Source organism: Ovis aries, chromosome 13, assembly GCF_016772045.2.
Source record: "Ovis aries strain OAR_USU_Benz2616 breed Rambouillet chromosome 13, ARS-UI_Ramb_v3.0, whole genome shotgun sequence".
NCBI lineage: Eukaryota > Metazoa > Chordata > Mammalia > Artiodactyla > Bovidae > Ovis > Ovis aries.
The window spans coordinates 40,136,625-40,280,803 of NC_056066.1; the positions used below are offsets into that span (position 1 = coordinate 40,136,625).

General features: G+C 41.0%; 2 protein-coding genes and 2 pseudogenes across 19 annotated transcripts; 2 read left to right on the forward strand and 2 right to left on the reverse strand.

The window, feature by feature from the left end:
• Positions 1–18,280: 18,280 nt before the first annotated feature.
• On the reverse strand, positions 18,281–19,886 carry LOC101102256 (S-phase kinase-associated protein 2-like; annotated as a pseudogene).
• Positions 19,887–38,526: 18,640 nt separating this feature from the next.
• Positions 38,527–104,210, forward strand: XRN2 (5'-3' exoribonuclease 2). Of its 18 annotated transcripts, XM_060397517.1 has the most exons (31): positions 38,527–38,657; positions 52,247–52,374; positions 52,457–52,568; positions 53,985–54,096; positions 55,736–55,794; positions 55,871–55,960; positions 56,738–56,810; positions 56,952–57,002; positions 57,458–57,615; positions 58,811–58,885; positions 58,977–59,110; positions 59,211–59,268; positions 59,352–59,459; positions 63,580–63,624; positions 65,577–65,708; positions 68,259–68,377; positions 71,034–71,169; positions 72,302–72,409; positions 72,510–72,599; positions 73,561–73,633; positions 77,202–77,450; positions 78,624–78,707; positions 79,773–79,870; positions 80,475–80,554; positions 81,115–81,171; positions 87,786–87,854; positions 87,954–88,085; positions 89,895–90,025; positions 96,291–96,354; positions 101,138–101,276; positions 103,668–104,210. In XM_060397517.1, the coding sequence occupies exons 1-31, from the start codon at positions 38,583–38,585 to the stop codon at positions 103,731–103,733; spliced, it is 3,105 nt and encodes a 1,034-aa protein (XP_060253500.1). In that variant the 5' UTR covers positions 38,527–38,582; the 3' UTR covers positions 103,734–104,210. The 18 variants fall into 18 exon arrangements, 17 of the variants coding, with proteins under 17 accessions (XP_060253500.1, XP_060253499.1, XP_014955156.2 ...); XM_060397516.1 differs by having other exon boundaries at positions 101,138–104,210; XM_015099670.3 differs by lacking the exon at positions 77,202–77,450.
• LOC105609017 (dual specificity protein phosphatase 12-like) lies at positions 85,624–87,779 on the forward strand (annotated as a pseudogene).
• Positions 104,211–110,348: 6,138 nt separating the features above from the next.
• Positions 110,349–111,793, reverse strand: NKX2-4 (NK2 homeobox 4). The gene is made up of 2 exons (XM_015099453.2): positions 111,340–111,793; positions 110,349–110,950 (listed from the first exon to the last, which is right to left on the reverse strand). The coding sequence occupies exons 1-2, from the start codon at positions 111,779–111,781 to the stop codon at positions 110,349–110,351; spliced, it is 1,044 nt and encodes a 347-aa protein (XP_014954939.2). The 5' UTR covers positions 111,782–111,793.
• Between the last annotated feature and the right edge of the window lie 32,386 nt (positions 111,794–144,179).

Here is a 144,179-nt window from a genome sequence, read left to right on the forward strand (position 1 = left end):
AAAGCCTGAAGCTCAGCCTAAAGCTCAGCACATTGTGTACAGCCCCTTCAGTAGATGCCTTTGTCCCTGAAGCTCTGAGGAGCGAAAACGCTATTCCTCCTGCGGCTGACTTGGGGAACTTTCACGTGGGAGGTGACATTAGCACAGGACAGGGGGCCTGAAGGAACAAGAACACTCCAGGCACAGAAATGACACTAGCAAGGCCCAGAGGCATAAGAGAACTGGTGCAAATGAAACAGTCCGCACGTGAGACCAGTGCAGGACATGCACGGCAAGGATGAGGGCTGGAGGGGCGCCCGAGAGGAAGAGGGGCTACAGACTGGGAGCAAAGGGGGAGGCTACAAAGTGTGGGTGATTGATGCCAAGTTTGTCTCCAAAGAAGATCCAGATGCTGGAGAAGAGCATTAGAACCAGTGAGAGTTTTGATAGAAAAGCAATTTCAACAATCAACAGTATAGGGACTTTCCTGGTGGTCCACTGGTAAAGAATCTGCCTTGTAATACAAGGGACATGGGTTCGATTACTGGTCAGGGAACTACGACCCCACATGCTGCGGAACAACTGAACCCATGTGCCACAATGAAAGATCCTGCATGACTCAACGAAAATGCTGTTTAGCGACTGAGACTCAACACAGCCGAATAAATAATAAATATTTTTTAAAGGTTAAAAAAAATAAGTGTAGTGATACACCCAGAAAGCCAGTTTGAAAATACTTTTTAAAGATGCCATTTACAGTAATCAAAAATTGCATGTGAAAAATCTTAAAGTTTTTAAGCCATCAGTGAAAGACAAAATTTTAAACATCTATTGACAGTAGAGAACTACACATTTATGGATGAGAAGATTCTATTTTCAAAAGCACAAGTTCTGTCCAGATTAATCCCAGAAGTCAATGCCATTTCAATCAAAATCCCAACAGGTCATTTCCAAGAAGTTGACAAGCTGGTCATTAAGCTCGGAAGGAATTTAAAGGTTCAAAATGGCCAAACAGTTCTGCATAATAAAGAGAAGATCTTACCAGAGCAAACATCAAGATTTATTATCAAGATCATCATTAGGTCTGTGTTCCAGGCTCAGGGCTGGAAACTTAGAGCAGAAGAGTGCTCAGTCACTCAGCTGTGGCCACGCTTTTTGCGACCCCATGGACTGTAGCCCCCCAGGCTCCTCTGTCCGAAGAATTTCTCCAGGTAGGAGTACTGGAGTGGGTTGCCATAGAGGCCCCAGAAAAAAACCCAGGCATGAGATCTGGGTACAGACAGATGTTTGAGAAATCAATGAGGTGGTAACAGGCTTTTCAGTGAATGATGCTGGACCAGTTGATAATCCACATGGCAAAACACAAAATTAACTGTGTTATGTGGCAGTCATAAAGTATGTATTTTGCTTCAATTATCTCTCAGCAGATAGCAGCATCTGTAGTGACCCTTTGTTAGTTTCTGAAGGGAGCAGCCGCACACCCTCTCCTCGAGCCTCAACCTCCCCCAGCTCAGGATGTGGCCTTGCCCCTGTTCAGCAAAGACTGAGGTCAAAGCGTCTGGCTGTCCTTCCACTGCCATCTCTTAATACCTGGCATCTTCTCTCCTTCCCTCACTGCCTTATTTCTCCCCTACCATTCATTCTCTCACTCACTCATTTACGCATTCAGGGTACATTTGACACCATTTTCCTTAGTACATTTTTTCTATTTTTTTAGATTCCTAAATGTACATAAGATTTGCCGTCTTAACCATGTTTTAAATGTACAGTTCATTAGTATCACATACATTCATAATGATGTGCAATTGTCTTTAATTTATTTAAAGATAAATAAAAATATTTTTCATTTTTAAATAAACTATTTCCACAACTCATATCATCATGTAAAACTGAAATTTTGTTCCCATCACACAATAACTCTCTGCCCTGCACTCCCCTCAGCCCTGACACCCATCCTCCTACTTTCTGTCTCTATGATTTTGACCAGTCTAAGAACCTCATAAGGGGATCATAAGGGGGTCCTCATAAGGGGATCATACAGTATGCCTTCTTGTGACTGGTTTATTTCACTCAATATAATGTCCTTAAGGTTCCTTCATATTGTAGCACACATCAGAATTTCCCTTTTTAAGACTGAATAATATTCCATCATACAGTTTCCCAGGTGGCACAGTGGGAAAGGATCTGCCTGCCGATGAAGGCAACATGGGTTGGATCCCTGGGTCAGGAAGACCTTCTGGAGAAGGAAGTAGCAACCCACTCCAGTATTCTGGCCTGGGAAATCTCATGGACAGAGAAGCCTGTCAGGCTATGATCTGTGGAGTCCCAAAAGGGCTGGACATGACTGAGCAACTAAACAACAGTATTCCATTGTAGGTATGGGCCATATTTTGTTTCTCCATTCATCCATCAGTGGGCACCTGGGTTGCATCCATGTTTTGGTTATTGTGAATAAGGTTTCTTATTCACTTATTTTTATGAACATAAAAATCACCTCTTGGAGACCTTGCTTTCCATTCTTTTAGGTATGTCCCCTGAAGCAGAATTGCTAGATCATGTGGTATTCTGTTTTTAATTTCTTGAGGATCTGCCATCCTATTTTCCACAGTGGCTGCACCATTTTAAATACATTCCCATCAACTGTGCATAAGGGTTTGAATTTCACCAACACCTTTTATTTTCTGGTTTATTTTGATAGCAGCCATCCTAATGGGCATAAGGGGGTAAAATTTATACATCACGCTTCACACAGGAAATTCCAACTAGAATAAAGAACTAAAGTGAAAGCGAAGACTTTATAACTCTTAAAGAAAACAATAATAGGCAAGTGTCTTTATGAGTTCCAAGCAAGGAAGAATTTCTTAACACACATAGAAAATGCACAAACTCATAAAGAAAAATATTAATAAATATTACATTGAAACTAGAATGTTCTGTATGAGAATGACACTGACAAGATGAAAAGACAAACCATGGACTAGAAAGTGGCATTTGCAGGATGCGAGTCCATCAGAGCTCTACAGCTAAAATGCATAAAGAACCGCACATCAACAAGAAAGATATGACACAGAAAGATGAACAAAGGATTAGAATGAGCGATTCATAGAAAGAGTAACCTACATGGGCAATAAAGATGAAAAGGTACTCAAACTTACCAGAAAAGCAAACAGCAAAAGAAGAGTACAACAAGGCGGCTTTCTATACCCAGAGGACAAAGCGAGGATGGCAGGCAGATCCCTCTGAGCGTCAGGAAGGGACCAGGAAAGAACTTGCACATGCTTTGAGGAGCACATTTATATCAAGCACCATTGCAGATGGTATCATAACCTGTGATGCTGTGGTTCTGTAACCCGATTTCAGGTCTGGCTGCTCACCGCTTAAAAAGCAATGAAAAAGGCAAGGTTGGTGGAAAGGAAAGTTTGCTTTATTTCAGATGTTCAGATGCTGGCCACTTGCAGGGAGGGCAGACATCAGTCCAAAGGCTGACTCTCTCCACTGACAATCAGTGTACAAGAGCTTTTATAGATGGACGGAGGGGCTGCATGTAGAAAGAGCACAGTCTGCTCTTAAAATTGGTCGTTGGTGGTCTGACCAGCATCATCGTGATTATTTCAAGTACAATTAATCTTCAGTTCCAGGATCGGTGTGTTTCCATTTCTTGAGGCCAATTCTTGGAATTGTGGCAGCTCATGTCATGGCTGGGGCTTCCCAGGTGGCTCAGTGGTAAAGAATGGAGACCTGGGTTCATTCCTTGGTCTGGAAAGATCCCCTGGAGAAGGAAATGGCAACCCACTCCAGTTTCCTTGCCTGAAAAATCCGATGGACAGAGGATTCTGGTGGGCTACAGTCCATGGAGTCACAAAGAGCTGGACACAATTTATCAACTGAATGATAACAACAAATGTCATGGTGATAGTCTGCTCATCGTGTAGCGAACTCCATCTGGTGGGGGTTTCAGTATCTACCAGGCAGCTCACAGAATACGGCCCAGAATATTACCTATAGCCCTTGAGAAGGAACTAAAGGTCCTTGTTTATGCTTAATGACTAAACTAATATTATCTTTCCTTTGTTTCTGCATGTTCTCACTTCTCTGATGAAACTTATTCTTTGGCTAAATATTTCCATAGACAAAAAGCAGCAGAGGGCATGGGAGTGGGGCGGGTAGAGAACCATGGGGTCCTACTCCATTTCAGTTCCATCTCTAAATATATACTTGACAGTCACATTGTCCGTACACTCATCACCATCTTCTCGTGACCCCTGAGAGCTTGAAATGTGGCTCATCTAAACCAAGAAATTCATATCGGATTTGAAGACTTTGTATGAAAGAAATACTATAGGGTGTTTCACTAACATATTGGTTATATGTTGAAATGGTATATTAAACAAAAATACGTTAGTAAGATCAATGTTATCAATTTGTTTGTATATATTTTTTAATGTGGCTACTAGAACATTTTCAGTTACATACATCGCTCTCATCTGTGGCTTAATTATATTTCTAGTAACAAAGTCTCTGTGGAGAAACTGTTGTAAACACAAAGAGACATGATCAAAATGTTAATTGTTCTATTGTTTGAAATGGCAAAAATTGGGGCACATTAGTGCCCACTGCCAGGAAAACAATGAGAAGCACATGTTGCTGGAAGATTTAAACTGTGAGTAAAACCCACGTTAAAGTGAAAGCCACAGAACAATTCAGTGTATCGTTTACAGGGAAGGAGAGGGGCGTTCAGATGAAGTGAAAAGGTAAAATGTGGGCAGAAGAGACGTAACCAGATCCTGCAGAGTGACCGGCCCTGGAAAGAGGACAGGAGGGCGAGCCGTACATACAGAGACGATGCACCCAGAACAGCTTCTTTTAGTTTAAAAACCAAGTGTGCTAGGCAAATGTGGCTAAGTGCCAACTTTTGTCAAATATTCATCCAATCTGAGTGGTGGCCCTTCGACCTCTATGCTATGCTATTCTCTACAGGTCTGCGTGCTAAAAATAATTCATCATTTTTAAAAGACATGGTCGTGAAGAGATTTGTATCTCATGCAGAGGGGTTTGGACTTTATTCTTTCAGTCTATGTTCAGAAGCCATAGAAGGGTTTTAAACAGGGTACAAGATTTCCTTTTGGAGGAAGCATTTTGGCAGCCTCATTTTAGGCTCACCCAGTCTAGCTAATAAAAGTCAAGAAAAAGATTTCATTGCTTCTGACACATACTTTTCAACTTGTTTAAACGGCTGTCTGGGGAGGCCTTACAAATAGCTGTGAAGAGAAGAGAGGCGAAAAGCAAAGGAGAAAAGGAAAGATACAAGCATCTGAATGCAGAGTTCCAAAGAATAGCAAGAAGAGATGTAGGGAACAAGGTATAAGGAAGGTTGAGAAGTGCTTGCAAATGAGACTCTCAACCAGGGCTGAACATTCTTGCAAACGAGATGTTCAGCTAAGAATCCTTTGTTTGTTCCCGTGGGAAAAGAACATTTCTTGCACATAAGGATGTTTCTCTGATTCCTCAAAAGGAACAGACCCAGGGACAAAACGGATTCTAAGTTGATAAGGAAGTTCCCCAAAACAAAGTCTTAGCTGCAGTAAATAAGTTAAGGTAAAGGTTATCTTGCCCCGCGCCTGCGCACTGTATAGTCGCTGAATTATGGTGTTTGGCAACTTGCCCTGTAGATTGTCGTGCAAGGGGTATAAAATAAAGCAGCTGTAAGAAGCAAGGAGTTAAAGTAAAAAGATTCAAACCACTCTGCAGTGTTGGTGTTTCATTCTGTCGCCAGCAAGAGATCAATACAAAGAAATAGAGGAAAACAACAGATTGGGAAAGACTAGAGATCTCTTCAAGAAAATTAGAGATACCAAGGGAACATTTCATGCAAAGATGGGCTCAATAAGGGACAGAAATGGTATGGACCTAACAGAAGCAGAAGATACTAAGAAGAGGTGACAAGAATACACAAAAGAACTGTACAAAAAAGATCTTCACAACCCCGATAGTCATGATGATGTGATCACTAATCTAGAGCCAGACATCTTGGAATGTGAAGTAAAGTGGGCCTTAGAAAGCATCACTACGAACAAAGCTAGTGGAGGTGATGGAATTCCAATTGAGCTGTTTCAAATCCTGAAAGATGATGCTGTGAAAGTGCTGCACTCAATATGCCAGCAAATTTGGAAAACTCAGCAGTGGCCACAGGACTGGAAAAGGTCAGTTTTCATTCCAATCCCAAAGAAAGGCAATGCCAAAGAATGCTCAAACTACCACACAATTGCACTCATCTCACACACTAGTAAAGTAATACTCAAAATTCTCCAAGCCAGGCTTCAGCAATACGTGAACCGTGAACTCCCTGATGTTCAAGCTGGTTTTAGAAAAGGCAGAGGAACCAGAGATCAAATTGCCAACATCCGCTGGATCATGGAAAAAGCTAGAGAGTTCCAGAAAAACATCTATTTCTGCTCTATTGACTATGCCAAAGCCTTTGACTGTGTGGATCACAATAAACTGTGGAAAATTCTGAGAGAGATGGGAATATCAGACCACCTGACCTGCCTCTTGAGAAATCTGTATGCAGGTCAGGAAGCAACAGTTAGAACTGGACATGGAACAACAGACTGGTTCCAAATAGGAAAAGGAGTACGTCAAGACTGTATATTGTCACCCTGCTTATTTAACTTCTATGCAGAGTACATCATGAGAAATGCTGGGCTGGAAGAGGCACAAGCTGGAATCAAGATTGCCGGGAGAAATATCAATAACCTCAGATATGCAGATGACAACAGCCTTATGGCAGGAAGTGAAGAGGAGCTAAAAAGCCTCTTGATGAAAGTGAAAGAGGAGAGTGAAAAAGTTGGCCTAAAGCTCAACATTCAGAAAACGAAGATCATGGCATCCGGTCCCATCACTTCATGGGAAATAGATGGGAAACAGTGCAAACAGTGTCAGACTTTATTTTTTTGGGCTCCAAAATCACTGCAGATGGTGACTGCAGCCATGAAATTAAAAGACGCTTACTCCTTGGAAGAAAAGTTATGACCAACCTAGATAGCATATTCAAAAGCAGAGACATTACTTTGCCAACAAAGGTCTGTCTAGTCAAGGCTATGGTTTTTCCTGTGGTCATGTATGGATGTGAGAGTTGGACTGTGAAGAAAGCTGAATGCTGAAGAATTGATGCTTTTGAACTGTGGTATTGGAGAAGACTCTTGAGAGTCCCTTGGACTGCAAGGAGATCCAACCAGTCCATTCTGAAGGAGATCAGCCCTGGGATTTCTTTGGAAGGAATGATGCTAAAGCTGAAACTCCAATACTTTGGCCACCTCATGCGAAGAGTTGACTCATTGGAAAAAACTCTGGTGCTGGGAGGGATTGGGGGTAGGAGGAGAAGGGGACGACAGAGGATGAGATGGCTGGATGGCACCACTGACTTGATGGACGTGAGTCTGAGTGAACTCTGGGAGATGGTGATGGACAGGGAGGCCTGGCGTGCTGCGATTCATGGGGTCGCAAAGAGTCGGACACGACTGAGTGCCTGAACTGAACTGAAACATTTCTGAGACCAGGCTGTGCCGAGTTGGCCAGTCAGGAGTCAGGGCGCGGGTGTTGCTGATGTCGACACTTGCGGGATGGGCGGAAGGCCCCTGCATGAATGTCCTGGGGACGATCAAGCGGCCTTAAATGCTGCCCAGCCTTGCTCCTCAGGGTGCAGAGAGCGGCGATGCTGACAAACGTCAGTATCAGCGACTCTGAATCAGAGTGTGATCTATGTGATTTACAAGGATGGGTTCTATATGGGTAAGACTTTTAAAACAGTGTTAACTTTCTGAATTAGCTCATAGTTTCCTTTTTATGTGTGCATAAGAATGGAATTTTTTAAAACTTTTTATTTTGCATTGGGATAGAACTGATTAACAATTTGTGATACTTTCAGGTGAACAGCAAAGGGACTCAGTACATATATATGTATCCATTCCCCCTGAAACTCCTCTCCCATGGTGGATTTTTTTTTAATTAAAAAAACTTTAAAAAATGTTCCCTAGTGGTCCCTGGAGTGATTGGGACTCCAAGTTTTCACCGCCAGGGTCCCAGATTCTATCCATGGTCAGGGAACTAAGATCCCACAAGCTGCAAGGTCAAAAATAAAAATGAAAATTTTAAAATCATGGTAAAATTCACATAATGTGAAATTTCCTACCTTACCCATTTTCAAGTATATGGCTCAGTGGCTTTAAGCACATTCACCTTGTGCAACCATCACCACCATCTGTCTCCAGAACTCTTTTTATCATGTACAGCTGGGATTCTGGCCCCTTTATGCAATAACTGAGAAGGCTGAGCTCCAAAAAACTGATGCTTTTGCATTGTAGTGTTGCAGAAGACTCTTGAAAGTCCCTTGGACTGCAAGGAGATCCAACCAGTCAATCCTAAAAGAAATCAATCCTGAATATTCGTTGGAGGGACTGATGCTGAGAGTGAAGCTCCAATACTTTGGCCACCTGATGCAAAGAGCCAACTCATTGGAAAAGATCCTGATGCTGGGAAAGATTGAGGGCAGGAGGAGAAGGGGATGACAGAGGATGAGATGGTTGGATGGCAGCACCGACTCGAAGGACATGAGTTTGAGCAAGCTCTGGGAGATAGGGAAGGACAGGGAAGCCTGGTATGCTACAGTTCATGGGGTCCCAAAGAGTCAGACACAACTGAGCAACTGAACAACAAATGCCATAACTCCCATTCCTGCCACCAGAACAAACCAGTCTCCAAGTCTCACACAGGTCCATCTGATCAGTAGGGGCTCCCAAAATCACAGCAGAACTCCAGTCCAAGGAGTCTGGAGGTAGTCATTTAGCGAGGTGCCCTCAGGGCCTGGATGGAGGTGGGGACCACTCTGCCATCTGTGCTGTCAATGCCCACCAGCCCTGGTCCAGGAAGACTGGGAAGGGATTGTTCGAAACAGAGAAACCTGAGCAGAGGCTAATTTTGTGACCTGGAACCACCAAAGCTGACCTTGCTTGAACTCTGTCCCAAGGGACCCATGCCTGTAACTCCCAGTGGAGGCCTCTGCAAGGTTCCGATGGCAATGGGACATCACACATCCTCCAGGATGAGACCCTATCAGGGCCAGTCCTGGCTGAAGACCTTATGAAGACCTTCTGAAAGGCCCATGAAATCTGTTTTTGCAACTGCTGGGACTTGGCTGTCCTGGAACTTCTCATCTCAGTGAATTGCTCCTCTAATGCGTTTCCTTTCCCAACCACCCAAGTGCCTCTTGGGCCCCCCTACCCCAGGCTTTCCCAGTTGCCACGTGGTCCGAGGGTTGTGCTGTTGACAGGTGGGGTTGTTTGTGCCCAGTTCTCTGTCGGGTCAGCTTGTGAGTTCCCTCCTTCCTTTTCTCAACAAAAAAAAAAAAAAGAGGAAAGCAAATAACTACAAATCCTAACAGCTTTTATCCAGTTCTCAAGCTTTCATCCACTTTCAGTGCTCCTGTCACCAGCGGTTGTGTCATCAGCAGAGTGCTTTGGGGACAATCAGATTTTGATGCATCAAACTGGCAAAAACACATTAAAGGAGATCTCAGTAATTCCAGCCCCAAATCCAAGCAGATAAGGATTAGATTACTCAAGAACAGATGCCGAGTGACAGAAACTGAACTCATCCAACGAGAAAGCTCATTAGTATTCAGTACCCAAGACCCCAAGTCTAACCGCTTTGGGTAGTGGGTTTTATATATTTATTTCAAAATCATCTGGAAATCTCTGGCTCCTGGAGGTAGCTTCCTTTAAATCTTTTTTGACAGACACAGTGTCGCCATTTGCCTGCCTCCAGTGATGTTTTCCATTTCCTCAGGCTGGTCCAACCTTTGACACCAAGACTAATATTTGGTGACAGATGGCTCTGTGAGCTTCTGGTAAGGCCATATCTCACTTTTGGAATTCAAGCGATAACCGGGTGCCTCTAGAGATTTATTTATTATACTATTATTACGCGCAAATTCATTCGATGTAAAACATTCTGCCAGTCAACTTGAACCCTCTCTTCCCCAGCTGTCACACTGGCAGCTCAAAGGACGGCGACAGCTGATGCTGATGGGCAGGACGTCTGCCATCTCCTGTCTTCCCAAATTTAAAGCCGGATTCTTCCCTATCGAGGCAATGTGCTAGAGGACAAGAGCTAGGAAGGCACTCTGCAGCATCCTGCTGGTTAATAACCATGGCAGTTTGCTGAGAGTCCCTTGGACTGCAAGGAGATCAAACCAGTCAATTCCAAAGGAAATCAACCCTGAATATTCATCGGAAAGACTGATGCTAAAAGCTGATGCTCACATACTTCAGCCACCTGATGCAAAGAGTTGACTCACTGGAAAAGACTCTGATGCTGGGGAAGATTGAGGGCAAAAGGAGAAGTGGGCAGCAGAATACGAGATGGTTAGATAGCATCACCAACTCAACGGACAAGAATTTGAGCAAACTCCAAGAGATAGTGCAGGACAGAGAAGCCTGGCGTGCTGCAGTCCATGCAGTCACAAAGAACTGGACACAACTTAATGACTGAACAACAACGACAAAGTTTCCCAAGCGGTGTTTGCAGGGTCCTGCTGCCAGGCTTCCTAGCACTTGTGAGCATACTTATGGCAATGATATGAAATCAGCTGAAAGTGGACCACCTCGCTCTCTCCAGAGTCACAGGATGCTGTCAGTCTTCCATCCTGGTCCCAATTCTTGCCAAGCACCAGTTCTTTCCCCTTTTCAGAGATGCCAGCATCCAATCTCCAAGCTCAAACATTTCTCATAGATACCTTGGCAATAATATAAGAGGTAACGATTTATTCAGTCACTCACTTAATAAAGGCATGCAATAAATACTAGCTAATGGTGTTATTGGGCTTTCCATGTGGCACTAGTGGTAAAGAACCCACCTGCCAATGCAGGAAGCATAAGAGACACGGGTTTGATCCCTGGGTCAAGAAAATCCCCCGGAGGAAGGCATGGCAACCCACTCCAGTATTCTTGCCTGAAGAATCCCATGGACAGAGGGGCCTGGAAGGCTACAGTCCACAGGGTTGCAAAGAGTAAGACATGACTGAAGCAACTGAACACGCATGCATGCACCAGTGTTATCACTTGCTGTTTCCTGGTGGCGTAGCTGGTAAAGAATCAGCCTGCAATGTGGGAGATCTGGGTTCGATCCCTGGGTTGGGAAGATCCCCTGGAGAAGAGAACAGCTACCCACTTCAGTATTTTGACCGGAAGAATTCCTTGGATTGTATAGTCCATGGAGTTGAAAAGAGTCGGACATGACTGAGCAACTTTCACTTTCACTTTTCTGTGGAAACACATGTGAAGGACAGCTCTGTGCATGGATTCAATCAGGAGGTTACCTTTGGAGTGAGTCTCAGAGGACTAATAGGAGTTAGACAAGTGGACTACTGGGGACTTAGTAGTTCTGGGCATGAGTGTGCCAGGGGAGGTGTTACATGAATAGGTAACCATTTTTTCCTGTGAGCAGTTAGAATTTTCTTATGTGAAGAGAGCTCATGTTAGGCTCCTGAGTCTCCCATTTTAACCCCATGGTGACCTTAAACCTCAGCAAGTCCTCTTGGGAGAATGTGGGAGAGGAACGATTATTAATATATTGGATTGGCCCAAAAGATCATTCAGGTGTTTCGTTTTTTCTTCCCCATAAGAACTTACAGGAAAACCCATATGAACATTTTGGCATTAAACAAAAGTTTTTACATGAAGAAACAGGTATATGCACAGTAATAATTCTTAGTTTGCACATTATCTTGCCCAAAGTTGAATAACTTCACAAGTTTCTTCTTCCCTTTTTTTTTTTTTTTAACTTTTATTTATTTATTTATCTGGCTGCATCGGGTCTTAGTTTTGTCATGTGGGATCTTTGGTTGCTGCTCATAGACCCTCTGTTTATGGCTCACGAGCTTCAGAACTCGAAAGCTCAGCAGTTGTGGCTCCCAGACTTAGCTGCGGCATGTGGAGTCTTAGTTTCCCCACCAAGGATTGAACCCATGTCCCCTGCATCACAAGGCAGATTCTTAACCACTGGCCCATCTGGGAGGTCCCACACAAATTTCTTGGTATTGTGTGGAAGGATTCTGAAGGTTCCTGGGGCACTTATTATCATAGCCCATTTGCAGGTTGGAGAAGAATTTCCAGACATGAGGCAAAATAAGAGAAGAATAAAGTTTATTAGAGTGGGAGACACTATTAGAACAGCAGACTGGTTCAAGAGAGAGCTGACCTCTTATGCGGGCTAGTGGCCGATTTTTATAGCCTCAAGACAGAGAAAATTCCTACTGGAATGGTTGCATTAGTGATTGGTTAGAATGCTATAGAGGGGTAGCCGGGTGGGTATTTTACCTAACATGGGATCAGGCAGCTGGCAGGTTTAGATTCAGAGGCTCATAGCAACAGTTGCCATGGGGCTTGGTCAGTTCCAGAGATTTTTTTCCTGTGACCTTGATACAGGGCTCCACACATAATGTTGCCCTCATGTCACATGGGAGAGTCTGAATTTTATTCTAATAAATGAACATTTAACAAATGTTTACAAGGACTTTCAAAGGTTTATTTGTGACCTGAATCCTTTAAGGTGTGGTGCCTTTCCAAGAGTCTTCTGCCTAGAGGGAAAGGACCAGGACCCTGGTTTAGCCAGCTCCCACCTCCAACCCTCTACCCCAGGAAATCTCCAGAAACAGAATATTGCAGGGACCCCATGGGCAATACAATGACCTGGGAAATCAAATATCTTCCCTGTTTCTTCCTACAGAAGAAGCTCTGTGAGAACTGGGTAGGGACAGATTGCATCCCATCTTCTCTGTGGCCTCAGGGGAAAAACTGCTGATTAAAAACGGAAGGTTGATATCATCCCCGCTGAGCAAACTTGAGATCCTTGAAGAGCCTCTCAACCCAGTAGGACTCTCAAGCCCTGCTCGGAGTGATCAAAAGAAGACTCTAAGCTTTCCCCTTGGAGGCCCATCTTGGCCTGAGCTCATCATCAAGTGAGGAGCATCTGGATGTTTATGTGGCCAGTCCTGCCCGGGTCAGAAAAGCAGTCATCACAGCACCTCACTTTATCACTTCCTGCAGAATCTAGATTCCAAGTCACGCCAAGCCTCTCTTGTCAGAACAGGGGGGATGACATTGGCCCACGTGAGTCTAGAGTAGCACGCCGGCTCTCAGTTGCAAAACTGGTCCGTGGCCTTACTTGACCCCTTCAGCCTAATGCTGCATCCATTTGCCAAACCCAACCAGCTCCTTCATCAGGGCAGCAGAAAGCTGCTTAGATTTTAAATAGATGTCAGATATTATGATAGCTGCCATTTGGGGTCATGGCCTTCTCCATCCTGGTGGTTACAGGCAGGGACTCTGACCTAGCTATATTCTCATGGAGGGGGAGAGGCAGGGTAAGGGATGCTCCCTGGCCCATTAGAGGCAGACCACAGGCTGGGGAGAAGCCCCTTGCCTTTTCATCCCTACCTGCCAGCACTCTGACCTGGCCTCTGATGCTTTCCCCATGAGGCTGTCTCTGCCTGGGCTTCCCTAAGTCCTGCTTGGATTCCCCACCTCTTCCCCTGGCACATGCAACTTGACAAGGAGAAAACCAACATCCCCAGGCTAGGACCTCAGCGGGAGCTGTTGGCCAGAATGGCAACACTTGGCCTCGCCACGCGGTTTCTTGGCATCCTCATAACCAAGATGAATGGAGAGAGAGCAAGAGACACTCTCCCTTCAAGGTGGAAGCTGTATTGCCTTGTCTAACCTGGTGCTGCACTCAATATGCCAGCAAATTTGGAAAACTCAGCAGTGGCCACAGGACTGGAAAAGGTCAGTTTTCATTCCAATTCCAAAGAAAGGCAATGCCAAAGAATGCTCAAACTACCACACAACTTCACTCATCTCACATGCTAGTAAAGTAATACTCAAAATTCTCTAAGCCAGGCTTCAGCAATACGTGAACTGTGAACTTCCAGATGTTCAAGCTGGTTTTAGAAAAGGCAGAGGAACCAGAGATCAAATTGCCAACATCTGCTAGATCATCAAAAAAGCAAGAGAGTTCCAGAAAAGCATCTATTTCTGCTTTCTTGACTATGCCACAGCCTTTGACTGTGTGGATCACAATAAACTGTGGACAATTCTGAAAGAGATGGGAATACCAGACCACCTGACCTGCCTCTTGAGAAACCTATATACAGGTCAGGAAGCAACAGTTAGAACTGGACATGGAACAACAGACTGGTTCCAAATAGGAAAAGGAGTACGTCAAGGCTGTATATTGTCACCCCGCTTATTTAACTTCTATGAAGAGTACATCATGAGAAACGCTGGGCTGGAAGAGGCACAAGCTGGAATCAAGATTGCAGGGAGAAACATCAATAACCTCAGATATGCAGATGACACCACCCTTATGGCAGAAAGTGAGGAGGAATTAAAAAGGCTCTTGATGAAAGTGAAAGAGGAGAGTGAAAAAGTTGGCTTAAAGCTCAACATTCAGAAAACGAAGATCATGGCATCTGGTCCCATCACTTCATGGCAAATAGATGGGGAAACAGTGGAAACAGTGTCAGACTTTATTTTGGGGGGCTCCCAAATCACTGCGGATGGTGATTGCAGCCATGAAATTAAAAGATGCTGACTCCTTAGAAGGAAAATTATGATCAACCTAGATAGCATATTCAAAAGCAGAGACATTAATTTGCCAACAGAGGTCCGTCTAGTCAAGGCTATGGTTTTTCCAGTGGTCATGTATGGATGTGAGAGTTGGACTGTGAAGAAAGCTGAACGCCAAAGAATTGATGCTTTTGAACTGTGGTGTTGGAGAAGACTCTTGAGAGTCCCTTGGACTGCAAGGAGATCCAACCAGTCCATTCTAAAGGAGATCAGTCCTGGGATTTCTTTGGAAGGAATGATGCTAAAGCTGAAACTGCAGTACTTTGGCCACCTCATGCGAAGAGTTGACTCATTGGAAAAAACTCTGATGCTGGGAGGGATTGGGGGCAGGAGGAAAAGGGGCCGACCAAGGATAAGATGGCTGGATGGCATCACCGATTCGATGGATGTGGGTTTGGGTGAAATCCGGGAGTTGGTGATGGACAGGGAGGCCTGGTGTACTGCAATTCATGGAGTCGCAAAGAGTCGGACATGACTGAGCGACTGAACTGAACTGAACTGAACTGAACCTGGCTTCAGAGAAGGCAATGGCACCCCACTCCAGTACTCTTCCCTGGAAAATCCCATAAATGGAGGAGCTTGGTAGGCTGCAGTCCATGGGGTCACTAAGAGTCGGTCATCACTGAGCGACTTCATTTTCACTTTTCACTTTTCACTTTCATGCATTGGAGAAGGAAATGGCTACCCACTCCACTGTTCTTGCCTGGAGAATCCCAGGGACGGGGGAGCCTGGTGGGTTGCTGTCTATGGGGGTCACAGAGTCAGACACAACTGAAGCGACTTAGCAGCAGCAGCAACCTGGCTTCAGGAGTCACATACTATCCCTTCTGCTACATCTGCGTTGGGATCAAGTCAATTAGGCCAGTCAAATTCAAAGGAGGGAAATGACGAGAACAGTGCTACAGCAGGTTCAGACCTGTTTTAACTTTACCATGCATCTGCACAACTGTCAAAGTTCACTGACCATTTAAGAACTGTTCACCATATGGTTGGTTGTGATATTATGACTTATCATAAAATATATATATATATATACATATATTTGGTCTTGGTCTCCCAGTTCCTGGCACAGAGCTCCTGAAATCCAGGGAATTTTCCAAGTTCTGAGAGCTAGTAGAGATTTCTTTTGTGAGGTTAATGAGGCTGGAGAACCAGCCTTGATTGGATGGTTGGGAATTTCAGTTCCACCTTCTGGTTTCAGGGGAGGAGAGAGGGCCTGGAAAAGGACCCAGTGATCCACCATGCCCACCAGATGAAGCCTGCAGAAAAGCCAAAAGTATAAGTTTGGAGAGGGTCTGAGTTGATGAACATATTGAATTGGAGGAAATGGTGGACCCTGGAACAGGAAAGCTCCATGCCCCTCCCCACCCCCTAGCCCCATGCATCTCTTCCATCTGCCTGTTCACGGGTGAGGTCCTTTTATAACAAACTGATAAGATAGTAAAGAAAGCTGAGCACTGAAGAATTGATGCTTTTGAACTGTAGTGTTGGAGAAGACTCTTGAGAGTCCCTTGGACTGCAAGGAGATCCAACCAGTCCATTCTAAAGGAGATCAGCCCTGAATATTCATTGGAAGGACTGATGCTGAAATTGAAACTCCAATACTTTGGCGACCTGATGCGAAGAACTGACTCCTTGGAAAAGACTCTGATGCTGGGAAAGATTGAAGGCAGGAGGAGAAGGGGATGAGAGAGGATGAGATGGCTGGATGGCATCACTGACTCAGTGGACATGAGTTTGAATAAACTCTGGGAGTTGGTGATGGACAGGGAGGCCTGGCATGCTGCAGTCCTTAGGGTTGCAAAGAGTCAGACACAACTGAGCAACTGAACTGAACTGATAAGCTAGTAAGTAAAATGCTTCTCTGAGTTCTGTGAGCCCCCCTAGCAAATTAATGACCTCCTGAGGAGGAGGTCACAGGCACTTCTGATCTACAGCCCCTGGGTCAGAAGCACACATGGTGGCCAGGCCTTCAGGTGGTCTCTGAAGTCTCAGAGGAGGACAGTCTTGGGGGACAGAGCCCTCAACCTGTGGGACTGTATGCCAACAGGGATGGTACCTCCAAAGAGACCCTTTGTTCCTTTTCTTGTTCAAAACTTGCTCTTCTCAAGACTGAGGAGTGTCAATTTTTAAAAAATTCACAAGGACTTCCCTGATGGTCCAGTGGCTAAAACCCCGCACTCTCACTGCAGGGGGCCCAGGTTTGATCACTAATCAGGGAATGGGATCCCACATACTGCAACCAAGAGTTTGCATGCTGGAACTAAAGATCTTGGTGCAAGCAAATAAATAAATCAATATCTAATTTTTTAAAAAAAGGCTGTTAAAAAGTGCACGATGTGAGAGTTACAAGCTAAGTTTTACCTGAGGCAAAATGTGCTGAGAAACTGCTCTCAAGAGGTTGGGGGGAAGGTCAGTATAGACGTGACTTCTGGTGAAGGGGGAAGTACATACCATCAAGCATATATTTTTCAAGAAGATTTCTACTGGTTTCATGAAGCCTTTGCTAGTCACAGGGAACCATCTTCACCATGGACAATTTCAGTGCTTTTTCTAGATATGGGGAGATACAAGAATTGGGCTCCTAAAATAAGCTCCTGGAAATATCTGCCTGAAAATGTGTCCTGCCAGTTCCCACCCGCCTCCAGGACTGAGGGCCTCATTTCTGTTCTCCACCCTGAACTCCTTTCATGGGGTGTTGAAGGTCAGCAGCTGCAGCAGGACATGATTTAATCTTTCTAGAGGTAAATAAGTAGATAAGTATTAGTCCCTCAGTCATGTCTGACTCTTTGCAGGCAAGAGGCAAAACCCTATTGCATTCTCTAGGCAAAAATATTGGAGTGGGTTGCCATTTCCTCCTCCAGGGAACCTTCCCAACTGTACATAAAGGGGACTTCATTAATGGGCATTAGAGGATACCCCAGGTTAGCTTGTCATAGAAATCTGTCTCTTGAGCCTTTAAATTCTATACCAGTTATAAAGCTCTGGTTGGCTTATCATTTCTTCCTTTACTTAGGTTTTAAGGTGAATACATTGGGGCTATTTGTTCCCATCAACCTGATTGCAAATCTAAAGGCACAGTTGAGATGTCTATTTTTCTTGCTATCCTCAGAAGATATTGCTGCAAATCTACCCTGATTCTTATTCTGTTCAGCTTACAATACAAATAGCTTATTATTTTTTGCAACCTATGTCTTACAATAAAGCAGTGCTGAAAAATTAAATAGAAGAAAGTCCAGTTGCCATATAGGCTATGAAAAAGATTTGCTGGTGGTGATTTTTAAGCCTGATTCTAAATAGATTTTCTAAGAAGGGCACTTGGAAAATGTGGTTCAAATTTTGCTATTTAAGCTATCTTGAAATTAAAGGTTCACTCTCCCTAAAATTTCAAAAAGCATAGAACTTAGGCTTTTAAGGGTATAGCAGTGATAAAAGCTTTCAAAATCATTTCTATAAAGCAACACTTCACAGTTTTTTCTCTTCAATGGTTCTCTAATATAATTCTAGAAGGAAGGCAACAGAAAATTAAGAATAAAAATGGCTGAGCTCTCCACAGTTGGGCTTCCTGCCTACTTTTCCTGTTCAAAGAAAAGAGGAGACACCATCTTGCAACAGATGCATTATAGACAACTGGGCTTCTCCAGTGATAGTCAGCATTTGATGCCCCATATCCCTTGGTTCTTTTTGCCAATGGTCAGCCTGGTGATGGTGGTGAAATGGGGGCAATTAATCTGTAGATCAGGGAGGGCTTCCTTTAACAGTTGAGGGTTACCATCCAGCATGATTCCAAAGACCTGTAGTGTTTTTAGTGTGGGAATTTCTCCAAATTCAAGTAAAGTTTCAGGTATTATGTCATAGCACCGACTGAGTGCTATGTTGGAGGTAGCTCAGTTGGTAAATATCTAGAAAGCAGTCATATTTCAGCATAACACTATCACTTAAGTCTAGGTGGACAAGATTGGGACATCTTCCCAACTGAGGTAGAGACATCTGATCTCTGCAGATTCTTTCGGTACCTGCTGAGATTCAGCTGAATGATGGTCTCTGACACGTATGCTGCTGCTGCTGCTGCTGCTAAGCCACTTCAGTCGTGTCTGACTCTGTGCCACTCCTTAGACGGCAGCCCACCAGGCTCCCCCATCCCTGGGATTCTCCAGGCAAGAACACTGGAGTGAGTTGCCATTTCCTTCTCCAATGCATGAAAGTGAAAAGTGAAAGTGAAAAGTGAAAGTGAAGTCGCTCAGTTGTGACTAACTCTTAGCGACCCCGTGGACTGCAGCTTACCAGGCTCCTCCATCCGTGGGATTTTCCAGGCAAGAGTACTGGAGTGGGGTGCCATTGCCTTCTCCCGACACATATGCAATAGCCACGTATACGTGCTTTTCAGCAAAGTCAAAGTACCAAGAGAGTTTTAGCTCATCCAGTCTGGAACAGCTGCTCAGCAAAATCTTCACGGCAGATTCAGAGAATCCAGAACACCCAGAAAGGTTGAGTTTCAGTAAATTTGTATTCTTAGCAAGATTATCAACAATGGGACCAGAAAACTGGAGGCCTTCCAGGCTGAGATTCCCCAACTTGGAGCAGTGACAGAAGGCCGTGGAGGGTAGACACATCGATCACTGAGTTCGACATGTCCAGGTGCTGTAGACAAAAAGGGCTGAAATATTCAACAAACAATTGGTCCATAAATGATCATGGGCAGCAGAAGGCAACCACCTGTCAGGACAGAAGCCGACCAACCACATCTGGGTAAGGGTTTCTGCCTGTGAGGTCTGCAGTCTGCCAGAGAGACTCATCAAACTCTAGACAATGCTGTCTCTTAACAAACACTGGAGACTTTCAGGAGTTCAGGGAGGCACAGACAGGAAAAGGTTCCTAAGAGTAGCTCGTCTGGAAGGGAGTCCCAAGATATAGCTGGAAAGTTCTCTTGGTTTAGCTTAGGTCTGCAGATAATCGTAAAGTCCTTGTCATTCCCTTTGCTTTTCAGCTGTTTTCATGGGGGACTCTGTGGGTGGCCTAGGTTTGAAAGCAGTTCCTGGCAGATGTTCTCACTGTCCATCTCCCTCCTTCTCTAGGGTGGAGACCCCCATGCCTGAAAGCAGTCAGAAGTCTAGAACCCCATCACCACCTGAAACTGGTGGTAGCGTTGGTACTCTGGTTGGGAGTCTCCTGGAAGTGTTTTCTGTGTGTGGCGTCTGCAGGTTGGGGAGTTTTAAATGTGCTCATTATTGCAGAGGTGCCTGCCTCCCGGATTCCCACTTTGGTCTGTAGAGGCATACCAAATAGATAGGTAGATAGCAAGTGCCAATTTGTAGTTGACAGGAATACCAAAGAAAGGTGGAGGGGCAGATATTGTAACCAAGAAGTACCCCTTGGGGCCTTCCTGGGTTGCCTCCCCCGCTACCCACATCGTCTGCTTTAGCTCCTCTCATAGCTCAAATGGTAAAGAATCCGCCTGCAGTACAGGAGACCCGGGTTTGATCCTTGGGTCAGGAAGATCCCCTGAAATGGCAACCCACTCCAGTGTCCTTGCCTGGAAAATCCCATGGACAGAGGAGCCTGGTGGGCTGCAGCCCGTGGGGTCTCAAAGAGTGGGACACGACTGAGTGACTAACACACACACAAAGTATCTAGATAACAATATTGGATGCAAATTTTCTGAGTGGTTTTAAAGATGTAAAAGCCTCCCAGTCTCCAACAAATGGAAGATGTTGACTACTTGAAGACCGAGAGCACAGAGCCGCAAGCCTCCTGGAGCCTGAGGACTGATACTCTGAATCCCTGTGATACCATCCTTCTGCCTCACCATCAGCCAGTCAGATGATTGCACAAGCTGACCTCAGATCTGTGACACCACTCCCTTCTCTGGCCCTAAAAATGCTTTCCTGAAACTCTTTTGGAAACTAGAGGTTTCTCAGGGCAAGAACTACCTTGTCTCCTTACATGGCCCAGCAGTAAAACTTTCTGTGCTCCAAACTCTGACGTTTCAGTTTGTTTGGCCTCACTGTGCATCGAACGCACCAACTTGCAGGAACGAGGTCTGATGCTGTCTCGGGGTAGACAGTGTCAGAACCTAGTTGAATTGTAGGACACTCAGCTGGTGTCAGAGAATTGCTTGATGGAGAATTGCAATTACACACTGAAACTGGTGTCAGAAGCTATATGTTAATTATAACCCAATGTTAGGGCTTCCCAGGTGACGCTAGTGGTAAACAACCCCCCTGCCAATGCAGGAGACGTTAAAAATCACAGGCTCGATCCCTGGGTTGGGAAGATCCCTTGGAGGAGAGCATGGCAACCCACTCCAGTATTCTTGCCTGGAGAATCCCATGGACAGAGGAGCCTGGCAGTCTACCATCCACAGGGTTGCACAAAGTCAGAACGACTGAAGCAACTTAGCACACATGTACACACTCCAATTTTAAAGAATGGAAAATGGCTCTTCTTGACACTAAAATACAGCCCACACCCCACTCTCACGCTCTATCCCTAGGCCCTGTTTTATTTTACTCCAGAGCAGTTATCACAACCCAATTACATGTTGTTTCTTCACTTAGTTGCTCCCTACCCCAAGCAAGACTGTAGAATCTAGGAGAACCGGCCATTTTTTATAAACACCCAGCACCTGTAAAAGAGGCTGACACAAAGCTGTGCAGTCAAGATCTATCAAACGTCACCAAAAGCACTGAATGACTGCAGGGAGGGAAGCCCCATTCAGCTGAAAACAAGCGGCAACAAGTTGTGTATGTTGGCGTATTCAGTGAAAATCACAAATGCCACAGGCATTTGGACAAGGAAGGGGTGTCTATACTGGATGGTTAGAGCCAGAAGAATCCTCAGAGGTGACTGGGTTTAGCAAGTGGCTTTACAGGTGAGGACGGTGAGGTCCCAAGGAGGTGAGAGGCTTGTTCAAGGCCACACAGCAGTAGGTCTAGAGTCAGGCCAGTGACTTGGGTCACTATGTAAACTTAAAGCTCCACATGTCTTATTCCTCTCTCCAATGAAGCATCTTTTAGGGCCGTAGCATCCATAGCCTGACAGTGGTGGTTGGCTGGGCAACAATGAATGAGATTTCAGGAGGAGACTATGGACTGGGCAGTAAAAGTCAGGCTCACATGCTGTGGGATCTCTGGGTACTAGACAGAGGGAAACATATTCTTTGGAGCTTTACTTGATTCACCTTGGGTCATGGGATCAGCTGCATGAAAAATAGTTCCAGTCTTTTGTATAAAATCCTGTTTTTCCCAGACATCAGCTACAGGGCTCACTGTAAAAGATGGAGGTTTCTAAGCCAGTTGTCCTTAAGTAAGTGATCCCATGATAGAAAGATAGAAACACGTGACTGCCGTTCACACACAGAAAAGCTTGCGGGTTCTTACTTTGTTAACTTTCTGAGAGCACTAATTAATTTGAGGCACTCTCCCATGGTGCTGGACTAGCTCCCACATTGTGCAGCTAGAAGCTGAATCATGACTCATTTCTGCATCACACAAGTGTCCAATTCTGTCTTAGTTCTTATTCAAGTTTCTTGAGTGATTCCATTTGAGTAACATGTTCTAAGACAAAGACGTGCACTAGTCCAGGTAGAAGATTCATTTCAGAAAAGAACACGAAGATTTGCAGAACAGTGGGAATCAGTTTAAAAAAAAAATACAAGAAACGAGACATGGTGCTTGCATGCTTTCTACACCAATGCACTTTCTCCTTCAAACTGGTATGGTTTTAGCAAATTTAGCCAAGCGAGCCACTGGTAATTTTTTAAAATGCACAGTTCTTCTCTCAGCCATCCTTGTTTTCATCTTCATAATTAGCTTTACCTTGAAGAGTGAAAGTGAAAGTCACTGAGTCGTGTCCGACTCTTTGTGACCCCATGGACTATACAGTCCATGGAATTCTCCAGGCCAGAATACTGGAGTGGGTAGTCATTCCTTCTCCAGGGCATCTTCCCAACCCAGGGATCGAACCCAGGTCTCTCACATTGCAGGCAGATTCTTTACCAGTTGAGCCACCAGGTAAGCCCACCTTGAAGGGTGTTAACTACAAATTGGCAAGAGTGTCAACTACGAATTGGCACTTGCCATCTACCTCTACAGGATTAAAGCATGTGCTGCTTGTCTTCGACACCACCTGAAAGGAATTCAGGGTGGAAAGCAGTAATGAGATCCTCTGTGCTGGGGGTTGGGGGTGGAGGGGAACTGATAGGACACATCTCCAGGTAGTTAGATATTTTCAGGGGCCAATTTTATGAGCCCAATTCTTATATCTTCTTTATCTAGAAAAGCATGAAATCCTTCACGGTGACAGCTGCTCCTCATGACCAGCAGAAACCTTCTCCAAAAAATAACGTGCTTAATTGCATGTACTCCACCTTCGCCAAAACCACATATATACTGACCTTCTGCCTTGCCCCTTTGAGCAGTTTCTCAGAGCTATCTGAAACTCTGTCTCCCAGGCTACAGTCCTCATTTTGCCTCAAACAAAACTTAACTTGCAACTCTCGCACTGTGTATTTTTTAAGTTGACAAGAGAAAACAGCTGAGTGAGACAGGGTGAAATAAACCCTTTGTTTTCTTCCTCTTTGTAATCATCATGAACTGTACATTCCAGTTTTCCTGTTTGTGCTTCAGATAAAATTGTATCAGCCCATGTGGTCACTTCATGCTCGCTTAGAGCTGTCTGCTACTTGCCCTTTTTGACTGCTGCAGTGACCCACACCCATCCTACAGAGACTCTACAAATGTATCTACTACTATGCCTTGCTCACAGTAGATACTCAGTAAATGCCTGAAGACTGAATCTGTGAAGAGAATGCCCTCTATACTCCCCTCCCTTCAAAAAGAGGATTTCTGAAATCTTACAAACATGCTTGAAATGTTTAGAGACAAACAAAATTTCAAGATTCATGGTATCTGGGAAATTTGTCTTAAGAATGTGCATAAGTCACACATCTGAGTTAGGACTTAAAACTGATCATTTGGCCGGTGGGTATGTGGTCACAGACAATGAGGCAGAAAGAGGAGGAAATCCATGTGCAGTCCTGGAAGCACTGCCACTTATGTTTGGCTCAGTTGTGGACAAGCAAGTAGTTCAATTGTGTGTGAGTGAGTGAAGTATAAGTATACTAGCGAGGTAGAAAAGCAAAATAATGAAAAGCAGATGGCAGAGAGCCAAAGATGCTAGTCTAAGGAGTATGAATTCCACTCATAGAAATCAGAGAGCCTCCTAAGGTTTTAGACAATGACAAGAATGCTCATAGAGGCCATGCCTATAATCATCAAACATATATAACATAAATGTTGCTTGGTCATATCCGGCTCTTTGTGACCCCGTGGACTGTAGCCCATCAGGCTCCTCTGTCCATGGGGATTCTGTAAGCAAGAATACTTGAGTGGGTTGCCACGCCCTCCTCCAGGGAATCTTCCCAATCCAGGGATCAAGTCCAGGTCTATATGGCAGGTGGATTCTCTACCGTCTGAGCCAACAGGGAAGCGATATATGTTACCAGCAATTCTTATTCCTAGTATTTTCTCTAAAGAAATGAAAAGTGTATTTGCAAACACACAAAAAAATTGTACAAGGGTGTCCACAGAAACTTTATTCCAAAAAACTGGAAACAACTCAAATATTCACAATAGGTAAATGGTCCAAGAAATTGTGGTACGTTGACATAGCAATTAACAAAGGATTGATTCACAGAATGAGGATGTTTCAAAACCATTACGCTGAGGAAAAGACGTCAGACACAAGACTGCAAATGGCAGGTTTCACTTATAGGAAAACCTAGAAAACAAAAAACAAAAAACTTGCCAGGTGGCGCTAGTGGTAAAGAACCTGCCTGCCAATGCAGAAGATGCAGGTTTGATCCCTGGGTCAAAAGGATCCCCTGGAAATGGCAACTCACTCCAGTATTTTTGCCTGGAGAATTCCATGGACAGAGGAGACTGGCAGGTTACAATCCATGGGGCCGCAAAGAGTCAGACATGAATGAGCACACAAGCATGCACTAGAAAAACTATTCTAATCTATTGGAACAAAATGCAGATTAATTGTGCCTGAGGCCAGGGGTGAGGGGAGGAGTCGCCACCCCATGCACAAGAGCACAGGGAACTTTGTGTGTGTGTGGGGGGCAATGAAATTGTTCTATATCCCTGTTGTAGTGCTGATTTCACAAGTACATACATTGGTCAAAATTCATTGAAATGTACACTTGAAACGGATGCACTTCAATGTATGTAAATTAAAGCGAAATGAAGTTGGTTTTAAAAAAGAAAACAGAACTATATTTGGACACAGCACTACCTACGGCAAAGAGGAAACAGGACAGACTTTCCTAAGGTGCTTGTCCTTTAGCCTGAAAGTAAGGTGTAGCCTGTGACATAGAGGCTCTGCTCTGTAGCACCATGGACAGCACCATAAGGGTGTCCATGGCCAAGGAACCACGTGGAAAGAAACGAGCCAAGAATGCCTCTGTGTGTGTGTGTGTGTGTGTGTGTGTGTGTGTGTGTGTGTGTGTGTGTGTGTAGGGGATGGGATCCCTGGAGTTAATTAATGCATGTCGTTCTAGTGAAGATCTTACCTACTGGCTTGTCCTTCAAGATTCTTTCCAGTCCTACTTCCCATGAAGTCTTACTTGAGTTCCTGCCCACACCAGCCTTTTCCTCTTTCTCTCTTCTGAACTTTTACAGTAAGTCCTGTTTGTTTAATTTTGGGGGGGTAACTATGGCCTTTTTTTTTTTTTCCTTCTTGTGCTGCTCTTTCAGTTGCTTATCACTACTTAATTTGAAATGTGGTTACACTTTACATCATCTGCTACTTACTGCCAGGCCCTGAAGAGGGAACCACTGTCTGGATCCCCCTCAGTGCCTCCAGAGAAGTCAGGCAGTATTTGTGTATGTTCTTGATTCATGTTGGTTTTCACTTCCTGAAAGTGGACTCTGTTAATAATTTGGCATAAGGAAGAGACATAACAATTTTCTTATGATTGAATTTAAGGGCTAAGTAGGGAGATACTGGGTCTTCCCAGGTGACTCAGTGGTAAAGAACCTGCCTGCCAATGTAAGAGACATGGGTTTGATCCCTGGGTCGGGAAGATCCCGTGGAGAAGGAAATGGCAACTTACTCCAGTATTCTTGCCTGGAAAATCCCATAGACAGAGAAGCCTGGCGGGCTACAATCCGTGGGGTGGCAAAAGAGTTGGACACGACTCAGCGACTAAACAACAACAAGAGATACTGAGGTTTGTAAACCCTTTGGTAATTTATCTCTGTTTCTACTTTGATTGACTGACCATAATTTCTACCACAAAGCCAATACCCTATTCAGGTGATGTAGTCTCTGCAGCAAACTGAAATCGAGTTGCTGTATTTCCCTGATGATTTCATATCTCCACGATTTTTTTTTTCAATCCTGAATTTCAGCCAGGGCAGTCACATTTGTATTTGAAGCCTGCCAACTCTGGCCAGAAATCGGGTGTCCGCTTAAGACACACCTTGACAAGTGGATTAGATGTTCCAGTAAAACGCAGATAAATGTCACTCATGTCACTATAAATAAAAGTCTAGGCCTGCTTATCAGCTTGTAGGGTTGAGGTTGTACCTTCAACACTTCTGAGTGCTTCACACTTTGTTATCCTTGAAACGAGTCCTTTTCCTTCCAGTCTCTCTACTTACGCACCCAGAGGGAATTATTACCATTTGACTCCTTGAAACATGTGCCTTCTGTCAGTGTCCTGTCTTTTGCTTTAGGAGACAATATAACCTGTGGCCTTAAACAGAAATCTGCCAGGATCTTCTCAGATGTCATATTATGGAATGAAATGTAGCAGGAGGCTTTCACGGTGCTGATCCAGAATGTCTTGTACCTGCTTTATAAGCAAATCACATTCTAGCGGACTTTGACTGTTTGGGGTTATGTTTTAGAGCATGGGATTTGTCACTGAAATCCATGTAATAATAAGTATGATTTATATTTGTGGTTTTGGTCAAATCCTGTTCTTTGAAACCAAATTATGTACAGCCAGCCAAACTTTGCGAAAATGTCAGTCACAACGTGTCACACTTACAAACATACAGCATCAATTCTAAAAGTATCTGAGGGATACAAGGCCTTGAAAAAAAAAGAAAGATTTTTGTGGTTGGAGAAATTGAGAGATGGAGCATGCAAAAAGGCTCTAAAATGGCCACAGAAATGTAGGCCACTTAATGCAATTTAACCCTAAAGTCATTTCATTACAGTTTCCCTTTCTCAACACTTCGGGGTATGATGCTCATTGTTTAATGTCTTTGGTTAACTTAAGGTGTGAGCACAGATGGAGAAAGTTGAGAGGGAAATAATCTTTCTGAATACATTCATCAATGTGTACAGATGGAGGCCTTACAAATGCATCTTTCAGTTATCTACATTTCTGAGCTGCATTCTGAAGTTCAGCCAGGACAGGACTGCATAGGAACAAACATGCTTTCACCAACTTCATGTTCATTTGTACCTGTGAATTACACTTGGTGATAATGATTGCCTATTGTGTTGCAAGGAGCATTTGAGACAAGATCTCAATATATCAAAATCTTAGAAATCTGAAAAAGTAGCTTTGGATTGGGTTCTAAGAGCAGAAATTTGTTGATTCTATTTCCATTTCTTATGTCTTAAGATAGAGGTTCTCAAAGTGTTTGGCCTTGGGGCTCCTTTATACTCTTAAAAATTATCCAGAAGACGGTGGAAGAATAGGACAGGGAGACCACTTTCTCCCACACAAATTCATCAAAAGAACATTTAAACGCTGAGTAAATTCCACAAAACAACTTCTGAATGCTGGCAGAGAATATCAGGCACCCAGAAAAGCAGCCCATTGTCTTAGAAAGGAGTTAGGAAAAAATATAAAAGACAAAAAAAGAGACAAAAGAGGTAGGGACAGAGCTCCATCCTGGGAAAGGAGTCTTAAAAAGAGAGAAGTTTCCAAACACCAGGAAACACTCTCACTGCCAAGTCTGTGGTGAGCCTTGGAACCTCAGCAGGCAACATAACTGGGAAGAAAAATAAATAAATAATTTAAACCCACAGATTACCTGTCCAACGGTAACTCCCCCATGGAGAAGGAGCGCAGATGCTTGCACCCGCCACTAGCAAGCCAGGGCTGGGCAGGGAGGCGTGGGCTGCATTGCCTAGAGTAAGGACGGAGCCTGAATGCCCCGAGGGCAGTCTGAATGAACTAACTTGGGCTCTCAAACCAGACTGTGGGACAGCTACCACGCAAAAAGCCCTAACCTAAGACACCGTCAGGTCCACTCACAGAACAAAAGACTGAACAGAGATAGCTGGCTGCAGACCATCCCCCTCTGGTGACAGGCAGCCAGAGCTGGAAGGGGGCAATCGCAGCCCCAGAGAGGCATTATCTGCCAAACTGCAAACAGGCTTCTTTACTAACTAAGACTTCTTGGGGTTCTGGATGGTCAACATCCGCCTGAGAAGGTGCACCGGTTGTACACCCAGACAACCCAGCGGCAGGGATGAGCGAGGCGATAAGTCACATCGACCGCACTCGCCAAACACCTCATCACCTGAGCTGCTTGCACCTGGGAAAGGCACAAACGCAGGCCCAACTGAGTCTGCTCCTCTGAGGACTACCTGAGTGCCTGAACCTGAGCGGCTTAGACCTGGGAGGTGCATGCAGCCCAGGGCCGGCCTAGGACGGTTCCTGGCAGAGCAACCTAGAGCCTGAGCGGTGTGGGCAGGGAAAGTACATGCGCCCTGAGCAGGGGCAGGTCCAGTGTGGCTGAGACACTGCGAGCACACGCCAGTGTTATTTGTTTGCAGCATTCCTCCCTCCCCACAGCACGACTGAACAAGTGAGCCTAAAAAAGTGTCCACCACTCCCCCCCTTGTGTCAGGGCGGAAATCAGATACTGAAGAGACCAGCAAACAGAAGAAGCTAAAACAGAGGGAACCGCCTTGGAAGTGACAGGTGCAATAGATTAAAACCCTGTAGTTAGTACCGACTATATAGGAAGGGGCCTATGCTGCTGCTGCTGCTAAGTCGCTTCAGTTGTGTCTGACTCTGTGTGACCCCATAGAAGGCAGCCCACTAGGCTCCTCTGTCCATAGGATTCTCCAGGCAAGAATACTGGAGTGGGTTTCCATTTCAGGAAGGGGCCTATAGATCTTGAGAAAGATAAGCCAGACCAAGGAACTATCCAAAAATGAACTGACCCCACACTGCCTACCACAACACCAGAGAAAGTCCTAGATATATTTTCACTATTTTTACGATCATTCTTCTTTTAAAAAAATTTTTTAAAAAGTTTAAATCCTCTATTACTCCTTCAATTTTCATTTTTATAACCTACTATTACTTTGCAAAAAAAGACCCTATTTTTTTAAAGCAAACTTCATGTGTATATATATATGTATATATATATTATATTTTTGTGACTTTGTCTTGTGCTTTTTTTTTCTTCTTTTCTTTAATATTGTATTTTTGAAAATCCAACCTCTACTCTAGGTTTTTAATCTTTGCTTTTTGGTATTTGTTATCAATTTTATACCTTTAAGAACTCAATCTTCGGTACCCATTTTTACGTGGGAGTGAGATTACTGGCTTGACTGCTCTCTCCCTCTTTGGACTCTCCTTTTTCTCCACCAGATCGCCTCTGTCTCCTCCCTCCCTTTCTCTTCTCTACCCAACTCTGTGAATCACCAGTGTGTTCTGGACGGTGGAGAACACTTAGGGAACTGATTACTGGCTGGATCTGTCTCGCTCCTTTTGATTCCCCCCTTTTTATCCTCCTGGCCACCTCTGTCTCCTTCCTCCCTCTTCTCTTCTCTGTATAACTCCATGAACATCTCTGAATAGTCCAGACTGTGGAGCACACATAAGGAAGTGATTACTGACTAGCTTGCTCTCTCCTCTTCTGATTCCACCTCATCTCATTCGGGGCAACTCTAATTCCCTCCTCCCTCTTTTCTTCTCCATGTAACTCTGTGAACCTCTCTGGGTGTCCCTCACCATGGAAAAACTTTTCATCTTTAACCAAGATATTTTATCAATGGTGCTGTATAGAAGGAAAAGTCTTGAGGCTACTGTAAAAATAAGACTGAAAACCAGAAGCAGGAGGCTTAAGTCCAAATCCTGAGAACACCAGAGAACTCCTGACTCCAGGGAACATTAATTGACAGGAGCTCATCAAATGCCTCCAGACTGAAACCAAGCACCACCCAAAGGCCAACAAGTTCCAGAGCAAGACATACTACACAAATTCTCCAGCAACACAGTAACACAGCCCTGGGCTTCAATATACAGGCTGCCCAAAGTTACTCCAAAATCACTGACATCTCATAACTCATTACTGGACACTTCATTGCACTCCAGAGAGAAGAAATCCAGCTCCACCCACCAGAAAATCGACACAAGCTTCCCTAACCAAGAAACTTTGAGAAGCCACCCATACAACCCCACCCAAAGCGAGGAAACTGTACAATAAACAGAACTCTACAAACGGCCAGAATACAGAAAGGCCACCCCAAACTCAGCAATATAAGCAAGATGAAGAGACAGAGGAATAACCAGCAGGTAAAGGAACAGGATAAATGCCCACCAAACCAAACAAAAGAGGAAGAGATAGGGAATCTACCTGATAAAGAATTCCAAATAATGATAGTGAAAATGACCCAAAATCTTAAAATCAAAATGGAATCACAGATAAATAGCCTGGAGGCAAAGATTGAGAAGATGCAAGAAAGGTTTAACAAGGACCTAGAAGAAATAAAAAAGTCATTATATAATGAATATTGCAATAAATGAGATCAAAAACACTCTGGTGGAAACAAATAGTAGAATAACGGAGGCAGAAGATAGGATTAGTGAAGTAGAAGGTAGAATGGTAGAGATAATAAATAAATCAGAGAGGAAAAAAGAAAAACGAATTAAAAGAAATGAGGACAATCTCAGAGACCTCCAGAACAATATTAAACACTCCAACATTGGATTCATAGGAGTCCCAGAAGAAGAAGACAAAAAGAAAGACCATGAGAAAATACTTGAGGAGATAATAGTTGAAAACTTCCTTAAAATGGGGAAGGAAATAATTACCCAAGTCCAAGAAACCCAGAGAGTCCCAAACAGGATAAACCCGAGGCGAAACACCCCAAGACACATATTAATCAAATTAACAAAGCTCAAACACAAAGAACAAATATTAAAAGCAGCAAGGGAAAACAACAAATAACACACAAGGGCATTCCCATAAGGATAACAGCTGATCTTTCAATAGAAACTCTTCAGGCCAGGAGGGAATGGCAAGACATACTTGAAGTGATGAAAGAAAATAACCTGCAGCCCAGATTACTGTACCCAGCAAGGATCTCATTCAAATACGAAGGAGAAATAAAAAGCTTTACAGACAAGCAACAGCTGAGAGAATTCAGCACCACCAAACCAGCTCTCCAACAAATGTTAAAGGATATTCTCTAGACAGGAATCACAAAAAGGGTGTATAAACTCAAACCCAAAACAATAAAGTAAATGGCAACGGGATCATACTTATCAATAATTACCTTAAACGTAAATGGGTTGAATGCCCCAACCAAAAGACAAAGACTGGCTGAGTGGATACAAAAACAAGATCCCTATATATGTTGTCTACAAGAGACCCACCTCAAAACAGGGGACACATACAGACTGAAAGTGAAGAGCTGGAAAAAGATATTCCATGCAAATAGAGACCAAAAGAAAGCAGGAGTAGCAATACTCATATCAGATAAAATAGACTTTAAAACAAAGGCTGTGAAAACAGACAAAGAAGGACACTGTATAATGATCAAAGGATCAATCCAAGAAGAAGATATAACAATTATAAATATATATGCACCCAACATAGGAGCACCACAATATGTAAGAAAAATGCTAACAAGTATGAAAGGGGAAATTAACAATAACACAATAATAGTGGGAGACTTTAATACCCAACTCACACCTATGGATAGATCAACTAAACAGAAAATTAACAAGGAAACACAAACTTTAAATGATACAATAGACCAGTTAGACCTAATTGATATCTATAGGACATTTCACCCCAAAACAATGAATTTCACCTTTTTCTCAAGCTCACACTGAACCTTCTCCAGGACAGATCACATCCAGGGCCATAAATCTAGCCTTGGTAAATTCAAAAAAATTGAAATCATTCCAAGCATCTTTTCTGACCACACTGCAGTAAGATTAGATCTCAATTACAGGAGAAAAACTATTAAAAATTCCAACATTTGGAGGCTGAAAAACAAGCTGCTGAATAACCAACAAATCACAGAAGAAATCAAAAAAGAAATCAAAATATGCATAGAAATGAATGAAAATGAAAACACAACAACCCAAAACTTGTGGGACACTGTAAAAGCAATGCTAAGGGGAAAGTTCATAGCAATACAAGCATACCTCAAGAAACAAGAAAAAAGTCAAATAAATAACCTAACTTTAGACCTAAAGCAACTAGAAAAGGAAGAAATGAAGAACCCCAGGGTTAGTAAAAGGAAAGAAATCTTAAAAATTAGGGCAGAAATAAATGCAAAAGAAACAAGAGACCATAGCAAAAATCAACAAAGCCAAAAGCTGGTTCTTTGAAAGGATAAATAAAATTGACAAACCATTAGCCAGACTCATCAAGAAACAAAGGGAGAAAAATCAAATCAATAAAATTAGAAATGAAAATGGAGAGATCACAACAGACAACACAGAAAGACAAAGGATCATAAGAGACTACTATCAGCAAGTATATGCCAATAAAATGGACAACTTGGAAGAAATGGACAAATTCTTAGACAAGTACAACTTTCCAAAACTGAACCAGGAAGAAATAGAAAATCTTAACAGACCCATCACAAGCACAGAAATTGAAACCGTAATCAGAAATCTTCCAGCAAACAATTGCCCAGGTCCAGATGGCTTCACAGCTGAATTCTACCAAAAATTTAGAGAAGAGCTAACACCTATCCTCCTCAAACTCTTCCAGAAAATTGCAGAGGAAGGTAAACATCCAAACTCATTCTATGAGGTCACCATCACCCTAATACCAAAACCTGACAAAGATGCTACAAAAAAGGAAAACTACAGGCCAATATCACTGATGAACATAGATGCAAAAATCCTTAACAAAATTCTAGCAATCAGAATCCAATAACACATTAAAAAGATCATACACCATGACCAAAGTAGGCTTTATCCCAGGGATGCAAGGATTCTTCAATATCTGCAAATCAATCAATGTAATACACCACATTAACAAATTGAAAAATAAAAGCCATATGATTATCTCAATAGATGCAGAGAAAGCCTTTGACAAAATTAAACATCCATTTATGATAAAAACTCTCCAGAAAGCAGGAATAGAAGGAACATACCTCAACATAATAAAAGCTATATATGACAAACCCACAGCAAACATTATCCTCAATGGTGAAAAATTGAAAGCATTTCCCCTAAAGTCAGGAACAACACAAGGGTGCCCACTTTCACCACTACTATTCAACATAGTTTTGGAGTTTTGGCCACAGCAATTGGAGCAGAAAAAGAAATAAAAGGAATCCAAATTGGGAAAGAAGAAGTAAAACTCTCACTGTTTGCAGATGACATGATCCTCTACATAGAAAACCCTAAAGATTCCACCAGAAAATTACTAGAGCTAATCAATTAATATAGTAAAGTTGCAGGATATAAAATTAACACACAGAAATCCCTTGCATTCTTATACACTAATAATGAGAAAATAGAGAATTTAAGGAAACAATTCCATTCACCATTGCAATGAAAAGAATAAAATACTTAGGAATATATCTACCTAAAGAAACTAAAGACCTATATATAGAGAACTATAAAACACTGGTGATAGAAATCAAACAGGACACTAATAGATGGAGAAATATACCATGTTCATGGATCAGAAGAATCAATATAGTGAAAATGAGTATACTACTCAAAGTAATCTATAGATTCAATGCAATCCCTATCAAGCTACCAGCAGTATTTTTCACAGAACTAGAACAAATAATTTCACAATTTGTATGGAAATACAAAAGACCTCGAATAGCTAAAGCAATCTTGAGGAAGAAGAATGGAACTGGAGGAATCAACCTGCCTGACTTCAGGCTGTACTACAAAGCCACAGTAATCAAGAGAGTATGGTATTGGCACAAAGACAGAAATATAGATCAATGGAACAAAATAGAAAGCCCAGAGATAAATCCACGCACCTATGGACACCTTATCTTCGACAAAGGAAGCAAGAATATACAATGGAGGAAAGACAATCTCTTTAACAAGTGGTGCTGGGAAAACTTGTCAACCACTTGTAAAAGAATGAAACTAGAACACTTTCTAACACCATACACACACAAAAAACCTCAAAATGGATTAAAGATCTAAATGTAAGACCAGAAGTTATAAAACTCCTAGAGGAAAACATAGGCAAAACACTCTCCGACATAAATCACAGCAGGATCCTCTATGACCCACCTCCCAGAATATTGGAAATAAAATAAAAAATAAACAAATGGGACCTAATTAAAATTAAAAGCTTCTGCACAACAAAGGAAACTATAAGCAAGGTGAAAAAGACAGCCTTCAGAATGGAAGAAAATAACAGCAAATGAAGGAACTAACAAACAACTAATCTCAAAAATATACAAGCAACTCCTGCAGCTCAATTCCAGAAAAATAAACGACCCAATCAAAAAATGGGCCAAAGAACTAAATAGACATTTCTCCAAAGAAGACATACAGATGGCTAACAAACACGTGAAAAGATGCTCAACATCACTCATTATCAGAGAAATGCAAGTCAAAACCACAATGAGGTACCATTTCACGCCAGTCAGAATGGCTGTGATCAAAAGTCTACAAGCAATAAATGCTGAAGAGGGTGCAGAGAAGGAGAAAAGGGAATCCTCTTACACTGTTGGTGGGAATGCAAACTGGTACAGCCACTATGGAGAACAGTGTGGAGATTCCTTAAAAAACTGGATATAGAACTGTCTTATGACCCAGCAATCCCACTGCTGGGCATGTACATGGAGGAAACCAGAACTGAAAGAGACACATGTACCCCAATGTTCATTGCAGCACTGTTTATAATAGCCAGGACATGGAAGCAACCTAGATGCCAGTAGCAGACGAATTGATAAGAAAGCTGTGGTACATATACACAATGGAGTATTACTCAGCCATTAAAAAGAATCAGTTCTAATGAGGTGGATGAAACTGGAGCCGATTATACAGAGTGAAGTAAGCCAGAAAGAAAAACACCAATATAGTATACTAATGCATATATATGGAATTTAGAAAGATGGTAACAATAACCTTGTATGCAAGACAGCAAAAGAGACACAGATGTATAGAAGAGTCTTTTGGACTCTGTGGGAGAGGGAGATGGTGGGATGATTTGGGAGAATGGCATTGAAACATGTATAATATCATGTAAGAAACTAATCGCCAGTCCAGGTTCGATGCAGGATACAAGATGCTTGGGGCTGGTGCACTGGGATGACCCAGAGGGATGGTATGGGGAGGGAGGTGGGAGGGGGGTTCAGGATGGGGAACACATGTACACCCGTGGCAGATTCATGTTGATGTATGGCAAAACCAATACAATATTGTAATTAGCTTCCAATTAAAATAAATCAATTTAAATAAAAAAAATTATCCAGCACCCCAAAGGGGTTTTGTTCAGGTGATTATACCTGTCAATATTTACCATGTTTGAAATCAAACCTGAGAAAATTTTAGAATATTTAAAATGCTAAAATAAATAATTATTAATTCATTTAAAAGTAACATGAAGCCCTTAACATGCTAACAGAAGACACATGCTTATGAAAACAACTATTTCTCCCAAACCCAGATTAGTGAGGAGATTGGCACTGTTTCATATTTTTTGAAATTCTTCAGTGTCTGACTTAATAGAAGACAACTGGGTTGCCACAGCTGTTCTTATCAGCAATTCGTTGAGAGATCCCATCACATAGCCTCTAGAAATTTCCACTATATACTTTATACACTTGGAGGATTAAAGTGAAGACAGAAAATCACACATTTTTTTGGCTGTGCAGCATGTGGGATCTTAGTTCCTCAGCCAGGTATTGAACCCATGTCCTCTGCACTGGAAGCTTGGAGTTCTACCCACTCGACCACCAGGGAACTCCCCCAAATCACATGTTAATATTATTATAAAAAGTTTTAACATTATGGACGCACTGAATGAATCTCTGGGATCTTAGGGATCCCTGGACCACATTTTGAGAACTGCCGCTCTCAAAATTCAATTCCATGAAAATATTGACAATCTACTGGATGCTCATCACAAGATCAATAAAGACACATCCCTGCCTCCAGGGAACTTACAGTGTCTCCTTCCACACACACCTCATTTCCAACCCAATCTCACTGAGATTTCAAGACTCCTTGTCAATCTATTTCCTCCCTATCATCTCTGACTACCCCTTTAGATGACTAGATCTGTATCTTTTTAAAATGTCTGTAGCAACTGTCTGTGCAGTTCACTTGGGATATTTAATAAGACTTGTGGTATGAGTTTATTATTGGTCAAAATGTGACTTAATTACTTATTTCATATGCTGTGGCTATATCTTGTCCTTGCTAGTGATGGATAAAACAAGTGAGGGTAGCAAGACAATGATTTATTTTGCTAATGGTGCCCACATAGGCAGCAAAGGCTGTGGACCTTAAATGGATATTTAATAATTTGATTTGCAGCTTAACTAAGGAGTGTGGCAGAGACAATGCTGTGTTCCCCAATCCTGTCTCATTTTCCTATTATTGAGTACTCCAAAAGATGAGATTGGGTAACTTTTCTGCACAATATTTCCCAATCTTGTCTTCAGCTGGGAGCCAAGTGATTGGAATTTGGTCAAATGAATGTAAGTAGAAATTATGTAAAGCCACCATCAAGCCTAGCCCTTCAGAACATCCAGGGCAGCCCTCCTGCCCTGCCTTCCTTTGGTAGTGGCTGTGGTGGTCACATGTTGAGCTAACAGAACCGCAGGATGAAAACAGCTGGATCCCTGAGTCACCACGTGGAGGACAAACAGCCCTGGAGGGAGCTCAACCACACTTTTGGTCAGCTGATGAGATTTCAGCCATTATTTATTATCCCAGCAAAGTGTAGCTTGTCCTGATATATTAGAAGAAAGAGAATATTTACAGATGAGATAAGAAAAATATAAGATGCAATACCACATGTTAGAAGTCAAGGAGAGCTATGGAAGATGAGAACTGGCAGGAGCCTTGGGCTCTGTGCTGGAAAAATTTATGGAGAAGAGGGGAAGTGGAAACACGTAGCATTTGAGCTGGCACAAAGACTTTTTCCTATGCAAAGGAGAGGAGCTTAGCTCCAAACAGCTTAGGGCAAAAGAATCATTTATTGGCACATGGAAATAAAGGACAGGTTTACCAACCAAACTGCAGGAAGAGGGATTTAGCTGTACTCGAAACTCACTGAAACCAGGGACTAAATCTGCTTCTTTCATTGCAGACTGGCAGTAAACCCCATTCTTATCTTTCAGCCTCAACCATCTGGGAGGTGCTGCCTCACCTTCCTTATGGCTTGAAGTTAAAAAACGCTGGGCAAGGACTCTCAATGACTCAGCTTTCCCAGCTAACCATCCCCTTACCAAATGCCTACTGTACGTGTGTGCCTATGAGAACATAGCATTGTCCAGGGAAGTCAAATACTTGAGGAAGGGCTCTTTCTAGGAGAAACGAGGGACTTCACCACAGACATAATTCCAGGTAATAGTTTTGACTGTTCTTAGGTAAAATATGGGCTAACCATTTCTCTAATTTCCACACCAGTGGTTTAAACACAGTGGCATCAGACCACAGAGAAGGGGGCAATGAATACTGCCAGGTGGCAGGGAGAAACGCTTCCCTAGAGACCTCTTGAGGTGAGCCTTTAGGATTGAGTATGATTTGTCAAGGCAAGAGGGGATTCCAGGGAGACAGACTTCCAGATTTGAGCAAATGGACATAAATACCTCCTCTTCCACGCCTCCCTTCTTATATGCTGGAAAAAAAAAAATGTATTTGAAGCCATCAGAAAACAAAGGATATAAGTATCCTGTCAGTGCAAGGACAGAGTATTAAATGATCTTTACTTGGACTGAAACAAAAGCGGTGTGAATAAGCAAGACTTAAGCCCCCTCTATCCCGGCCTCTCATCTGTTACAGGAAGATGATTAAAGCACCCTCAGAAGGCCCAAGTGACGATCAAATTTGATAATGCCTTAGCCAATGCTTTAGCACAGTGTAAACTTGCAAATAAGTGCTGGAGAGTGACACGAGCAATTATTTTACTCTCATAAACGTAGCTGGAAGGTTGAATTACATGCTACACTGCATTTTATAACCAGTGATAAGTGAGTTGTTTACGCAAACCAGCCGTCATCGGTGCAAAATACTTAAAAAAAAAAATACGGTTGCTAACCCAGATTCATACTGTGGCATAAAATCGGGAGAAAGCAGGAAGCAGAAGTAACAAGTGCGTGTGGATGATTAGATTATACATGAATCGAGGTGGGTGAGAAGAAGGAAACCAGTCCGCCAAGGTTCCCCTGGAGCAGCCTGGAACGCAGGGTTCCCGCCCGAGGGTCGCGGGTTGCTGGGGAAGCTCCGAGTCCCGTGCGGCCGAGGACGACGAGCCACGCGGGCCACTGCTCCGGGCCACCCGCTCACTAGCCACGCCCCTTTCCGGCCCCGCCCCACCGGGCCGGCACCTCCTTCCTTGTCTCCTCGGCGGCGGCGCCGTGACCTAAGTTCCGGTCGCCGGGCGCACGTGGGCGGAAGAGCCGGTGCCCGCCGCGGCTCGTCTCTCTGGTTACCGCGCGTTCGCTGGCCGGGCCGCCGCCCGCAGCTGCGCCGCCGCCATGGGAGTCCCGGCTTTCTTCCGCTGGCTCAGCCGCAAGTACCCGTCCATCATTGTCAACTGCGTGGAAGAGAAGGTGAGGGGGCGCCAGGCGGCCGCCACGCCGACGCCTAGAGCACCCCTCTGCCCCGGCGCGCGTGCAGGCCGCGGTCCTCCGGGGGCCCGCGGGGCCCGCGCCCACTGCCTCCCCGGTCGCCGCGGGCCGACGCCCGCCGGGGGCGCGGGCGCTCGCACTCCCGGCCCGGGAGCGGCTCGGGCGGTGCGAGGGCCGCCCCTGCGCTGCCCGCGGGTTCCTGGGCGGCAGACCCCGCCCACGGCTTTGTCTCCTCCCGGGGCGGCCGGCCTGAGAGGCTTTCGGCTCGGGGAGAGGCAGTCTATCGCTGTCGTGTCAGGGGTCTCGAGGGGAGAGCAGCGCCTCGGGAAGATCTCGGACAGCACTCAAGTCCGCGAAGGGCCCCTCCCTCGTTGCCTGATTGCTGGGCCAAGCCCGCCTTTGACATTTTCAGGGTTCCTGGGCGCGCTCGATCGGTGCTACGCCTCTTTGCTGTTGGTTTCTTGACGTTTCGTATTGGTCGTTTCCAGGTTTCTCCGTCCGGTTTCGATTTGGTACCCGTGCTTTCAGTTTCCAGATCGGGGAGGTTCAGGGACACACGATGCCCTGTTTTAGAACGAAGTGCCCAGTCGACACTGGGAACTTTCTGCTTAGGCTAGTGAGGGTTTTTGTGGGGGAAGGGGGAAAGGTTGTTTGTTTAGTTTTTGTTTGTTTTGGACAGGTAGATGGGTCTCCAGGCTTCATTCAGTGTGAGATCTTGACCTTGCTTAGTTCCTGTCCGAGGAGAAACCGAAACTGATGGTTCTGATGAAATTTCCAGTACCGCCTGTTTTTCTCAAAGAGAAACTGGAAACAATGCTCATGTCCTTTGCGTTTAAAACTTTTATTAACTGTATATCTTACCTCCTTTCTGCTCTGTAGGGATAACTGCTTTAAACTTATTTTTGGTTCTATCTCTGAGTGTCATGGTTGTGTTTGATGTATTACTTTTGGATGTATCTGTTGAGTTGTAGCTGTGTTACGAGTGGTCACTTGTACAGGCCCCCGCCCCCCACGCCACCCCCTAATCAGTGCTTTTATTCTTCTACTGATAAACTGTAGCGTTAAGTAATTTTGTTTTTGTTTCCTTTTTCGTCTCCTATACAGAGTACCGCTTGACCCTTCACATGTTGAGGTTAGGTATTAACTTTTCTACCCCTGCTGTCCTTACTCCTCATGCCAAGCTTGTCGGCTGTGTTCTTTTCCTTGTTGGCATCCAGGATTAAATTGTCAGGGCTTTGGCTATACAAGTTTGTTTTAAAAGCTGAATAATCAAGTAGTATTGGTGACTATTGTCACTGTGTAGATCTAGGTTGTGTACTAGGATTCTGTTTCTTTTCTGCTACTTTTGTCTTTTTGTCTGTTGTCTGTTTTCCACTGTACATGGTTCCCCATCCAGTTCTTATATCAGATATTCTATCAAGTCCTCTTTCTAATCGGAGACTGCTTGAAGTCTGTATTTCTGCTGCTGTGGCACCTGGTTATGTAGCCTTGCTGGAAAGCTGCTTCTTGATATTATTTAAAATTTCTGCAGTTGGAGGTACTGTTTTTAATCATCTTTCTTGGTTTTTGTTCTTACTTGAGTTCTTAAGAAGTGCTGTTGTAGTATGTGAGTTTTCTAAGTCCATTCTTCCCTCGTAATCATGAGTAATCATTAGCTAGGCAGAGGTTGAGTTTGAAAATTGCTTTCCCTCAAAACTTGGAAAGCATTGTTCTTTTGATTTTTGTCATCCAAAATTGTTGATGAAAAGTTGAATGTTAATGCAGTTTATTTATTTGGCTAACACTTAAATGCAGTATTTAGTAGGTACTAGGCATTTCACCTGAGAAGGCAATGGCAACACACTCCAGTACTCTTGCCGGGAGAATCCCATGGATGGAGGAGCCTGGTAGGCTACAGTCCATGGGTCGCTAAGAGTTGGACATGACTGAGTGACTTCACTTTTACTTTTCACTTTCATGCACTGGAGAAGGAAATGGCAACCCACTCCAGTATTCTTGCCTGGAGAATCCCAGGGACCAAGGAGCCGGTTGGGCTGCCGTCTGTGGGGTTGCACAGAGTCAGACACGACTTAGCAGCAGCAGGCATTTCACAGATGAATTTATTAAATCCCCATAACAACCATGTAACTATTTCTTCTCCTCCTCCCCTGCTTCTTATTACAGATGAGAAAACTGAAGCACAGGGGCCTTACATAATGTACTCATGGTCATGTGGTTAATGCATGTCAGAGCCTGTGTCAAAACCAGGAAGCCCATGCTCTTAATTTCTATGTTCTTTTGCTTTCACTCTTTTGTAGTTGATGTTTTTCTTTCTGAATTTTAAAAAGAGCTTTATCCTTGATAATACAAGCTTGTGTGACTGTGTACTTAGTTACAGATTTTTTTTTTTTTTTAAATTTTAATTCCTTTTCATCAGTGCTTGGCTGACTGTGAGTCTGGAGGCTTGTGTTCTGTGTTATGGGGAATGCTTTTTTATTTTTTTCCCGTTTTCCTTTTACTTCGTCCTCTGAACTCTGAATTCTGGTCCTCCTAGTTGAGTTATTTTTCTTTTCTCTCTCCTCCCCCGAGGTATAATTGACCTAGAACAAACTGCACTTTTTAAAAGTGTACAATTTAATACATTTTGACATGTGTCTATCCATGGACTCATCACCACAATCAAGGTAATGAACATCACCTCTGAGACATTCCTTCTGCTCCTTTTTTGTTCCCCCAGCTCCTTCCTCCTGTCCATCTTTGGGCAACCACTGATTTATTTCTATTGATGTTTTCATTTTCTAAAATTTTATATAAATGGAATTATACAATCGGTACTTTTTTTAAAAACCTGACTCAGTTAACTTGGTTACGTTCATTCAGAATAGTTATTTTGAAAGTCTTCCATGTTGCTACTTGTGTCAATAGTTTCTTATTTTGGAATTGTATTCTGTGTTGTGCATATATTACATTTTGATTTCCGTTCATCGGATTGGTTTTCATTCACCCAATTGGTGAACATTTGGATTATTTCCAGTTTGTGGCTATTAAGAAAAACTGTGAACACTGGTATACAGATCTTTGTGTGGACATGCTTTCATTTCTTTAGAGAAGTGGTTGCATTGTATATTGGTGTTTGATTATTTAAAAAGAAAAAACTAGCCAGACTGTTTTCTAAGAGGCTGTACTGTTTTAATGGCAACAGCAGTGTATGAGAGGTCTGGTTGTTGCACTTCCTTGTCAGCACTGAGTGTGGTTAGTCTTTCTGTTTCTAGCCATTCTAGTGCAGTGTTATTGCAGTGAGAATTCAATTTGCATTTCCCTGATGACAAATGATGCTGAGCATCTCTTTAGGTGCTTATTTGCCTTCCATAAATCTTCTTGAGTTGGGTGTATGTTCACATCTCCCCTCCTCCCCCCTTTTGAAGAACAAGGACTTTTTTTTTTTTTTTTTTTGGTCCTTTTATGAGACTTGAGGAATCTTAGTTCCCCAACCAGGTATTGAACCCAGACACACAGCAGTGAAAGCAGAGAGTCCTACCAGCGACGTCCCTTTTGCCCATTATTAAGTTGGATGGATTGTCTTACTGAATTAGAGACTTTTTTTACATATTGAATTTTTTGGTAAACGTTTTCTTTTAATCTGTGATTTCCTTTTTCATGCAAAAAAGAGCAAAAGTTTTTAGTTTTAATAAAGCCTGCTTTCTTTTTTCTCTGTTACTGCTTTTTGTGTTATGTTTAAGAAATCTTTGTCAAAGTCAAGGTCACAGATTTTTCTTGTTTTCTTAGAGTTTTTAAAACTATACTGTTATAAAATTATACTTCATGCTGTGCTTTTTTAGTTTTTTTTTTTTTTTAATGGTGAATCGCACTGATTTTTAAATGTTAACATGAGTCTGGTATTTCAGGTAAATAAACCCCACCTGGTCATGGTGTACTATTTTTTTTATATACATGGGAGTCAATTTGCCAAATTATTGCTATTCATATCTAGAAATTTTTCATCATTCCAGATGGAAACTCTGTACTCACCTAAATAACAATTCTCTGCCTCCCCTGCCACCTACTTTCTGTCTTGTGAATTTGCCTATTCTAAGAACTAATGTAAGTGGAATCATATATTTGTTATTTTGTGTCTGGTGCATTTCACTTTTTCATTTCGCATAATGTTTTTAGGATTCATCCTTGTTCAGCATGTATCAATTTCTTTTTTTTTTTTTTCAGGATTTTGGAAACCTTTAGATGCCATATTTATAAGCAAACTGAGTTTCTTGTATTTTACAGCTTCATTCCTACAGTCTATGCTCTGGTCATTTTTATATGAGAGCTGACATAGGACAGAGTGCTGCCTTGTTTAACATAAGTTGGGAGTGTGTGTGTCGGTGGACTCAAATTTTTCCATTCTGCTTGTGTTTGTGAATGACCTTGAGATTGCAACAATATTAATTTGGGGTATAACAAAATTTTAGTGAGCAGATGAGTTCGCAAATTTGGAATTCGTGAATAAAGACGACCAGTTGTATGTGTGCCACATAAGGTGGTTGTGTGGATTGAGTCAGTAAATCCAAGTTAACAGCTTCAAATAGGGCCTTGCACTGATTGATAAGTTAATTTTTGTAGTTTATATATCCAAGTAAAAGTGGAGATATTTTTGTGTCTGGTTCTTAGTAGCATTGCATCGTATAGAATTGTGCTGTTTGCCTGCAGTGAAATCTAGGTTTCCCACCTTGCTTTTTCTTTCTTGGTCAGACTTGTCAATTTCGTTGATCTTGTAAAACAACTGACTTTTGATGTCATAGATTATTTGCTTGTGGCTGCACTGGGTCTTGATGCTGCGTGAGGGCTTTGTCGAGCTGTGGTGTGTGGGCTTCTCGTTGTAGTGGCTTCTGCTGTTGCAGAGCTTGGGCTTTTGGCACATGGGCTTCAGTAGTTGCAGCACAAGGGCCCAGACTTGCAGCTCACAGGTTCTAGAGCAGAGGCTCAGTAGTTGTGGCGCACAGGCTTAGTTGCTCTGTGGCACGTGGGATCTTCCGGGATAAGGGCTCGAAGGTCCCCTGCATTGGCAGGTGGGTTATCCACTGTGCCACCAGGGAAGTCTAGTTTCATAGATTTTTTAAATAAAATTGTCCTTTTTATTCTGTGTCATTTTCTCTCATATTTATTTTCTTCCTTCTGCTTGCTTTATTTTGCTCTTCCAGTGTCAAGTTGGAAGGTTAGGTAATTGACTTGAGAGCTTTCTTAATACAGACATTTACAGCTATAAGTTTTCCTCTGAACACTGCTTTTGGGCTTTACAATATTAGTTTTCATGTCGTATCTTGTTTTTCATTCATCTTAAATCACTTTCTGAGTTCCCTTCTGATTTCTTCTTCATTGATTATTTGTGAGTGTGTTGTTAAATTTCCCATGTTTACAAATTTGCCAACTTTTCTCCACTTATTGAGCTTGAATTTTATTTATTTTGTTGTGGTTGAAAAACATGCTTTGTATTACTTTCTTGCTTGTAAATTCATTGAGGCTTGTTTCATGGCCCAGCGATTGGTCTATCCCAGAGAATGTTGCACATGCAGTCGAGAATGTGTACAGTCTGTTGAGTGTTCCACAGAAGTGTTACAGACTAATGCAGTGACACCTGCAAGGCTTAGCCTCTGAGATTAATGCCTGGTATCTGTTCTAACCCCAGCTGGAGGGCGGCTCCTCCCAGCTTTCTTAAACCCCACTTCTCTCCCACAGACTAGCCAGTCTGTGGTCTAAGCTTCATTAGGTCCCTGATTCTTTTCTCGGTTCCTTTTCGCCACAACTTACACAGTTCTTGAGAATGCCCTTGAGTGTGAATTTCTCCATGTTCTGTCACAAATGAAGTGAGTTCTGAATTTTCAAAGGTTTTCTTAACTAGGTTGCTCTTTGCCTCCAGACTGTTTCCAAAGGCTTTAAATTTAAATGCTTCTGTCTCTTTCAAAAGATTCTCACTAGTTCAGCTGGGGAGCAGGTGAGCAGAAGTCCTCATGCCATCATGCTGGCAGCCCAACTCACCAGTATGCTCTCTGGGCAAGTGAAGATCAGGTTTACACATCAGCATACTATGTGTCCCCTATAGTTCTGGCTGTGGTCCTTGACGCACATTACAGGTGTTCATTAAGTTCATGATGAATCTAGTGAACTTGGAATTAATCAGGCTGACATATGAATTCAGATGACTGAGTTCAATCCTGGTCTCTGAACTTGACAGAAGTATGGCATTGGAAAGCCACTTAACCCCTCTGAGCATTTGTGTTCTCATTAGTAAGTGAGATGCTCTGTACCTCACAGGGTTGTTGTGAGGAGAGAGGAAAATAATCCGCGAGTAAAAGCCCTGAGAACAATGCCTGTCCCATTTTAAGTATTCTGTAAACGTTAGTGGTAATGAGTAGTCCTTGTTGACTGACATCTTATAAAAATGGAGCTGACATGCAACTTGAAAAAATACTCAGTTCAGTTCAGTTTAGTCGCCAAGTCGTGTCCGACTCTTTGTGACCCCATGAATCGCAGCACGCCAGGCCTCCGTGTCCATCACCAACTCCCAGAGTTCACCCAAACCCACGTCCATCGAATCAGTGATGCCATCCAGCCATCTCATCTTCTGTCGTCCCCTTTTCCTCCTGCCCCCAATCCCTCCCAGCATCAGAGTCTTTTCCAGTGAGTCAACTCTTTGCATAAGGTGGCTAAAGTACTGGAGTTTCAGCTTTAGCATCATTCCTTCCAAAAGAAATCCCAGGGTTGATCTCCTTCAGAATGGACTGCTTGGAGCTCCTTGCAGTCCAAGGGACTCTCAAGAGTCTTCTCCAACACCACAGTTCAAAAGCATCAATTCTTCAGCACTCAGCTTTCTTCAGAGTCCAACTCTCACATCCATACATGACCAGTGGAAAAACCATAGCCTTGACTAGATGGACCTTTGTTGGCAAAGTAATGTCTCTGCTTTTGAATATGCTATCTAGGTTGGTCATAACTTTTCTTCCAAGGAGTAAGCGTCTTTTAATTTCATGGCTGCAGTCACCATCTGCAGTGATTTTGGAGTCCAAAAAAATAAAGTCTGACACTGTTTCCCCATCTATTCGCCATGAAGTGATGGGACCAGATGCCATGATCTTCGTTTTCTGAATGTTGAGCTTTAGGCCAACTTTTTCACTCTCCTCTTTCACTTTCATCAAGAGGGTTTTTAGTTCCTCTTCATTTTCTGCCATAAGGGTGGTGTCATCTGCATATCTGAGGTTATTGATATTTCTCCTGGTAATCTTGATTCCAGCTTGTGCCTCTTCCAGCCCAGCATTTCTCATGATGTACTCTGCATATAAGTTAAATAAGCAGGGTGACAATATACAGCCTTGACGTACTCCTTTTCCTATTGGGAAACAGCCTGTTGTTCCATGTCCAGTTCTAACTGTTGCTTCCTGACCTGCATATAGATTTCTCAAGAGGCAGGTCAGGTGGTCTGGTATTCCATCTCTCTCAGAATTTTCCACAGTTTATTGTGATCCACACAGTCAAAGGCTTTGGCATAGTCAATAGAGCAGAAATAGATGTTTTTCTGGAACTCTCTAGCTTTTTCCATGATCCAGCGGATGTTGGCATTTGATTTCTGGTTCCTGTGCCTTTTCTAAATCAGCTTAAACATCTGGAAGTTCGCGGTTCATGTATTGCTGAAGCCTGGCTTGGAGAATTTTGAGTGTTACTTTACTAGTGTGTGAGATGAGTGCAATTGTGTGGTAGTTTGAGCATTCTTTAGCATTGCCTTTCTTTGGGATTGGAATGAAAACTGACCTTTTCCAGTCCTGTGGCCACTGCTGAGTTTTCCAAATTTGCTGGCATATTGAGTGCAGCACTTTCACAGCATCATCTTTTAGGATTTGAAACAGCTCAATTGGAATTCCATCACCTCCACTAGCTTTGTTCGTAGTGATGCTTTCTAAGGCCCACTTGACTTCACATTCCAAGATGTCTGGCTCTAGATTAGTGATCACACCATCGTGATTATCTTGGTCTTGAAGATCTTTTTGTACAGTTCTTCTGTGTATTCTTGCCACCTCTTCTTAATATCTTCTGCTTCTGTTAGGTCCATACCATTTCTGTCCTTTATTGAGCCCATCTTTGCATGAAATGTTCCCTTGGTATCTCTAATTTTCTTGAAGAGATCTCTAGTCTTTCCCATTCTGTTGTTTTCCTCTATTTCTTTGCATTGATCACTGAAGAAGGCTTTCTTATCTCTTCTTGCTATTCTTTGGAACGCTGCATTTAGATGCTTGTATCTTTCCTTTTCTCCTTTGCTTTTTGCTTCTCTTCTTTTCACAGCTCTTTGTAAGGCCTCCCCAGACAGCCATTTTGCTTTTTTGCATTTCTTTTCCATGGGGATGGTCTTCATCCCTGTCTCCTATACAGTGTCACAAACCTCTGTCCATAGTTCATCAGGCACTCTATCAGATCTAGGCCCTTAAATCTATTTCTCACTTCCACTGTATAATCATAAGGGATTTGATTTAGGTCATACCTGAATGGTCTAGTGGTTTTCCCTACTTCCTTCAATTTAAGTCTGAATTTGGTAATAAGGAGTTCATGATCTGAGCCACAGTCAGCTCCTGGTCTTGTTTTTGTTGACTGTATAGAGCTTCTCCATCTTTGGCTGCAAAGAATATAATCAGTCTGATTTCAGTGTTGACCCTCTGGTGATGTCCATGTGTAGAGTCTTCTCTTGTGATGTTGGAAGAGGGTGTTGGCTATGACCAGTGCATTTTCTTGGCAAATCGCTATTCTTTGCCCTGCTTCATTCCGCATTTCAAGGCCAAATTTGCCTGTTACTCCAGGTGTTTCTTGACTTCCTACTTTTGCATTCTAGTCCCCTCTAATGAAAAGGACATCTTTTTTGGGTGTTAGTTCTAAAAGGTCTTGTAGGTCTTCATAGAACCGTTCACCTTCAGCTTTTTCAGCGTTACTGGTTGAGGTATAGACTTGGATTACTGTGATATTGAATGGTTTGCCTTGGAGACGAACAGAGATCATTCTGTCGTTTTTGAGATTGCATCCAAGTACTGCATTTCAGACTCTCTTGTTGACCATGATGGCTACTCCATTTCTTCTGAGGGATTCCTGCCCGCAGTAGTAGATATAATGGTTATCTGAGTTAAATTCACCCATTCCAGTCGATTTTAATTCACTGATTCCTAGAATGTTGACGTTCACCCGTGCCATCTCTTGTTTGACCACTTCCAATTTGCCTTGATTCATGGACCTGACATTCCAGGTTCCTATGCAATATTGCTCTTTACAGCATCGGACCTTGCTTCTATCACCAGTCACATCCACAGCTGGGTATTGTTTTTGCTTTGGCTCCATCCGTTCATTTTATTTGGCAACTACATCAAAATTTATGGCCTGAATTTTTAACAAGAATACTGTAATTTAAAATTTTCAGTAGCCTTGTGACCCTTTCTCCCCAAAATATCACCTGTGTTTTGTCTTTTCTGAAGTTCTGAGCTGCTTTAATGGAAATCTAAAACCAAGTTCTACAGTAGGTTATCTGTCAAGAATCCACCTGCAATGCAGGAGACCCCAGTTCGATTCCTGTTTTGGGAAGATCTGCTGAAGATGGTATAGGCTACCCACTCCAGTATTCTTGGACTTCCCCTGGGGCTCAGCTGGTAAAGAATCTGCCTGTAATGCAGGAGACCTGGGTTGGATCCCTGGGTTGGGATGATCCCCTGGAGAAGTGATAGGCTACCCACTTCAGTATTCTTGGGCTTCTCTTGTGGCTCAGCTGGTAAAGAATCTTCCTGCCATGTGGGAGACCTGGGTTCTATCCCTGGTTTGGGAAGATCTCCTGGAGAAGGGAACAGCTACTCACTCCAGTTTTCTGACCTGGAGAATTCCATGGACTGTATAGTCCATGGGGTTGCAAAGAGTCAGACACGACTGAGCCACTTTGATTTCACTTCAGTTTCATTAAATGGAGGGAGCTCTTATTGCAGCAGAACCTCAGGCATGAGTCCGATTTTTCTGTGTCTGCATGTGTTGCACGCTTAGTTACCCAGTCGTGTCCAACTGTTCGTGATGCTTTGGACTGTAGCCCACTAGTCTCCTTGGTACATGAGATTCTCCAGACCATAAACTGAGGTGGGTTGCCATGCCCTCCTCCAGGGCATCTTCCCGACCCGGGGATCAAACCTCCGTCTCCTGTGTCTCCTGGGTTGCAGGGGGGTTCTTTTTGCTGTTGTGAAATATGTGCAGGGTTACACAAAAAATGCATCTACTTAACTATTACTGATAGTGGGGGTTTCTAACTAACATGTGAAGTGCCAGAAAGTTGTATATCGTTGACTAGAATAGCAGGTTGGTGTGGAGTTTATTTTAGGGGTTTTGCATTAAAACCTGTGGAGTGTATTTTTATATAGTCACTATTTTTGTGTGGACCATCTTTACTTTTTCACATAGCTTCTTTATCATCCTGTGCAGAAACAGGCTGATCTCTTAGCTCCTTGTCTGGGATGCAGATAGCTCTTCCTCTCCTCGTGCCATGGGCCGTGGAGAAGTGGGCTTCCTGCGGGGTAGGACTGGCCTGACAGCCAGCCTTCCATCAGCCAGGGTGCTGACTGCCCTTCCTCCGCAAGCACCCTTGTCTTTTGGGAATAATGGTCTCAAGGTGCCTGGTCCTCATGGGGCCTGAGACGGTGAGTGGAGGGGAGAGTGCTAGGTTTGACCAGCTGGACTGTTCCTGCTGCTGCTGCTTCTGGATCCTCCAGAGGCTCTTACGTGAGCCCCTTGTGGGCCCGGTGCCCTCAGATTCTCCCACATCTGCATATTTGAGGCATGCCCTGTGATCAGTTTTCCACATTCGGGCATCCCCTGTGATTTACCAGTCACCGACGGTTCTTCTCTTCGTTTTCCAGCACAGCTCTGTAGTGGTGGTAGGATGTTTTTAGTCTTTTACGTGGCCCGGGGATGGAAAGGGAAGGCTGCGATGTGTACTCAGTTTATTACTGGAAACCCCCAAAGATAATGAAAAGCCATTTGAGATGAATTGGTTTTCGTGTTCAGAGTAGCTCTCCTTGTAGCTACTCTCTGATTAAGAATCTCTCGAATCCAGCAGCAGATACACTCACATTGTATTTAATGGCCAGGCTCTTGAAGAGTGAGTTCCTTTGTTGAGAATCTTCTCCTGAAGAAAGAAACTCTAGGATTATGTAATTAACGTGTTGAAGATATCCTTAGAACTCCCAAGAGGAAATTGTGTGTCTTTCTTGTTGGGAATGCCTGGCGCTCTTTTCTCAAAATCAGGACCTGCCTACACCTTCTTCCCTAGGCTCTGCTTTCTAGGCAGGGGAAGTGGAAACTCATCAGCTACCCTCAGCATTTGTTGAAAAGCTGCAATATAGCAAGCCAGCAGTCTACTGTTTTTATAAATAAACCTTTATTGGAATACACTTATACTCATTCATGTCCATATTGTTTAGGGGTGCTTTAATTTTATAAAGGTAGAAATGAGTCGTTGCAACTGAGGTCATAGGTCAACAAGTCAAAAATACTTAACTGTCTGACTTCTTGGGAATCATAAAGAAAGTGGGTCTGGATTCTCCTGAGTGTGGTGTCTGCTTGGTTCAGGAGGTAGGGAGGTGTGGACCTTGAGTGTAGAGCAAGTGGAGCGGCACAGCCTCCTGCCTTTATAGAGCTTGTTTTTGTTTGGGAGTCATCAAACGATCTTCCCTGATAGACCTCTAAAATTGACTCGCTTTCCTTCCGGTTCACTGCTTTTGATCAAGCCCCTCTTTCCTGATTCACAGGGTGTCTGCACAGAACTCTGATAGCCTCTTTCTTTGACACCCACTTCTCCCGATTAGAAATGCAAATTGAAGCCCAATCTGATTCCTTCCCTCTCTTGAGGATCACCACTGTCCTGAGATTGGTGTTCATCCTCCATCTGCTCTTCTCTGTGGTTTCTGTTCATCCCTGAACAATGCCTAGCACTGTTTCGTTCGTTTATAATTTTCTGGAAGTGGTGTACAGTATGTGTTTTTCTTTACTTCCCTTTTTTGGCTTAAGATACTGGTGACCATCCAGCTGGATGTTACTTTTGTAACATTTGTACTTATTGTTACTTTTGTACATTTGGAATGTACTTTTGTCAGACATTCCACTCTATGGTTGTGCCACGGTTTCATCAATCCTTTCTGTGGGCCCTGTTTTTTTTTCTCATTGACTTTTTGTCTTTATATCTTTTAAAAAATAGCTTTATTGAGATATGTATCATATAATTCACACATTAAAATGATAACGGTTCAGTGCGTTTTAGTATGAATGCAGTGGTACAACCAGCACCATTACCTAATTTTAGAACAGTTTCCTCATTTCCAAAAGAAATGTTGTAACTATTTTCAGTCACTTCCTATCTCCTCCCCTCCTGTCAGCCCCCACTGCGGATTGAAGCTAACCTGTTTCTTTCTAAAGATTTGTCTGTTCTGAATCTTGTAAATAGGATCTTTTGTGGTCTTTTGTGACTGGCTTTTATTTAGCAGAATGTTTTTGAGGTTCATCCATGAGGTAGCATGTATAGGATGGGTTTTTAAGTTCACAATTTTTTTTTAATGATACTTTGCATGTATTATTTTTAAAGTGCCTTCACTATTATAAGAATAAAAGCCTAGCTCTTATCATTTGCTAAAGCTGTGGCAGAAAGAAAGATAATGCTTTACCACAAAAATACAGTTGAGAGCCTCCAGGAGTGAGTATAGCACAGTCCTTACCTTTTGAAGAACTTGCAGTGTAATTGGGGGTTAGAATGACAAACCAAGTAGAAAAACACAGAATAAGAAAAATTGTGAGGACATGGAAGAGGAACAGTTAATTTGTTGGGGGGATGTGTTCAGCTGTGATAACACGGTGGCATTCGGTCTGAGTCTAGACTTTGGAAAATGAATAAGATGTCAGGAAGGAGTGTTGGTCAGGAGGGAGGAGGAGGAACAGAGGTGCTGAGAGATGGAAGGGCATCTTCTGGGAGCAGGGGAGGTGGGGTGGCCTGAGCAGCGTTGAGGCAGGACCGAGGGCTGGTAAGGGCCAGGCTTGTGGATCTGCACGTGCTGTGGTGGCACTGGAAGACGCAGGCAAGAGAAGACACAGCCTCGTTTGTACTTAAAGAAAACTGAGAGCATAGAGGGTGGGCTGGAGAAAAGAGAGCCCGGAAGTGGGGCAGTCCATCCAAAGGCCAGTCTTTTGGGTGAGAAGTGATGCCTGATGCTGGTAGCAGGAGTGAGAACATGTGGCATGGAGAAGCATCTTTCAGGTTAAGTTGAAATGGGCGGTAAGGAAGAGAATTCTGGGAAGGCTGCCTGGTCTCTCTCTTACACAGCTGAATGACTTGGGAATTTGGTTACTATCCCCCACATAGTCAAGAGTAACTTGTCGTGCTGGAAGCTTTAAGGAGTAAAAATAGCCTATCTTGTAACTTAAAGATGACTAAAAGTATTTTATTTCCAATTCAGAAATGAAGCACAGGTTCATACTGAGCCTAGGATATGTCAATTTCAGACTTGAACAGTCAAACCAAACTACTATTAATTATCACTTCCTCATAGCCAAAAGAATGCAATGGTGTAAAGATTCCTGTCGATGCCAGTAAGCCTAACCCCAATGATGTGGAGTTTGATAATCTGTATTTGGATATGAATGGAATCATCCACCCCTGTACGCATCCTGAAGACAAGTACGTAACCCATTTTTGTTGCTGATAGCACAAGTCACAGAGGAGTGCTATATGATATTACACTATTTGCTTGTCATTGTAGACCAGCACCAAAAAACGAGGATGAAATGATGGTTGCGATCTTTGAGTACATTGACAGACTCTTCAGTATTGTCAGACCAAGACGGCTTCTCTACATGGCAATAGATGGAGTGGTAAGTGCTCAATCAGTTAAAATCAGTTCCCCTGTGTTTGTTTTTGCTGTGTTCCCAGTGTCTAGAATGAAAGTCAGCTAAGTGAAGAATGATTGACGATAATGAGTTTGAGAAAGAAAGCCTCATCTTTCAGCCTCTCATTCAGCTGTGTTTTGTGAGTGTGCCTGTTTTGTGCCAGAGCCCGTGAGGTCCTGGGGGTGTTGGTGGCTGCCCTGGCTTTAAAGGGCTCACCACTGCAGGGGCAGAGGCAGGGGTAGACGGGTAAGGTGAGCTACCCAGGGCCTTCCCGAGCATCAGCAGCTCATGCAGGGCATTGGGGCATGGAGTGGGCAGTGCTACATGGCAGTGAGGCAATAGAGAGGAGCGTGCCTTTGTCCCATTTATTTATTTATTTTTGAGAAGTTAAAGAGTATTGAATGAAATAATTTTGAAAATCCAGAAAGCTTTGGGTCCGAGAAGATTAACTTTTCTATTTACTCAAGGAAAGAATCTTAGCTGCCTGAAAACTTAAGCTACAAGTAAAGTATAGTAAAAAAAAGTAAAGGGAGCAGGAGTATGTCTTTCTTAGAGCAGATTACAGTTCACGTTAGCTAAGTTTCTTGCAGAAGCCCTTTCACTGTACTCCATTGTGTTTTTCTGCTGGGTCAAGGATAAGTTATGTGCACATTTGAATGTTTATAGATATGTACCCATTCTTGTCTGTACCCCTTTTTTTTGTTGTTAAAAATAATAAATGTAGATTGTAGTGCTTGAAAGAGTTAGATTAGGTGGTCTCATTTTACAGGAAAGGGAACTGTTTAAATAGCTTAGAATATGAAATAAGCTTATGCAGACAGGAGGCTTGAGAGTCCCTTCCAAACCCAGTGCAGTGCGATTGAAGTTACATTTGGTTAGAGTGATATAAGATAAAGTGTTCTCTTTCTACCCGCTGTGCTTTATTATAGAGACAGGGTGATAATTATGGTCTTGTGAATCCCATCTGGAGCCCTTTCTTCCTTTTAGGTGTGGGCTCAGAGAAGGTATTCCTGATCCTGGCTCTGTGGCAACTACTCCCTCTTTGTGCTGAGTCTCTGAGTATAGCGAGCTTTCCATCTGGGGTGCCTGAAAGTATTACAGCCCAGTGGAACTGTCCTGGGCCCGCCCTTGAGCTGTGCGGCCTTCAGTGCTGTGGCCTCATAGGGGGTTTGTCTTTTATTGACACGTTGCTCGTTCACCTGACTGCACTGCGTTTAAGGGTTTTGGTCCAAATTTAAGCTCTCAGGTTCTACTGTATGTGGTGAAAGGATTGTTTGGACGTATTACTTAGCTTTTCCATTTGAATGTGCTATTTTTATAAGAGTAGCTGTTTCAAAATAATGTACAAATATAGTTGTAAATGTTTGAAATAGTATGTGAATATGAAATACCCATTTTCAGGCACCGCGCGCTAAAATGAACCAGCAGCGTTCAAGGAGGTTCCGAGCATCCAAAGAAGGCATGGAAGCAGCGATAGAGAAGCAGCGAGTCAGGGAAGAGATACTGGCAAAAGGTAAAGAGCATGCACCTTGGGCTTAGATGTGTTACACAAACTGTGTGGAGGGGGCAGGGCTGGTGCCTTCTTCTTACAAGTAGGTAGGGTTTTAATTAGGATCCCAGGATATCCCGGAGAAGTCTATGTTCACTGTTAAGGAAAAGTAGGTAATAGAATCGTTTATTCCTTTAATAAGCTTGTTCGTTTCTGAACTCTGTAGTAAAAGGGAAGTGAAAGTCTCTCAGTTGTGTCCAGCTCTTGTGAACCCATGGGACTATATAGTCCCTGGAATTCTCCAGGCCAGAATACTGGAGAGAGTAGCCTTTCCCTTCTCCAGGGAATCTTCCCAACCCAGGGATTGAACCCAGGTCTCCCACATTGCAGGCAGATTCTTTACCAGCTGAGCCACCAGGGAAACTTGTGGACAAAAGGAAGGAATTATGTAAGGAGAGCAAATTGTCAGCTTCTGTCAGGGCGAGTGCAGCCCTTCGCTTCAGTTTCATCTGTCTATAAACTAGAAATACATCAAGTGCTTCTTATTGCCTTTTGCTGTGGGGGCTGTTAGGAAGCTGCAGTACCGTAAGCGTTTTCCTCCCATCAGTCTTGGTGGCTTGCTTGCTGCTTCTCCGTAGCACTCAAATCTGTATGCAGAGGCCTGGGATGATGGCACCATGTTTCTAGGCTGTCCTGGGATCGTGCACACTCACTGTGCCCAGAGCTCCCTCAGTTCAAGAAGGACCCCATTGTGGGGTCGAATGGGGTCATCTTTGCAGTCCGTCTAAGGCCTGATGGGTCCAGAGGCAGGAGTTGGCTGTGACTCAGAGAGGAGGGAGACCAGGGTGCTAATCCCCTGGGACCGCTTCTCCCAAGACCCCTGTGGGTGAGGTGAGGTGAAGCTCAGTGCCTGCAGGGTGTCTCATTCTCTGTTGTGTTACCTGAGGCAAAGTGATAGACTAGGAGAGCCACCATTATTGGTTCAGGATGTTGTGTCTGGCAGGTGGAAAAAGAGGCGTAGTGTAGTCGTCTGAGGCTTGTAGTTACAGTGCATTTAATGTGTTTTAATTTGCTGGAAGTGTGCAAGTACATACATATTTTAACAGCTTGTAATTAATATTCTGATTACTGTTTGTATTTATAACAGGTTGTCTTGCTTCTAAAGATGTCTTTTTTTCTTGAAGATGTTAGAAGAAGTTTAAGAAAAGGCTTTTCAGTGATACAGAGGAAAAAATAGAATTTCTAAATCGTTCTAATGATATAAAGCTGTGATAAACTTGGCTTTTTAGTTTTCTCTTGGGCCCCTTCTTCTTAAGAACTGTTACTGGGATTAGATCCTCTACCCCGTGTGTGTGTGTGTGTGTGTGTGTGTGTGTGCGCGCGCGCGCGCGTGCTAGGTCATTAGGAAGAATGTCATTGTTTTTATATAACAATAGAGTATATTCTGTGTACCATGTGTTGTTTGACAGTCATGTTAAAGCAGCTTCATGTAATTCGAGGGGAGGAATCTTATTTTCTTCGAAAAGGGGGAACATTGTTCCTCAGGTGACAACACTTCTCTTTCTTTATATTTCAACTTTCTGTTTTTGTTGTTCTGGTCTAATATTGAGTAACTTACCTCACTGTTTATGGGGAGAACAAAGCATTGCCCCTTCTTCTCTAGGTGGCTATCTTCCTCCAGAAGAAATAAAAGAAAGATTTGACAGCAACTGTATTACACCAGTAAGTAGTCTCATACTTTGCTAGCTATTGCTAACTCTTAAATGATAGGTTAATTTATTTTTTTCTATCATTTTAGGGAACTGAGTTCATGGACAATCTTGCTAAATGCCTTCGCTATTACATAGCTGATCGTTTAAATAATGACCCTGGGTGGAAAAATTTGACAGTAAGTTTCACATTTTGGTACTTCAAAAAGATGAGGGTGACAATTTGAGTCATGTCAAAGTCATGTCCTTTGATAGGACTGATATTATTTGTCTTTTTCTCCCCCCATGAAATGCTGGTTGACTGTTAGAGGAATGAGAGGCTTCTAGGGTTATTAGAGATGGGGTGCCTTGCATGGTCCAGTGACCGGCAGCCGAATTTTCTCTCAGTGCCAATTTTGTCCTCTTACCGTCGCTGTGAAGCCATAAGATGGGACTCATGATTTAAAATACATATATATGAAAGTAATTTCTGTTGTTAGAAATCAAAATACAGCAGGATAAAAGTGATGGGGCTGCCTTTAAAGAATGGCTGTGTGCTCCTGAGTATTTAAGTAAAATTTAAGCAAAATGTTTATATAACCTTGGGTTCATAAGCCTGTTTCCCTGTTAATTAGATGTGGTACTCTGTATTTAATGGGTATCTCTTACCAATTACTCTCAGGGCTTGTGTGGCTCAGTGCTGTATACTTGAGTAGCAGCGAAGAGTAGAAACTTGTGAACTGATCTGTTTTTCTAATGGCTAAGTTTGACCCCAAAATTTCATTTTTTCTGTTTCAAGTAGTCAGTTAACTGGTGAAATAATTTTGGTGTCTAACACACACCTTATTAAGAAAAATTTCCAATTAGTAACACTATTTTAATAGAATTATCCCAGTTTATTTAAAATGTTCAGTTCTGTTGATTTTTGAACTTGAAAACTGGGAATGAACTAAAAATGTTTAAACTGTTTTTTATAGGTTATTTTATCTGATGCTAGTGCTCCTGGTGAAGGGGAACATAAAATCATGGATTATATTAGAAGACAAAGAGGTAAAATTCATATATAAATAGTTGATTATATGTTATATTAAAAAAAAAAGACAAGCCATTGTGTAGAAAATGTTTGGTAAAATGTGATATTCCTGTAGTATGAAATCTGTTTACATAAATATATATTTCCCTTTTCTCTAGCCCAGCCTAACCATGACCCAAACACTCATCACTGCTTATGTGGAGCAGATGGTAAGTTTCTTCTCCGGGATCTGAATCTCTTGGGTTAAACAGTAGCGAGTCCATGGATTGGTGTGTAGTAATGAATTATTCATGGCTGCCTGGAAATTCTAAAATGCCATGCTTATTTTATGTTTGAGAGAGAACTAGTATGGAGTTATTTAATCTGTGGTTAATATTCACCTATCTTGATTTTTTATTTTTTTTTCAACTTTTTAATATGGTCGTATATCTTTAAAATGGAAAGTTTCCAGGTGTTGACTTCTGAGTGGTAGTTACACTCTAGGCCCATGTTTCTGGAGGTCCTGTTCTTGGCCAAGTTTTAGGCTTTTCAGCTTTGCTCTCTGTGTGATCCTTTGGGCTTTTCTTTGCCTTACTATCTTGTGTTATGATATCTTGCCTTTGGTTACAGTAAGGGTCTTCTGGAAATGCTCACTGTTTGGTATTTTGTTGTTGTTGATTGATAGCTGATCTCATTATGCTTGGCCTTGCTACACATGAGCCCAACTTTACCATTATCAGAGAAGAATTCAAACCAAACAAACCCAAACCCTGTGGTCTTTGTAATCAATTTGGACATGATGTCAAGGACTGTGAAGGTTTGCCAAGAGAAAAGAAGGGAAAGGTAAGAATTTCAGGATGGTAGTAGCCTCATTTAATATTTTTCAGTTTTATTTTTGTGATCAAACATACATAACAAACTACCACTTTTTAGCCATGTTTAAATGTGCAGTTCAATGGCATTAAGTATATAAATGCCTCATTTTAAAAATAGATAAAAAGAAGACTGGTTGGTTTGATTTTTTTAAATCTACTTGCTCTGTTACCCTTCATAGAGATGTATCTTTCCAAACTCCATAAACACACATTCACAACCTTGCATGCAGTCAGATTCTTTCTCCTCCCTGCTTTCCTAGCACAGCTTATATCTACACGAGGCTGAGGTCTCATAGGTAATAATGCCCATTGTATGTGATTTGTTTGGTTATTCTTCTTAAAAGGAACTGTAAATCAAGTACATTAAACTTCTTGATACCTTTGAGTAACTCCTAGTTTCTCCCTATTATGAGTTCCCTTGGTTATATCCATTTAAACCATTTATATCCATTTTAAAGGATGTCTGTTTTAAGAAGATGGTACCTCTTTAAAAGATGTGCTGAGTGAAAACTGGTAAAAAGTATACATATTTACAGAGAAGGGTGAGGCATGTACATTAAAATGTTAATGTTGGTTGGGTGTAGGTCAGGGTTTGGCACAGTACACCTCTCCAGGTCCGACCTATGAGTTAAGAGGGTCTTTTGTTTTTAAAGGGTTGTAAAAATAAAACAAACCATGAAAGAATATGCAACAGAAACCATACATGTCTCCCTCCACAGGCTAAAATATTTAGTGTCTCGCCCTCTTAAAAACGAGTGTGTGCTCAGTCAGTGTCTCAATGTTAAAGAATCTGCCTGCCAGTGTAGACCCGCAGGAGACATGGGTTCAATCCCTGGGTCGGGAGGGTCACCTAGAGGAGGAAATGGCAATCCACTTCAGTGTTCTTGCCTGGGAAATCCCATGGACAAAGGAGCTAGTAAGCCCCATGGGGTCACAAAAGACTCAGACACGACTGTACATCTGAACACTCAGCCCCTGGTCTAGGTGTGATTGAGATTGTGGGTAATTTTTATTTTTAAAATGGTTTGGTAAATTCTGCTCTTATTTAATACTTGTAATGTTAAAATGGGTCTTCCTTTAGAAAAAGCTGTGCTATTTGTTTGAATGAAGAAAGTTCCAAGATTCAGAGTAGATATGTTGAGTCTTCACCCCCTTTCTTACAGCACGATGAACTGGCAGACAGCCTTCCTTGTGCAGAAGGAGAGTTTATCTTCCTTCGTCTCAGCATCCTCCGTGAGGTATGTGGCAGTGACCGTTGGCATCGGTGCGCTAATAATAAGCCAACTGCTATTTGATGGCTTTAATAACAGCATTCCTTTTTGGTCACAGTATTTGGAAAGAGAGCTCACCATGGCCAGCCTGCCGTTCACGTTTGACGTCGAGAGGAGCATCGATGACTGGGTCTTCATGTGCTTCTTTGTGGGAAACGACTTCCTTCCTCACCTGCCATCCTTAGAGATTAGGTGTGTGCGTGTGAGCTTGTTTCTTCAAGCTCCTGTTTTAGCCCTCTGGCCTCTCCATGCAGTCTGGTCCTAATGCTTGATGTTTGTTTCCTGGTGGCAGGGAAGGTGCCATTGACCGCTTGGTTAACATATACAAAAATGTGGTACACAAAACCGGGGTAAGTTCACTCTTGAATAATTTCAAAACAAAAGTGTTTGCTTTTGTAAGAAGGTCATTTTACATGTATTTTATCACTTACAGGGTTACCTTACAGAAAGTGGTTATGTCAATCTGCAGAGAGTACAGATGATCATGTTAGCAGTTGGTGAAGTTGAGGATAGCATTTTTAAAAAAAGAAAGGATGATGAGGTAAAGTGTTTCTCTTGCAGTAGCTCAATTGCTCCTGTCTCTCATAGGCTGTGATGATCCTGTGATTGTCCTCTTAACCTCTCTGAGTGCGCTGTTAAATCAATGTAGTGTATCAAATACCAGTGTGATCACCAGTGGTCAGTGCTCTGACGATTTTATAAAGGCTGTGATGCTTGCTGTGTGGAATTATGTATTGCGCCCTGTGTGAGTTGCTTTGTACCTTCTCTCTTTTTAATCTCAAGTAAGATATAAATCCAAATACCTGCCTAATCAATGGGCCATGAAATGAGGGTTCCAAAGCTAGAAGAATGCTGGAATTGAGCTGCTGGCTGCCGTGTTTTATAGGCACTGTGTATGCTCTGGACTTTGCAACTCTCTACTCTGGTGGCAGAATATAGGGGATCTGGGATGGATTGACTGCATTGGCTGAGGTAGAGGGTTGCAGCTGGTGTAAGAAATGTGGGCGTAAAAGAAGGAAATAAAGTCGCAGAGCATTTTGGAATTAGTTACGTGTGATAGGGTGAGTCTTAGCATGGGCAGTGGGGAGTTTGCTGGAGCCATTCACCCAGGTAGTGAGCCCTCTGGGGGTGGAGATAAGGTCGAAATGCGTTTCGTTTTGGAGGTGCTGCGATTGAGGGGTCACAGGACACCTGAGAGGAGAAGTCTGTGAAACCAGTCAGATGGATCCATGTGGAGCTCAGGTCAGAAGTCCTTCAGAAGGAGATTTGAGAACCATGAGCAGATGGGAGATCGTTCCTGTCTTGAGCAGAAACTTGACATCCCTGGGAGCTTATAAAGTGGGAAAGTGCCTCCATCAGGGGTCTCTGGGAGTGTGAAGGTTTCAGGAGAAGGTAAGGCTGGAGGAGGAAGCTCCTGGAGAGAGGCAAAGCTGTTGGTGCTGCCTGAGGTTGTCAGAGTGGGATGGATGGGCCCCTGGTCCTTAGGCTGGAGGGAGGGGCCACAGCCTGGAGGCAGAGTGGGCTGAAGGGAGGCCACCAATGGGTGAGAGGAGCAGAAAGGAAGCGGAGGAGACCCTTCAGCTTCTTAGTGCTACAGATCTTTATGAGCAGATTGCAACATAATATCGATTCATAACTTTCTGATCTCCTTAAAGATTAAGACATGTTATTGTATCTGACAAGATTTTGTGTTTTCCTCAGCTTTGCGTTACTGTAGCTAATGGCCTCTTCTTTAGAAGCATGGGTACCATTTTGTATAACAGTAGGTGGACTGTAGGCATTTTTTCAAAGCCTTTGGTACTTGGTAATCTTCACATGTAAAATTCAGACAGCAGAACTCACTCACTGTGAGGTATGACACACCCACCAGAACAGCCACTTGTAACGAGTCTTAACCGTCACGGCGGCTCCGCTTGCACTGCTGCTGTTCATGCCGAAGAAATAAACGACACACATTGTGTGTTACTGTATAAAATCGCAGGTTAGAAAGGTCTTCTCCTGTGACTTTAGCAGACTCTGCAGTGGTAAATATTGGTGGTATTTGGCATTAGACTGGGGTGTGTAGGATTTGATAGAAACCGAAGTGCTTCAGACTTGAGTAAGTCATATAGTTTCCGGCTGGCCTGGCAGAGAGGGCGTTTGACAGCTCTGGGTCTTTGTTGGTATCCGTGACTTGTTATGTTTTTTGGCATGGTTGGGCATTGTATTGGACAAATTTATGAACCCTCAGAAATTCAACATAAAAGTATCTGGGTGTATATATTTTCCAGGAACGTGTGTCCGTGGCTTTTGACAGATTTCCAAAGGAATTCATAACACAGAAAAAGATGAAATATCAGTAAGGTCCTGTCCAGGTAGATTTGATCTGCTTATGTAGCTGCCTCCCTTAACAAAGAGCAAAATAGTAGAATGGGAGTCTATCGATATTTGTTGTTAAAATTGAACAGTTAGGTCAGAAATGTCTTTTTTATTAGCTTTGATTTTTGCCTTTTATATTGCAAATGTTCATTTATTCAGCACACATTTCCTGTTTACAATGTGCCAGATAGTATTCGTATTCTGAGGGTTAGTGATACAACAAAAAAATAAAATAAAAAATAGATGGAACTTCTGAGCTCGTGGAGCTGACATTCTTCTGGGGGAGATGGATAATTAAGACAAAGCTGAAGTGTAGTATGCAGGGTGTGAGAGAGTGACACGTGCCGTGAAGGAAGTTAAAGCAGGGGACGGTGTCTGAGGAGGTCGCAGCCCAAGGAAAGGTGGCTGGAGAAGGCCTTGCTGATGTCAGGGAGTGGACCATGCAGATATTTTCAGGAAGAGCACTGCAGACGCAGGGAATCACCCACCAAAAGGCTCTGGTCTGGAACACTTATGGGATGTTGAGAAGGAGCTTGTGTGGGAGCAGAGGATGCAAAGGGAAGGGAATAAAAGAGGTCAGAAAGGTGGTGGATGTGGTAGAACCCTTTCGATCATGAGCAGGACTTCAGCTCTCAGTCTGCATCACTGAAGCATAGAAGTGACAAAGTCTGACACGAACTAGGAAACATTAGCTCGAGCTGCTGTGTGGAGGCAGAGACAGAAGCATGAAGCCCATTTAAGAGGCTCCTCTGCAGTATGCTAAGGGAGCCAGCATGGTGGCAGTGAAGGTGGTAATAGATGGTTGGATTTGGGATAGGCTTTGAAGCTAGAACCAGTGGGATCAGCTAAGGGATTAAATCCTAGGTGTGAGAGAAGGAAAGGTATCAAGCATGACTCCAAGGCACTTTTTTCTGAACAACCGAAAAATGGTCTGGTCTGAGTAGCTGTGAAGAGAAGACTGGGAGATGCAGAGATGGGGGTGGCGATTCTGTTTTGGACCTGTCAAGGTTGAGACACATCGGTGGGGGTGTTGAGTTGGGAGAGGCTCTGGTTGGAGACTCATGAGACTAGGTGATTATTGTTATGAGAGCAGAGAAGTGGGGAGGTCCAGGTGTTGGGCCCAGGGGAGCAGCAGCTTTCAGAGGGTGGAAGGAGGGCTGAGTGAAGGCAGCAGTAGGAGTGAAAGAACAGGTGAGTGTGGTGTCCTGGCAGCGAGGTGAAGAGCGTGGTTTCAGAGGGAGGAGTCATGGCCAGAAAAGAGACGGCTCGTTAACTCTGCAAGCAGAGCGTCGTTAGGGAAATTGGTGGTGTTCGGATCTTAGGAGGTTTTAAGTGGTCAGTCAGCATGTATCTGGCATTCAGCCCCTCCTGGCAGAAAGTGCTAACCTCCCATCTTGTTAAGTGTTCTCTTGGGGTGGCAGTACTGCCTTGGAGGGTGGAAGTGCCAAGAGGAGGGTGATGGTCATTATAATACCTGCTGTGGGCACTTTGCTGTTGTTTCAATGCCTGGGCACTCAGGCATGGGCATGGGAGGGATGCTTTCTGGGGAAGGACGCCTTTGAATGACTCGGTTAGTGGGAAGCAAGGTCAGCTCTAAATCCTGTCTAGTTGAAACCATGGCTAGATTTCAAAAATGAGAGAAGAATCAAGGCAGATTGGACCCTTTCCTGTGAGTTAAACTGACCCAGAATAAGCAGTGCAGACATTTGACTTTTCTTCCTTCTCTCATTGGGTCTATTTGGTGGTGGTCATTGGGGGGAGCATCTGAGTGGTAGTGTTTGCCCGGAGCCCCACTGTTCTCTTTATCACATGCCACACATGTGATAGGGTAGGGACTGTCCAGCCCTTCTTAGGTAATAGAGGCTCATTATTAAATTGTCCTCTTGAATTTTTAAAATTTTCATCTTGATTATGAACTATATTCAGCTACAACTTAAAGAATTGTTTTCTTGCTTACGTGTATCTTCTTTATACTGCCAGCCTATTCACTCCAGGGTAAAACCAAGGGTCTTTGTCATGACTCTTACATTCTTCCCTGAAATGATATTAAAAACTATCTGAAAAAAAATTAAGAGGAACCATTTAAATTGTATATAAACCCATTTTAGAATGCCCTCTAGCCATGTACAGTTCTGATAAGCAGCACTTTGAACATGCAGTCTATTGCCTAGTTTCATCATGTACCTAGGTTTCTGGGGTCTTCCTTTACAACTTTAATTGTCTCTCAAATCATTCCTGGTAATGTTTAACTCTTACATTTTTGTGTAATTATTTGACAGAATATGTGGATTTTATACTTTTAGGACAGTTTTAGAAGACGACAGAAAGAAAAAAGAAAGAGAATGAAGGTGAGTTTTAACTCATAAGACTGGCAGTGCTATAAGTTTACAATTTGGGAGGAAGGTGTTCATTACAGTAGCTTTTAATTTTTTACCCAGTAGGATCTGGTTAGAGACATGGTACCCACCCAACTGCCTTCCTGCCTGGTATTGATTTTAAAGGAGTCCTATCTAAGCTCTGTCTCGAGTCTGAAGGGAATACTTGATGGGCAGGAGGGGTAGGTGGTACTTAGTTATTTGAGTTTTTTACAATAATCAGTTATTATTATTCTTTTTTTTAAATAAAAGCAGTCAACCTTTGGTACCCCTTGAAGTCACTATGCACTGTCTTTTAACTTCGTCAGGTTAATCTTCCTGGAATAGGATGCATGCATGCTCAGTTGCATCCGATTTTTTTGCAGCTCTGTGGATTGTAACCACCAGGCTCCTCTTTCCATGGGATTTTCCAGGCAAGAGTGCTGGACTGGGTCGCCATTCCTTTCTCCAGGGGATCTTCTTGACCCAGGGATCGAACTCACATCTCTTGCTTGGCGAGTGGATTCTTTACCGCTGTGCCATCTGGGAAGCCCGCAGAATAGGATAGCTACCTGCAGTTTTGTTGTTTCTCTGCTCAGAAATCAGCAGTGACTCTTTAGTCCCCCTCAGAGTCCATTCTCAGTCTGGCTTGCAGAGTGCACTGGCGTCTGGTCGAGTTCCTGCTGCCAGCTCCTCCCTTCCTGTCGTCTCAACATCCTCTAAACAAGCCAGGCTGCCCCTGCCCCAAGCCTGGCCCCTGTTGGCTCGTCCAAAGGTTCCTCCTCCCATCTGTGCACACTTCACCTTCTCCATGGCTTCCCTTGCTGCCTGGCTGGTGCCTGGGTTGAGCAGGCCTTTCCTTTACCTCTTGTGATTCTTGTCATCCTTCCTAGATTCTAAACTCAATAGAGTTGAGGGACTGCCTTTTATTTTCAGATTTTATTGGGTTTGATCAATTTCAGGAACCTAGAAAGGAGAAGAGTAATTTATTGCTGAATTAGTTCCAAACAACTTAGATCTGGGGAGAAGCCTGTTTAGTTACTGCTTTCTATTTTCTTAATTTTTTAAATTGAGGTATAGTTGATAACTGAAGAAGGGAAAGGCTTACCCACTCTAATTTTCTGGCCTGGAGAATTCCATAGACTGTATAGTCCATGGGGTCACAAAGAGTTGGACACGACTAGGTGACTTTCACTCACTCATTCATAGTTGATATACAATATTATGTAAGTTTCAGGTGTACAGCATAATGATTCACAGTATTTAAAGGCTATAATCTATTTATAGTTGTTATAAAATGTTGGCTGTGTTCCCTGTGGTGTACAGTATATCCTTGCAGCTTATTTATTCTATCCATAATAGTCCATACTCTGTATGATTATTTTCTTTCAGTCAGTATTTGTTTTTAAAACATCTGTCAGTCATAGCTGTCATCTATTATAGCTGTTGTCATAGCTCTGATTGGCAATAAAGAGTTAAATTCTAGCAAGATGAAGAGTGAATAAAAGCTGTATTTCCTAAGTACAAATCAAACTCTTGACTTTTTTTTTAACCATTAAGGTAAAATGTTAATGTTATTTGTTATTTTTATTTGACTAGAATTATGTCTTGAACATGTAGAGAAATTGTAAGTAAATGTAGTAGAACAGCCTGAGACTTGAATAGTTCCATAGAGTGGAACTGAATGTGATGATGGCTATTCTCAAACGTCACATGTATGTACCAGAACAATGAATTATATGTACTTTTAGAGCAGAGTTGCTATCAGACTGTTTACAGGGTGAGTTACCATCATATCAAAGTGTAAACAACCCTGAATGTTAACATTTCATCTTTTACATGCTTATAGTGGGGTCTCTTTCCATTGCCCTCTTTTTTTTCCTGTCATCCAGTTGTGTTGTGGTTTCATTTTAATTTCTACATTCGTTTGTCTTCATTTATTTTAGAGAGATCAACCATCTTTCTCTCCTGGTGGAATATTAACCCCTCATGCCCTTGGTTCAAGAAGCTCACCAGGATCTCAAGTGGCCAGTAATCCAAGACAAGCAGCTTATGAAATGAGGATGCAGAATAATTTGGTAAGGGACTCACTTTTCATGTAGCGTGAAAGGGTGGTGGCTTACCAGGTGCCCCTTGTAGTTGTGTGTGAATTTGATTATATAGCCTGGAGGTGTTTTTTGTTTTACAGCTTTTCTCAATGTCTTTTGCCTTGGGATATTTTTATTTCTGTTAAATCTGCCTTTATCAGTATGAAATGATCTAAATGTGAATATGAAATATGAAAATACCTAAATGATGTGAAAGGAATGAAAATGCATGTAAATAAGATGGCTTAGTGGCTGCAGTGTTTCTGTAATGAACATGGGCCTCAGTGCTTCCAGCTCCTCCCCAAGGCATGGTGGTGATGGTGGTGGAAGCATGACGGGACATCCACATGTCTCATAGCTGGGGCAAGAGAGGAGGGAGGGTTTTGCTACCTAATTTCCCCTTTCTTCCAGTTCCAGCAGTTGTGGGCATTTTGCAGAATGGTATTCCTCAGTCTGTTAAGTACAGGTGCTCATTACTGCCTAAACTCTCGCTCTCTGATTCAGTCATGGAATAGATCCAAGTATCTATTTTAAGGTAGCTCTCACTACCGAAATTCTAGTTGGTCCCTGTTTGTAAACTCAGGAACTAAATTGATTTGCCTTGTGATATCCCTCCATGTTTGAACTTTGTAATCCAGACTGCAGGAGCAGATCATCTCAGCTGGCAAGGCTGTACTCTGCCCATTAGCTTTCTGTTGTATTGACAAAAGACCCAAGAGCCCAGGGCACATGGCAAGATAGCAAGCAGGGATGAGGGACTGGACCATGAGCTAACACAGACAAACAGCAGATGATCGAAGCTATTGCTTATTTCAGTCTAGCAGGCCTGAGAGAAAGAGAACTCTGTACAGGAAAAAAAAGATACATAACTTGTTACTATGATGAATTGAAGGAAATTGTGTAACTTTGGATATTTAAGTTTTATTATTCCTATTAGTTATCCTGTTGATGTTCAAGTTCTTTATTGTAGGGCAATCCTACATGTGGAAATTTTGCCATGTCAAGAGACTGAATTTATGTCCCTATTAATTCACAATGAGAAGTTTTAGGGACCTTAGATTTGAAATTGAAGAAACAAGGTTTTGCATCTTCCCAGGGAAGAAGCTTGCCTTACTGTTGTGGGTTTGTTTTTTTAAAATTTTTATTTATTTATTTTTTAGTATTATTTTTATTTTATGTTGGAGTATAGTTGGTTAACAGTGTGTTGGTTTCTGGTTAAATTCAGCTGTACACACATATACATGTATCTGTTCTTTTTGCTCTTTGTTTTCTTGTCTTATTACTTGCACCATTAACAGTGAGCTGCAGAGGGTCAGTGAAAGGGATTGCAGTGAGACTCTTGAGTAGGACAGAAGAAACTGATGTTTGTCATTGAAGAGCACAGTGGCTACGGTCCCCACAGAGTGGACCTGAACGTGACTGGCAGCACCGTGTTGATGATGGAGTGCTGTTTCTTAACATCAGGGAGGCGTTAGGTCTAAACTCTGTCACCTGTGACACCTGGCCATACAGTATCATGAGTAAAGTTGATATTCTACATTTTAAAACAAAGGGTTATGGTATTCTACATTTTAAAACAAACTCCATGTGAAATGTAATTTTGCTTTGTTGTAACAGACTTTCTTAGCCTATGGTTTGAACTGCCTTTATGCTCAGATTTTAGGTTCATCAAAATAGCCTCCTGAACTTCTCAATTTAAAAAGTTCAATTTACTCAAAATATCTAATAGATTTTCACTAACAAAACCTTTATTGTGAAAACCTTTTCTGCTGCATATGTTTTTGTTCACTTAAAACTAAAGTTGCAGAAGATTTTAATTTTTAGTTAAATATTAAAGTACTGTAGGGTATGCCTATCATTGAGTTAGGTACGTAGAGAACAGAACACTGAATTTAAACTGGTATCCAAGTCTTTGAAATACTAATGTATATTCTTCTGAGATGACCAGTAGATTTTTATTTGTACATTGAATTTTAAAGCATGTATATAAAATATTTAATAATTTAATAGTTACCTGGCTGAGTCTTATTACTAAACTGTTGCTTTCCAGAGTGGTTATACTGTGCTAGGTTGAACACATAACATTTAACTTCATTTTCACCTGCTTGGCTATTTTATATGTTGTTAATTTATATATTTATCTTTTCACCCCTTTACAGTTTTGCCGTTTGATTAGTAGAAAGTGACTGTGAATTTGTAAGATCAGGGAATTACCAAAGAAAGAAATATTTAAGTAATAATTTTAAAAATCTATAAAATTCAATTTTTCTTTTGAAGCAGTTTTTGTCCTAAGAACGTTCAAATTCATTTAAGCATAGGAAGCTTGGTACCATATTACTCTTTTTGGGGAGAAGTACAATAGGCCAGAATCAGTCTTTATGCTTTCTAAATATATTCACCATATCTATTTAACAGGTTTAAAAAATAACAGCTTTAAATAAGGTATTACCATGAAGCATGGTGGTAGAAGCAGTGGGATGTAGCTTCTTTTGTGAAAGGAATAATCAAATCCTTCCTCTGTAATGTCATAATTGTCTGCAGAGTCCTTCAGTCTCTCCTAATACGAGTTTCACTTCTGACGGCTCCCCATCTCCGAGAGGAGGAATTAAACGAAAAGTGGAGGACAGTGACAGTGAACCTGAGCCAGAGGATAACGTCAGGTGAGGCCATTTTTGGGTAGCACTTTGTTAGCAAATTGCTGAAATAGAGGTGGTCTAATTAATGCTATTTAGCTCAAAGAAGCAGTGCCTTCAGTTGCTTGCCTGTGATCTTTTTATCCACCAGTAATTAATGTGGAGGGTTAGGATAGTCAGTAAATTCCAGTGAGATATGTAAGCTATAGCTGTTAAACCTAAGTATCTAGATTAGTATGCGTGCAGGTTCTCATCCTCCAAGCCACTTTTCCTCTGAGACCAGGCGCTAGATAGGCTAGGCATGAGGTGCTTAGCTCTGACTATGTGTTCTGAATGTTACTGTATGGGGATTAAATTTTCAGGCTGCTTAACCCAGAAAGTTCAGTAACACTTGGATACTTGATATAGTTTGCTTTAATTTTCTCAGTTGAAAAGTTTCTTCCTCAGGATGAAATATGCAGAAATCATTTTGTTAAGAAATAGGTATATTTTTAAAAACCACAGATTTGTATATGCACAGTTCTATTTCATGACAGAGGAGTTTCCCTTTAACTGTATACTTAATATTTATGATGGGAAACTTTGATTCTTTCATTTGTCCAGATCAGAGATTAAATAACCTCTTTTATAATTAAATCTAAGCTTGAATCCTAGACTCCCAAGTGTAAAAGGCCAACAGTCTCAATAAATGTAACTCATTAATAATTTAGCAAAATAATATAGTCCAAAGTTAAGTGAACAATAATGGTCCAAAAGAATGCACAAAAGAAGCTCATGCTTCTTATGTAGATTATGGATGGTGTGTTTGTGTTTATGATTAGAAACCTCACAAATGTCATGTGTGGTTCTGCATTTTCCAAACAACCTTTGATGTCAGACACTGCAGTCTGTGATGATGTGTCATCGTACTTCTACCTTACTGAGTTTTTGTCCTCTGCTTCTGTAACAATGGATTTTCCTCTTTGAGTGTTTTTTGTCTTACTATGAAGTCATCATGATCTGGCTAGCTTAATAGTAAACTAATTAATGCTAGCTTAATAGTAAACTTGATTTATTTAGTATTTTATTGTTTAATTTTGGTGCTGGGAATAATCATGATGGAAATGCTGCTATGACGAAATGCTTGGGATTCTTAGCATTTATTTTCTTACTGTCTTTTGTATAATAGTGATAGTCTACATCATGAATAGAGATATTTCTCCAGATTGATGTTCTGTGAATCCTTTGTGTAGCTATGAAACCTTTCATAGCTAGAATGGCATATAGTGAAGAACCAGTTACCCCAGGTCGCATTTTGCTGCACAAAATAAATGGAGATCAGGCCCAGCTGCTTACAGACACAGCTCACAGCTCTGACGACTGATGCTCAGACGCTGAGTATGGCTCCTGAGGAAGGAGCTGGCAGGGCTGCTCCCACTCCCAGGGTGCACCCTGAAAACAAACAGGCTAAATGAGATTCCTACTTTCTGCCTTTTTTAAAAAAAACAAAATCGTCTCTGCACTTCTTTCACTTAGGGAAAACAGGCATTGATGGAGGTCTTCTGCACAAGCCAAGTAGTGTAAAGTGAACTTTGGAAAGGGCTTACCTGTATTCTGAAACATGACTGCAGTTAATTTGTAAGGTCTGGCACATGGTAGAAAGTGGCCTTACTGTAGAAGCATTTTGAGATCTGTCCTGATGAAAAGAAAAATTATTTTGGCTTCTTTGTGTTCTTTCAAGAAAATGTTTTAATCTCTCAGAATGAGAAATCAGTACTTTGTGGCTCTTCTCATTGTATGTTTAGTAATTAATAGTGAATTGATTGGCCTGCTTCTATGTTTTACCAGAACATGCATATATACGTATGTACATGTGCATGCATGTCCTTCCCTTTAACTCTTAGCTTTAAGATGCCCAAGCATGAAGAGTATAGATTAGCTATACCAAGTTTCTGCCTGGTTTCTAGATTATTCTTTTATAAATTGTGTTTTACCTTTAAAAGAATTACCCATAGCAAATCTTTTTTTTCAAAGTAGTTTAATTGACTTTCTTTATGCAGTTTAAATATATCCTAATAAACTGAGGAACTTGAACTATATAAAAATATATTCAGTATTTGAATCTTAAAATGTAGTTTTAGAATTATTCCACTGTCCAAAAGCATGTAAAACAGTATAAAAATTCAGGCAAACAAGTGTTATGTATCTGCACTTAGTCACTCAGTCATGCCCAATTCTTTGTGACTGCATGGACTATAGCCCACCAGCTCCTCTGTCCACAGGGATTCTCCGGGCAGGAACGCTGGAGTGGGTAGCCTATCTCTTCTCCAGGGGAACTTCCTGATCCAGGAATCAAACCAGGGTCTCCTGCATTGCAGGCGGATTCTTTACCAGTTGAGCTACCTAGGAAACCCTGTTACATATCTACTTTAGCATAAGTGATGATCCTTTTTTAAAATGTAGTTTTAGAATGATCTTACTGGAATCAGTGTTTTGAAATTTTGATGTTTAACTTCTTTAAGTTGGTAATAAATCCTGTGAAAGTGGAGTTTTTAGAAGATAGTTAAATGAACTGTGTTTGCTAGCGTTACTGTTGAACTCATTTACATTTCACCTGGACATTAGATATAAGTTGATCGGGGTGATAAATAGGTGTACAGTTACCATATTGAATCAGGATAAACTGATCTTGCCTGGTTTGTAGGTTATGGGAAGCTGGTTGGAAACAGCGATACTACAAGAACAAATTTGATGTTGATGCAGCAGATGAAAAATTCCGACGTAAAGTTGTTCAGTCTTACGTTGAAGGACTCTGCTGGGTTCTACGATATTATTACCAGGTACAAAGGATATTTTCCTCTAAATTTCTAGCTGATCATTTTAGAAAGATAATTTTTGTAATAATGTGTGTTATTGAGCCTAGTATTTGTTTCCAAAGCTCATTAATGTGTATTCAGAACTAATTTTTGTTGTTAAAGAATTTCAACATAAAGGAGTGTTGTTGAGTATGCTTTGTCTTGCAAATGACTACAGTTTAGCGTTTTTTTAAATTGGAATAAAAAAACAACTGAATAACTAATAGGTAGTCACTAAATGAATTGGAAGAAAAAAAAATAACCGAGCAACTATTAGATGGTCACTAAATTACAGAACAAAAGAGAAAGCCTGGAAAGTACTAGTAAGAATTGGAAAGGAATTTGAATGATACCATTTCCTCCATGTAAAGTAATGATGTTACTTGAAGTCTGACTTAAAGCCTTTGGTAATTGGGATGTCAGATTGGTGAGAAGTTAGGTAGACATGGGGGTTGTAACTCATAGTTAGTATCTGGTTTTGTGTTTGTAGAATGAAGCAAGTTCAGTTTGTTGTGATCTGTAATTAGTAGAAAGTAATTTAATGTGTTAAGTATCAACTATAGAATATTTTAATAAAGTGTTTTACTCCTACAAAGATTAATTCACCAGGCACAGAGTCAAATACATATCATTGAATATTTTTATAAGAAAAAGAAAGTTCTCACTGAAAATCTAGGGAATTCTCAAATGAAGCTTTTGCTGGTTTTGTTGTCAATCATGGTGATGTCCCTTGTCCATCTGTAGGCTCAGTGTCAGCTACACTTTTGTTCTTCATTTTAACTGGAAGCTCTAGAGTTGTAAAGAAATACCACCAAACACATTTGAAGGACAAAAATTTCACCAAATTGTGTTTGTGAATATAAAATTTGGTATTAACTACTGATTTTAAAGGTGTTTTGCAGTATTTTTTAAAATAAAGGGGCCATTGATATGAAGTGAAAGGTTCAAATTGAATCAAAATAACTTAAAACTCATGGAAAAATTAATACATGGACTGTCTACTAGAAATCATATGTTTTGTAAATAGAATATTATAGATTAATAGCCTAATATTTTTTGGTTTTCTGTGTATATCATTAACATAGATTTGTGGCTTTGCTGTTTTGAATGATTCCAGGGCTGTGCATCCTGGAAGTGGTATTACCCATTCCATTATGCACCATTTGCTTCAGACTTCGAAGGGATTGCAGACATGCCTTCTGATTTTGAGAAGGGTACCAAACCGGTAAGCTGAGCTATTTAGAGCCATAAAATTTGTAGAATTTTGGCTTAGATCAAAATTGTGTGTCATATGTTAAACTTTTTGTTTGTTTTGTTTTTAATAGTTTAAACCACTGGAACAACTTATGGGGGTTTTTCCAGCTGCTAGTGGTAACTTTCTACCTCCATCATGGCGGAAGCTCATGAGTGATCCAGTGAGTCTCTCCCTACCACCCCCCCGCAAATCTTAGACACGTTCATTATTTTGCAAAATAACAAGTGCATTCTATTTCTTCAACCTGCTAAATAAGTAAACTTCTTAATATCTAAATAGTAAACGTAAGAATTGTTCTTGATTCGTGTTAGTGATGGTTTTTTTTTTTCTTATGATACAGAAACTTTGCTGTCTGGCTTGAGAGAGTAAATGTTTGGAGTTGTTCACAAGATTAGCCAAATTTAAATTATTCTATATTATCAACATGTTACTGTATTAATGTTAAATTCAAAATGATGTACCCGATATATTCTGAGATGTATTTGCCATGAGTCTTGGTGTTTTGAGTGTGTAGCTGGGTTTTTGTCATACACTTTACTAACATGAGTCACAGTTGCATTTCATAGTTAAAAGAGTGAAGTACGGAAACAGTGCAAGTATTTGAGTTCTTCTGTACATTTTTCACTACTTTATTATTTTTTTCTGCTTTTCTTGGCTGTCAGTACCCTACTTAGTAAATAAAATGCATTTGTATTTTGAAGAAATTCTTAAAACAGTTATTCTGTTCTCCGCCTACCTGTAAGCCATTATTTTTGTTTGTTCCGGCCTTTGTGGTGGCTGCCAGACCTAAGACTGGCACACCTGGAATCCCCTCCTAGCTAATCTTGTGTGTGTGGAGGAGTGAGGCACAGCTGGGAAACAGGGTTCTCTATAAATTCTTCACTCTACACTGGATCCACAGATATCTACTCTAAAATTCTTCTGTGTTAATATCTTTATTTTTATCTTTTAAAATTGTTGATTTTTTCCCCTTGGACCTGCTGTTTAAAGAATACTACTTTAAAAGGAAAGCTTGTTTTCTTATCAGGCATGATAGCATGATCAAAAGTTTTATATCAAATTTTTCATAACAGAAATGTGTAACTTCACTTTTTGAATCTGTATTTGTCTCCCTGCTATAGGATTCTAGTATAATTGACTTCTACCCTGAAGATTTTGCTATTGATTTGAATGGGAAGAAGTATGCATGGCAAGGTAAAATTTAGACAGTATTCCTTTTTATTAATTTTCTCTTTCTGATAAAACTGTATACTAACATGACTTATTCCAGAAAAACATCTGCTGCTTCTTCATTGACTATGCCAAAAGCCTTTGACTGTGTGGATCGCAACAAACTGGAAAATTTTTCAAGAGATGGGAGTACCAGACCACCTTACCTGCCTCTTGAGAAATCTGTATGCAGGTCAGGAAGCGACAGTTACAGCCAGATGGAACAACAGTTAGTTCGAAACTGAGAAAGGAGTACATCAAGTCTTTATATTGTCACCTTGCTTATTAAACTTACATGTAGAGTACGTCATGCAAAATCCTGGGCTGGATGAAGTACAAGCTGGAATCAAGATTGCTGGGAGAAATATCAATAACCTCAGATACGCAGATGACACCACCCTTATGGCAGAAAATGAAGAGGAACTAAAGAGCCTCTTGATGAAAGTGAAAGAGGAGAGTGAGAAAGTTGGCTTAAAGCTCAACATTCAGAAAACGAAGATCATGGCATCTGGCCCCATCACTTCATGGCAAATAGATGGGGAAACAATGGAAACAGTGAGAGACTTTATTTTCTTGTGCTCCAGTGCTGGGCTACAACCATCACTGTAGATGGTGACTACATGAAATTAAAAGACAATTGCTCCTTGGAAGAAAAGCTATGACAAACCTAGACAGCATATTAAAAAGCAGAGACATTACTTTGCCAACAAAGGTCTTTGCCAACAAAAGTCAAAGCTGTGGTTTTTCCACTAGTCACGAATGGATGTGAGAGTTGGACCATAAAGAAAGCTGAGCACTGAAGAATTGTTGCTTTTGAACTGTGGTGTTGGAAAATACTCTTGAGAATCCCTTGGACTGCATGAAGATCAAATCAGTCAATCCTAAAGGAAATCAGTCCTGAATATTCATTGGAAGGACTGATGCTGAAGGCCACCTGATGCGAAGAACTGACTCATTTGAAAAGACCCTGATGCTGGGAAAAATTGAAAGTGGGAGGAGAAGGGGACGACAAAGGATGAGATGGTGGAATGGCATCACAAACTCAATGGACATGAGTTTGAGCAAGCTTGGGAGTTGGTGATGAACCGGGAAGCCTGGTGTGCTACAGTCCATGGGGTCACAAAGAGTCGGACATGACTGAGTGACTGAACTGAACTGAATGACTTACGGGATGAAAGAATTTTCTCTATTTTGCCATCCAAACTGGGATTAGCCATGATTAATGTAATTCTAATAGTCACATTATGATAAATAGTAAATCAGGTTGAGACAAATTAATCATTTTATCTTTTATCTTCTTTGAATTAATTAATGGAGCCTGGTACTTGGCTCCTGTTAGTCACTGATGCCTGATGAAGTTGCTTGGTGATGTATTAATAGAAACACGCAAGAGTATCCATGTAGAGATTTACTTACACTCTTTTGAAAAATATATTAAACATTTAGTTTAAATGTTTAACATTGATCATCACTTAAAGTTTATTTGTCTGTATATTATTTTTTCATTCCTTCTGTTCACAGACTTTGTAGAAATAAGGGCAGTAAAAATTAGTATTAAATATAAGGTGATAATTTAGTATTCAAAAAATGTGTAATAACAGTAGAACACAAGAAGGTCTCAAGCACACTAAGCCAGCTGTTGTTTCCCATCAAAGTCCCTTTCAACAAGTCATTTTAACCTGTTCTTCCACCATTATTTTTCTGAAATGATAAGTGTGTTTAGTACTACCATTTTTCACACCTTTTCCCTTGATTATTCTTTGTGGTGCAGAAGATCAATAAAATAACTCAAAGAGAATTGTGGAACAAAGGGGAATAAGTAATAATTTACCAATTGAAATAATTATTTTATGAGATTTTAGAGTTGACTTGCACAGTAACTGGAATTTCTAATTAACTTGAACAGAATGGTACTGGGAAATGCAGCCCATTGCTTGGGGCTATGCAGGTGTAGTGCTGTGTGGGCATATTGTGTTACACATATGGATTGAGATTTAGGTTGCTTTTGAAGATGCTTTGTGGAGGAGTAACAGGGAGAGGAGACATAGGAGAATAGGAAATAGTAAATAAAAATATAAGTGTATTTATGTGAGTGTGTGTTAAACGAGTGAGTAAATACATAGACATGCAGACAACCTGCTATTACTATAGTATAAATTACCCAGAGGAAAGGTCAGGCAGTGTGCATCAGTTACAGCTTCTCCACATCCTTACTGATAGTAGCTTTCTGTTTCCTTTGATAGTAGCCATCTGGATGGGTATGAAACAGTGTCTTATTGTGGTTTTTATTTTCATTTTCCTAGTGATTAGTGATATTGATCATTGTTTTCATTTGCTTATTAGCTATTCCTGTATCTTTTTTGGAAAATTGTCTGTTCAAGTCCTTGGCCCATTTTTGACTTGGGTTTTTGGTACTGTATGGTGGATGTCTTTTGTATGTTCCAGACTTTGATCTTTTATCAAATACATGATTTGCATATATTTTCTCCCATTCTGTGTGTTTTCTTTTTCCTTCTGTTGATAGTGTCCTCTGATGCACAGACATTCTTAATTTTGGTGACATCCAGTTTTAGTTGGAGTGTTTTGTTGTTCCTGCCTTTACTTTTGGTGTCTTAAGAAATCACTGCCTGGCCCTGTGTCATTGAAGCTTCCTCTGTATGTTTTCTTCTAAAAGCTTGATAGTTCTGGCTGTTTACATTTAGGACATTTGAGCCATTTTGAGTTTATTTTTGTATATAGTGTAACGTAAGAGTCCAGCTTCTTTCTTCTGTGTGTGGATATCCGTTTTCCCAGTGCTGGTTGCTGACAAGACTGCTTTTTCCCCACTCAGTGGTCTTGTGGGGGAGTTGTTCCTGGGCTGTCTGTTCCATTGGTCATTGTCTGTCTGATGCCAGTACCGTATACTGTTTTAATTACTGTACCTTTGCAGTAAGTTTTGAAATCAGAAGATTGGAGTCCTCTAACTTATTTTTCTTTGTCAAGATTGTTTTGAGTCCCTTGAGATTCCAAATGAATTTTAGGGTGGGTTTGCATGCGTGCATGCTCATTCGTGTCCAACTCTTTGGGACCCCCCACTGGACTGTAGCCCACCAGGCTCCTCTATCCATGGGATTCTCCTGGCAGGAACACTGGAGTGGGTTGCCTTCCTTCTCCAGGAGATCTTCCCGACCCAGGGATTGAACCCATTTCTGCATCAGCAGGCAGATTCTTTACCACTGCACCACCCGGGCAGTCCCAGCATGGGTTTAACTCAGACCTTTAATATTTTTTTATCTTATATAAATATTTTCACTTAGTAGACTCTGTACCAAGAATATACCTTTCTTGAGGTAAAACTTACTACTATTAGGAGGTATAGTTTTTTTCTCCATACATGTGTTTAAAACTTATGGAAGGTAACGATAATACTTAGTTAAGTTCTTGCCTAAATTGAGTACATCTAAAATGATAGAGGATAAAACTTATCTGGGTATATTTCCAACATTTGTTGACCATACAAATACTATATGTAATAATATAACAGGTATTTCAAATGTGTTTTTTATATGAACAGAATATAAGTTATTTGATCAGAGTCACACAGTGTCAGAAGTAAGATCAGAACCTGGAAAGTGTGACCACTGTTTTTGCCTAAATACTACCACCATTTGGACTGCTTCTGGGCTGTTGAGACGATTAAATGAGCCATTGGATATAAGTGCTCAGGAAAAAGTCACCACTGCTGTCGTTTTTACTATCATTTCATTCTCGAGCACCACCATCTTCATACCTGGGTGCAAAGTATTCTTTCTTCCACTGGCCAGTAGGTCTTGTTTGTTACTTATTAACCATATTGCTGTCATTAGCACTGCAAATTACTTACTGTTTGCTTCTGGAGTTGATATCGTAGGAAAATCTCTCATAATTTGTTTAGATCCTGAATCTAGTAGGTAGAAAATGAAAGCTAGGTAGTGTTTTAGCTTTTCATGATAACTTATGTGTGTGACTACCTAAACTCAAATAACTCTTGGAAGTTTTTTTCCATCTAAGTGTTTATCAGCTTTTTGACCCTATGAAATTCACACTAGAACTTAGTTTCTTTTTAACTTAAAAAAATATATATGTATTCTCCTTAGTAGGTGGTACAATTGAACACATTTCTTAACTTTGAAAATGTGGCAGCTAAATCATTAATGACAACTTTGGAAACTTTCCACTTCTAATCATTTTAAAGGGAATAATCATAAATGCAGCAGTTTTGAATGGCAGTAGTTTCAAAACTGTTTAGCTTCATTTAGCATTTCTCTTTGCTATTTAAGTTTTTTATTTGTCAAAGATACTATTTATACTATAGACAGCATAACTTACTAAGCTTCAAAAGCTTCATATGTTTTTCTAGTAATGGATCCTGCATTTACTGGTGTGCTTCTTTGAAGATGATGCACATGGTCTAGCTAAAACAATGACCTTAATTCTATCACACTCCAGAGGACAATTTTTAGCCTGAAAATTAACATCTCTTCTACCATCCCCAAGTTATTTAAGCAAACAAATCTCTAAAATTTTTGTGTAAGTTAATTATTAGGTTTTAAAGTGTGATAGAACTTCTGTATACTTTTGTTGAATGATCTTGTTTTATGAAAGAATCCAAGGTTCTAGAATGATGAAAGGATAAGCCCAAGCCCTTGGGGAATTGACTAACTTGCCCAAGGCCATCTTATAAGGAAGATGAGAACAAGCTGCTATCTTAAGTATTCTTTTAACGTAAAATTTTTATTATCACAGAGTTAAGATCAAAGATGGTTTTCCATATGAGCCATTTTAAGAATGGAAAATTGAAGGTGTTTTTCTTCTACATTTGAATTTTGACTAAATAGTTCAATTCCAAGATGTTTTTATATTTGTGGGAATATTCTACTAGAGATGTCCATTTGGACCAGTTGACATTGAGGTGACTCTAATACTGGGGGCGGTTGGTGTGCTTTTGTGTCCCCAGGTGTGGCTCTGTTGCCGTTTGTGGACGAGCGGAGATTGCGTGCTGCCCTGGAAGAGGTGTACCCGGACCTCACCCCTGAAGAGAGTAAGGCCGCGCCCACCGGGTGGCACAGTCTGTGTGACACAGGCTTCATGTTTGCTTATAAATTAGACCTTTTTATTTCATTTGTCAACTTTTTCATAAAGGAGGCATAAATCATTGATTTTACTTCTTTGTAACAAAAATTAGTTTCTTAAAATTAATACTACCTGTACATTGAGTAGTAATTAAATAGTAAATTAAATTGAAAGTTTTTAAGTTATAAGTGTTTGATTTCCTCCATCTCCCTTCTTCCCTTCATCTTCCCCCACCTCCCAGATTATAATAATTTTGCTTGAAGGTTAAGATGAATTGCAGGCATTTACTCTCAGATTGTTAACTTGAAATGTTATTTTTCGCAACAAGTGGGATTTTGTCATTATATTGATAGTTAAAATATTAGGAAATTGCAAGGTTGGGTTCAACTGGAAAATTTAATACCAGTGTAATAAACCAATATAAATTATTTTATCAGCCATCCTTAGGATAATTTTTGTTCTCAGATGATACAATTTGTATTTCCTTGGGGAATGTTTATATCTTATAAGAAATTGAGTCCTACATAAATAAAATCTTGCAATTCTATGTGCAGATATCTTTTAGTGACTTTTTTTCCTAATAGTCATTGATTTTTAAAGTTTTTTTTGAGATTAAAATTTTTTTGATAATCATTGATATTTGAAACCGTATTTATTGTCAAAGTGTTTTTTCTTCTGCAGAGGCACATCACCTAAATTTAGGCCGCCTCTTGTTATTTTCTCACAAACTCTATAATTAAGTTTTTTAAAAAGCATTCATTTATTTATTTGGCTGCATAGGGTCTTGGTTGCATTATGCAGGATCTTTTGCTCTAGTGCTTGGGCCCTCTAGTTGTAGTGCTCAGGCTTAGTTCCCCGACCAGGGATCGAACCCGCACCCTGCACTGGCAGTTAGATTCTTAACCACTGGTCCACCAGGAAAGTCCCTATAATAAAGCTTTAAAAATTTAGATGCATCTCCTAATTTTGGTCTCATAATAAAAATTGCTCTTGTGGATATAAGTTTGATCTTGTCCTGCGTTCCCCCCCCCAGCCAGAAGAAACAGTCTTGGAGGTGACGTCTTATTTGTTGGGAAACATCACCCACTGCACGACTTCATTTTAGAGCTGTACAAGACAGGTTCCACAGAGGTATGGTTTCTTTTCCATCATGATGTGTTTCTTGACAGTGTATTCATTTGATTATTTAATCAGGAATACATTTTTACAATGTTGGCCAAATATAAACCTAATTTACCATTCAGAGCATTTTTAAGTGTGTAATTTTGTGGCATTAAGACCATTTACAAAGTTGTGCATCTTCTTGATCAGAAACTCTGTACCCGCCAGACAGCATTAAACACTCCTCTGGACATCCTTCCCTGCCCCCAGCCTCTCAGAACCTCTCTGCTACTTCCTGATTTTATGGAGTCGCCTAATTTTGACATCTCCCCTAGGTCACATCATATAGTATTTGTCCTCCCATGTCTGGCTCACTTCATTTAGCAGAATTTTCAAGGTTTAGCCATCTTATGTCAGTGTTTCTTTTTTTTTTTAGGGCTGAATAATACTTCATTTGTGTATACACTACATTTCATTAGTCCACTCATCTCTTGATGGGAACTTGTGTGGTTTCTACCTTTGGGGTGTTAAGAATGGTAGTCCTGTGACCACTGGTGAACAAACATGTTTGAGTTCCTGCTTTCCATTCTTTCACCTGTATAATAAGACTGGGTTGTTTTTTTTTCCCCCCCAGTCAGTGGATGTACCACCTGAGCTATGTCATGGGATCCAAGGGAAGTTTTCTTTGGATGAGGAAGCTGTTCTTCCAGATCAGTAAGCATCATTGTATATAATTGAGGGGGTGGGAGGATGTTTAGTTAGCATTTCTACTTTGTTTCCTAAATGTTTCATTTTCTAGAAATAATAAGAAAGTAGTGAGAAAACAAAACAACATAAAACCCCTGGACTTGGGGTCAGAGCCCAGCTCTTGAGGCAATCCACAAGGTCAAAATTACTTTCATAATCTTATTAAAGTGTCAGGATGTCGTGTACCTTGTTGTGTACGTGTCTCTCAACTGTTTGGTGTTCCTTATTTATGAAATACCTGTTCTGTTTTTCTATCCAATTATCTGTTCCCCCACTGCCCCCTTTTTGGTTTATAGAATATAAAGAATTCTTATACCAGAATTCTTTACAAATTCTGATATAAACCCCTTGTTCATAATTGTTTTCTATTAGTGAAATTACAAACAGGGCCCTTTTTAAAAGTTACCTATGATTATATTGTTTTTTATTGGTTTAGTGATTTCTCTCTCTCAAAGCCCAAGAAACATAGCAGCACGTTGTTTCCACTTTTCCCAAAGGTTACAACTTATTCTTTTGTTTCTTTTTAGAGTAGTATGTTCTCCTATTCCAGTATTAAAGGATCTGACACACAACGCTGTGATCAGGTAAGTTTCCCCAAATTCCTGACATTTGCCCAGAGTACAGCTCTGAACTTGCAAATAAGTTTAAGAATAGACCTGTGATTCACAGGGAAATGGTAACTGTTACTCCAGCAAGTCTTTGATATTTGGAGAGTCCCTGTGTTGCAGACCTCCCAGTAGAGCCTCTTGACTTTAAATTATGTATATTGTTAAGGTTACTGACTTAACAGGCTTACTTTTCTGCTTTCTGGTTTCCCCTAACAACCTCTAATTCTTCCTGGATTAGAGAGGTGGGAGGTAGAAAGTAGGAGTTTCCAGGAGTTGTGTGCTGTGTAGGTTCAAATAGACCTCTGCACCCTGGAGGCCCACATGGCTTCAGGGTATTGTAACATAATATAAATTGCATTTATATTTGTGGCCCTGTAGAGTTAAAAAACAGAGCTCTTAATATACTTTATTTTGGTTAAGATGAGATAGAATGAATTTGTGGAATATTTTTTTAAATCAACAATTATAAACTTTTAAAGGGCTTATTTCTGCTACGTGGAAAACTCATACTTCATTTTCTCAATGGTGACAGCATTTTCTGCCAAGTATGTAAAACATAATATGGCTCTTTAGAATAAAAATCAGCAGATTTACTCTGCATCTGTGTAACTGCTGTATGAATCCCTAATCTTGGCGGCAAGGTTTATGTTGTTGTTTCCCTCCCTCTTTAGATGAGAATAGGGCAAATGTTCAAGTAACTCAAGGATTTTGTAAAAAGCTATTCCTGAATACTATTTTCCCATGTTATTATTTCTCTCACTCTTGGGGACTATTTTGGATTTTACTTAGATTTCTCATTGTGAAGTATAAGCATGTTTATTTTCCCATCTTTAATGGATTTAGATAGCAGCTGCCATTCCAGGAAGGCTTTCACTTATAGAAATCCTTTGTGAATTTGAAAAATCTTGCTAGATTAATTGCCTTCATCTCTCACCACCCCCATTCTTAAATTTCCGGTGAATCATTTTTTAACTTAATTTGTACTGACATATAGTTGCTTTACCCTTTATCTTTACCCACAGTTTTTGTTTATCTTGGTGTATAATCTGTTCTGGCTCTTTGTCTTTTGGCTCTTTTGTTAAAGGTGGGATTCAGAATCATAAGCTAGGTTCCTGTGTCCGCCACAAACAGTCTGATTCTGGCAGAGCCAGCGTGGACTCTGTGTTTAACCCCTGGGTCCCTGTTGCAGCAGACCTTCAGGCCGGTTACTGTCACCAGTCCTCTTCAGATTGGCACATGTTTGCTGTGCTCCTTAGTTTCTCAGTGTGTTTCCAAGGGTCTTCCTTCGCAGCCCCCTAGAAATAGTAAGTTCTACTTAACTTTCTAATTAGGACAGAGACTTGCCCAAGGAAGAGTTCCAAAGTTGGCAAATCCTGGTTATGATGGTGATGGTGATTTCTGAGCCTGAATTTCCTTTGGTGTTATTTGGTATCCATTGTTTTCACAAGATTATTAAATTTATAAAAGAAATCTCAAATCCAGCTGTATATTCAGGTATATGTTGAATATAACTTCATAATAAAATTGAGTTGATTTCCTGGAGATGCCTGAAAGACCAAAAGTAACTCTTTTCTTACGAGGTCATTTTCAGTCTTTTCTCTGAGGGGTCATGCTGAGACTGATGCAGTTTACTTTAGCTTTTTGGATGTTTGTTTCAGGGCTTCTTCTGTATCCCAGTGTTGTTCTTGCTTTATAAACAAAACATCTGAACATGCAACCTCCAGTCCCCCCTGCCAGTTACTCCTGTCTATGTTGACTCCTGGCATTCCCCCGCTTCTCTGTTTGCATGCATCTGGTGTTGGAGTCCGTATTTGAGAAACTGTCTCCTTGAGTCCACTTTGGTGGACTTTCCCTCACCTCCTGTCCCCATCACATTAGTTGTTACCTGTGTTGTTGAGGAAATATATTATAGAAGTTATTGAAGTGTCTTAAACTCATGGAAGGACTCTTAGAGAATACAGTCAACTGTGACCTAGGAATTTTTTTTCAATTATGATTCCATAAATCTTCCCACATAGTAGTAGTTTAACTGTGAGTAGAGCTGAGCCATCTCCCTGAATTTCTCTCGTCCTTCTCTTCTTCTACCATTGTAGCTTGCTCAGGTCTGCTATTTTTACAGTAGCTCTTTGGTAACTGTAAATATATAACACCTCTGTTTGATTCTCAGTTTTCTTCCCATCTGGAGGAGCAAGTGCCACCCTCCGTGTCACCTGGGCTCTCTGCCTACACTGGCTGCTGTGTCCTGTACCCACGCACACCTCCTTGACCATCCCTCCATCTTTCCCTCACCTCTTGTTCCCCCGTTGCCCAGACTTAGGAACTTCAACTTCTCATGGTACATGACTCTGTGTATTGATACCACTGCTCTGGAACCGTCTTTCTTTCCAATTATTTCTCATATCTGGCTTTTCCCAGTGAGCCTGTTTGTATTCTCTTCTCCTGGATTACTGTAGTGCTCTCCCAGCTGATTTTTTTTTTCCCCCAAATCCCACCTAGCTTCCCACTGAATCTTCTCTCATCTTTCTTAACCACTGCCCCCCTTGGAGACCTTTGGTTCCTGCCATAGTTTGATGGAGCTGTGCTGTGTATCTGGGTCCCCACAGCTCTGCAGGGACACCTCCTCCTTGCTCTCCAGGTTGGTCCCTCCATGAAGACCCCCTGCCACACATATGCGTGCATTTAGCCCACACTCACAAGGTCCTATGTGGAAGGCAAGTGACAGGCTTTGATCAACATCTTTCTTGTGCCTGTTGTGGCCTTTTCCACTTTCTTCCTTACTAAACTGTTAAACTTTTCCAGTCTGTCTCCCCTATTAGAAGAGGAGGCAGGCCCCATGGTTGGGCACTGTTTGTGCCTCTGTGCCCACCATGAGACCATGTATACAGTAGGCATGCTGAAAATTTTGTTTGGTAAACTGCTGAAAAGGCCTGTGGACACTAAGAGAACTGTTCTGAGATACTTTAGTTGCAGGCCTTGCTTTATTACCAGTTTTCCCTGTTTACTTTGTGTCTAGAAAGCCCCAACAAATCCATATACCTACCTACCACCTTGTCTCTCACCCTCTTAAACCTTTCACATTGCCTATTGTGCCTGGCCCTGCCCTAAGCCACCTGGAGTAGAGAACATCTGAGATAAAAACAGTCATGGTGAAGAGTGAGTTTATAAGGGGAACAGATTGAGTCAATGAAGTGCTGTTCAGCTGGTCTTGAGCTTATAGCATCTTTATTATAAATGGGACCATTTTTATGTACTTAAAATATACACTTAACAAAAATTTCTCTGTAACAGATGGGCCCTAATTATTTTAAGTGGCATTATTTGAAGAGAAAAAAAGTTAGCTATCTAAAACATCAACCAGTTCAATAAAACCCTTTTTCACTGATTACAACTGTAATCTGTAATCTTCAGAGGATCTTTGGAGAATATAAAAAAGCACAGAAAAGGAAAGGAAATGGTTGGAAATGGTTGCGTGTACAAATAACCTTCTGGTGAACGTGTGTCATAACCTTCTGGTGAACTTGTGTCTAGTCTGTTGCCTGTATTTCCCCTTGTCATTAAGTATTTTGTTACTACATTTTAAGAAATGCCAATTGAGGATATAATTTCTATTTATTTATTATTTTAAAAAAATGTGAAAATTTATTTTTGGCTGCGCTGGGTCTTCCTTGCTGCACGTGGGCTTTCTCTAGTTGTGCTGAGCAGTGACTGCTCTCTGGTTTCGCTGCACAGGTATCTCATTGAGGTGGCTTCTCTTGCTGCAGATCACAGGCTTTAGGGCGTGTGGGCTCAGCAGTTGTGGAGCACAGGCTTGGTTGCCTCCGGCATGTGGGGTCTTCCTGGACCAGAGATGGAACCCACGTCCCCAGCATTGGCAGACAGATTCTTAACCACTGGACCTCCAGGGAAGTCTCTGAGGATACCATTTTTAGAAAGAACCATAGTTTCTTTAACCAGTCCACTATCCGCCCATACACTTAGGTTTTACAGTTTTTCAGCATTATGAATCCTGATGTTATGAGCATCCTTAGATGTAAACTAGGTGCATATCCAGAGTCCTAGAAGAGACATTGCTTTGTCAGAAGGAAGACTTGTGTGCTTTGGATGAGACACATACACACAGACACACCCACCCACACCCACACACCCACCCACACCCACACACCCACCCCCACACACTCAAAAAGGCGGTTTGGCCCAACTTATTAAAAGTCTGAGTCTGAATATACAGCCATCACATTGTTTCAAGTTGTGACTCTTTACATTCTCACAGAAACACATTAGTCGAGCAGGATATGGGGCTTCCAACAGGGAGGGTTTGTGTTTTTTCCCCTGTGGATTATCTGTTCATTATTTTTGATTTTGCAAATGTTTCTACTGTTTCTTGCAACAAGCGCTGATCTTGAAGATGTTCGAGGGAGGGTCTTCGCCATGGCCCGAACAAAAGGAAAGGTGGTTTTTACTTTTGTTGTTGCAAACCTCTTGTACCAGTGTTTGGTATCATACTGGAGTTTCTCAAGAGTTGGGCTGTGTCTGTTGTTCTTTCTCTGTGATCACCTACAATTAGGTGGAACATGACTTTGCACATAAAATTACACGAGGGCCACCCTGGGGATTAGTGGCAGTTTGGTGAGAAAGATGTACAGCCATTTGGCAGTTTGGCAGAATCTGCTGACTCAGATAATTTTGGGAGAAGACTTCTGAATTGTAGTCATTCTGTTTAAAGAGCCACAGTATCTAGTTCCCTGGTGGTGTAGTGGTTAGGATTCCAGGCTTTCACTGCTATGGCTTGGGTTCAGCCCCTCGCTGGGGAACGGAGATCTGCAAGCCACGCAGAACAGCCAAAAAAAGAAAAATAAAAAAACCTTAAAAATAAAACAAAGGTCACAAGTATCTAAATTTGGGGAGCCATGGCTGCGAGCTCCAGATCAGCAGCCAGAGCCGGGCCTCTCTGCCACGTATATGCTGGAGGTGTGTCTGGGGCTGTTCTTGGGTGGAACTGCGGCCGTCGCGGAGCCAGACCACCTGAGGGAGGTGGGCGTCACGGCAGTGCTGACAGTGGACTCAGAGGAGCCTAACTTCAAAACAGGGGGCTGGGGTCGAGGGTCTACGGAGTCTCTTCGTGCCAGCACTGGACAAACCCGAGACCGACCTGTTCAGTCACCTGGACCACTGTGTGGCCTTCATTGTCCAGGCTCGCACCGAGGGCCACGCGGTGCTGGCGCACTGCCATGCAGGGGCCAGTCGAAGTGTGACTGTAATAGCTGCTTTTAGGATGAAGACTGACCAGCTTACCTTTGAAAAAGCCTATGAAAACCTTAAGACTGTCAAGCCAGAGGCCAAGATGAATGAGGGGTTTGAGTGGCAACTGAAATTATACCAGGCAATGGGCTGTGAAGTAGATACCTCCAGTGCAGTTTATAAACAATATCATTTACAAAAGGTTACAGAGAAGTATCCAGAATTGCAGAACTTACCTCTAGAACTCTTTACTGTGGACCCATCTGCCATTTCACAAGGATTGAAAGATGGGGGTCTCTACAAATGTAGAAAGTGCAGGCGATCTTTATTTAGACAGTCTAGCATTTTGGATCATAATGAATGAAGTGGTCCTATAGCTTTTGCCCACAAGAGGATGATGCCGTCCCCCTTGCTTTCCACAGGGAGTCAGGCTCAGTGTACATCTTACTTCATTGAACCTGTACAGTGGATGGAATCCACTTTGTTGGGAGTGATGGATGGGCAGCTTTTACTGCTCCAAATGCAATGCCAAGTTGGGCTCTTTCAGCTGGTGTGGTGAACAGTGCTCATGTGGTGGATGGATAACACCTGCTTTCCAAATACATAAGAACAGAGCAGATGAGATGAAAATGCTGCTGGTTTGGGGATCACAAACAAGGAAAATATGAACTTGTTACATTTGATAACTTGCTGATATGTGCTACTCTTCCTTATTGTCATCTGTGGCAGATTGTGTAGTTTTTAGGCCATTAACATTTCATTTGCAGTGTGAGAAGATAAAATCACTTGATGTTACTTAGAAATTATACATTGTCAGCTTCTTATACTGTCTAAGTAGATTACTTTGTATAGAAATCAGAACTTTTTAATCATGTAAATTATACTTTGATATTAAAATCTTCTATAACCTAAATACTTTATTTCATATATATTAAAAGTTGTGATTTTTTCCTATCTTTTTAAAAAATTTATTCTTTAACTGGAGGAAAATTGCTCTACAGTCTTGTGCTGGTATCTGCTGTAGAAAAATGCAAATCAGCCATAATTACACATACGTCACCTCCTTAAAGTTGTGATTTTGGGAATGTTAGGTATGAATTCTCCAGGTCTAGATGGGCAGAATAATGTCCAAAAATTTAAAACTGTCATATTTAAGCGACATCCTTTTATTTCTAGAAAAAGGGACATTAGTAAAGCTACATAAGTCTGGCTTTTTCTTGGAAATGTAGAAGGAAAGGACATCAGTAAAATGCTGACTAAAATGTCAAAAAAAAAAGTACCTGAATTTACATGGTAGTAGTGAAGCAGGTTAATCTAGTGAAATCATTAAATTGTTTCTTGTTCTCTTCTAGTATCAATTTTAAAGACCCACAGTTTGCTGAAGATTACATTTTTAAAGCTGTCATGCTTCCGGGAGCAAGGTAACAACTGTACAAGTTAGAAAATATAAGCTCTTCAAGTTTATTTTGTGTAAGTGAAATCCATCCCTGTAACTAAATATTGTATTTTCAAATGGTTAGAAAACCCGCACCGGTCCTGAAACCTAGCGACTGGGAGAAATCCAGCAACGGACGGCAGTGGAAGCCCCAGCTCGGCTTTAACCGGGACCGGCGGCCTGTCCACCTGGATCCCGCAGCCTTCAGGGCTTTGGGGTGAGTGGTAGGTTTTTCTGTCTGTGTATTTTGATTGTTCAGAATCTTCCATGGAGCATTGTCAGAACTTATACCACAGATATTCGAGATCATTAAAAACAACTGTTCTGCAGCTATTTTAATGACTTTGATGCTTTTCTTCATTTTTTAAATTCAATTCTGTGCCTTTGGTTTATCTGTTGCTTTGTGTTGCCTGAGAATTCCATTATTTTCTCTCAAGAGATTTTGCTGTCTCTGACCATTATTTCAAAAGCATGAAACATGCTCTTTACCCTCAAGAGAGTTGTGACTGGGTTAACCTCTGGGTGTTACAGTCCCTCTGTGAGGAGCCGCCAGCTCCTGGGCTCGTGCCCATGTGTTGAGACCTCCGTGATGCCTGAGTGTATCTCCTGCCGTGTTAGTGAGGTCAAGCCTCTCAAAGTGTCTGCTGGCCTTTTGTATCTCTTCTGCTGTGAATTTCTGTTTTTTATTCTTTGCTTTCATTAGCTTCAAATTTTCTTTTTTCTTGGCTATAAAAGAGGGAGCTTTGAAGCAGAAACACATAAAGCTGAGATAAAAAGAGCAAAGTGCTAGGGCGTGTATTAATGAGTTATCATCTGTGAATTGATGTTGGTAACTCATAAATAGATATTTCCAATTCATAGGAAAGCTTTAAGATTCAAAGTGGGCTTTAGGCAGTAGGTTACCATCAGTAGCATGTACTTTATGCAGTGACTAGTAAGGGACAGTGGCGTCATGGGCTTTGAGTCCTGAGTGTCTGGATCAAACACTTTGTCTACCACTGGATATTCTTATTAAAATTATAGAACCTCTCTCTGCCTCCGTTTTCTGTGTGTGAAATGGAGGTTGTAATCACATCAGCCTCGTGAAGTTGTGGGGATTAACTGCTTGGGATAGTTTCTAAACTGATATGTAAATGTGAGGTATTCAGCAGGTTGCTTGAAAGTCTTTAATAGTTAAAAAAAAAATTGAAGTCTAAAATACTCTCTACATTTCTTTTTTGCATTATTTCAGCCACTTTGGAAAGCAATGAAGAAATATCTCTAAGTAGAGTGTTAAGTTCTGAAGATCCTCTGAACTTTTGATCCAGATTCCTACTTCTTAGAATTTATCCTGAGAAAATATTTTAGAGGAGCCTAGTTATACACCCATGTCTCTAGGCATTGCTGGCTATACTACTAGTACTAACTAGTACTAAATGAGTGGACAGGTTTAGTAATGTATGAGACACTAACATGTAAGTATTCTGTAATACTTAATACACATTACACTTAGGAAGACTGTGAAAGGTATAGAGAAATGTTTGATGCAATAAACTGAAAATAGTAAAATATAGAGCAGTAGTATATACAGGTGAACCCTGAACACCTGTGGGATTAGGGACACTCACCCACTGAAAATCTGCAGCTGTGGATTGTGCAGGACTCCGGTATTTACTGTTGAAAATACTCCACGTGTAAGTGGACCTGTGTTGTTCAAGGGTCAACTGTATAGTGATAGCAACAGCATAGGTCTTCAAGGGAAAAACTAAGTATAATGCAAAAAAAGAGAAATAGACTGAAATGATTTTTTTTGCATAAAGTATTAAATATTTACATGATTATCAGGAGGCTTTGGTGTAACAAATGAACATTTGCTGTCTCCATTATCACGTAATGTTTTGAACTTTGTTCATCATAAATCTTTCAACCTCTCGTTGTCTTGGTCAGATCTAGTAGTGACAAGATGACTGCTGGCATTTGTTTATTATAATAGTGATGGGTATGTCTGTATCTAACTTGTGTTTCGGCTGTGGGGGTCCTTTCACAGCCATGTTATGCCGAGAGGCTCCTCCGGAACTGGCGTCTACAGCAATGCTGCACCACCACCCCCAACTTTCCAGGGGAACATGTACCGGCCACTTCTGCGAGGACAAGCCCAGATTCCAAAGCTCATGTCAAGTACGTTTTCAATAATGGGTTCTATCTCCTAGCTTAAGTACTGCTTCAAAGGGTGGTTTCTGATCCACATTGCTAAAAGGGTGGACCTAACAGCGTAATTGCATTCATTTTAATTCATATCCCCAGGTAATGTTAACGTTTGTGCTCCATGGCTGTGCTCATTTTCTAGAAAATACAGGGCATGTACCAAGTTCTCAAAGCCTCTTTTCTTCATGAAGCCTTTGCATCTCCATTCCTGGTTGTCTGATTGCTTCCCAACCAGTCAGCCCCCGGGTGGCAGGGGAAGAGACAGTATGGCAAGATGCTGACATTTGTTAAGTCTGAGTGTCGTATCATTTAAGTTTTCTTCTGAATGTTTCAAAGAAACATTAAATTTAGAAAAAGCAGGAGGGGTTACTCTATTGCAGAGAGCTCTTAGAACTCTTTTAAAATCAAAGTTACACCTGTCAAAGAACCAGATTAAAGTGATGATTGTTGGGAAATATTTATGCCCTATATTTAGTAGTATTTCATGCTAATTTACTTACAAAAGCATTTTTAACCTGAAGCCCTGTAAGAAAGGAGTTCTGACAGTCTCTGGTTCTCAGGGTTCTGTTTTCACTGTGTTCTGTCTGTCTGTCTGTGTTTCTCTGTGTGTCCTGATGATAGTGAATGGAGCGTTGTTGCCTCCATCATAAAGTCTGTGAACTTGAGCTGTTCAGTGAAGGAAGCACAGAGGGCATGGAGTTTAATAGGCTGTGGAGAGCTGCTTGGTACGATAGTTTCTTTAGCTACTTTTCCCCCAAAATTGAGCAAATAGTGTTTCTTAGCATTTCCATTTATATCTGTGTGTATGTATCAGGATGTACCCCCTAGAACTGAAGCATCTAATCGGTTTGACAGAGCTGTCTGTGCCCCAAGAGCTCACCAGTAGGTGAGGACACCTCCGGCGGATAGTTAAAGCCTCCTCTTCACTCACACGCTCCTCGTCATTGCCTTTCTTCTGTGGCTCTTGGCCATTTACTTCTATCTGCTGTTACCACGGCTTCCCAAGAGGAGAACAAAATAAGATGCAAATACTAGACCCAGGTGTAATCCATCTATGTCTGTGTCTTGGTTTAGTCAGTCATTCTCAAGACTATGGTTGTGGGGAATTTCGCAGGTTACTGTGTCGAGTAGAGTTTCTGAGGTTTGAGAAGCACAGGTGAAAGAAAGCACAGGCTCCATGTTAAGCAGCTTCCTTCCATCATCAATCAGTGCATTCCGGGTTTGATGTCCTTTTTTCAAATATACATCAAAGTGAATACAGCCACGACGATAACAAGCTTTTTCATGGACCTCTAATAAACCATCTTTTATATCACCTGTGATATGCAACACACTTGGGAAGTATTACCCAGGTCAGTAGTTCTAATCAGGGCATCACAGACCCAAATGAGAATCTGTATAGGTGGGCCTAGTTCGATTCCTGGTCAGGGAACTAGATCTCACATGTTGCAACTAAACATCCCACATGCTGCAGCTAAGACCTGGTGCAGGCAAAATAAGATAAATAAAATTTTTAAAATAAAAATTAAAAATAGGAAATAGGCTTTGTAGAGTAGGGATTCACTTTGAGCAAGAAACAGGTGGCCCTCCCTGCCTGGTGACTTGTAAACATCATTTTCCTGTTGCTTGCTTGTATATATATAAAGAGTTGATTTTTGAATATTGACTGACAGTGTCACTAAAATTCATTTACTCTGAAGTCTTGTCTGTATGTTCTTTTGGATTTTGCCCTTTTCATTCATGTCATCTGTGAGTAGTGACAGTTTTATGTATTCATTTTCTGATCTTAATGCCTTTGGTCTTTTTTACTTTATTGCACTACCCAGGACCTCTAGTGTGATTCAACATAAGTGGTGATGCTGGGCATCCTTGTTTCATTCCCAGTCTTCAGGGGAAGACTTGTAACATTTCACCATTAAATATGATATTGGCTATAGTTTAATTTTTAGGTAAAATTTTAATTTATATTTTAAGAATTAAAAAATTTTAATGTATAGATAACCTTTGTTAGGTTGGAGGAGTTTCCTTCTATTCCTTGTTTCTAGTGGGTATTGGATTTTATCAACTGCTTTTCCTCCATTTCTTGAGATGGTAATGTTTGTTTCTTTGTTTTATATTTTTTCTCCTTCTGTTACATGGTGAATGACACAGACTGATTTTTTACTGTTAGACTAACCTGGCATTACTGGAATGAGCCTAATGTTGATTTATCCGTGTGTATGTGTGTGTGTGTGTGTGTGTGTGTGTGTGTGTTAGCATTTTGTGGGATATTGATTCATGTCTATGATTTGAGAGATAAGTTTACAGCTTCACACATTCTGGGCTCATAAAACAAGTTAAAAAGTGTTCCCTACATTTTTATTTCTCTAGTAAGGGTTACTGTGAGATTGTTGTCATGTCTTAATCCTTCCAAGAATTCAGTGGTTTGTGTGAGTCTCTTTTTTTGCAAGAGCTTTTTAAAGCTTCTCAAAGGAGAAAAGTGCACAGTTACATCTCATTTCTAGAAGTACAACTCGGTTGTGGAAAGGCTTGGTGGTGGTTCTGGTTAGGGAGAGAGGCGAAAGTCTGCACTCATCTGTGGTCACACTTGTACAGTAAGCACAGACAAATGCTGTAGCTGTCAGGAAAGGAAATTCCATGTCCTGCTAAGTTTCACCAATACTCTTCACACACAGCTCAACATAAGATTTGGCCTTTCTTCTTTCTTTTCTTTTTTTTTTTAAGTTTACTGTCATTAAGATTTTTATGGCATATTTATCTCATGGCCTCTTGTGACCTCTCAATTTCTATTTATGCAGACAGGCCTAATCCCTGCATGTATGCCAACCAGTCTGTCTGTCCATCCATCCATCTGTCCATCAGTATCTCTCTCTATATTTCCTGTCTGATTTGTATCTGATCCTTTACATTTTCATATCTTTTTTGAATACCAAGTGCTTTAGGGTGGCGATACCCTTTTAAGAAGAGCAGTGATAAGATCTTTTCTTATTTTCTCCCCATGAGTCTGTGTTGTCAAGACCCTCACTCCCAGAGTGCATGTGTGAAGTGTGCTTGTTTCCTCTCCTATGTTAATTAGATGTGTGTATTCTAAACTTTGAAAATAGTGAAAGTAGTATGCAGATCCTCAGTCTTGCCTCCTGGAGATCTTGAGCTTCTGAGTCTCGGGTTGAGGAGGCAGCTCTCCTGGTGCTTCTGACATAAAATAACATGAGACTCACCTCAGCCAACAGCGCAAGTGCACGTGGACCGTGGCGTGGCGTGGTGCAGTGGGCGTGGTCCTGGCTTCCCCTCCACCCCTCGGCAGCCTGTGACTTCAGGCAGGCTTTGATCAGGACTCAGTGCTGTTTCATTTCTGAAATGGTACAGAGAACACCCATCTCACAAAATTCCATGACAAATGAGTTTAAGTTATTAAGTACTTGAACCAGTACCTGGCACATGGTACATGCTATGAAGGTATTAAGTGAATCCTCTATATAGCGTTCCTCTCTATAGAATTTTGAACTTTAAGTTTTGGTTAGAAATAGTTGTAGTAAAATTGAAATCTAAACTGGTTAGTCAGTCTTTTAAAATATTTGTAGTATCATAGCTGTTTCTTCATGTGGTGCTGAGTTCCATCAAGGAGAGCCACTGGTCACAGAGCCAGTTTCTGTCAAGTGTCTGCTGCAGGCGTCTCACTGTTGGTCTTTGATTTGTCTTTGATGTGTCAGTTTTTGGCTGATGGGTGATTGTCCGGGGACTGTTGGAGTCAAGTGCAGCCTTGAGTGCTCGGCATGAATAAAGCATTCGCTTCTGCAGCCTGGAGAACGTGGCATGTCACTTCTCTTCATTTCATGTAAACTTGTCAATTATCTGCATTTGAAAAGTGATTTTTGATTAGTGGCAATCAGTAAACATGGAATCTTTTCTGTGATTGCCACAGTGATTAGGTAAATTGTCACTTGAGGAGCTGTTGGTAAAGCCTTGGTTTCTGTGGCCGTAGATCGCTAGAAAACGGATGTGTTTTTAAAGATCACGGGGAAAAATTAGCTCTCATTTTTTTTCTCTCTTCTGCTTCTACCTTTCTGAAGTGCAATTCAGTATCAGAATTTTTTTTCCCCCTCTCTAATGGATCTTCTGTCAGAGCCATACAAATGAATGATAATAAGTTTGTTTTACATTCTACTTCATTACTTCTCAGCCAGGAAGTATTTCTGCTTTATGAACACTTAAGGGCCATATATATTGTTCAGAGCCACATGAAGAGATTTGTTTAAAGGTAGCCTTGAAGTTTGTCAATCCTCTTTAGTTTTCTTCTTTGATGGAGAGCAAGAGGTATTTTAATAGTCGTGTGATGGAATTTTTAAAAGTCTTATAAAATTTGCTTAGGTTTTTAACAAAAAATGATAGTTTTTGCATGTGCTGAGTTTGGAAAGAAAATTGTCTTGGTGGTTAGAAATAGTGAACGAGAAACAGAGAGGAAAGCACCTGGCATACCAGAGTTGGTGGGGTAGGAACTCCGGCCTCTTTCCTGGTCTGCCTCTCCAAAGAAAACATTTGTGCGCTATGAACTTTACATTCTGGTTCTCCTTAGAAATATTGGTGTGCTTAATCTAACGACGTGGCATATTCGGTTATAGTGAATAATCTAGGATGTTGAGGACTTTCCCTCTACTTAAAGCTGTTCCTGGGAGGAGAACAGAGGACCACAGAGAAACATCATCAGCATTGTTCCCGGTTTGACTGCTACTAATTTGGTTTTTAGGGTTTCCCGGGTGGCTCAGTGGTAAGTGCCAGTGCAGGAGATGCAGGTTCAATCCCTTGGTTGGGAAGATCCCCTGGAGAAGGAAATGGCAACCCATTCCAGTGTTCTTACCTGGAGAATCCCATGGACAGAGGAGCTGGTGGGCTACAGTCCATAGGGTCACAAAAGAGTTGGACACAACTGAGCAACTAAACAACAGTTTGGTTTTAAAGAGATGACAGGGAGTCATGATTCACATTGACTGGAAATGCATCCCTCTTTCAGTTTGGAATGGCAAGCTGCTTGGGAGTGATGGAGGTGGAGGCCTCACGCACGCGTGCACCGTTGGCCCAGGACTGGGCTCCCCTAGGCTGGTTTGTCTACCTCGGAGGCTTTTTTTGGGCCAGCACCTTGGCCATGTTGCTTCCAAAGCGGAAATAGCCAGGTGCTTCCTGCTGGAACCCTTGTGAGCAGCCAGGTGCCTTTACTTGTTCCTGATTCTCCTTGGCAGGAGGTTTTAAAGCACCATTCTACTTCTCTTTCTTTTTCTCCTCAAGTAAACCCAGATTGCATCTTTTTGGTTGCCAACCAGAGATAAGCTTTCCTTTCTTCTTTCCTTTTAGAAAGTAATTTTGAAAAGCATGTTTCTAGTTTGTGTTTCTATTAAAATGTGAGCTTGAATACATTATGGTAAGCCTTGTTGTCCTTGGGCCTTGGGAGTCTGGAGGCCTTACTGTCCTCACACGGAGACCTCATTAGACAACTCCTGGAACAGCTGGTCACACTCAGACCCTGCCAGAAGGTGGCCGAGGTGGCCGAGACTGGGGGCCAGAGCAGTGGATAGTTGATACCAACTGTGGGCCTCGCTGGGGGTGCCCTGCACCCTATTTACACAGAGGGCGGCAGCCACTTACCTGTTCCTTGTCATTCATTCAGTGTTCCCGGCTTCGCTTCATGTTAGGGGAAGAGGTTTGACTGTCAGAAAACAGCAGGGAAGTAGGCGATCCCTTGTGAGCACATCCTCTGGCCTGTTTTGGAGAGACTGTGCTGTCTGAGTCCTGTCAGCACAGCTCAGAAAGTCAGGGTGCTTTCCGGTTGACATGTTTAAGGGTCAGATTTTAGACTTTCTATTAAAGTTACTGTTTGTTCAGTTTTTGTTTATGGATAAAGCCAAAATACCATCGTTTTGCACAGCACTTAAAATATGAGTGTAAAATACATACATATGTCTTTGCATACACGTGCACACACAGCAAGGGAGAGAGAAACATGTGAGTTTAATGAGAAAGCCTTCTAAAACTAAAAGCTATGGTTTCTTATCAAAGGAGAAATAATGTTGAGCTTGTTGATTTCATATCTTTTCACTTTTCCATGGTATGTATTTATGCTAGTTATCATATTCAGTCTCAATTTTTCCCAAGAATTGTTAATTATAATATATGTGGGTAGCTGAATAATAATTACTTTTCAAAAACAAACAATCTGCTGTTTAATCCTTTCCTGTTTATCTTCCAGATGTGAGGCCCCAGGACTCCTGGCGAGGTCCCCCTCCCCTTTTTCAGCAGCAAAGATTTGACAGGTAATACTAAAGCAGACATGAGTTTTCAGTAATTTTTCACACCAGTATTTGAGGTTTGGGCTTTCTCTGTAGTATGAAATGTACTTTCTCCCCTCTAAAGAATTTCTCTTGAGCCTGTTCTTTAGGAAAATACATGGTTAACACACTGAAGTAAAAGATTCATATTTATATAGTTTCCTGCTTTTCTTGGTTCGTAGCCTTTACTTTATTGATGCTTTTGAGGTGCCCTGAAAAATGCAACACAGAGAGCTTAAAATTGTATTAGGTTTTGGTCAGGCTAAACAAATTTCTTTTTAGAAGAGTTGTGCAGCTTAATGAGGCATAACTAATGGGGTTCCACTTTTATCATTTCTTTGCCGGCAACACAGTGTCAGTACAGACCAACCATTGATTCTTGCTGCAGACCTCTTGAAGTCCTAATCAGCTTCTTTGGTACAACTTTTTCAGGGTTGACAAGCTTATTGTAGTGCAGTGTCACTGTAGGTCAGTAGTTATTAGTTGCCACTGAAAACAGTTTCTTCAACTACTTAAGACTGAACTGAATTAAACGCAGAAGGGACTCAGAAGAGGATTATGGGATCTGCAGTCTAATAAGTACCACCGACGAGGAAGAATGTGACATGGTTTAATAACAAGGGATGTTTGACATGTGTTCTTTCATTGATAAGTTGTGCTCGCCTAAGTCAGGTGGTCTCTGCACGACAAGGCAGCCAGGCATGTTATGAATAATTATATTAACATCTGAAGAATAATTTTTAAGGGCAGCTTTAAAGTCTGTCGTCTCATGCTGGTCTTGCCCGCATCAGTAAATGCCGAGACGAGTTTAAGCCTCCTCCTAGCACGGCTTCCTTCTTTGCCTTCCCAGTCATGATCTGTTTTGTTTGCCTCTCCTCTGCCATTTTAGCAGTCTGATCTGTTCACATCTGAAATGAATGAAGTGTTATTTGAACAGGGTTATAACCTCTACCCCCTTTAAGAAAGTTCTTTTTTTAGAGACTCCAAAACCTCATTTCATTATTTTCTTCAAGAAGATAAAAGAAATTATGTTATTCAATTGTTTATTAATAGTATCAGCAACTTAGTGCAAGCTGCATTCTAATTTGGAACAGCTGCTCTTGCCTGTGTTTACGTTCTGCTTTCAGTGTGAGTGCTCAGGGCACATGATATGTGCCACTTCAGCATCCTCAGAGTGGCACCATCGCCACACTAAATGAGTGAGGGGTGAATTTTTCTAAATACGTATTATCACATTCACACTGATCTTTCCTTAGATAACCTTCTTCTGCAGAACTTTTGTCACGTTTGCTGTTTAAGATTTGGTTTCCCCACTTTGTTGCTTGCTTTTTCCTGTGTTATTAAATACTCACCGATATTAATAATCACCAAAGTGCCAGCACTGTGCTAATAACATGCTTTTAGAAACATGAATTCATTTATTCCTCCTGTCGCCCCTTTGAAGTAGATGTTATTACTTTTACAGATGAGGAAACTGAAGCCCACAGTTCAGTAGCTTATCTGAGGTCTCTCTTCCATACCGTTCTTTACCAAGAAACTTTTCACCCAAGCAAAACTCACTGGAAAACTGGCTGTGAGCATCCTGTCCTGTGAAGCCACAGGGACTTCAGAGAAGTCCTTCCCCTTCTGAGGCACCCTTTCTTCAGTCCTACAGCCTTCCTTCCCTCTCCACATTAAGCCCCCTAAGATCGTCACTTATGTCCTGACATCCGTTGGGTTTTCTTTGATCTATGATCTGTGCCCTAGTCAAGTTGGTATCTTCTTGATTGACTCTGTGAACCCAACAGATTTGAGGTGTGTTCTGTAGGAGTTTTGGTGTACTTTCAGTCAGAAACTAAAACCGTGCCATAAGGCAGAAGTTACATGTGAGCTTAATAGAATTCTTTCTTATGTCTTAGAGTGTGGTCATTTAAGAAACACACTGTTTATTCTTAAAGAAAACAGAGTTTGAATTTAGCCTCCTAAACGTCTCCATTGGCCAGCCTTTCAGCAGATACATCACTCATTTCTGTAGCCTGTGTCAGTCTAACCTTGCTGACCTTACGTGACATAGAGGAGAACATACAAACTCACTTTGACTTTGCTGAGATGTCACAACTGGCAAGTAGAATTCTTACTAGAACCGGATTTCACTGATCATTAGTTCAGTACTTTTCCATTGCACTGTTAAGTATTTGGTTGAGAACCCTAATAGAGAAGAAAATTTTTTAAGTATACTTTTTTATTTTTAACATAAACTACCCTGTTCCTTGAATTAATTCCTACTTTGAGATAGTATTTATAATTAATATATTCATTTCACTTAAATTACAACAGGAGCACCCCACTCCCACCTTTGCCTCCCCTCAAAAAGACAACCTGATGGTGTCCTCATGATAGCCGTCATCATGATGGTGATTGAGGTCCAGCTCGTGCCTCCTCCTCCCCTGGGTGCTGCCCTATTGTCTGTGTCCTTACCAGTGGGGGAGTCTCTTTTCTGGCCATATCTTATCCAAAGTGGCCATTTAGTTTTTTAACTTAATGGGCACTAAGCCCAATTGTAGATTTTTAAAAGCTGATTTGTCATGTACATATATGTGTGTGTGTGTGTGTGTGTGTGTGTGTAGTTATAAATTTAAAATATCCCAATGAGTAGTATATAATTATGTCATACTGCCAGCTACTTTCCAAAACAGTAATTCAGAAACTTAAGAATATTGTTGCCATCCACGGTGTGGAATGCCTCAAATAAGTTGCCTCAATCAATAGCTACTCATTTAAAAAAATGTGTGTCAGCCTCAGCACTTCTGTCTCACATTTAGAATGTATTTTCCAGGGCAGATTTCAGTTTGTAAAAGTGTTTGCAAACTGATATAATTAGTATAGAAATATGATTAACTTATGTATAATAAAGGCCTTTCTGCCACTACCAAGCAGAAGAGGGTAGTTCATACATGTCCCGCTTACATGACTCTTTCCACTTAATTAATTATATTTGTAACTATTTGATTAAATTATTATTTTTATATTTTTGTCAAAAACCATTTCAGGTAATCATTTTAAACCAAAAGGAGCACTTTGTGCTTCTGCATTGTGGCCTTGTTCCTGTCTTTAGGTCATAAAATAATGTAGAAGTGCATTTATAATGTATTTTAGCCATGCCAGCTGATTTTCCTGAAACTCAGTTGACTGAGTTTCACTGTTGTAAAACTGTAGAGAAAACATGAGCTGTGTGTGAAACAAGCAGGTTTTGCATTATTGGCCCAATTTTCACGAGCCTCCTTGGTCACAGCACGAAGCTTAACTGCTCAGTCCTGCAGAAACTGGAAGAGACTGTGTCTTCTCTGCAAACAGAGCTGTTCCTGCTTCACAGTTGAGCCATTCTCGCTGAAATATATTTATATTAGTGAATTCAAAAATAATTAAAAGCCCCAAATATATGCATATTCTTTCTGAGGTATAGATCTTTCAGTTTATTTTGACTCACAGCAGATTATATTATTAGAGTTCTGGTCCCACCACTGTGAAGAATAGCACTGGCCTTTCTAGAATTCTTTAGAGAGCAGTTCTTGGAGACATCACACAAAAATAGTTTTCTTTGCTGGTTTTGTTTTTTTTTAAAGGGCAAGCTCCAAGTGAAGGAAGGAGAGTGGGGGTGGAGAGGATGGATTCAGGCTTGAATAGCTGTGAGAAGAATGCATTACCCAGTGAGCCCAGCTTTGGGCTTTCCCCGCTAAGACCTAGGCAGTGAGATTCATATGCTGATGTGGTCATAGCTAATACCAGCTACTCAGTGTGTTAGCAAATTTCAGGTTTTCTTATAATTTCTCCCAATGTCTGTAACAGCCCCCAAAGCTTCTTCTACTGCTGAAATACACTGGGGAATTTTGCTACTGTTTATTCTTGGTAGTGACTGTTGAATAAAATGGAAGTTGAGGAAAATACCTCAAGAAAGCTGTGTCATACAGGGTGATTGCCTTTAGAGGGTAAATCTTTGCTACACTGTTTATGTGACAGCTTTAAATTGTTATGATTTAATACTTCATACCTGTTGTTTTGTATCTGCAGAGTTAAAATAGGCACTTGAAAACAATTAAAACATTTCTTTTGACCAGTAATCCGGGCCAGCAAACTGGGTTATAATAGCTTTTGAATCTGTGTTCCCATGTAAACTGTACACCAAATGCCAGTCAGTCCATGCCAATTAGTGCTCATGTTGCTAGGTCACCATGGTCAATTGAAAGCCGCATCAATAGAACTTGAAAAGGTTTCCTCCCGATCAGACCTTCTGACATATTGAGCAGAATAATGGATGGGAAAAAACAGCCAAGTCCCCTACCCTAGATTCAAAATACTCAGCAGTAAGAATTCATTTGCAGCGTGCAATTAACTAGAAAGAATAGACTCGAAGAACGAGCCTGGACATTTTTAAAAATAAAGCTTCATTCTCTTGTCTCATGCATGTTTACTCTTTGGATAGCATCTTAAAATGTAGCCAACTTGGTGATGTTGGGTCCAAAACTTGAGTGACTAAAAAGGAAACTTTACAATTGAAGATGAACAGTTTTTTTTTTTTTTTTTAAGTCATATCTTTCTGATTCAACTGACTTTTAAACAAATGCTGATATTTCATGAAATATGTTACACTACACTTGCTGTGAGGGACCTAAAGGCCACTCTGATCCTATATATCCCATATGACAAATCCAGGCACATTGGATTGTCCCAAATTTGGAAATGATACCTGTGAGATTTTGACCTTTAATGTAAATGTGATGCTTTTCCACAGAGGTGTTGGGGCCGAACCTCTGCTACCATGGAACCGGATGCTCCAAACCCAAAATGCAGCCTTCCAGCCAAACCAGTACCAGATGTTAGCTGGGCCGGGCGGGTATCCACCCAGACGTGACGATCGTGGAGGGAGACAGGTGATGAATGTGGTGTGGGCTTTGGGGTGGAAAGCTTACTGCTCACTTTGTCCTAACCGTACCTCTTGGGACTCAATGGTTGGTCCTAACCGTACCTCTTGGGACTCAATGGTTGGTTGGTTGGTTTAAAATATATCTATGTCAGTACTGTTACAAGTAGCTCAGTTGCCCTTGGATCTTTCATTAAAAATGTTTATGGGATGAGTATCTGCCTCACTAAATAGGTTGTACTTTGAAGATGCTGAAAAATTTTCAGACCAAAAGCCCCTTTAATCACAGCAGTCCAATATTTAGCACAAATATGGTCCAACACCAAAACATATTGTTTCTCTTTATGATGTTGCTTTTTGTTTTATTAGAAACTAGATCTCTCAAAAGGAATGGTAATTTTATAGAAGCTGAAAGTAATCTCTCACCTTTTCAGCTGTTACCTTTATTCCCCTTAGGAGTTTTCTGTCTTGATTTATCTGTTGTGTCTTCATGGGATGAAATCTCTCCTAATTTCCCACTTTTTTTTTTTTTAACTAAATTTAAACCAGCTATACATTGAATGAGTATAGTAATTCCTAGACAAATTCAGTAAGAGGAAGCTTTATTTCCTTCTCTTTATAACATCCAGTTGTAGCAACATTTAAGCCTGAGGTCTGTTTGTCTCAGTCTGTCCCTCAGCCATTTGACACCCTGGCTAGTATTTACATGCTCTTTAATTCAGTGCTTGCCAGAAAGCAGGGTCTGAATGCAGTGATTCAGAGTGTGTAGTATTCATGGAGTTGGCACCTGCAGTGATGTGAAGTGGTTATTAAATTGCTTACCTTGTGTTACCTCAGCCTTTTGCAGTGCTTCAAATATTAACTTTCTAATTCAAGTTCTTGCCATGTGTCCCTTTGTCCTGACAACTGGGAAGAATCTCCTGCCAGCTAAGAAAAATCTTTTCTTCACACTTTTTTTGGTGTACTCTTAAAAGTCTCAGTTCACTTTACAAGAAAATAACCATCTTAGTTGTCCTTTGAGAGAATTTTGTAACAGTTCTTTAGACGTATAATATTACTTTACATACATACTGTCTGCCCAGAATCTCGACAGATGCTATATATCAGCAGGTTCTTTAGGTCGAGACTTTATGCTGCTAGAGTCAAGGTGACAACCAGGCAACCGAAACAGTGACTATTATTGAAAGGAAGGTGTACCTGCAACTAGAAGTTGCTCTGGAGAAATTTGAGTCTAGTCCCCTCATTTTCCAAGTCAGGAATTGAAACCTCAGATCTCCAGTTATTCAGCAGCAGAGCTGGGGGTGCCTGTTAACTTCTGACCCCAGTTCAGTGGCTCTCTTGCCTCCTTTAAAGGAGACCCTCCCTTTAGAGGAGCTTTCTGCTGTTCCAGGAGGTATAATTGTTATTCACTCAGGAGATCTAAATCGTTTAGGACCTTTCGGAAATACATGTCTTGTTCAGCCTTTTTTCTGCAGAGATTTCTTTTTCAATTAGAATTTTGAAGCACTATTAAATTGTAGAAGTTCACTGTTAAAACCAGTAAAATTATACTTTCAGTATATTTTTAGTGGAGAACTAGTAAAGTGCTCTGAGCTTCAGTATGGGGAAAGGGGTCCATTTCAGAATCCTCCCTAGAAATGAGGAGTTGTGAAGGCAGACACATCACATTTATCTTTAGGTTGTACTGAAATGGTGTTTGGAAGCATACTAGGAAGTGTTATGAAAGTTCCCTGTAATTGATTATGTAATAACCTAATGTGGTCTACTATTATTTATAGCTAAACAAACAAAAATGCCTAAAATTAATAGTTCATTAGGAGAAGGCAATGGCAACCCACTCCAGTACTCTTGCCTGGAAAATCCCATGGACAGAGGAGCCTGGTAGGCTGCAGTCCACGGGGTCGCACAGAGTCAGACATGACTGAAGCAACTTAGCAGCAGCAGGCTTCAGCTGAGGCAGCAAGCTCCTGCCTTGGTTAAGCAAAATGGCTTTCCTAGTCTAATGTGTCTGAGGATGACATGGGCACCTTCCTACAATGTGGCCTGAAATACCATGGGGATGGGGGAGGGGCTGGTGGTGGGCGAGACTGACAAGTGTTTTACACGAGACACTTAACTGTCCTTCATTTGTGTACATTTTAAGGAATTTCTTATGTGCTTGTTAAGGCTGAGTTGGTTATTTGTCAGTGATAGCATTTATGCTAATTTCCACTTGCGTGCAGCTTTGGAAAAGGCTGAAAACCAAATACACGTGTTTATGGAGATCATCCATGTGATATACCTATAAGAAATAGTCCCTTTCTTTTTGGTGTGTTTTTCCATCGGAAGTAAGATTAATTTCTTTGCAGGAGGATTAATCCACAAAGTAAACTTTTGCTTTTTTTTTTTTTTTTTCCTTCAGGGATATCCCAGAGAAGGAAGGAAATACCCTTTGCCACCACCCTCAGGAAGATACAGTTGGAATTAGGCTTTTGTAAAGCTTTCCCAGATCCTTTCATCATTCTACAGTTTTATGCTATTTGTGGAAAGATTTCTTTCTCAAGTAGTAGTTTTTAATAAAACTACAGTACTTTGTGTATTTCTTTTAACTGTATATTTCTACTGATCCGATCTCACTGTTTTATGTTGCTTTCCAAAGATGTGTGTTGCATAATACAGTGGATCTGAATTTATTATTGGTTGTAAAACACATTTGATGGAATAGAAATACTGGTTTTTCATTATGGTTAAAAATCAAACCAGCTGTGGATTTCAAAACACAGTGTATTCTAGATCATCTAAGATCCATGCTGATTTTTAATGCACAAGAATTAAGTATGAACTCTTGAGCTGGATCCTCAGCTAACTAGAGTGTATATTGTTCAGTATTTCTTTGGGAACATTTCATTGATGTACTTGTCATATGGAAATTTCTGGACTTTAGTAAAAAACAATGCAAAACTTAGAACTCTGGTCTCTTTTGTTGTTGTTCTTTTACAGTATTTAAACTTTGAAAATCTTGGCAAGTGTATGGGTTTTTTTTAATCAATATATCAGAATTTTCTACAATTAGATGTCAAAAGAAAATCAGTGAAGTAGATTTTAAGAGGATATGGTCAGAAAGACAGCCCATCTGATTCATGTATGCCTTTCCACTACTAATTTGGCAAATTATAAAATCTTCGTGAGATTATCTACATTTTACAAATTTCATGCATATTTGTGCTGCAGTTTTAAAGATTTAAATCTTTGAGAATTCTCAAAGTTTGAGAAAAATCTTGGAGAAAAGTTCAGGGGGTGGTGATGAGTGAGAGAGGTAAGGAAGATTGTGGTATAAATAAACTTCTGGTTACAAAATAAATGAGTCATAGGATGAAATTTACAGCATGGGGATTATAATATTATTTTTGTATGGTGACAGAGGGTAACTAGATTTATTGTGGTGATCATTTTGTAATGTATAGAAATCTGGAATCAGTCTATGCCCCTGGAACTAACGCAGTATTATAGGTCAGTTATACTTTAGTAGGGAAAAAAAAACACACAATGGAAGAACAGCAAGAGGAAAACTTGAAAAGTTTTGGACTTCCTTAACGGTCTAGTGATTAAGAATCTGCCAGCCAATGCAATTCCCAGTCCGAGAAGATTGCACATGCCACGGGGCAACTACGCCCCAGCACTGCAACTACTGAAGGCCACTTGCCCTAGAGCCTGTGCTCAACAACAAGGAAAACCCACATATCACAACTGGAGAAACCCAGAGCGCAGCAATGAAGATCCAGCACAGCCAGAAATGAGTAAATACAGGATTTAAAAACGAAAACCTGAAAAGTTTAATTCCTAGCTAAATTGCCTATGCTCCTTGGTATATTTTTGCATTATTTCACCATAGATTCCAATTTGTACTCATTTTTTCCCTTGCTACAAAGTACACTAATTCCTTAAAAGTATGCTTGTAGGTCACACACAAGCACTTTCATATATGTTTTTCATTTTCCACAACAAATTTAGACATGTATGAAGACTTGTCCACTTTTCCATTCTAGCCTCAGATTGTAAAATAAGGTTTCTGTCTTTCTGACTTTTGACATTTTTGCTTTAATATTCAACAAAGGCAACTTGTTAATCTTAAATCTACTCAGGAAAAATCCCACCTTAACCTTGGATAGGAAGGTATTTTGAAGCTATTGAGTTCATTGCTGCTGATGGGTGAATACAGCAGGGTTCTTTATTGTTGAGATAAAGAGTCTCTGCTGGGAATTAACCATTATATATTACCATCACAACACAGTGAAGGAATAATGCTGTTTATCTTCTGAGTATTAACAATGTGTAACACCTGAATCAAGTATTGCATATTCCAAAGGAGCCCATGTACATGTCTTAGGGTATACAGTTTCATAAGTACCCTATAGCCATGCTTTTAAAGGACCTAGATTTCTCAGATCTTTACTAGTTTAAGTTTTCATGAGCGTATCTAAAGTAATTGTTTTTTACTTGTTTTCTTGCACCATTGCATGTAACTGATCAAAACACATTGTTTGAAAATGTTTTTAAGCGTTTTGAAGACATCTAAGCCAAAGCCTGATGGGAAAATAAAGCCCCTAGCTTTCCTCCAGCAGGTGGTGAGCCCTGCTTCCTTCTCTCTCCTTACTCTGATATCTCTTTCCAACCTGTCCCCACGTTTGAATCTTCCAGAAAAAGTCCCCGTTATTTCAACAAAGGCTTTTTAGAACTTTCAATGGCGCGTTTAAAGCTATAACTAGCCCCCTCCACACTCAGGAGTAAAGCTAACGGGTCGATTTTGTGTAGTTTACTCCACCTTACTATGCTTGAGTAGGGCCAAGTTTTTCAAGGTCTCATGTTGAAGGTTTTTAAGCATTTAAGAACCTGGGAACAGCCCGACTTTATCGCGGCGCTGAGAGCCGGTGGTGAGCGTCTGTCTTCACGGTAAGGTCGAGGGCAGCACACGGCCATCCGTCCATCCCGGAACGCTGTCCGGCCGCGCGGCGTCGGGGAAGCAGGTGGGGAGGTGACCTGCAGGCTGACCCCGAGCCACAGCCGGGCGGGCGGCTCAGGGGGGCGTGCGTCGGCGGCATCATCACCTGGGTTCCCTGGGCCCCGCGCCGCAGCTTCGCCGCCCGCCAGCGTCGTCTCGGCTCCCCGCAGGGATGCGATCGTCGGCCCTGGAAGGAGGCATCGGAAAGGGTCTTCTCCGAGGCTGCTGTTTTTTTCAGTTCTAAGCCTGAGGGTAAGTTAATTTCGCTTGGCTTGGAAATCAGCATGTAGTCGTTCTCCAACGTAACCTGGAAGCCGGTCCCGGGCGTGGCCTGCATCCGGCTCGTCCAGCCCCGCGGCTGCCTGGAGCAGACCCGCTAGCCTTCGGCCCGCGAGCGCCAAAACTAATCAACTAGCAAGCGGCCCATTCTCGGCGGATTTCTTCTCCACTCTGGGTGAGATGAATATCTGCATTGCTAGTTATCTGATACCGCATATATGGCACGAGGGCCAGAGGTAACAGGGTTTAATTAGTGTGTGTGAAATGGGAATGGAACCATTTACTACGCAAAACAGTTTCTACAACTTAAACTTAGGCTACATTTGCAATTAAACTTTTATTAGAAATCACCTAAGCAACTACTGAAAGAGGTTACATGGAAATTTAGAAACTGAAATAATAGGCATTTCATTCCAACGTTCTAAAGCAAAAACAAAGGAAACCAAAACACCTCTCTCAGAAGCTTCCAAACCTCCGTGCTCAAAAAATAATGACATAAAAGTGATCCTAAAATCACAAAGTGATCTCAATACTTACTGGAGAGAGCGACTCCTGACTTCAGGCCTTCTTTGAATCTTCTCCAGATGCTCACCAATTTTCACTAGCAGCAAAAGTCTACTTATTTAATTCATTTTTAATAAAATGTATCCTAGTGCCGTTTCATTGGATTTGAGCATGGCAAGTAGCAGTATTTTAAAAAACTGGACTTGAGTAATTAACATACGGAGTTTTATTCACATATTAATGTTAACGTTAAATAGTTGGGCGGTATCATTCATATTCTCAACTACATCTGAAACTTTTATCACCACTACACTGTGCATTATCTTATGCACAAATTCATATTTAAAAATCCAGTCATGGGTCTTTATGTGATTATGGTTCACAAACTTTAAAGTCTTTCTAAAAGTCATCATTACGAAATGCAGCTAACAAAGCAAGTCTTTGGAAGGTGCTTGCATTTAATGAACAGGATTCTGTCTCTGATTTGCTTTAAATTGAAAGTAAACAGTCAATAGCAGAATGGAGTTTGGACACATCTGTGTTGATAAAAGTCTGATTGACTTACTTGTTCTGACTGTTAGGTTTTAGTTCTAAGCAAAGCCTCAAACAGAAGACAACTGGGTTATACCCCCTCTTCCGTGTACAAAACACCCTTCCTGTATCTTTCAACATTGGGCGTGCATACACACACACACACACAAACACACACACACAACTTCAATTTACATCCCAAAACAGATTTCAGAAAAGTACCTGCAATCTCCGCCGTTCCTCTCTGCAACTTGGATTCTGGATTTTGATTTCTGTGCCTCAACTGGGAAAAAATAGGTTAGAGTGTTGTAAAACCCCAAAAACCTTTAGGAAACTGTGACATCCGCAGTTAGCATTTCTCAAACCGAGTTTTGCTGTGGCCTCTGCTAAACTTTGGAGGGGCTTTGTTCCCACTTAGACCCTGCGCCAACCTCCCGCTTGGTTGTGAAGACACTTATCCTCCTCTTCAGTTAATGAGTTTCACCTAGTCTGGCCGTTTGTGTTTTTATAAAAGATCTGCAAAGCACTAATTGCAAAAGAAGAAAAAAAAGCTTTTGTTTCACATTAATCAGAATGTGGAATTCTACAGTATAAACATTTTCTATTTTAATGTTTCAAAAGCAAACCTTATCTTAATGTCTGGATGTGCACACATAAACTCAGTACATTTCTGGGTGCAGAATGTTAAGCTCTCTGCGGCAATTACCTCTGGCTAGAGTCCCTTACTATTTAAAGGAACACTGAAAGGAAAAAGATACGCCTGTACCAAATACACTTTCAGAAAATATTGTATAAAGAAGGCTGTTTCTTTTTAATGGTCCTTTTGATTGATAGTTTACTTAGTCTAAGGGATTTTTTTGTTCCAAAAATTATCAAGGGAAAAACTGTGCATGAAGATTTATTTTCTTTAAATATGTTACTCGGAACCCTTACTCCATAAGCTACTGTTTTTGTTAAGTATTGGGCTATAAAAAAAAAAATACAAACCACGTGAACTTTTATAACATGTTTTCTAGAAGTAGAATTTCAGAAGTTGAAGGAATCAATATAAAGAAGCATTTTAAAATCTGGCACATCAGTAATAGTTATGCTAGCCTGGCTAGCATTTTGAAAATCAATTTTATTAGTATGCAAAAACTCAAACTGGGAGAATTTTCTGAAAGTGTACTGCATCATTTTCATATTTTTTCTGCTCAAATTTAAAATGTGTTAAAAATCAGTTGTCATTTTACAAAAATGTATTCACAGCATTGATAACGATTGATTCACTTGCTTTAGTGTTTTTTTCCTCTTTGTGAAAGGAACTGGAGTTTTTATTATTACTGTTTACTGTAGAAAATAAAGTGCAACTTTTAAAAACACTTTGCACAGTTCACAAAAATACCCAAGCAATGAAATGAAATAAAATGTTTCACTGCAAACTATAATTCTAAAATTTCAAATGTAGAAGAGGTTTAGGGTCTCTGGGAAATGTTTTGGTCATTTGTAAAACATGCATAATCCATGTTATGTCTTTAATTTTTCTTCATTTTATGAACTCACTTTCTCCAGCTTTCTTTTAGCATTTTTAATCTACTACCAGTTCTTTAAATCATGAATAAACTGAGCTGTGTTGTCACATCATGCCAACTAGTGTAAAAAAAAAAAAAAGCCTATACAACATAGTGAAAAAGATCATTTGACATTTACCAAAAAAAGGAATTAAAAGATTCTTTCAAGTTATATTTAAATATCCTTTTGAAACATAGGAAATATAAATCAGCATATTAAAGAGTTAAATACATTATTTGTACAAGAAAACACCAACAAAATCGGTGTGTAACCCCTATTAACTTCTAAATATGAGAAAATAATAAATATTTTACTGATTCTTTACACACTGATTACCATTCAATTAGTCACCTTATTTTGTTCCTTCTTGACATGCTTTGAGATTAATTGATGTCTGTCTTAGCAATTTTGCTTGCTTGTTCTAGTGTTTTATCAAGGTACTTTAATTCAGATAATCAAATACCTTAGAAAGAGTAAATAACATGTCTGTAGAATAGGGTATAATTTATTTTGTCCGTTGATTTTGTGAGACCAGTTTCCATATAAAAAGTAGCTTACAATCTTTTCTTTTGATGAGCTGCATCTTAGGAGGAAAAGCCTCTTTTAGACTAATATACAAACACTCATTGCCAAATCATGATCAAAACATTTAAAAAACAGCATTAAGTTTAAAAAGCTATATCAATTCGTATAAGCAATATTTTGATTACGTTTATTCCATTTCTCTAAATGGCAATAACTCCTCTGCAGTAATGTTGCTATGTGCATGATCCACCTTGAGCTACAATTCAATTTACTTTCCATCAAACATTAATGAAATTGCACTTAAGCGGGGGCAGGGGGAGCGGTGAGGGGGGGTTCGAAAATTAATCTCCCAAGGTAAGTTCCACTTCAAGAAGAAAACCTTGTTAAAGCTGGGTTGACTTTTAGAGCTACAAACACCACCTAAGTCTCCAACGTTTGAAACTCCGAGAGCTTTGGTTAGGAACGTGGTGGTGGATGTGGACTCGGCCGGCTTTTTACACAATTTAGGAACATCCGGAAGGAGGAAATCACCTCAAAGCCTCCCGGCCGGCGCGATCTCAGGATTCGATCCTGGGGCTTGTCGCGTTCCCACCCGCAGCGGAGGCCTGGCGCCCGCCCCTCTCCGCGATCCGTCCGTTCTCTCGCGAGCCGCGGCCCGGCCGTCAGCGCGAGCAGACCCTCGGGCGGCGGCGGGACCCCCGGCCAGCCGCGCCGTCACCACGTCCGGCCGTAGAGCAGGTTGCCGCCCAGCGCGCCGCCGCCGTAGTCCCCCGCCGCCGCCGCGTCCAGCCCCGCCAGGCCTGCCCCCGCCCCGTGCAGCGCGGGCGGGCTGGGCGACAGCTCCTCCAGCTCCGGCGTCGGCGCGGGCGGCTGCGGGCCTGCCTGGGGCGTCGGCGTGGCCGCGCCGTTTTGGCAGGGCTTGCCGTCCTTGACCAGCACCGGCACGGCCACGCGGCGCGGCGACGGCGGCGGCGGCGGGCCCAGGCCAGCCTCCTGCTGCAGCTGCTGCGCCGCCTTGTCCTTGGCCTGGCGCTTCATCTTGTAGCGGTGGTTCTGGAACCAGATCTTCACCTGCGTGGGCGTCAGGTGGATCATGCTGGCCAGGTGCTCGCGCTCGGGCGCCGACAGGTACTTCTGCTGCTTGAAGCGCCGCTCCAGCTCGTACACCTGCGCCTGCGAGAACAGCACGCGGCGCTTCCTCCGAGGCGCCGCCGCAGCGTGCAGAGGTGCCAGCGACTTGGCCGTGTCCGCTATGCCCGTCAGCGACCCCATGGCGGCCACGTTCACGCCCGCCGACGGCCCCATGAACCTGGAGACTGGGGAGGGGCCCAAGGGGAAGACCGGTCAGCAACCGCCGCCCAGCTCTCTTCACACGGCGGCGGCCGCGACGCCGGCAGGGCCAGTTGGGTCCCAGAACGCCCCGCGCGCTCAGGGTCCCAGGGTCCCAGGAAGCCCCGCGCACTCCGTGTGTCAGGGTCCCAGGACACCCCGCGCGCTCAGTGTGTCAGGGTCCCAGGACGCCCCGCGCGCTTGGGGTCCCGGGCTCCCAGGGTCCCAGGACGCCCCGCGCGCTCAGTGTCTCAGGGCCCCAGGACGCCCCGCGGACCCCAAGACGGATTCCCAAGTGCTCCCCGCGCCCCGGGCTGCGGCGGGGAACGCCCGCGCCGTCCTCGGCCCTCAGTCCCGCGCTCCTCGCCCCGCTCACTTGACGAGTAGCGCGGGTCCGGGTTGGCGCCGTACCAGCCGGTGGCCGCGGCGGCCGCGCCGCCCCGCACGCCGTCTGTGTAGGCGGGCAGCTCGCCCACGTTGCCCAGGCCGCCGTTGCAATAGCCGCCCACGGCGCCGTGCGGGAACTGCGAGACGCCGGGCGGCATGTGGTAGGTGGCGGCCGCCGCCGCTGCAGCCGCCGCCGCTGCCGCTGCCGCCGCGTTGTGGCCCGCCATAGCGTGCGGGGGCTGCATGCCCGCCGCGGCCGCCGCCTGCGAGGAGGACCCGGGCGGCGGCGCGCGGTAGGCGGCCCCCAGGGGTGCCCCCAGGCCGGGCGGCGTGCCGTCCATGGCGCCGCCGAACTTCTTGTAGGTCTCCTCGATGGGGCTCAGGATGTCGGACACGGAGAAGGGCGTCGTGTGCTTGGGGCTCAACGACATGGCTCGGCGGGCGGCCAGGTAGGGGGGCCCGGGGCGCGCGCGGGTCGCCGCCACCTCGGCCGCGGCGGCTGCGCCTGTGACCAGGAGTCGGCGGCGCGGCGAGCCCCCCGAGCTGCGGGATCTGGGGTTTATTTTAGTCCGGCGCCGGGTTTACGACAGACTCGGGGGGCGGAGCAACATCCCAAACGAGCAAACGATGGTCCTTGACATCTTTTTTCTCTCGCCAACACCCCCACCCCACCCCCACTCCCCATAGAGGAGGCAAGAAAAGTAAAGGGGGCAGTTGGATGTTTCTTGAAAGGATCACCCCCTTCGCTTTCTCCATCCTTCCTGCTTCCATCCAGACTTCCTGTTACCCTAGCCCTGGAACATCAGAAACAAACTCTTGAGGCTGGCGTCGAGGCTGGATGTGAAGGACTCCGCGCGTCTGCCCATCAGACCCCAGTTTCCTAAAGTGATTTAGTAGCAAAGTCCAGTGTATCTGGAGATGGGGGGGAGGTGGACAGAATGGTACTAAGCTGAGAGTGGATGGCGGTTTCGCCTAGTCCTCTCTAGCTATCAGCCTCTCACTTGCTCCATCGTCTAAAGTGTTAAAAAAAAAAAAAAAAAAAAAAAAGCTCTTGGGTCCCACCGTAAGAGCGCATAAAGAGATGAGGTACAATGACCGTCCTCTCCCTTTGTAGGGTTTCTAATTTATGCGTCTGTAGAGTCTCAAGCATCATTTTGTGGGCAACCAACCGGGCACTTTCAAATTAGCTCAAAGTATCCAAATCCAAAGAAGAGAAAACACACAGAGACACAAATACACGGATACTAATTTGTAAGTATTCTGTTTTTGCTCTGTGGGGATAGAGGTTAGATAAGGGAAAGAGGTTAGGTTTTTATGTGTTCTAATGTTTCCTGTTCAGCTCGCACCTGTAAAGTTCTGTACAGGTTTCTTTCCCTTTCGTTTTCCCCCCGCACGGCCCCCTCCCCCGAGTGAAAATATCCAACTTGGGGTTTACTGGCCTACCACTAATCAAAAAACAAAAAACAGCCTCTTAAGTCCAAAATTTCTAGCTATTCGAAATGGGTCTTTTTATTGTTCAAAAAATATAATCTGCTTAAAAATGTGAAATGGATACAGAAATCAGGTGAAAATGGTACTTTCGCTTGAAAGATACTCAACTGTAGATAAATGATTTTTTTAAAAAAAACTTTGTCATCCTTTGATTTGTAAATTTACCTGCATAGCATAGAAGAACTTAGACATTGTGAACTTTCCTATGAATGCTGAACATGACAAAGAATATGACAAAAGAAGTCTGTGAAGCATATTGACTAAAATTTGAAAAGTCCTTCACTTAAAACAGCCAGGAAAAAGAAGATGCAGTTTTTAAAGGTTTCCTGGAGACTGGGGCAGGAGAAAGAAAAACAGGGAGAGTGCTTTCTTAAGCAAGATTTTATTGTTTAAAACAGAAGAACAGGATGTAAGAAAACAATTCCAGTTTAACCTATTAGAACATAAAATCTAATAGTACACATCTTGAAGGTAAGAACAGTTACCTATTCCTTTTCTTGTTTGGTTTCAGTACTTTGATTGGAATGTTTTCCATGGTTTTGCTTTTATTGTTTTAATCATTGTTTTGTTCATTTCAGTGAGTTTTGCAAAGAATCTAGGGGTGAGGGGATGGGGGGAGAAGGGACCCGTATTTACCTATGGGAAGAAAGTGTCAACCAGGCAAGTGTGTAGAGTATTAGTATTTTAAAATATTGAAAGAACGAAAGACAAGGTACCGTGATTATTTGCAGATGTCAGTTATTTACTTAGCAATATTAGTATTGCTACAATTTTAACACCATGCCACTTTTATAGGTCTTTCCTGAGCCTGAAACATTTGGACTACGTCTTCATCCTTACCTGCCGTTGAATTACTTACTTAATTTTTTAAATTAATGAATTACAGAGAAGCATTTATGTATGTATTTAAGTAGTTGCTAGAATCTTGAAAACTGCACTTTGGTGTTTAAGTTTTGGTTTAATTCAAAATGTATTGTTTACTTGATCCACTTAAATAAAAAATAGTAGACAGTCTTTCATTTCAAACTTTCCTCAAAGATAACAGGGTAAGTAAAAATAGTTAACATCCATGGACAGAAAAAGTCATTTGTGAACCATTATGTTTTACTTTTAAAGTTCAAACATGTTTCAAAGATGAAACCTATTATCATAGTCTTTGTATTGATTAGTTATCCAAGCTGCGAAAGTACTTATCATTAGTTTTTTCCAGACAGTTATTATTTGTTCTGTTTTCAGGCTGTGCATTTCATCTCATGTAATATTTTTATAAACTCTAGGATAGCAGTTCGCTTGAGTGGTTGAACTACAAGTTGTTGCTTATTTTGTTTTTCAACTGTAGTGGGTCCTGCTACAAGTTCGATGACATCTGGAAAGCTCACACCTTTGAATAAAGAAAGCACCTTATCTGTCTGGAGGCTTTCTGCAGACTGTCTCTTTCTGACTGCTTGGAAACTTGATACCCTAATTAGTACTCCTTTACTAGAGGTAAACAGTTATGAAAAATATCCACAATCTTCAACAGTTCTTCCTCTCAATTGTTTGGGTCTTGTTCCAGAAATTGCATATCTTCGTGCTGAAAACACTGGATGTGTGCAGATGATTCTGAAAACGTGTATTCTGGAGGATGTGTATATACAGATGCAAATTAGACTAATCCAATTGATACTCCATTAAAGGTTTTTATCAAATTCATTTCATCATATTATTGTCTGCCTAAATTATGTATGGAAATTAATACTCAGTAGATTGTTAAATACTGTTGACCAAACTGGATTTCACAGGAAATACATTACTGAGAAATGTTTTCCTGGTGGTTTTTTTCTTTTCTTAAAAACAATGCTGGCATTCAGCAAACAACAACAACAACAACAACAGCAAATACTACCGAAGAGAACACGGTGAAAAAAGATGGCCCTGCCTCCCCATCCTCCGCCTTCCTCTTTACCCCTCAGAGGCACGGTTACCTGATTCTTCTGGGTGAGTCTATACATCTTGAAACATGCTGCCATTTTACACACAGGAGGTGGCATTTGATACCTTGGTTTTTTCGCAGCTTAGGTTTTTGTACGTTTGTATACCACATCACTGAAAACTTAATAATTGGACTGTGGCAGACATAGAAAAATTACCTAAACAAAAAGATTCAATAGAATCTCTTGGCTTTCTGACAAAAATGTGGTATTCGTTGAAAATTTCTCATGTGTTAATTAACCTTAGGGCCACAGTTATTTAGGAAAACAGTCCTGAGGTAGGAGCCTTACCCCAATAGGGGATTTGCTGTTGTCAAAGAGCTCAGAGAAAAAGGCCTGAGAGACCTTGCAAAACCAGTCAGTTACTTAAAGGGCAATGTTGTTTTTCTAAGGTAGCAAGTAGATATCTAGTGTGTCCTGAATTTACTTATAAAGGAAAATAATGTTTGAAAATACAACTTTCTGCTTAATATTCGAGATCCATGCCTGTTAGAAATGAGACACTTGCCACATTTGTGATTAATTTAAAATAGTTGTTAATAAAATTCTTACTGTTTGGAAGTGCCTTTAAAATATCTCCTTTGCAGTAGGGAAGGAACAAAAAGAATATATCAGGATGCTAGTAAGAATATGTCAGGATACTAATATTTTGTAGCAAAATTGAGATTATAAAGAGGAAACAAAATTGCTATAGATATAAAACACAAAGTTTTAAAAAATTGTAAATGTTTATGAATTTCACCAATTTCTGAAATTTGATTTCTTTTTATTCCTCCTAGAAAACTCTTTGTTTTAAATGTTCATTTCAATTATTATGAATCTCTTGTGTTAATTTTACCCTTTGTTATTAATAGAATGACTCTGTTGTTTCTCCCCCACCCTCAATCCTCGTGCTTCCCCACCAGGGTTCCTCATCTTAACCCTCAATTCTGCTCCCTCTGATGCCCTGAAATGCAGCTAAGGCCCAGGGAGGACAAAAAGAAGTTAGAGAACTTGAACCACCTCCCCCCCACCTCATTCTTCCATAATTTCTTCACAAATGCAAATTTCTTTCAGTTTAACTCCTCTATTAAAAAAATTTTGAGTCAGTGTTTCCTGATCATCAGATTTTTAGATTGAAAATATTTTTCTGATCAATGAATATATTTTAAATTAAAGTGGTTATTAGTACAATGTGAGAAAGAGTAGTAGGTGTTAAAGATGTGATTGTTGTTGGAATCCTAATGAGATCAATTAAATGATTCCTAAAAAACAAAAACGAAGTCTTCCCTTTTAGTGTCAAATTGTAATATTCACTTTTACAGTCTAGGTAGAGAATAAGGTTATGCTACGTCAGAGGTGTAAAAATATTGGTCACTTTTCAAAAATATGAAAATTGACCACTAGGGCACAACTCTCCTACCCTAGGATTACAAGCTTTGGCTAGAAATTTAAATTTTTCTGTGTTTTTAAAATTATTTTTAGTGTAAATATTAAATACATGATATGGGAAACAAGGGCAGGCAATATGGAATTATATTCTTTATTGCAGCAACAAGTTTACTTGTATATTTTGCTTACACAGAATGTTTAAACTTTAAAATAGCATTTCTATTGAACATTATCTGACATTTTTACATGTCTTAGAATGTAATTGAATTGTTCTTTTATAGGAAGAAAGAATTCTTTGAATTTTAAGCAAAATTATATTTTTATTATTTTATGTGAGGAGCTAGTCTAAGTTTGCACTATATCTCTACATATAACCTAAGTGATTACATACAACTTTTTTAAAAATACAATTTTATAACTTTTATTCTCATGTGCACTTAATTTTTCTAAATCTAAGAGGTTCATTGAATTTACTGTAAAGTCTCTTTCTGTCCTACAAGTCCCATTAAAGATGTATCTTCTTATGTTTACAAATTAATTTGTGATTATCAAGGAATATATCTGTCTTTCCACCTGAGGCAGGTACTAAGATTATTTGTTATTGTCACTTACTTGAAAAAGAAACTTCAGTTTGGGGTATTTTGATAAACTATTTGTTGCATTTATTAACAAAGTTTTACTATGTATATTTTTTGGACATGAATTGAATTTGAGCAAACTCTGGTAGATAGTGAAGGACAGGGAAGCCTGGCATTCTGCAGTCCATGGGGTTGTAAAGAGTTGGGCAGGACTGAGCAACTAAACAACAAGATGTATATTTTAAAAGAAAAAAAAAACTATGACAATAATATAATTAGAAAATGTTGCCCAATTTTGTTGTGTTTGTTCTGTGTACTACAAATGTTGTGGAGGTCTCTGCATTCTAGGTTGAGAATTGTGCTTGGTGCAATAGGCTGGTGTTCATGTCATAAATCAAAATCAGTTTTTGGTACATTTTAAGCAATTTAGTTTCTGGTTCAATTATTTATGAAGCTTGATATGAAATACTTTTTATTAATGTGCTTCATATAGACACTGAGAAGCATGAAGAGAACTAATTGATAAAAGTTGCCTTGTAAGGTTTTCTTTAAAAAAAATTTTTTTTAATCTAGTAAAATGAGTCTTAAATTATAACAAACCTGTCAGATGAACTTGATAATTACTAAATATTGACTCAAAATACCCAGTTTGTAAAGTAAACTAACAATGAGGTGACTCTTCAGTAAAACTAGTGTTTATTAACTATTTGAAAATTAAGTCCTAAATTTGATCTTGTAACTGTGTAGGGAATTACAGAGGTAATACTGGAAACAAGTATCAGGAGACAAGAGCTATTGGAATTTGGCCAAAAACGCAGCATAAGAATTACTTGAGAAAATCAGTACAGCTTGAATGAAAGCAACATTGGTATAAAACAAGTCTTTAAAAATAAATAATTCTTCCACATGAGAAATAAGTAAAATTTGGAGTAAATCATCTCTTCCAAAATAAAAAGCGTATGTGTACATGCAAAATAGTTTAAACAGCTAACAAAACTATCTTAACTCTAGGAAAATGGCAAATTTTAGTGAGTAAAAGATTGTTTTTAATTACAAAGTAAAAGAAACTTAAAATAGAATTTTTAATTGTTTAAAGCTCACTTTTTAATGGGATAAATTAATGTTGATCTGTGAAGGGTAGTTTATGCTTGAATGTAGTGCATAAGTCATTCTAGGAGTTAGATGATGGAAAACATGGTAATTGTTTTATGTACTTACCATTATAAACATATAAAATACTCTCAAAGATCTGAAAGAGAACTATTTCACATATGAAGTTTTAGTTTTCTGTAAATAGTCCGATATGTATGAAGATTTCTTCTGGAGTTAATTCTCTTAAATGCACTGTTTCTTTAGAATAATCTGTGCTGCTGCTGCTAAGTCGCTTCAGTCATGTCTGACTCTCTGCGACCCCATAGACGGCAGCCCACCAGGCTCCACCGTCCCTGGGATTCTCCAGGCAAGAACACTGAAGTGGGTTGCCATTCCCTTCTCCAGTGCATGAAAGTGAAAAGTGAAAGTGAAGTCGCTCAGTCGTGTCTGACCCTCAGCGACCCCATGGACTGCAGCCTTCCAGGCTCCTCCATCCATGGGATTTTCCAGGCAAGAGTACTGGAGTGGGGTGCCATTGCCTTCTCCGAGAATAATCTGTGGTAGTGCATATATGATTGACCTGTCACTATGAACATAATTGATGACAGTCTGCCTGATGCAGCTCTTATGAACAATTTGCAGAGATTAAAAGGGTGATGGAAATGGTGCTTTAGGAATTGCTTTGTAAAGACACCAGAGGATCAAAAAGAAACCTGGGGTTTCCAGTGCCCTCTGAAATCATTTTCACATAAAACCCAGGTTTAGTAGGTATAAGCGTTGTTTAAGTGCTCAGCTCTTGAAAAAAAAAATTTATGTGGCATAAAGAGATGATTTGGTCATGGATCTTAAATGACCAAATCAGAGTATCTGTTCTATACCTGTTTCAAAAGGAGAAATGGAGACTCTTTTACCTATTTAGTATTCCATATGTACTTGCATTTAAGTACATAGGCAATAAATGAATATAGATAAATACTCATGAAAGTAAGAAGCTAAGATGTGGCTGAAAGAAGCATCAACTCTATGGGCCATAAAACCTACTGAGTTCCTATAGTTGAGCCTCTGTCTTGGTTGTAAGCTTCCTGGTGGTCAGCTGAAAAGCCAATTAAACTGTTTTTTGCAGGGGGGTGGTGGTGAAGCAACCCCTCTCCTCTGATTCCTCAGGAAAAGAAGGACTTCCTAATACTGTGCTCTGAAAAAAATTCCTCATGGGGGCTTCACATAGGAAACACTAAATATAAAATTATTAATAGTTCTCTAGCAGATGGAGTTATTTCCTAAAGTTAGCTTGTTATAGTGGCTGTTAGTCAACAATTTGAGACCTCAACACCAGCTCAACTAAGGTAACTCCAAGGTGTGGGTGCAAAGTAAGCAGCCTGGTCCAGATGTGTAACCTTCTGATGGTCAAGGAATAAACTCCACACCTTTCAAAGAAGGTTTCGTAAAAACCACAGCATTGTTATGCCTTCCCTATTACAAAGTTCTTATACTGAGGCTATGATTCTCTAACTTGCAGATATCGGTCCAGTTCAATACTTTGATGCCAAATTGTAAGTTTGGTTTCCTCCCATAAAGCTCTTTAAATATAAAAAGGTATTATATTAATCATATTATCATACCATGTCTCTCCTCTTCACAAAAAAATTCCCCAGAACAAAAACATCTGTAATGAACATACACAGTTATTACCCAAGAATTTATCAAGTGATTACTGTTTATCAAGTGATTATCAAAAAGTGCCCTGAGTGCTTTAATTGGAAATTGGAAAGGGAACCTGTCTGGTACCAGAAAGGGGAAACTTATTTTGTCGTCCTTATCCTGATCTTGAAATGGTTCAGTTCAGTTCTGTCACTCAGTCGTGTCTGACTATTTGCGACCCCATGAACCGCAGCATGCCAGGCCTCCCTGTTCACCACCAGTTCCCGGAGTTTACTCAAACTCATGTCCATTGAGTCAGTGATGCCATCCAACCATCTCGTCCTCTGTCGTCCCCTTCTCCTCCTGCCTTCAATCTTTCCCAGCATCAGGGTCTTTTCAAATGAGTCAGCTTTTTGCATCAGGTGGCCAAAAGTATTGAGGTTTCAGCTTCAACATCAGTCCTTCCAATGAACACTCCGGACTGATCTGCTTTAGGATGGACAGGTTGGATCTCCTTGCAGTCCAAGGGACTCTCAAGAGTCTTCTCCAACACAACAGTTCAAAAGCATCAGTTCTTTGGTGCTCAGCTTTCTTTATAGTCCAGCTCACATTCATGTATGACTACTGGAAAAACCATAGCTTTGATTAGATGGACCTTTGTTGGCAAAGTAATGTCTCTTCTTTTTAATATGCTATCTAGGTTGGTCATAACTTTCCTTCCAAGGGGTAAGCGTCTTTTAATTTCATGGCTGCAGTCACCATCTGCAGTGATTTTGGAGCCCCCCAAAATAAAGTCAGCCACTGTTTCCACTGTTTCCCCATCTATTTGCCATGAAGTGATGGGACAGATGCCATGATCTTAGTTTTCTGAATGTTGAGCTTTAAGCCAACTTTTTCACTCTCCTCTTTCACTTTCATCAAGAGGCTCTTTAGTTTTTCTTCACTTTCTGCCATAAGGGTGGTATCATCTGCATATCTGAGATTATTGATAATTCTCCTGGCAATCTTGATTCCAGCTTCTGCTTCATCCAGCTCGGCATTTCTCATGATGTACTCTGCATATAAGTTAAATAAGCAGGGTAACAATATACAGCCTCGACGTACTCCTTTTCCTATTGGGAACCAGTCTGTTGTTCCATGTCCAGTTCTAACTGTTACTTCCTGACCTGCATACAGATTTCTCAAGAGGCAGGTCAGGTGGTCTGGTATTCCCATCTCTTGAAGAATTTTCCACAGTTTATCGTGATCCACACAGTCAAAGGCTTTGGCATAGTCAAGAAAGCAGAAATAAATGTTTTTCTGGAACTCTCTTGCTTTTTCGATGATCAGCAGATGTTGGCAATTTGATCTCTGGTTCCTCTGCCTTTTCTAAATCAGCTTGAACATCTGGAAATTCACGGTTTGTGTATTGCTGAAGCCTAGCTTGGAGAATTTTGAGCGTTACTTTACTAGCGTGTGAGATGAATGCAATTGTGTGGTAGTTTGAGCATTCTTTGGCATTGCCTTTCTTTGGGATTGGAATGAAAACTGACCTTTTCCAGTCCTGAGCACTTTTAAATTATATGTATGTATGTGTGTATTACTTTATCATTTTAAGTTTTATGTATGTATGAACATATGCTTATGTATACATGTATGTGGCATACATTATGTATACATTCCAGGTTCTAAACAATTGACTTACTAATGAACTTTTTAGAACATATCCTACTTGTTGCTGGTGGATTCTTTACCAACTGAGCTAACAGGAAAGCCTTGTAAGGTGGAGATAAGGCTAAAATCCTATAACCCACTAACAATCTTTTACTAATGTGCTTTATACATGCGTGAACTCTAGGTGCTTGTCTCATTTGATTGTTACAGTGGAAGGGAATTTAAAATGTGATCAACATTGACAGTGATTCAAGTGAAAAAAATACTTTTTTTCTTCCAGTTGTATTGAGACATAATTGGCATACAGCACTGTATAAGTTTAAGGTATACAAGAAAGTGAAGTAGCTCAGTCATGTCCAGCTCTTTTCTATCCTGTGGACTGTAGCCTACCAGGCTCCTCCCTCCATGGGATTCTCCAGGCAAGAATACTGGAGTGGGTTGCCATTTCCTTCTCCAGGGGATCTTCCCAACCCAGGGATCAAACCCAGGTCTCTTGCATTGCAGGTGGATGCTTTAACCTCTGAGCCACCAGGCTAAAGCACAAATCCAATCTCTTTTCCTGAGTTTGTTTTTGAAGTATAATTTACCTACATCACTATGTTAGTTCCTGTTACATGACATAGTGATTTCATACTTTTATACATTTCAAGCTGATTAATAAGTCTGCTGCTGCTGCTAAGTCACTTCAGTCGTCGTGTCTGACTCTCTGAGACCGCATAGATGGCAGCCCACCAGGCTCCCCCGTCCCTGGGATTCTCCAGGCAAGAACACTGGAGTGGGTTGCCGTTTCCTTCTCCAATGCATGAGAGTGAAAAGTGAAAGTGAAGTCGCTCAGTCATGTCCAACTCTTAGCCACCCCATGGACTGCAGCCTACCAGGCTCCTCCATCCATGGGATGTTCAGGCAAGAGTACTGGAGTGGGTTGCCATTGCCTTCTCTGATTAATGTCTAACTTTGATATATTATTTAATATGCACAAAGACATTACGTAGTTATTGACTGTATTCTCCACATTGTACATTTCATATTCATGACTCACTTATTTTGCCATTGGAAGTTTATACCTCTTAATCTCCCTCACCTATTTCTTTTCCTGCCATTACTCCCCTTAACTCTGGAAAACATGTTTGTTCTCTGTTTATATATTTTGTTGTGTTGATTCTTTTTTTTTTAGATTCCACATGTAAATGAATAAATGTAAATGCTCACACAGTACTTGTCTTTTTCTAACTTATTTCACTTAGCGTATTACCCTCTAGTATGAACAAATCTAGTGGAGGTGACAGAATTCCAGCTGAACTATTCAAAATCCTAAATGATGATGCTATTAAAGTGCTTCACTCAGTATGTCAGCAAATTTGAAAAGCTCAGCAGTGGTCACAGGACTGGAAAAAGTCAGTTTTCATTCCCGTATCCAAAGAGGGGAATGCCAAAGAATGTTCAAACTACCGTATACTTGTGCTCATTTCACATGCTAGCAAGGTTATGCTCAAAATCCTTCAAGCTTGGCTTCAGTAGTACATGAACTGAGAACTTCCAGATACACAAGCTGGGTTTTGAAGAGGCAGAGGAACCAGAAACCAAATTGCCAGCATTCTTTGGATCATAGAGAAAGTGAGGGAGTTATAGAGAAACTTCTGCTTCATTGACTATGCTGAAGCCTTTGACTGTGTGGATCACAACAAACTGTGGAAAATTCTTAAAAGAGATGGGAATACCAGACCACCTTACTTGTCTCCTGAGAAACCTGTATGCAGGTCAAGAAGCAACAGTTAGAACTAGATGTGGAACAATGGACTGGTTCCAAATTGGGAAAGGAGTATAACAAGGCTATATATTGTTATTCTGCTTATTTAATATTATTAATATATGTAGAGAAGATCATGTGAAGTGCTGGGGTGGATGGAACACAAGCTGGAGTCAAGATTGCTGGGAGAAATATCGACAACCTCAGATATGCAGATGATACGACTGTAATTGTGGAAAGTGAGCGGAACTAAAGAGCTTCTTGATGAGGATGAAAGAGGAGAGTGAAAAAGCTGTCTTGAAACTCAACATTAAAATTATATAAAGTTTAAATTTCAGTGTTCATAAATAAAATTTTATTGAACAGAGCAGCATACCTTTATCAGTGGCAGAGTTGAGTACAGTAGTTGTAACAGAGACCATATGGCCCATGAGTCTAAAATATTTACTTGCTGGTACTTTTACAGAAAATGTTGGTCAACCTCAGCCAAGGTGAAAGTGAAAGTCATTTTTCCAAATATGCAGTCCCACAGCTATCTCTAGAAGTAATCACTATGGAGGGTTTTCTGGGTATGTTTTTCTAGGTGTGTATGAATACACATATATTCTATAGTTGTATTTCTTTATGTATCTATAACTTATGCATTCACACTTTAAAAATATAATGGCATCATTACATATATATTCTGATTTCTTCACTTAACTATTTTATATCAGCTTACAAATCAGTACTTTTACGTATGTTCCTTGTCAGTACAAATATGTGCTTTAATGGCAGTGCGTGTAGATGTTCTCTTTCTAATTATTACTAGTTCGTGATAGTTTTACTGTATTTTATTTCATGGGTCTCATGTTAATGAGTGTCCTTTCTTCCGTTCCTCTTCTCTCTGTCCCTACCTTTCCCTTTTCACTTGTTTCTTACTGTTACAAACAGTGCTGCAGTGAGTACGTGCAGATCTGTGTGTACTGATACAAATAATTCCTCAGGATGGATTTCTAGATGTAAAATTGGATGGAAGGATAAGTTTGCTATACATTTTGGAAGAAGTTGCCAAATTACCCTCCCAAAAACCTGTATCAGTTTACATGTCAGCCATGTGCGATGTAACCTTTTACCCTTTTGTCTCTCACCAACACTGGATGATTATTTAAAAGTGTGTTTTTTAAGCAGTCTAGTTCAGTTTTACATATAACTTAGTATTTCCTTAATAGTCTTCTATTTACTAAGTTACTATTGCTCATTTAAAAAACCAAAAGAAGGAAAGAAAATTAACCAAGACATATATAAAGTGCAAAGGGAAAGTCCTTTGAAATAACATTCAGAAATAACCACTCTTAAATAAATATTCAAGCTAGAAATTTTAGCTTAGGGCTCTGATATATTCATATTTTCATTCTTGTTAGTTTTCTGTGAGAGGAATATGGCATAGTAAAAAGCAATCATGCTTTAGAATTAGACTTCAGTTGATTCCTACTCTATTGAACTGTAAAATTTGATGGCAAATTTTACTAAAACTTTCTGAACTTAGTTTTCCCAGCTGTAAAAATGTGAAGGTTAGCTTAAATAGGTTTAAATAGTAGATCAAATCACTGATTATAGCTGTTCCCTAGAAAATTTGCTTTATTTCTCGCTTCCTTTATTTTACTCACTGCTTTCTTTCTGAGAACAACAGAAAGACATATTTCCTAAAATAACATGTAGTATTGCAGAGGTTGGCAACCCACAGTATGTCAAAGGAGATAGAAGAGAAGTAACATTAGTATAATAACGGATATGGGCTTGTGGAGATATTTATGCCCTTAAGGGCTGAGTATTCTCACCATCTCCTGACATATCTCCTTCAGTTCTTCTCTTGTCCCATGACATTCTATAGCCAAAATGTTGAATAACATTATCCCCCCTTTAGAGAAAGCATGACTCTTAAGGCATAAAGGAAGTGCTTAAATTTTTTTTATTGAAATATTGTTCATTTGCAATGTTATGTTAGTTTCAGAAGTTAAAGTAATTCAGTTATACATACATAGATACATTTTTTTCAGGTTCTTTTCCCTTATAGGCTATTATAAAATATTTATATAGTTTCCTGTGCTATAAAGTTATCTGTGTTATGTATAGTAATGTATAGTAATGTATACATGTTAATCCCAAACTCCTAATTTATCCCTCCCCACCTTTCCCCTTTGGTAACAAGTTTGTTTTCTAGGTCTGTGTGTCTGTGTCTGTTCTGTATATAAATTCATTTGTGTCTTTTTTTTTTTTAAAGATTCTGCGCATAGATGATATAATATGGTATTTCTTGTTCTCTGGCTTACTTCAGTTAGCATGACACCCTCTAGGTCCATCCATGTTGCTACAATAGCATTATTTCATTCTTTTTTATGGATGAATAATGTTCCATGGTATAAATATACCACATCTTCTTTATCCATTCATCTGTCGATGGACATTTAAGTTGCCTTCGGGTCTTGGCTGTTGTATATAGTGCTGCAGTGAACATGGGTTCACATATCTTTTCAAATTCTGGTTTTTCTGGATATATGCCTCAGAGTGGGATTGTAGGATCATATGGTAGCTCTATTTTTAGTTTTTTAAGGAACGTCCATACTGTTCCCCATAGTAGCTGTACCAATTTGCATTCCCCCCAACAGTGTAGGAAGGTTCCTTTCTCTCCACACCCTCTCCAATGGTTTATTATTTTGTAGAGATTTTGGTAATGTCCATTCTGACTGGTGTGAGGTGATACCTCATTGTAGTTTTGATTTGCATTTCTCCAATATTAATAGTTGGGGTTTCTGTGGTAGCTCAGTTGGTAAAGAATCCACCTGCAATGCAGGAAACCTCAGTTCAATTCCTAGGTTGGGAAGCTCTGCTGGAGAAGGGATAGGTTAACCACTCCTGTATTCTTGGCCTTCTCTGGTGACTCAGCTGGTAAAGAATCTGCCTACAATGCAGGAGACCTGGGTTCCATCCCTGGTTTGGAAAGATCGCCTGAAGAAGGGAACAGCTACCCACTCCAGTATTCTGGCCTGGAGATTCCATGGACTATATAGTCCATGGGGTTGCAAGAGTCGGACACAACTGTGTGAATAATTACTGATGTTGAGCATGTTTCCATGTGCCTTTTGACTATCTGTATGTCTTATCTGGAAAAAGATTTAGGTCGTCTACTCATTTTTGATTGGGATTTTTGTTTTTTTGATTTTGAGCTATATGAGCTGTTGGTATATTTTGGAGATTAACCCTTTGTCAGTTGTATCATTTGCAAGTGTTTTCTCCCATTCTGTATGTTCCCTTTTTATTTTGTGTGCAAAACCTTTTAATTAGGTCCCATTTGTTTATTTTTGTTTTTATTCCATTACTTTAACAGATGGTTTCACAAAGATATTACTACTCTTTATATCAAAGAGTGTCCTGCCTATATTTTCCTCTAGAAGTTGTATAGTATCTGGTCTTATGTATAGGTCTTCAATCCATTTGGGGTTTATTTTTGTGTGTGGTGTGCAGAAGTGTTCTAATTTCATTCTTTTACATGTAGCTAATCAGTTTGCCAAGCACCACTTTTTGAAGAAACTATCTTTTCTCCATTATATATTCTTGCCTCCTCTGTTGTAGAGGAATTGAACATAAGTGTGTGGGTTTACATATGGGTTCTCTATTCTGGTCGCATCACTTCATGGCAAATAGATGGGGAAACAGTGAGAGACTTTATTTTGGGGGGCGTCAGAATCATTGTAAATGATGACTGCAATCATGAAATTAAAAGACACTTGCTCCTTGGAAGAAAAGTTATGAACAACCTAGACAGCATATTAAAGAGCAGAGACATTACTTTGCCAACAAAGGTCCATCTAGTCAAGCTATGGTTTTTCCAGGAGTCATGTATGGATGTGAGAGTTGGACTATAAAGAAAGCTGAGTGCCAAAGAATTGATGCTTTTGAACTGTGGTGTTGGAGAAGACTCTTGAGAGTCCCTTGGACTGCAAGGAGATCAGTCCTGAATATTCATTGGAAAGACTGATATTGAAGCTGAAACTCCAATGCTTTGGCCACCTGATGCAAAGAACTGACTCATCTGAAAAGGCCCTGAAGCTGGGAAGGATCGAAGGCGGGAGGAGAATGGGATGACTGAGGATGAGATGGTGGGATGGCATCACCGACTCGATGGACATGAGTTTGGGTAAACTCCAGCAGTTGGTGATGGACAGGGAGGCCTGGCGTGCTGCAGTCCACGGGGTCTCAGAGTTGGACACAACTGAGCGACTGAACTGAACTAATTTTGTTCCATTGATCTTTGTGTTCATAATCTTTTTAATGTATTGTTGGATTCAGTTTGTTAACATTTTGTTGAGGATTTTTGCACTTGTACTTATCAGTGATATTGGCCTGTCGTTTTTTTATGTGTGCAGTATCTTTGTCTGGTTTTGGTGTCAAGGTGACGGTCTCATGGGGTTAGTTAAGAAGCATTCTTTCCCCTGAAATTTTTGGGATTAGTTTGAGAAGGATAGGTGCTTACTTTCTACTTCTTCCTGGTTCAGTCCTGGAGAATTGTACATTTGTAGGAATTTGTCCACTTCTTTTAGGTTGTCCATTCTGTTGGCATATGCCTGTCCTTTAGCAATATCTGATGATTTGTTGTATTTATGTGCTGTCAGTTGTAACTTCTTTTTCATTTCTCAGCTTATTGATTTGAGCCCTTTCTTTTTTCTTCTTGATATATCTGGCTAAAGATTTATCAAGTTTGTTTTATCTTTTCAAAGACCCAGCTTAATTTTGCTGATCTTTTCTATTATTTTTTAGTCTCTGCTTCATTTTTTTCTGCTTTAATTTTCATGAGTTCTTTCCTCCTGTTAACTTTGGGTTTTGTTGGTTGTTTTTCTAGTTTCTTTAGGTGTACAGTTAGATTGTTTGTTTGAGATTTTTCTTATTTCCTGAAGTAGACTTGTGTCACTAAAAGTTAATCTCTTAGAACTTCTTTTGGTGTGTACCATAGATTTTGGGATCATTGTGTTTTCATTTATTTCAGATTTTTAAAAATTTCCTCTTTGATTTATTCAGTGATACATTGGTTGTTTAGTAGCCTATTGTTTAACCTCCACATATTTGTGTTTTTTACATTTTTTTCTTGTACCTGATTTCTTGTCTCATAGTGTTGTGGTCGAACATGAGATCTATCCGAGAGAATGTTCCATGTACACTTGAAAATAATTTGTATTCTGCTGCATTTAGATGGAATTTTCTATATATATCTTTTAAGTCCATACAGTCTAATATGTCATTAAGGCTAGTATTTCCTTATTGATTTCCATTTGAATGATCTGTTCATTGATATAAATGAAGTGTTAAAGTCCTATACTAATATTCTGCTGCTGTCAATTTTCCCCTTTATATCTGTTAATATTTGCTTTATGTGTTTATGTGCTCCTATGTTGGGTGCATATATATTTACAATTGTTATATCTTCTTCTTAGTCTGTTTTGTGTGATACAAGTGTTGCTACCCTGGCCTTTTTTTTTTTTTTTTGCTATTTCTATTTTAATGATAATCTGGTTAGGAGTTGTGCTGTGTTTAATGTTTTCTGCAGTTGTAGGACATATTTCTCCAGTGTCCTTACTTTTTGTCCCTCATGTTTTAGGGCCTTATTAAGGATTTTCTTAAATAGAGCCTGTGTCTCAAAGCTCTTTCAACTGCAATACCACTGTTATTATACCATAATAGTTATGATGTGGTGGTCAGTCATGGCGGGGGGAAGTGTTCTATAATCTTATGATTAAATCTCAGTCTTTCAGTGGGGCTGTGTCCCTGGATGTGACTTTCACAAGTGTGTTTTAGTTCTCCCCTGCCTGTAGAGAGGCAAAAAAGCTAGAGAGGGCTGGGACTGGAGAAGGGCCCTTCCCCCAGGTCAGAGGTCTCCAGTTAAGGTCTTGCCCTTGGAGAATGGGCATTTGTAGGGCAACACTCTTGGTGCATTTCACAATGGCTGCTTTTCCCCTCCCCCTACCACCCTGGGGGATCTTTCTTGGCTTTTTATCATCAGAACCTGGGGTTCTTGGAGGTAAAACCCACAGAAGTGTGGACCCATCTAAGGCTGAGCACCCCATGAGATTCTTACTCGTATGTTATTCTACCCTCAGCCTCCAGCGATTCATCACATTTGCCATTTGTATGCCCCTACCAGCTTATGGCTCTTGCACTTCTAGTCCAGTTAAACAGATCTCAGCTGTGACTCCCAGGGCTGTCTCATCTTGCCAGATTTCAAGGTAGCAGATAGTCTTGCATCCTCAGTTCTCTAATGGGTCTAAGAAACGCCACTGATATTTCAGTTTGTCCAGATTTTGCTTGTTATAAAGAAGAGAATGATGACTTGTAAGCTCTTTACTTTTAGAGGTGAAATATGCTGAGCACTTTGTTCTGAAAATTACCGGCTTACATTAAAAAAGCTTAATATAAAATTAAAGCTGTCTTAAAATACTTAGAGAGTTATAAAAGGGAGATTGGGTTTGTTATCAGTAGCATCAAAAGATCTATTTGGTTAATATGATATTGCTAATCAACTATACTTCAATTTTTAAAATTTTAAGATCTATTGGTGGAAATTTTATGTGTGTATGCAGATCTTATTCAACATAAGAAAAATTTGGGAAAATTATTCAACAGAATAATTTTGGGCATATAGGTGGCAGTTTACTAATTTTAAAATCCATTCCTAATTGTGAATTGATTTGGGGATGCCACTAAATTTTTTCTGTTCTCCCAGGTGAGTAGGTAAAAGCGGAAGTTAAATGACAACTCTTCAGGTGCTGATGATAAAAGATAAACTATCTTGGATGAGAAGGGGCGCTATGTAACTTCCAATGGGGAGATTCTTTGTTTCTCAGACACTGTGTCCTTTAAAAGGGGAGAAGTCCACTTCTCTTCCAAAGTTTTGTCTAACTAGAGTTTCAATCCATTTACACACCTTTAATGGTGATGGCACAGAGGATGCTGATGTTCAGTGCCCTAAACCCCATTCCAGCTTTGCTGCTAAGGTTTAGGCATGGAACCCAGCAGTGCTGGGCTGTGGTGACATTGCTCATGTTGCCTGTGAGGCAGAGGACAGAGAAAGTGCACTGTGCACAAGCTCTTATGAAGTGACTTTCCCCTTTTGCAGGAGGTCAATGGCACCCCACTCCAGTATTCTTGCCTGGAACATCCCACAGATGGAGGAGCCTGGTGGGCTGCAGTCCATGGCGTGGCGAAGAGTCGGACATGACTGAGCAACTTCACTTTCACTTTTCACTTTCATGCATTGGAGAAGGAAATGGCAACCCACTCCAGTGTTCTTGCCTGGAGAATCCCAGGGACGGAGGAGCCTGGTGGGCTGCTATCTATGGGGTCGCACAGAGGGGAACACGACTGAAGTGACTTAGCAGCAGCAGCAGCATGTGCATGGAAGAGATAAGCTCAGGATGTCTTAAATGTGATCTCCATTGCTAAACTGCTAAACTCCATTGTAAACTGCTGTGTGTAGCAAGCTTGCTGAAAATACAAAGCTTATGTGCAATATAGCTATTTTGTATTGCCTTTGTACTAAAAGCTGTATTGTTAATGAAAAGGAAAGAAAGACCTTGGTTGGTTGTTTTACTACTTACTGTTTTATTTTAAAGAAACAATCATGTTCCCAAATATTGAAAAATAAAGCAAATCTTTTAAATGTTGTTTTCAAGGGCTGAGAAAAATCATTTTGAAATAATGATGTTTCTGAATTTTGTATAGTTTATATACAGTTATTTTTTTTTCTTTAATCAACCCCAGATATGTTCGTAAACATATTTATATGTTTCAGGAACCACTTAAGCTGACTTCAGTATATTTCCTGAAGAGTTGAGCCCAGAAAATTTAGGGCTTTGTGCAAGTCACTTTTGATAGTGGCAGAGTTGATAGATTTTACGTAAATTGATCCTCTCTTAGCAGTCATAATTATAAAAAATTTTTAATTAAGGCATAATTAAGATACCTTAAAATTCACCCTTTTTAGTGTTCAATTCTGTGAGGTTTGACAAATGCATGTAGTTATGTAGTCACTTTGGAGCAGGCAATGTCACCCCACTCCAGTACTCTTGCCTGGAAAATCCCATGGGTGGAGGAGCCTGGTAAGGCTGTAGTCCATGGGGTGGCTAAGAGTCGGACACGACTGAGCGACTTTACTTTCACTTTCTACTTTCATGCATTGGAGAAGGAAATGGCAACCCACTCCAGTGTTCTTGCCTAGAGAATCCCAGGGACGGGGGAACCTAGTGGGCTGCTATCTATGGTGTTGCACAGAGTCAGACACGACTGAAGTGACTTAGCAGCAGCAGCATGTAGTCACGTAATCACCACTACAATAAAAATATTGAATATTTCCATTAACCAAAAAAAGAGAAGCTGTGGCCTTATAAAGATTTAGATTTTACTTTTAGGTCTATGATACTTTTGTGAGAATATGAGGAAGTATGGATCTAATTATTTATTTCCTTCTTCCTTCCCCTTTCTTCCCCTCTCTCTCCTTCCTCCCTCCCTCCCTCCTTTCTCTGTTCCTTTCTGTCACAAGTGGATATTCAGTTATTTGAAGACCATCTGTTGAATGGCCTTTCTGTTTCTGTTGAAAATTAATTCACCACATATGTGTATATCTAAAATTTCTGAGCTCTCACTTCTGTTTTACTGATAATTCTCAAAGTTTTTAAATTCATTAATGTGGTTAAGATATGTCTTTGGTTCCATAATTACTTTCTAGTTTATAGAAAATCTGTTTCAATATTAAAAGTATTCAAGAGTAAAACATTACAAAGAGGGTAGAACTATTTCTTTCTTTGAACTCCAGTCTCTGTTTTTGTCTCACTCCGTCTTTCTGGCCTGAGTTTGAACTGCAGCACTTGCATCAAGATGTGAGGGCCCCAGCTTCTCCCCTGCCTACGTTCAAAGCAAGACTTCTTTGGTTTCTTGACAAGAGCTGTATTTCATCAGGTATTTTGTTTCTGAAGTACTCTCTCTCCAAGTCCATATTTAGCTTTAGGTAGATTTTATCTCTGTTGTTGCGGGTATAGAAGCAAAGGATAGAGCACCAGCCACTCAAAGCCATGCTCCATACACCTCCTGGGTCTTGGGTCTAAGTTTGTCCTCACTCCTGGGACCCCATGTGTATTGAAGAGAGGAATGAGAGGGGAAGGGCTTTCCTCAATGGCTCTTGTTCTATAACTGCCATTGAGTGGTCTTTCTATAGCTTTGCAAACATGCCCCTCTGCTTTGACACTGGACGAGCAAGGTCACTCACAGACTGTAGGGGCCTTCCACATGGCTCCATGCCCATGGCTGAGCACCAGGTTCCAGAATGTTGCAGCTAGGCTGGCAGATAATGACATTCACTGCCCCTTCAGTGAGTGGTACTCAGTTGCCTCCACTAAACTGTGCTGTTTCCTGCTTGCCAAAGCCTGTCTCATTTCTTCCAGTCGGCAGCTCACAGAGCGAGCCTCCGAAGGGACTCTGCCCCAACATGTCCCCAGAAGCAAGCCATTGCCCTTTTCTCAACATCATTTCCCCCTTCCCTGATAAAGTAGGTAGTCTTCCTCACCATCCCCTCTGCCGAAATCAGAGCCCACTGATTAAGCCAGCCTCAGGCAGTTCGCGGCACTCCTTAGCACTTTGCAGCACCCCCAGCTCCTTAGCACTTTGCAGCCCCATACCCCCCAGAGCTACAATAGACCCATTCATCTCCCTTTTCTTGAGGGCAGCATAGCCAGGAATAACTAGCTGGGTGGTGGTCAGTGAAAATGCAGCTAAGCCTCCTGACTCAGCCGCCCACCCTTCCCATGCTCCTGGTTCCTTGTTTGCTGGGCTGCTGTTGCTGGGTGGCACCTTCCTCTGCCCTAATGGCTCAAGACTTGGAGCAGCAGTCTTCCAGGGCTGGAGGTGAAGCAACTGATTTTTATCTGCAGCCTTTATCACTCCATTTCGCTTTTCAAACTTCAGTCTTCCAGGAAGGCCCCTGTGTGAAAATGATTCAGGGCCTCAGTCACTCCGTCTCTTGTCCTTTCCGGGGCATGACCCCCAGAGTCAGCCATTTAAAAATGTTGTGTGTAGTCTTCTAGATTATGTTACGCATTTAAAAGAAAAGCAAACATACATGGGGTAATAGATACCTTACAGACTACAGTCTTCTTTATTCACCCCTATGTGTATGGCATTTTTCATGTTGTAGGCTGCATGGAATGCCAGTCTATAATTACAGCATGGTTTGCTTCTCCAGAGCCTCAGTGACCGATGCTCACATTGCCCCAATTTTCAGATATTGTGAACAACACTCCCTTGAACATCCTTCTATGTACACATCAGTGCTCCTGGATGATGACTGACTTAGGGTATATCCTTAGAGGTGGACCAAATAACATTTATATGTTGATACACACCACCCTTTAGAAACAGCACCATTGGCGCTCTCCCCAGCAGTACATAGGGTCACTGTTCCCAGTATTGAGCTTCATCATTCTTTTTCATCTGTCTCAGACCATTCCTATACTAGGGCAAACAGAGTATTATTTCAGTTTGCATGTCTTTGCTTATTAATGGGGTTGGTTATCATTTCTTATATGTAATAGTCAGTTGCCTGTTCATATCTTTTTTTTTATCCCAGAGAAGGAAATGGCAATCCACTCCAGTATTCTTGCCTGGGAAATCCCATGGATGGGGAGCCAGGGTCACAAAGAGTCGGTCACGACTAAGCAACTAAACAACAACAGGTTTTTTTTTACTATAGTGTTCATCTTTTTTGTTTTGATTTGTAAGAGTTCTTTATATGGGAAAGGCATTAACTCTTTGTCTTGTGTGTATATTGCGTATATTGCAGGTATTTCCCTCAGTTTGTTTGTCTTTTAATTTTGATTCTAGTGTCTTTTGCTAAATGGACTTTAAATTTGTATACAGCCAACTGTGTCAGTATTTTCTTTTGTGGCTTCTCGTTTTTCACTCATTTCCTATGCATAGATTATAAAATATGTAATTGTATTTATTGCCATTAATGGTGCTTCCCAGGTGGCGCTAGTGGTAAAAAACTTCCCTGTCAATGCAGGAGACTTAGGGGATTCAGATTTGATCCCTGGGTCAGAAGATCTCCTGGAGAAGGGTACAACAACCCACTTCAGTATTTTTGCCAGGAGAATCCCATGGACAGAGGAGCCTGGTGGGCTATCGTCCATAGGGTTGAAAAGAGTCAGACATGACTGAAGTGACTTAGCATTCATGCATGCATTGCCACTAATAATTTTAAAAAATCTTTTAAGCATGGAGAAGCTGTTTTATTAAAGGAAGAATATTGTAGCATGATTTCCAAGGCTGAATGGAGGAGGGGAGTGTAAAGTCACTTCTTTACAGGTCTGGTGAAACAGACTCTCATGAGCTCCAGAGAAGTTGAGTAGAACCAAGAGCCCAGTTTGATGCCATTGATTGTGTCTACAAAGTTAATACAAGCGTCCCGAATGCTTCATAAGTAAATGAAAGGTAGAACCTATGATTCTTTTGTTAATAAGTTGAACTAATGTTTTGTTTCCAGCCTTGACCAAATATGTACTAACTTTATAATTTTAGACCACTAACCAGTTGGCCTAGAATTTTCTGTATAAGGGGAAAGAAACCTGGCTAAGCAATGTGTTATTAATTACTGTTGCAACCAACCATTTCATCCTCTATTGTCCCCTTCTCACCCTGTCAGATGAGATGGTTGGATGGTATCACCAACTCAATGGACATGAGTTTGAGCAAACTCCAGGAGATGGTGAAGGACAGGGAAGCCTGGCATGCTGTAGTCCATGGGTTTGCAAAGAGTCGGATATGACTCAGCAACTGAACAACACCATTACAGCCACTCTGAGAAACAGAATGGACACTCTCTCAAAATTTGTCTCAGTTGTTAAGACTGTTGGTGGCACACACACATAAAGAGGGTATGAAAAGTTTAATTATGTCCTTAATTAGGAGGTCTCTAGGGAGAGCAAGGCCAGGTAGTCAAGGAGGTCCAGAATGGCTCCAGAGTGTAAAGGAAGGAGATACATGTTTATCATGACTGGGGTGGGGCTGGGAAGAGGGTTCCCACATGTGGGCAGGGCCTTGCCTGATTCATGTCTTTCTCTGGTGTCAACAGAGGGAGGTGGTTGTTGTTCATTCCCTACTCTTTGTGCCCCCATAGACTGCAGCATGCCAGGCTTCCCTGTCTTTCACTATCTCCTGGAGTTTGCTCAAACTCGTGTCCTTTGAGTCAGTGATGCCATCCAACCATCTCATCCACTGTCATCCCCTTCTCCTCCTGCCTTCAATCTTTCCCAGCATCAGGGTCTTTTCTGGTGAGTCAGCTCTTCTCATCAGGTGGCCAAAGTATTGGAGCTTCAGCATCAGTCCTTCCAATGAATATTCAGGTCTATTTCCTTTAGGATGGACTGGTTGGATCTCCTTGCAGTCCAAGGGACTCTCAAGAGTTTTTTCCAGTACCGCAATTCGAAGTCATCGATTCTTTGGCACTCAGCTTTTTTTATTATCCAGCTCTCACATCTATACATGACTACTGGAAAAACCGTAACTTTGACTATACGGACCTTTGTAAGCATAGTAATGTCTCTACTTTTTAATATGCTGTTTAGGTTTGTCATTGCTTTTCTTCCAAGGATCAAGCATCTTTTAATTTCATGGCTGCAATCACTGTCTGGAGTGATTTAAGCCTCAGCAGAGGGAGGGGAGTGGCTTAAAAGCGACCCCATGGACTGAAGCCTACCAGGCTCCTCCATCCACGGGATCCTCCAGGCAAGAGTACCGGAGTGGGGTGCCATTGCCTTCTCCTAAAAACTGATAGACGGCACAATCATTATTGTAAGCACCAATCTCTGAACAGTTATATTTACATATCCTTAGGTTCCTGGAGGTGCTGAAGGATGGGAGCACCTTTGTGTATTCAAGAGTTCACCCCTACAGAATTCTAGTTCATACTCAGGTGTTTTCTGTAGTTACTGATAGCTGGAGATAGTCAACAAGCCAAACACCTTTAGAAAGCTAAAAATGTGTGTCTGGAACTCCAGATAATCATGTTGCGGGTATTCATCACATCTAACCTCAGGTTCCTTGATGGCCCAGATATTCATGTTGAAACAGATTTTATTAATAAATGACTTCCTCAGCCACACTGATGTACATGACCTTATACTCCTCTGATGATAATGCCTCAGCCCTGAGTTTTTCCATTACTTGGTGATTTAGTTACTAATATCCTATGAATCAGATGTCAGCAATGCATTTATTTCTAGTATGATGAGTATCAAAGTTTGGATAAACTATTTTCTTTTGTAAAAATTCTATTTGTTGATATGTGATTTTCTCATTTCCTCCTGAAATCACTTCATCATTGTCAGTGATTTCATTCTGTCTCTTTAGACAGCTGTTACTGCCCTTGATGATTTGCTTTTTAGATTTTCTGCTTTCTTGGTAAGCACTTTCAACAATACACAACTGACATCGTGGATTATTTCTTAGATACTCTTGCTTCTGTTGATAATATAAATGGCCATTTGATTTCAGTGGTTCTTTTATTTTGATTAGTTATGTATGTGTTTGTGAACATTTAGTTCTGAGGTAAATTGGGCTTTATGTCCAATACTAATTTTCAAGGCCCACATGATTGGTTGGGAAAACTGAAAAACCAAATATTACTCTTTTTCCCCCACTATTTAATGCTATGCTATGTAATTAATTTTTGCCTTCTGTGAAAGCTTGTCATGAATTCCATTTGTAGTTGTTTTTAGAGTTTGTATCTTCTCCTTTTGTTTTTATACTACTGTATCTTCTTTAATCCTTTGATCCATGCTTCCAACTTAGGTTTTTATTGTATGTACAAATAGTTTACTTTTTTTGAGGTATTACTCAAGTGCCTTTCACTGCATAAATCCTTTAAATTCCACATTTCTGCTTGTGGGAATTCTGGAGATTTATGAGAGATCAACAGGAATTTCACAGTTAGATCAAGTTCATTGAGGTGAGGGATTTTTTACTAGGCATAGTTAACAAATATAGAAAGTGTTAGTATAGAAATCTCAAAAAATAAAAATAGGAAGGGTCCTTGGTCGAGTTTTCATGGAAAATGTTGAGTATATTTTTCCTTAAAATGGAACAAAAATCTTCCATTCAAAAGAGTGATGTTTGCTCCCTGTAAACCAGAAACTTGATAGTAAAATACAAAGAGATTGTGCTGTCAACATTAACATGGATTAGATTTGTTACTTTAGTCAAATGGAATTTAATCACTAAGCTCTGAACTCAGAAAAATTTGAGCAAGTACAATACAGTCCTTACAGCAGTTACACTATAACATGACCAACGTAACCATTATAATCTTCCCTGAAAATTACATTCAGCATAACTACACATCAATTATTGAAGGATAACTATGTCTTTTTCCCTATGAAAATAGGCATACTACTAATGTGATAATGAAATAATGCTGTAAAGGTGTAATCAGAAATACCTTCCAAGAAAAGGTGTCTAAAATGTTAAACTTTAATATGGTATAATAATCTTCAAGTATTACTATTTGATGTTCTAGTTTATGCCTAAATCCATAAGATACTATGGCAATATTTAATATTATCTCACTCACCACTAGAAGGTTTCTATTGCCTTTTGTGAGTTCTTAATAAATCATGAAGCCTTGTTCAGGGACTGCTATATTAGTAAATAATCACAGATTTCTCTTGATCAGTGAATCAGATTTCAGTTTGTGATTGCATGACATAGTAAAGCACTTGGAGAGGCTGGAATTAGGAGTACCACGATGTTTGTATGTTTCTAGTATATAGAATCCATACTAATTCTATTCTCTTTTATTCTAAAATTCTAAAACTCCACTGGTGTGATGGTCAATTTCATGTGTCAACTTGGTGAATCCATTGTGCCCAATCATTTGGTCAAACTCCAGTCAAATACCTGTGGAGAAGGTATTTTTTTATTTAATAGATATGATTAGCATTTAAATCAGTAGACTTTTATTAAGCATTTTACTCTTTTTAATGTGGGTGAGCCTCTTTCAGTCGATTGAAAGCCTTAGGAGAAAAGACTGAAGTCCTCAGAAGAAAAATATTGCCTCCAGACTGCACTCCGGCTCAGGGCTGCAACATCAGCTCTTCCCCAACCCCACAATCTTGTGAGACAATTCCTTAAATAAACTTCTCTCTCTCTCTCTCTCTCTCTCTATATATATATATATATATATATATATATATATATATATATATCCTCTCTCTATATATCCCAGTGGTTCTCTTCCTCTGGAGAACTCTGTTACAACTGGTAAATTTAAAATAAATAATCTAAAATATAAAAGACCTCAAGAAGAAAACACAAAGGCAGTAAACTCCTTGACATTGGTCTTGGTGATACTATTTTAGGCCTAGTTCCAAAAGCAAATGCAACAAAATAAAAAATAAACAAGTGGAACTACATCAGAATAAAATACTTTTGCATAGCAAAGGATATCATAAAAAGAAAAGACAGCCTACTAAATGGAGAGAAAGCTTGACTTATTTATGATAAGTTTTCCGTTTATAAATATAGTACATCTCTCCATTTGTTTAGGTTTCTCAATGTTTAGTAGTTTATTTTGTAAAGATTTTTGCATGTATTTTGTTAGGTTTATTCTAGGAAAATTATTTTTTAATGTATTATTTAAGGAGTATTCAAAATTTTTTATTTTCTAGTGATTGTTCATTATGGAAATACAGCTATATAGAAATCCAATAAATTTGCTGAATATATTAATTCTAATAATTTATTTGCAGTTATCCTTTGGTTAGCCTGTATATCATGGCATTAGAGTCAGACAGACAAACCTGGGTTCAGATCACTACTCTGATATTTACAGCTGCTTGATCTTGAGCAAGTTACTTCACTTATCAAACTCTCTGTCTCTTAGAGTAGAGATTATTTTTTAGGAGTAGTCAGATAATGTGTACTCCATAAATACTCCATAAGTGACAGCCATTATTAAAACTTTATTTCACTGTCTTTTCATCTCTTTCTGTTGCCTTTTAATTTCAGCCTATTATTTCCTTACACATTTCTGCTACCATCTCTACAGGTAATATATTCTTGCACAGTAACAAAATATTACTAAAAGCCTTTTTTTCCCCTGTATACTGAATTATGTCATTCCCAGAGAAAGAATCTTCCTCTGGGTCATTTAGAAGCAGTTTTCTTTCCCTCTCTTCATGGTATTTCTTCATAAGCTCCACATGGATTTGTGTATCCTTTACTTATGTTTGGACAAGGTCAACTGTGTTCCAGTTCAATGTCCTGAAGCAGAGTGGGGGATGCTTGCCGTAGCTTGGCCTCTGTCTTCCTCCTGAGACCCAGCCCAGGGGAAGTGGCTGATGGGCATGCGCAGTTCTCAGACTGTGACTGAGCTGTGGCAGCTTTCTTCAGTGCCCTGTGCTCCAGGGAAGTAGCGTGGTTTTGTGCCACAGCCCTTGGTCCTCTATGACTCTGAATGGACGGATGTACAGAAACAGAAGCCCCTGACTCCTAGAAGTCCTGTTACTGAGACTCTGCCTGACTCTTTCAGGAGCTTCTCTTCGGTTGCCACTCACCATTGCCAGCCTCATTGTTTTTCAACTGTTACAGTAAACATAGGGTCAGACAAGAGTCACCAAAGGGTACCAACTCTAGGGGAAATTTTGATAAGGAGTAGTATGTTTGTAGGATCTTAATGTATCACCTCACAGATTGCTTATCACTTAGTAGGTGAAAAACAAACCCAAGTTTATTTCAGTGAAGGAAAACGGAGAAATCAGGTAGTGCCTTGGCCATCTGTCCACCAATAAGGGACAGATCGACACTGTTTGCCTCCAGTGTGATACCCTGAGAAGGATGTGGCCGCATCCATGAGCATTCCAGTTGAGGGAAAAAAAATGTGTTAGTCGTTCAGTCGCATCCTACTTTGTGACCCCATGAACTGTAGCCCACCAGGCTCCTCTATCCATGGGATTCTCCAGCCTATCCATCAATTATTCAGTTTCATTGTGACACTTAGATCGGATATGCATTTAGCAGGGCAATTTATTTCTCCCTCCCTCCCTCTTTTTCCTTCCTTCCTCCCATCCTTCCTTTCTTTCACATTGAGCACCTACCACATGGCACACTGTCTGGTAGGTGATGCAGTGATGATGAAAAACAGGCATAGGGTAGATAAACAATAAAGATTTACTGTATAGCACAGGGAATTATACCCAATATCTTGTAATAACCTATGATGGAATATAACCTCCAAAACAAAACAAAAGGTAAATCACTATGCTATACACCTGAAACTAACCCAGTATTATAAATCAGCTATACTTCAAGAAAAAGGTTAAGTTAAAAAAAAAAAAAAAAAGGTTTAACCATGTGTGTATTACCTATTAAATACACATCCATTGATTTTTTTTTAATAGACATAAACTATCACAGCTCAGCTGTGGGTGCCCTGCCCGGATGTCCTTTGTATTTGTACCATCCCTGTGTATGTTGACACTGTGGCTTCCAAACACCAGCATCTTGACTTCTTTGTTGAGGGATTTATTTGTCCTCAGGACAAAATAAATGGGGCTTCCCAGATGGTGCTAGTGGTAAAGAACCTGCTTGCCAATCCTGGAGACATAAGAGGTGTGGATTCCATCCCTGGGTCAGGAAGATCCCCTGGAGGAGGGCATGGCAACCCACTCCAGTATTCTCCAGTATTGCTTGGAGAATCCCATGGACAGAGGAGCCTGCAGGGCTACAGAATATGTGGTCACAAAGAGTCAAACATGACTGAATCGACTTAGCACAGGACAAAAATACTGCAAAGTTAGTTAATGCCTCCTCGCCCCAGCTGCCCTCAAGCTACCCAGATAGGGGTGGTTAGTATGAAAATCTCCAAGGGGAACAAGGGTGAGGCACATTCCACATTGCATTCCAGACGTCCCCAGTGGCACTGAACCCAGAGGCCCATAGTGGTGACCTACTCAGTAGTATACCCTCTTTTTACTTCCTTCTTTTCTCTATCACTTTCCCACTTCCAGAGGTGCTTCCGGGGGTCACCCCCCAATAAACCACTTGCACTAAAATCCTCAGCTCAGGACTTCGCTTTCTGGAGGAACCCAAACCAAAATGTTTGTTAATATTGATACTTAATGGCACTTACTGGAGAGTGAGGAAGACAAGTCATCACACCAACTGTTGGGTAATTAAACTCATACTGGGCATCATTAAACTCCCATTTGTAATGAATGTACTCAAGTGCTGGTGAAGACATTTTAGTTTGGAAATGGCTCAGGCATTGTTTAGAAGATTTTCATAAAAGCAATTAGTACATGCCAAGTACAAAAAACATTTACAAAAGCTACAGGAAAGGTAGTATTAAATATCAGTGAAACTGAAAATAAGTAGTTTCTGCCTTCTTTGAATTCTAAAGACAAATACAGACATACACAAGGCGGTCTGAATATAATACGGTTTTGTGGATTTCTTCTTAATCACTGCCTTCTGTTTGTTGTACTTTTAGGCTCAAAACACCTGAAAATTGTAGTTGCTTATACAATCAGACGCTTGACAACAATTCCAGGAAAATTATCCTTATCTTTCTTTTATAATGAATCCTAGGAACAATCAGGTCAATGGAGAATCTTAGGTGCTGCTGAGAACTACCAATTTTCTGACAATCATTGAAATTGTGCTGCATTAAAGCTTCTTTGAGGACACACAAACAAAGCAGGATGTAAATAACCCTCTTTATTTTTCTCATTTCAGCTTTGTTTTTTTTCCCCCATGTTAATCAAATCCAGTGTTATTGAAGACAATATGACATAAAAAACTATATCTGATTTTTTTCCCAGGTGGTTATTATTTTACAATTATCTGGCGAAATAAGGACGAATATTTAGTCAGTTCCCATCCGTGAGACTTTGTCCATCCACGTTATTTACAATACATGAAAACCTACTTAGCAAATAGAGAGAAATATAATATATTCAGCAATCAAACACTGGAACATGACTGCCTGGTATTAAATAAGATGAGCCAGTGCTGTGAAATGGCCTTTTATGGGAAGACTGTTTCATAATCACGAGTAATGGTAGGTAAACCTCTTCTCAGGTGCAAATTGGGGAAAGCTATGTCCTCAAAAGACTGCTGCCAACTGCCTAGATGACCTTAGCTGAGTCTGTTTCTCTCTCTGAGTTTCAATTTTCTTATCTGCATGTTGAAGGGTTTCTACCAGATGCTACATGAGGTCTTCCTGGGAGCTTAAAGTCAATGTCTGTTCCCAAAGCAGAACACAGCTCACCTGGCAGGGACTGGGTTATGGGGACAAAAGAACACAGTGAAAGTCTCTGAAGAGAATTGCATGGTTACTTCTATGCATCCTCCCAGTCAAATTATAACCCCACCTCTTTCTGAAGCTCAGGTTCCAGAGAAGAGGGCAGGAAAGAGGGAGATGGGACATCAGGACATGTGGGCCATCAGCCTGAGTGATATTCAGGGCAGGGGTAGGAGCTAGAGTGGAAGCCAAGGATTATGCCTGGAGCCAAAATGAGCAGAAGAGAAAGGACTGAGGAGCTGTAATTAACTGACTAACAGGCTCCCAACAAAGGCGCTTCAAAGTAAGATCCACGGACGTTTGTTAGAAATGTTCACAGGCTACCATCATTGCCGCAAACAGGCATGAGAGTCCCTGCCAACACTTGTGGGGAGCCTACCGTGTGCTTGGGAGTTACTGGAAACCAAAAGTGACTTACACATAGCCGCCTCCTGGGAGTTTAGAATGTGGATGGACAGATATGTATACCACCAATCAGCAACACTTTAGTTTGCAGATGGCACTAAAACAAGCATCTAATCAAGTGCTGTGGGAGCTCAGAGAATTAAATCTGCTTCAACCAAACTGGGAGGGATAGAGGTAGGCTTTGTAATGGAGCTGGTATTGAAACTGGCCTCTCCTTGGCAGGTGAGTAGGATCCTCAGGTGAAAGATTAGGGAAGAGAAGAAAAAACAGCATGAGGAGGGGTGAAGGAACGAGATGATGTGATATGCCTGGTTCCAGTGAGAGGCAGAGTGTAGCTGGAGAAGGAGGGCTGTAGAGGTGGGAGCAGGTGAAGCTGGAAGAGAGGCTGACCTGAACTAGGAAGTGCTTTGACTCTCATGCTAAGGGATCTGGGCCACAACCAGCTGCTCCATCAGATGTCTAGGTGGCCAAGCCTAGCTACCGTAAGTGGCCATAGGAGAAAAGAGAATGAGGGACCCAATAGAAGAGGGGAAAGAGAAGTTACAGCCACCCTGCCATTCCAAGTGAGATGAAGTGCTTAGGAATGTTAGTGACTGAGACATGGGCTGCAGAAGAAGGTTTGAAGAGAGAGATAATGAATTCAATTTGGTAAAGTCTGGAACATCCATGAGAAGCTCATAGTCCATTGATAACGTGGTTCTGAAATTTGGGAGAGAGCCAGGGCTGGATTATCTGCTTAGGAGGAAGCAGTGGGAGTGAAGTAGAAGACATTTCAATGTAGATTTCTTATGAATAAGGATATTACTTTCCATTATAATAGTGGCCAGAATAATAATTTCATACATTCCATATTCAAATTTCAGTAACTGTATCTAAGAAGTCCTGTTGTAGTTATTTTTTCATTTGGATCCAAGCCGGGATTGTGTATTTCATTGAGTTGTCATGTCCTTTTGGTTTCCTTGAAATGAAAGAGTTCTTAAGCCTTTCCTTATCTTGCATGACATTAACACTTTTTGAAGAGTACAGACTGGTTATTGTATAGAATGTCATTCAGTGTGGATTTGATTATGCTTCCTCAAGACTTGATTAAGCTTTCTAATTTTTTTAGAATGGCCCCAGAAGCGATGTGTCTTTCTCATGACATCCTATAAGGAGGTACATGACGTCTTATTCCCTTATCAGGGACAGAATCTTTGATCACTTGATAATGTGTGGTCTGCCATGTTTCTCCACTGTGAAGTAGCTATTTTCCTTTTAAAATGAGTAATTTATGAAAAGATACTTTGAGACTATGTAAATATCCTACTCCTCATTAGACAATCACCTACCATTAGTGTTTAGTATTCACTGAGATGGGCTCAATAAAGGACAGAAATGATATGGACCTAACAGAAGCAGAGGATATTAAGAAGCAGTGGCAAGAATACACAGAACTATGCAAAAAAGATCTTCACAACCCAGATAATCACGGTGATGTGATCACTCACCTAGAGCCAGATATCCTGG

Excerpts from the sequence above, each read along its gene's own strand:
- XRN2 (XM_060397516.1), top strand. The coding sequence starts at position 38,583 with ATGGGAGTCCCGGCTTTCTTCCGCTGGCTCAGCCGCAAGTACCCGTCC. Across the intron at positions 54,097-55,735 it reads GGAAGAGATACTGGCAAAAG|GTGGCTATCTTCCTCCAGAA; the intron begins GTAAAGAGCATG and ends CTTCTTCTCTAG. Across the intron at positions 87,855-87,953 it reads GTCATGCTTCCGGGAGCAAG|AAAACCCGCACCGGTCCTGA; the intron begins GTAACAACTGTA and ends TCAAATGGTTAG.
- NKX2-4 (XM_015099453.2), bottom strand. The coding sequence starts at position 111,781 with ATGTCGTTGAGCCCCAAGCACACGACGCCCTTCTCCGTGTCCGACATC. Across the intron at positions 110,951-111,339 it reads GGACCCGCGCTACTCGTCAA|TCTCCAGGTTCATGGGGCCG; the intron begins GTGAGCGGGGCG and ends GCCCCTCCCCAG.